Here is a 137351-nt window from a genome sequence, read left to right as displayed (position 1 = left end):
TCCACATAGTGAAGACGTGTCTCAAAGCGATTGGTTCTTAAAATTATCTGAATTCGATTGAGCGGATCAGAACCTTGACATTTTTAAACCGTATTTTTCCATACCATGCAAGTTGCAACATGTCTCTTCAGCTCATCAAAATGCACTTAACTATAGGAAAATTTCTGGCAACAACTCCTTCGTCTTTGGAAACGAAGCCATACAGAATTTGGCACAGAATTCACCAAGGATTCATGATGGTACTCGTTGTTCTTGGAGCTTTAATGACGTTGTTTTATTTTAAAAAGATTTACCCTTCTAACATGATTAAAAAAGGGGTATGGGTTTTTAACGATTTAGTTTCTTATTTTTCAATCGGTGAGACAATAATTAACTTTAGAAACACCGAGCGAATGAAGATGTTTTATCATCTGAAGAAACTTTCTTTATACTTGAACAAAAGACCTGAAGCCAAGTTTGGCGTATGGAAATTTATTGTTGCACAAACATTGTTGTTGATTTACTTAATTTTTTCAACAGTTTTTTTTTGTCTGGAATTTGGATTTATACCTTTTTCAAAAACTGTTATCTTTAGACTTTTGCAAATCTACATCACATGCAATCATTTGATGTACATGAATTCAATTCTAAATTTTATTTGCCACCGATATCAAGACTTGCGAAGAAACTTTCACTATAAAAATACCACTTCCTTGCCAAAACTAAGCACTTTTCTGGGTTTTCTAAACGACGCGGTAACTTCTTTCAATGAAAATTTTGGTTGGTTTATGTTGTTACATCTTTCTGGAGTTGTCGCAGAGATTTTACGTGGATTCGACCTTAATTTTCTAACGAATGTAACTTCAAAACATTTTTTCCCAGTGATAGTACTACTACAACTTCTATATTTGTTCGTCACTTTGGTATATGTTTTATTCAAATTTCTATAAAAATCTAATTATCGCCGTTTTAGATGTTCACACTAATGATCATTTTTAAATGTGATCAAATCGTCGCCGAGTTCAAAAAAATTGAGAAAATGGCCTCAAATCTTCCTTCAAGTTACTGCGATCCTGCGAAAAGGCAAAAAATAGAGGGTTTGGTTGGAAATGTTTCTAAAGAGATTCCTGAGTTTAGCGCCGCTGGATTTTTTAAGATTAACAGGGCTACGATTTTGAGGATGTTTGAAACTATTGTGACGTTTTTAATAGTTTTGATCACTTCTGATAATGGAGAATCAAAACAGTGTCCGCAGTAATGGTACAACACAGTTTTTCTGTTCTTCTGGTCGGTAAATCGTTTTGTGAATCTCACCAGTGCCCACGAACTTTACAGAAGAGATAATTTCTTGTTTGCGCACAACTGTTTTAATCAATAGCTTAAAATGGTACCGACATTTTCTATTTTTGATTATCGATTTTCCGTTTTTATTAACTTTTGAAACAAATTTGTTTTCTTCTTCAATAATCTTTCTTCTAAACTTAGAATCAATAAAACCTTTTAAGTGCCCCGTGCAAGGCTTTGGAGTTTTAAAACGCACCAATTGAAACCCACAAACAATGATAAATATCTCTTTAATTGAACCACTTTGTTGTGACCACTACTTTTGAGTAGTCATGTCGTTTCAACTCATCCAAATGTACTTAAACATTGGAAAATTTCTAGCGACAACTCCTTCGTCTTTTGAAGCCAAATCGTACACATTTTGGCACAAAATTCACCAAGGAATCATGATAATACTCGTGATATTAGGAACTGGAATTTCGTTGTATTCAGAAAGTTTTAATCGCTCGAGTTTGCTTATCAAAATACTGTTCGCTTTTGAAGATGTGGTTTCCTGCCTATTAACTTGTGAAATCGTGTTTAATGCCCGAACTAACCAGCGAATGAAATTTTTTTTTCATCTAACAAAAATTTCTTTTTTCTTGAACACAGCGCGTGTTAGAAAAAATGCTTATTGGAATTTTCTTCTCCCACAGTTTCTCTTATCAGCGTTCATAATAGTTTCAAGAGTTTAGTATTGTCAGAAGTTTGGTACTCTACTCATTTTAAAAAACTTTGGAATTCGGGCAATAAAACTGTACATTATGGTCAATCATCTCCTCTTAATGAACACAATTTTGGAATTTATTTGCGGTAAATACAAAGACCTAAGTCGAGGTATAGACACCATTTCTTTGCCAAAACTACTCACCCTCTTGAGCCATTTAAAAGACACAGTCACTTCTTTCAATGAAAATTTCGGCTGCTTTATCCTCATTTTTATTTTTGGTGTTATTCTACGCCTTTTACGTTTACTCGATCATAATATCCACCTCAGCAGATCAGGACAAATCCTTGATCCAACAGTATTCGTGCTACAAATCCTCAACATGCTTCTTTTTCTGGTAAGTTTCATCACAACACTTTTGATCTTCATAAATGATTTTAGATCTTCGCGTTGCTTCTTATTTTTAAATGTCACAAAATCGTAAAAGAGTTTCAAAAGATTCGCAAAAAAGTCTCAAATTTTGCCTCAAATTGCTACAATCCTACAAAACGATTAGAATTGGAAAGTTTCATCAGTGCCGTTGAAAAACGTGTTCCTGAATTTAGTGCTGCGGGGATTTTTCCAATTGAACGAGGCACTATTTTGAGTATTTTTGGTGCTGTTGTATCTTTTTTGATTGTTTTGACTACTTCTGATAACGTGAAATCAAAATGATTCTATTCGTAAGTAGAATTACGCGTCTCTCTAGCGAATGCCGCCAGAGCCGCAGACACTTTTCGAATCTTCAAATAGATGGCACCACATATAAAATATTTTGTCACTTTGCTGTGTAATCTGTGTTGCGGTAAATCAATAAAACCTTTTAAGAAAGAAAAATATTCCAAACTGGTTTGTACCCACTCAAAACCTTGAAATTCTACTTTTAAACTAAAAGCTTAAGTTAAGAACACGTCACATATACAATGATAAATGTGTTTAAATATTATTTTTGTATCAACTGGTTTGTTTTTGGTTTTACCAGAACACTCAGTGATCACCAAACATGTCTTTTGAACTCATCAAAATTCACTTAGCTATGGGAAAATTCCTAGCGACAACTCCTTCGTCTTTTGAACCGAGGGCTAAACCCTCCTCATTTTGGAACAAGTTTCACCAAGGATTCATGCTATTTCTCATGACTTTTGGAACTGGAATAACAATGCGTTTCATACGTTTTTTTAATTCCAACATGATCAAAAACGTGATGTGGAGTTTTGACGATCTAACTTCTTGTATCTTAACGTGTGAGCTTATAATTAACGCTAGAAACAACAAGTGGAAGAAGTTGTTTTACCACCTCAAGAAAACCTCCTCTATGGAGGTGAAACCGGTTAAAAGAACCGTTGACTGGATTTCTTTCATTGTTCACGCTACACTGTTAACCATTCTGTTAGCCACGGCAGTTTATGGTTGTCTAAAATTGGGAGCTTTCGTTTATCTGGAACAATTTGGGATTAAAGTTCTTAAAGCTTATATCATATTTAATCATCTGATGTATATGAATACCATCTTGGAGTTTCTTCAACGAAGATATGAAGATGTTGGTAGACGCTTTCGGTTGATGAACACCTCATCTATACTAAAACTGAACTCTGCCTTGGAGCTCCTCAACGACACAGTTGCTTCTTTCAACGAAAATTTTGGATTTTTTTTATTGTTCTACATTGGTCAAGTCATTTCACACGTTTTACATTTGTTCGATAATGATCAGCGAGTCAGCGATTCAAAAGACATGTCTACACAAATCGCTCGCGCAGTCCAATTCTTCTTCGTCTGTTTAATTTTGGTTTGTTTCATTGTTCCCTATTTTGAAATTTATTTTACAAATTTGATTTTAGACAATCACATTGGTGGCTATTTTCAAATGTGACAGTATTATAAAGGAGTTCAAAAAAATTGAGAAAAAAGTTTCAAACTTTGCCTCCACTTGCTACGATCCTCAGAAGAGATTGGAGCTGGAAAATTTCGTCAACATTGTTGGAAGACACTCTCCTGAGTTTAACGCCGCGGGGCTTTTTAGGATCGAAAGAGCGACGATTTTGAAAATTTCTGATGCGATCGTGACGTTTTTAATTGTTTTGATTACTTCTGATAATGGAGAACCAAAACGTAATTTGCAGTGAAGAAGAAATTTTGACGGGAGAAAAAGTTGTTCAGAATTTTAGTGTCATCACTAATGCGGTTCATCAATTTAGGTCACGACTTCAATGTAAAATGTAAGAATTTGCTTAGCTTTCTTAGAGAAAAGTTTTTCGCACGGTTTGGAGATTTCTCGTCTCGTGCTTCAACTGTCACATTTGTGTGAAATAACAAATTTTCAGCACTAGTTTTACAATATACTATTTATTTTAAACTTGTGTCTTAATTAACCAACATTACTGATAAAAACATAATAATTAATAGAAAAATCAGTATAAAAATCATGTACAGTACTCTCGCGAAAAGCTATTAGCGAAAGCTCGCTCACATGAGTAATTTTCTATCAGAATTAAATTTTACCCAAATGCCCGCCACTTTTAATCTGCAGGTAATTTTATTTTATTTGAGCATCCCGACAATAATTTGCCAAAACAGTTCCCCATATAACATTTTAATTGGCAAACTTTTCAGATCGTCGTTATAAATTGCTCTATTAGCTAATGAAACTACGATAACATCGTCAGAATTGGATTTATGTTGAAATGCATTTTCATTTTTCACACGTATTCGCATAGACTCCATGACAAAATTATTTCAAAATACTGCACCACTTTAATTCAATACGGTAACACTATTTGGAACGTGTCTCGTTTTATGCAGAATGAAAGAGTTTAAACTTGCCGTCATAAATATATTATGTAACTAATTTAAAAGTACTAAAGTAATTTTAAAAGCACACCTTCGGAATATAAATTCAAACACGAAGAAAACACGTACGTTTAGGCAAGTTTATCCGGATGTTTGCTGAAAGTTTTCACGTTTTCAGGAATTACTACTGAAATAAGTTAGATCTCGTGCTGTAATTACACTTCTTGTTACGACTTTCTACGGAGCGATTCTTAATAGCCGTTAATTGCTAAGTATTAATTAAAACGTTAGACGGGTCAATTGCAAAGGCGAGACAAAGGCGTGGAAATTTCTAAGGCGTGCTTAAAATTCTTTGCTTGTCTATTTTCGAAAATTATATTTGTTTTGAATACAGAATTAAATTCCCTTTCAAAAGAGGTGTCACATGACCATATTTTACAATTTTTTGGACCACACCGCCACCTATGATATTTTAATTGTCAAAATGTAAAATTTTATTATTTGCATTTTTCTTAAGGAATTATCAAAGAAATGATAAATAATGTGCACTGTATTATTTTTGACGCATTTTTTTAAGTAATTTCGTACTGGACTTGTTCTATATCGATTTTTAAATTTAAGGCACTTGATTTAATAAAAATTAAATTTATTGTAGTCGTTTTTTTTTCATTTTATACCCTAGAAAAGTGATTTTAATTTTTATTTCATATCTCAAAAACCAGGCGTAATAAAAAAATTCTGTTTTGAGATTTGAATTTCTTGAAAAACAGTTTTTTCAGCCAGATTTACCTAATTGCATAATGAGATATAAAACCTTGTTAACTAGTATTACTTTTGGAGTAATTGGATTTTTTTGTCTAGATTCTGCTCTATTTTCTGTATTTTTCTAATTTTTTAGATTGTTTTTAGAGTTTCTACTTTTTTTAATTAATTTTAGATTCTCTCTCGACATTTTTAGATTTTTTTTCCATTGCGGTTCTGTTCGGTTTTAGAGTTTTTCTAGATCTTCCTAGTCTATAGAAAGTTGGTTATTTTTTTTTCGCATTCTCTATTTTTTTTTTATATTTTCTTCAAATTCTTCCAATTCCCCATTTTTTTTTCTAAATTTTGTTTGGTTTAGATTTAGTCCTTTTGTATACATTTTTTTTAGATCCTATCTAATTCTGCGTAAATTTTCCAAATATCTTTAGATTCCGTTTTATCATTTTTTTTAAATTGTTCGATTTCTTTTTACTTTTGAATTTTAATTATTTCTTTAGATTTTTAGAAATTCCTTTAGATTTTATTTACATTTTTTTAGATTTGCTTAAAATTCACTTTAGAATCTTCTTAGATTTTTTAAATTTTCTAGCTTGTTTTTGAGTGTGCAAATTAATTTTTTTTTGTATCTCGATTCTAATTGGACTTTTGAGATTTGCTCAGTTTACCTCTACAGTTTGTGGTTCTCTTTAGATTAATTTTCTCTACTTTCTCTAAATTCTCCTTAAACTTTTCCTTTTTTTCTAACCTCTTCCTAAATTTTCTCTGATTTTCTTTGCGTTTTCATGTCATTAGAACTTTCAATTCAATTTTCCAAATGTTTTATACAATTCTCCAGACAACTCTAGGATTCTCTAAATTTTTTTTCTACAATCCCTACATAAAGTGGTTGTCATATTGACTGTTACTTTAATTTAAAAAAAAATAATTTTTTAGATCCAAGTGCGTAAAAGTAGTCAAACGAGTGCGTAAAACTTTGACACTTTGATAGAAATTAATTATTTGTAAGCAAGCAATTGGTTATTTCACGCATTCTCGCGTTGATTTCTAAAATTCTAACAGTTAAATTTGTGTAAAAACAAAATTTTTGCGATTGAATTCATACTCCAAAAATTATGTTAATTTTAACATAATTGTCAGAACTGTCACTTGAAGTATTTATCGTAAAATTTTGCTATTTGCTGCGGTTGTAGAAAAAATCTTGTTTGCTACTCGTGCGAAATGTCTCGTTGAACAACACGTCGGGTGCATAAATTATTATCATTTTCGAACATGTTGCAAAAAGAGCTATTAGGTTGTGCGAGTATTCCTGTATTTTGTATATTTTTCAAAAATTTGTGCTAACAATTCTTTAAGATTTCTTTAAATTCTTTAAGAATTTTTTTTATTACCTATTACAATTCTACAGAAAGCTCTTGACTTGAATTTTTACGATGCTTAAATTTCTCTGGAAATTCTTGAAACTTCTATAGGATTCTTCCAATTTTTCAAATGATTTTCTGAGAGATTTTCCTGACATTGTCCCAAATCTGTAGGAGGATTCTTTAAGATTTGTGGGACGTATTGAAAATTTTCCACGTCTTCGCGAGAATTCGGTGGAATTCTTTAGATCTAGAGTTTTCAAAACCAAATTTTTTGTTTTTCAATAAGAATTTATTGAGATTTTCCAAAATTTTTTAATGGTTTTTAGGTTTCAACAATATTCTACAAGATTCTTTGATATATTATGGAATTCTATGCCATTTTTTATTATCATTTTTGATTCCTTTCCGTATTTTGAAATCCTAAAAAATTTTCTGAAATTTTATAAGAATTTATAATAACTTTGATTATTCCTTTTAAAGTGCGAGATCTTCGAGTAATTGTTGGATTTTTACTTGTAGGATTTTCTCCAACTTTTTACTAGAATTTCATTTTTTTGCAAAAGGCTTAAGACCTAGAATTTTTTGTGTGCTTTAAAGTGTCTAAAATTATCTGGGAATTGTTGAAAGTTTTGTAGAATTCTTTAGGATTTTAAAAGTGTTTTTAAGACTCAAGCTTTCAAAGTTCTTGAACTCTTAGCGATTATTAAACATTTTCTGAAATTTATTGTACTAAAAAAATACCAAATTATTTAGGATACCGTGAGAACTTATAAGGCCCTCTGAGGTTTCCCTAAAGCTTCTGAGGAATGCTTTAAATCTAGAATTTTCTAATTTTCAAAGTTTTAGCATATATTATGGAATCTTATGTCATTGTCTATTATGGTTTTAGATTTTTTAAAGCATTTTGAGAGCGTCAAAAATTTTCTGAAGAGTTTAAGAATTTTATAATAACTTTTTCACACAAACTTTTATACTTTTCTAGAATGGTTCCCGTTCTTTCAAAATTTTGTGAGATTTTTGGGAAATTTTTAGATTTTTTGTTTGTGATTCTCTAGGAATGTTTCCAATTTTTTACTAGGATTTCATATTTTTTAACAGAATCTTGAAGAAAGCTTTAAACCTAAAATTTTTAGTGTTCTTTAGGGTGCTTAAAAGTCTCTCGGAATCCTTAAAAATTTTGTAAAATTCTTTAGGATTTATATAAAGATTTTAAACGTGTTAGGTTTCTAGGTTTCTAGCTTTCAATTCAATTTCAATTCCTAGCGGTTATTTAGGACATTTTTGTAATTTATTTAACTATAAATCACCAAATTATTTAGGACCCGTGAAAGCCTTTAAGGGCCTCTGAGGGAAGCTTGAAATCTGTTTTTCAAAATTTTTAAATTTTTTAATAATTCCTAAGTTTTTGCAAGGTTTTACAAAACTTTTTGATTGTGGAATCTTATGCCATTTTCTATTATTTTTTTCGATTCCTTAAATCATTTAAAGATTGTATTGAATTTTCTGGAGTTTTTTTTATAGAAATTTTCAATTCTCTGAAATTTTTCACGTTCTTTCAAAATTTTGACAGATTTTTGGGTAATTTTTAAATTTTTTATTTGTAATTCTCTAGAATATGCTCCGTTCCGATTTTTTAAACGAATTCATATTTTCGATTAGATTTTTGCAGGAAACTCTAAACCTAGAATTTTTAGAATGCGTTAGGATGCCAGAAGTTTTCACAATTTTACGGGATCCTTTCAGATTTTTAAGTAAGTTAAAAAAAGTTTAAGGACTTTATAAGACTTTCTGCAATTCTATTCGATTATTTCTCAGACTTTTCTAGGCATTTCCAGAAATTCGTTGAAGATTTTTGGGGGTTCCTGTAAAGTCTATAGAAATGATTTAGCAATTCCTTAAATTTTCGATTGTCTTCGATTTTCCGTATCTTTGAATCACTTAGACGAAATGAGGGCGTGAAACGCATTTCCACTTTTCCACAATATCAACGTTCCGCTCATTTGTAATTTCCTTGAACAAAACACACAGAATTGAACAAAGCGTTTTGACTCAACTCAGCAATTATGAAAACCGAAGTAGAAAGCTAAAATATTTACTGACTCGGAATTCTGATTAATATGCTACTTGCAAGTACCCACAAAACGTGATTCCACAATTGCAGAAATTAATCAGAATAAAGCCGTTCCCTTCCTCTAAGCCAGAAGCATTAAATACGGAAATAAAAACTGTTATTTGTTATTCCGAATCAAGAAGTACGAGAAGAATAAAAACAAGTTGCAGTTTGTCTTCATGAAAGGCAAATGTTGGACTTCAATAAAATTTATCGATTTGCAACAACTTTTAATGGAGTTTTTGTGATATCCCACGACGCCTCATCACTCATCAGGGTCTCTTCTTCTGAAATCGTCTCACAATCAACTCTGTTAACACCGAATGAATGCGGTGATCAGTGGTTGAAAGTCGACTTCCTGAAAAGACGTTGATGAACTCTGAATGTAACAGATAGTGGTTTCAGTTCAGTTTTTCCTACTTTATTATTATGTTAGGTTGTTGTAACTTGGGGTGAAACGGACCACTAATTGCCGGATAATATCGAAGATACGTGTGGCAACACCTCCGTCCCATTAAAATAACTCAGCCTGCGAAAGGAAATTCGCGGTTATAACTCTGTGAATGCAGTTGGAAGTGATCTTCGCCACAAAATTGCGGTTCCGGTTGAACGATTACGTCCTGAGTGAAACATCTGAGAATGTTCAAACATCCCACCACCGACTTCCATTACGAGCTTTCGGCGATAAACTCGCGGACGTATTCGTATGCACGTGGTCTCCTATTACACTAGTCAACAAATTTTGGGCGAAATTTACGGAAATCCTTACAAAAAATTACTTTTTCATTTGGAATGAGGCTTCAAAGTTTTGTTTCCACTTAATTTAAAAATTCACGTTTTTTTAATTTTGTGAAAATGCGGAAACTCTGTTCTTAGATCAAAGACATTTTCAAGAAAATTGATACTTTTCTTAAATTTAACGCCCTCAGAAGAAATTAAAAATTTTAGTTTTGAATAACATTCTCAAAAATTCTCCTCTAACAATACTAAAAATTCGCTCCTCTCTTAGTAATCCTATGAATATTCGGAAAAATTTGTGTTTCTATAGGGTGATTTTTTAAAAACGGCAGGCGTTGTAGATTTTTTATTTATGAACCGATTTCAAAAATTTAAAAAACAAATTAAATGATTTTTAATTTATTATAAACTGATGATTTTAGAATTTTTCTAATCGTCTTAGTATCTTTTGGGCGACATTCAACTTTCTTATTTTAAATTGGCAACCATATTTTTTTTTTCGTAATTTGAAAGATATTAATTTTCTTGATTCAGAAATATGTAGTATTTTCTACTTTTACAAAAAATATTTAAAAAAAAATTATCAAAAATGAAAAAAATTAGGCAATAAAAGTTAATAAAATCTAGGTGCGTGGTGTCAAATAACACAATACCATTATTGTAATGTCAAAAGGCAGCAAATAACAGAAAGGATTGGCAATTTTTTTTGAAATTATTGATAACAAAGGACAATAATAATTACAAATCAGAAAAAACATCTACCTAATTTAATTAAAATACTGTTGAAACGCCATCCCGTTTTTTCATTGCACAATTGACACTATGCACCTAGATTTTATTAACTTTTATTGCCTATTTTTTTCAATTTTGATAATTTTTTTAAAAATATTTTTTTTGTAAAAGTAGAACATATTACACATTTCTGAATCAAGAAAATTAATATCTTCCAAATTATGCAAAAAAAATATGGGTGCCAATTTAAAATAAGAAAGTTGAATATCGCCCAAAAGATACTAAGACATTTAGAAAAAATTTAAATTCATCAGTTTATAGTAAATTAAAAACCATTTAATTTGTTTTTTAAATTTTTGAAATCGGTTCATAAATAAAAATTCTACAACGCCTGCCGTTTTTAAAAAATCACCCTGTATATTAAGACAGAGAAAATCCACAAAAAATGCACACTTTTTCTTGAATCAACGCCCCCAGAAAAAATAGAAATTTTAATTTGACATAGAAGGATTCCGATAAATTTGTTTTTTCGAAATATCGAGAGATTAAATAAAAACTCATCCTCAGTTGGCTTTGAAATTTCAAGTCATGTCTTTGATTGAAGGAACAGTCTTTCGTTTCTGTCAAGTAATTTGACGTTGTCAAACTGGAAATTTTGTGAAAATTTTAATGAACGATTTTGACATCGCTGGTATCGCATTCATATTGCAAAAAATTCTCTTATGAAAAACTAACCACAACTCGTACTCTTGCTTTCCATTATTTGCATTTCAAGACAGTTTTCATCTTATAACCTCAAAATTGGTAGCTGTCAAAGTGATTAAGGACACGCTGTGGAATTCCAAAGGTAACTGAGGATGAGATAATATTTGATCTCTCGATATAAAAATTCTCGCAGTTCTTAATTTTGTCAAAATTCGGAAAATTTCGTGTTTCTTTGTTACGTTACAAGAAAATGGATATTTTTCCTGGAATCAACTATTTCAGAAAGAATTAGAAATTTTAGTTTTAACTTCTCTAACATTTCTCTTTCAACAAATAAAAAAAAGTCGCATTTTTTTTAGTCGTATGAATATTCAAAAAAATGCTATGTTTCTGTATTAAGACAGAGGAAATCTTCAAAAAAATGCACACTTTTATTAAATCAACCCTCTTAGAAAAAAATGGAAATTTTAAGTTGAGATTCAAGGATTCCAATATTTATTTTTTTACCACGCAATCTAAAAATTCTCGCTTTTCTTAATCCTGTAAAAATTCAAAAAATTCCGTGTTTCTGTGTTGGGAAAACGGAAATCCACAAGAAAATAGACACTTTTCCTAGAATGAACGCCTTCAGAAAGAATTAAAAAATTTAGTTTTAGATAATCTTTCAAATTTCTTTAGATTCTGTTTTATCTTTTTAGAAGTTTCTTTTTATTTTTGAATTTAATTATTTCTTTAGATTTTTAAAAACTCCTTTAGATTTTATTTACATTTCTTTAGAATTGCTTAGGATTCTTGGAATTCACTTTAGAATCCTCTTAGATTTTCTAGATGTTTTTTATATTTTTCTGTGAAACTTCTTACTATCTGATTAAATTATGTAAATTCTTTTTAAATTTTCTAAATTATTTTTGAGTGTGCGAATTCAATTTTCTTTGTATCTCGATTCTAATTGGACTTATTTTTTTTACCACGCAATCTAAAAATTCTTGCATTTCTTAATCCTGTGAAAATTCGAAAAATTCCGTGTTTTTGTGTTAGGATAAAGCAATCCACAAGAAAATAGACACTTTTCCTAGAATGAACGCCTACACAAAGAATTAATTAATTAATTTTAGTTTTAGATAACTTCTTTAAAATTTGTCTTTCAACAAATAAAGAAAAAAATCCACAAGAAAACTCTCTCAAAATAAAAGTAGAAATTTTAATTTGAGATGCAAAGATTCCAATTTATTTTTTTTCCACGCAATCTAAATATTCTCGCTTTTTTTAAACCTGTAGAAAATTGTAAAATTCAATGTTTCTGTGTTAATACAGAGGAAATCCGCAAGAAAATAGACACTTTTCTTGGAATCAACGCCTTTGGAAAGAATTAGAAATTTCAGTTTTACAAAACATCTTTGAAATTTCTCTGCCAACAAATAAAGCAAATTTGATTTTCCTTTTATCGTGTGAATATTCGGAAAAATTATGTGTTTCTGTGTTAAGACAGATGAAATTTACAGAAAAAGAGACACTTTTTTTTAATCAACTGTCTCCGAAGAAAATATAAATTTTAATTTGAGATTCCAGGATTTTAATTAATTTTTGTTCCACACATTCTAAAAATTCTTAATTTTCTTGATTCTGTTAAAATTTGGAAAATTCCGTGTTCCTGTTTTAAAATAGAGGAAATCCACAGAAAAATGCACACTTTTCTTTGAAACAACCCTCTCAGAAAAAAGTAGAAATTGTAATTTGAGATGCAAAGATTCCAATTTTTTTTTTCCTTATAATCTAAATATTCTCGTTTTTCTTAATTCTGTGGAAATTTGGAAAAGTCAATGTTTCTGTGTTAATAAAGAGAAAATCCACAAGAAAATAGACATTTTTCCTGGAATCAACGCCTTTGAAAAGAGTTAGAAATTTTAGTTTTACAAAACATCTTTGAAATTTCTCTGCCAACAAATAAAGAAAATTTGTTTTTCCTTTAATTGTGTGAATATTCGGAAAAATTTTGTGTTTCTGTGTTAAGATAGAAGAAAATCACAGAAAAAGAGACACTTTTCCTTGAATCAACGGTCTTGAAAGAAAATAGAAATTTTAATTTGAGATTCAAGGGGTTTTATTAATTTTTGTTCCACACAATCTAAAAATTTTTGCTTTTCTTAATTCTGCTAAAATTCGGAAAATCCCTTGTTTCTGTGGTAAAATAGAGGAAAACTGGACACTTTTCTTAGCTTTCTTAACTTTTCTAAAATTTCTCTTCCAACAAATAACGAAAATTTGCTTTTCTTTAATCGTATGAATATTTGAAAAAATTCTGTTTGTGTGTTCAGACAAAGAAAATTTACAAGAAAATGCACACTTTCTCTTGAAACAACGCTTTCGGAAGAAAAATAGAAGTTTTGATTTGAGATTTTTTTTCGCAACATTTAAAAATTCGCCTTTTTCTTAATCCTGTAAATTTTCGGAAAATGTAGTGTGTTTGTGATAATACAGAGGAAATCCATAAGAAAACGCACAATTTCTCTTGACTCAAGGCTCTCAGAAGAAAGTGGATATTTGAGTTAATAATTTTTCCACGAAATCTAAATGTTTCCACTTTTCATAATCTTGTAAAAATTCGGAAAATTCTGTGTTTCAGTGTTCAGGTAACGGAAATCTACAATAAAATGAAGACTTTTCTTGGAATCCACTCCTCCGAACGGAATTAAAAATTGGACAACTTCTCTAAAATTTCTCATCAATTTCCCATTAAGAAAATTTTGCTTTTCTTTGAATTGCGTGAATTTTCTTAACAATTCTGTGTTTCCGTGTAAAAACAGAAGAAATTCACTTAAAATAAGACACCGTTCTCTTAAGAAAATAGAAATTTTATTTTGGAATACAAGGTTTCCTTAATTTTTTTCCTTAAAATCTAAAAATTCTCGCTTTTTTTAATCCAGTGAAAATTCGGAAAAATTTTTGTTTCTGTGTTAAAAATGTGTTTAATTGGCAACTATATCCTACCAACAGAATTTCTATGCTAGTCTTGAAAAAATTTCAGAAATTATTATTATTATAGTCTAAGCATGCGAAAAATGCGAAATTTCAACACTCAGTATATTACAAACTTATTTACTAAAACGTTATAAAGCATTTTTATGCATAAAATTTAAAATAAACACAGAAATATTTATTGAAAATAATTTAAATTACCTCTAATCTTCACAAAAACTTGAAAATTGCTAAAAATTGCAATTTTTGGGCGTCGCGACGCTATGCTATTGGTGATAAAAACATTTTTTTGTCAGATCCTAACTCGTGGTTTATTGTTAAACGTATGCAAGTTTTCAAATTTTTATCTTTAAAATTAAAGAGGAGTTTCGAATTAAAAAGAAAGAAAAGCCTCAAATTTTAAAAATTCGACATTCAAAAAATCTAAAAGTGTCAAAAAAGACAAAAGATGCATTGAGCTTAAATGTGTAAATTTAAAGATTTGAAAAATTCCGTTTGTCTGGCAAATTCAGGAAAATACCAACAATAGTCTAAAATAAAAATGGTGGATGCGCCAGGCTAATTAAAAAAAAATTAGAATTATTTAAACTCGTTTTATTTGAGTCTCGCATCACGAATCGAAGTCAAACTTCCAAACAAAGAATCAAAATCCATCATACCTTGTCTCTTCCTAATTAGACCTTCGAGAATTTCGCGATTTATTAGAGGATGATGGTGTATAAACATTAACAGAAATAGGATTTCGCTGGAATATTAATTTCAGTTCAATTACGGTTTATCATTCTGTAGTCCCGTGGAGGCATTTACTAATTGGAGTTGTTACGATAAAGCAACAAAGTGAACACTGTTTTGAACACCTGTTTACGTTGATTTAAGCCGAGCTTGTGCAGAGAATTGTACACAGAAACTGTCTATTGATTCTGATGGACTTTTTACGTAGTTCTAGATTAATTTCGTTGCTTCTCACTGGCAAAGTATCAAATTGGACTTCCATTATTTTTCCGGATGAAACGCCTCTGGTGCTTAATACGAAAAATAAATTGGCTTTTGGCAAGTGCGAGCAATATTTGACCAGATAAGGGTGTGAAAACAATGAAACGTTAACGGTATCTACCGATAACGCGACTGTTTTTCCTTGTGTTTGTTTTGCAATTATAAAACAAAATGATCCAATTAGCCTCTCATAACAGTGGTCAACTAATTTTGAATGCTCTGGAGAAGTGGAAAGTCGTTTCTAATATAGAATAACCTCCTGATTTCAAATGTTTTTCTTGAGTTTTAGACCATCATGTCCGGATTCACAGGTATTTTAAAAATATGTTTTTTTTTTAGGTTTTACGGTACAAAATTAATTTTCTTCTTTTTTTAAATTGTTGGATGACAAATTTTATCTATAACTATAATTTCCAATTCCTTCTGAGGGCGTTGATTCAAGGAAAAGAGTTCATTTTTTAACGAATTTTATATATCTTAACTCAGAAACATAGAGTTTTTCCTAATATTAACACGATTAAAAAAAAAACAAATTTTCTTTATTTATGGGAAGGGAAATTTTAGAGAAGTTATCTAAAACCAAAATTTTTAATTCCTTTTGACGGCGTTCATCATTTTCTTGTAGATTTCCTTTATCTTAACACAGAAATACAGAATTTTCCAAATTTTCCCAAAATTATGAAAAGTGGGATTTTTTAAATTTTGCGAAAAAAATTGGAATCGTTATTATAATTAAAATTTCTGCTTTCTTCTGAAAGCCTTTTTTCAAGAAGACAGAGAGAGATATTGAACCTTTCAAAAATTCACAGGATTAAGAAAAGCGCGAATTTTAAGATTTGGTGAAAAAAAATTGGAATCTTAATTTATTATCTCAAATTAAAATTTCTATTTTTTCTGAGAGCGTTGATTCAAGAAAAATTGTGCGTTTTCCTGTGGTTTCATTTGTATTAACACAGACATTCAATTTCCGGAATTTTCACAGTAGTATTAAAAAAAAGGCGAATTTTTAGACTTCGCGGAAAAAAAATTTGGGAATACTTATCAACTCAAATTCGAATTTGTTTTTCTTTGTTGAAAGAAAAATTTTAGAGAAGTTATTTGAAATTAAAATTTTTAATTCCTTTTGAAGGCGTTAAAATCAGAAAATGTATCAATTTTCTTGTGGATTGCTTCTATCTTAAAGCATTTCCAAATTTTCACACGGTTAAGAAAGGTACGGATTTTTAAATTTCAAGGAAAAAAATTATTGGAGTCTTTATATTTTAAATTAAAATTTCTATTTTCTTCCGAAAGCGTTGATTTAAGGAAAAATGTATATTTCCTTGTTGATTCTGCGTTCACATAGAAATACCGAATTTCCAAATATTCACGCAATTAAAAGAAAAGCGATTTTTTTCCTTTGTTGGAAGAGTTTCAGAGAAGTTATTTAAAGCTAAAATTTTTAATTCCTTTTGGAAACCTTGATCATTTTCTTGTATACTAATTTTCTTTATCTTAACACAAAAACACAGAATTTTCCAAATTTTCAAAAGATAAGTGGAAATTTTTTGATTTTGTGAAAAAAAATTGGAATCCTTATTACCTCAAATTAAAATTTCTACTACCTTCTGAGAGCTTTGATTCAAGAGAAATTGTCCGTTTTCTTGTGTTTTCCTCTGTTTTAACACAGAATTTTTCCGAATATTCACACGATTAAAACAATGCGAGTTTTCGTTATTTGTTAGAAGAGAAATTTTAGAGAAATTATCTAAAACTAAAATTTCTAATTTCAAGACGTTGATTCCAGAAAAAGGGTCCATTTTTATGTGGATGTAATCTATCTTAACACAAAAACAAGGAATTTTCCGAGTTTTCATAGAATTAAGAAAAGCGAGAATTTTTAAATTGCGTGGAAAAAAAAATAATTGGATTTTTTTTTAATCTCAAATTAATATTTTTATTTTTTCCAAGAGGGTTATTCAAGGAAAAGTGTGCATTCTCTTGTAGATTTTTTCGAATATTCACACGATTAAAAAGAAGACGAATTTTCTTTATTTGTTGCAAACAAAATATCAGAGAATTTGTCTAAAACTAATATTTCTAAATCCTTCCAAAGGCGTTGATTTCAAGAAATATGTCTTATTTTCTTGAGGATTTCCTTTATCTTAAGAACAAAATACTTTATTGATATTACTTGACACCTCATACTTCAAAATGGCGGCCAAATAATAAATTTTTAGTTTTTAAAAGTGTGTTGCTTCAAAATAATGCCAAATGTGGGCAAAAGTTTCGTTTCGTCATTACAATTTTTTATTTTTTAAATTAAAAACAATTTTGGGTGGGGGGGCATAAGTATAGACATTAAAAAAAATGAAAAAAAACTAAAGGAAACTAACAAATTTGCAGAAATCTATAATAGGTTTCTTCTAAAATGTCTTCCAAACCGTCTTCGAAAAATGTGCAAGGAATAGGCACAAAAAATCCGAAATAATCGCATAAAATTGTCAGAAACTGAGAATCTAGAGAATAAAAAAGTCTAAATAGAATAAAAATTTAAGAAAAATAAAAAATGATCTAAAGAATCTACAGAAACGTCCAAAGATTTAGAGAACCTAAAAGATATAAAAAGTATATTTTTATGCATTCTAGAGAAAATCGAGATACTTTTATTGATAAATTAAATTTCCGTTCTATCCTAAAATCTTCCAGAAATCGAATGAAATTACGGAAAAATGTATACATTTTAAAAAAATCCTTTAGAAGTCTTAAAGACGTTGGAGCATTTTATAAATTCTGAAATCAAATTTTATTCTTGGACCAACTTAAAATAAATCATAGATAAATACCCAAAGAATTTGAGTATTTCAAGGACAATAGGAAATACTAAAGTTTTTTAAGCCCTAGATAATCCCATGATATTCGACAAAATGTTAAAAAATCGTAGAACTTAAAAAATCTTTGAAATATTCTTGAAAATCCGACAAAATTTCCCACAAATTTACACAAATTTCGAGATATTCTAAAAATTCCAATAAATCACAAAAAATTCCATTCCAAATCGGAGGAAGTTTCATATTATTCTAAAGAATTCCCAGAAAATTTCACGAGTGTTGGAAAATCTGGATTTCTAGAAAACTCCAGGAAATAGCAATATTCCACAAAATGTCTGAAATTTTGAAAAATTCTGCGGATAATCTTAAAGAATTCTGCAATAAATCGCCATAAACATTTAAGATCCTTTTAGATAGTTTTTCCCCTAAAAATGATTAAAACTTTACTAAAAAAATTCCAAAGAATGTCTCTCAAGAACATCTAAAAGATCACTAAAGGATTTCCGAAAAATCTCTAAAAGATTTCGCTTCTCTAAAAAAACCTTTAAAGAAACTAACGAATCTAAACGAATTTCTAAGAATTCCCTGAAAAAGCACCATAGTTGTTTTTAGAGAATATCTAAAAATCCTTCTGAACAATCTTCATAAAAACTCTAAAAATCTTTAACCGCCAATCTGTGTTAAACGTGCCACTAAGAAGTCTGTAAAAAAAAAATTCTAAAAACATCTAAAAGATCTCGATGCAATGTTCAAGGAATCTTCAACTATCTCTTAAAAATCTTCAGTTTCAGAAAAATTTCTACAGAATCTTGTTGAATGTAATAATTAATAATAAAAAAATGCGATAGAATAAAAAAGATCAAAAAAGAAACGAAAATTATCCTGGCGCATCCACCATTTCCCATAATATCTCTTTGGGTCTCGACAAACTTGTTTAGAAATAAGACCAATAAAACACAAAGTAAGAAAAATATATCTTTATAAAACAACAATAAATGCGACAAAAACCACCACAAAACTAACGTCAGATATCCTTGATCTCCCCCTTACAATGTGAGCAACAACTCGCTTGACTTGGAGACTTCAAATAGACCTGTTCTCCGCTCAAAGACATCGCCGTCCCCATCAGCGCGTTGCAGATCGCATCCTGTTTGTGGGACACCGTCACAGGATTCTGAAGAAGCTGAAAATGACGACAAATTAGCACAACAACTGATTCGCAGAGCGTCAAACCTTCATAGCTGTCTTTTCCACGAGAGTATGTTGAGAAAATTTGGCGTATTGAGCATACAAAGTATCACAGTTTTCCTTATTAATTTCCACCAATTCGCCGACGCTCTGAGCCAAAGCGCAGTTTGTACCACTCAAATCGACAATGTTTGAGGTTTTGGGGTCGGTGTAATCACCCCCTGAGAGCTTCTTCTGGGTTTCTTGCAACAAGCAGCAGGTTTTCAGGCAGTTCTTTTGTACTCTGTACCGCTCATCTAAGAGCTTCTTTATTATCTCTTGCAATTCGTTGATTCTTGTAGAAAGAGCTGATTTCCACCTTGCTAGTTCCTCGACCATCAAACTCGACGCCAAGAACTTGCTCCTCCAGACCTCGCATTGCCCTGATAACCACTCAGTCTGCTCCTGGTGCGACGTGAGATGGTTCGCGGAGTTGAGCAAAGCGCGCGCTAACTGCAACTTGTCCTCTGTTAAGTGCTGGACGCGGCTTTCCAAGTCTTCACCAACAGCCGCCACGAGGAGGGTCTTCAACTCGCTGTTAACCTGAGCCTGGAACTTGATTTGATTCTCAAAATGCGCGTTGGTCTCCCTCAAGTTCTTAATATCCGTCTCGTATCCGAGTTTCTCCTGCTCCCACTGCCTCCTGGGGATCAGAGGCTCGTCGTTTTGCGCCGCTTCCTCGCTGGCTTTGTTCATTTCAGCTGACCGCATCTCGGCCATTTGAGTCACGAGATACTGAATCTCCACGTTGTTCCGTGACGGTTTTACAGGGACGGGCTTGACTTCGTTCTTGTGGGCGATGATAGGCTCCACAGCCCCCTTGTACGGCTCGTACGGGACGAATTTCGGTTCCTTCGGCTTCCGGATTAGAAATTTCGGTTGCTTCCGCTCTTTGGTGACATAAACAGGCTTGAGATTAAAAATTTGACATTGGGGCTCAATGGGTTGGAATGTCACAGGGGCTTTAGACAAGTTCAGTTTGAGCTTCTTCGTTGTCTCGGTTAGTTTGAGCAAGGAACTGTCGATTCCGTCCCCCATGGTGCGGGATTCTACAAGAAAACGTTACGAGGGGCTTCTGACAGGGGGAATTACCTCTTGGCACTTCCATGGTGCTGTTTTGGAACAGCTGTTCGAAATTAGGTTATGGTACTGTCAGTGGGCTGTCAAACTCTAACACCATCGGATGTTGTCCCTTCTGTCTGGGAAAAATTGCGGGGGATTTAAACCGAGCGTGGGGAGGGGTGGATTTGGGGCTATACTCGTCGCCCTCTTGTACAGTTTGGTAGGCAATCCCTCCAGATCCTGTGAAATACGTAGGGGCTCCACTAGTGAGAGTATCCGATGAACGCGTAACTTGAAGTCGTGAGTATCGATCCTGGCAGAGGGCGCCACTAAAGTCGGGAATTATTGCAATTATTCTCCTTAAATTGAATTGTTTCGTTTCCACACCTTCGTAACCGTTTTTTGGGTGTTTTTCGCTACTTTTTGTAATTTTTTTCCGTTGGTTTGTAGTAGTCGCGTTGCCAACGTTGGAGAAATCTAGTGACTTTCGCGGAAAATCCCTAGAGGAAATAACCTATTCGTCATCCTGCAAGATAATCTTAGTGCTATTTTTGTTTATAAGTCGTCCTTTCTCGTATGTCATGCGAGTGCGAGTTTCATAGTGTTTAGTAATTAAATTGCTTTGTACAGTTATAAATTTCCGTATTTATATTTAGTCAGTGTATACCGGACTTTCCCTAGTTTTTTTATTTATTTTATTCCCTAAAAAATGTCCACTCCGGCTCGACGACGCCTCATGAGAGATTTCAAACGGTTTGTACCCCAAATCCGCTCTTTCTCCTCGTTTTTTACGTTGTGTTGTTGCAGTTTACAAGAGGACCCCCCAACTGGTGTCAGCGGAGCCCCCACAGACAATAACATAATGATATGGAACGCCGTCATTTTTGGGCCCCATGACACCCCATTCGAGGATGGAACTTTTAAATTAACTATCGAATTCACAGAAGAATACCCCAATAAACCCCCCACGGTCCGGTTTGTCAGCCACATGTTTCATCCCAACGTATATGCAGATGGGGGCATCTGTTTAGATATTTTGCAAAACAGGTGGAGCCCCACGTACGACGTCTCTGCGATTTTAACTTCAATTCAAGTAAGTAGGTCATTGACAGCTTTCAACTTTCAATTGGGGGGCTAAACAAAGAAATTTGGGGTTTTTCTTTGTGATATGACTAATGGGTTGGTGGTACCAACATAAAGTAATTTCCTGTTTTTCAATATTGATTGCATTGAAGAATTTCCGTTTAATTCATTCCAATGAAATTTTAATTGTAAATATTTGGATTTTTTCAATGAACTTGAGCGTGCGCCTAAATTACATAACTCGCACATATTAAAAATAAATTGGGTTATAAATAACACTTCATTGACTCGGTGGGCTCATATTTTAAAGTGATTTTATGGCGTTTAACTTGGAAGAAATACGCGTTTATTTGTCTTGACGAACAAATAAACACGACTATTGTTGAAGGAGGCGGTGGACTTCGGAATTACGTTGGTACCACTGCTTACATAAACATCACTGAGCTTTTACAGTTGGGAAATCGCAATAAACAACTTTTTAAAGCGTTAATTTAGCTCCAATTCAAATAATTTTCTATTAAATTTCTATTCATATTGTTTCTGAGAATTTCATTACGATTTACTCCCGTAAACGTACTCCTTTTGTTGTGCAGCTGAAATTGAAAAAGATCGAGGCGACTGCACAATAAAAAAGTTTTTACGATTTATACAGAAATGAAATCGGTTGAAACGGAGTCTTAGTAGGCCTGGAAATGTGTTGGTAAACAGTTCATCTAGTTGGCCGGTACGCTGAACGTATGTCTTGAAATCTGTTTTTTCCTAACATCCATAACGTATTTGACGTTTAAACGTCGAGTTCAGACACACGTTCGCAAGGTGCCAGTTGACTAGATCAATGTATCACGTGAGGTATTAAATTTCCGTTCGCAGTTGGCTTTGAGAAAAAGTTTCATGTCGTAACTAGCAGCGGCACAGCAGTTTTGACGTATGAAAAGAGGAGATTTGACAGTTTTTGTTGGTTTTTTTTATTTCAACACTTTGACATGTGTCAACCGTTTCTTATTTTAGTATCAAGCTAAGACACGTTCGCACGTGCCAACCATCTACATAGGAAATTAATTTCATTACTCTGTATATTAAAAAATTAATAATTTTGACTTATTATTTATAAATGAAATGAAAATATGCGAAAATAATTCAATTATTATAAATTATTGTAAAAATCTAAAAAGAAAGTTGGATTATTTATCTAGTAGGCTGGCACATTGATAACGTGTGTCTGAACTTGACTTAAAAACCTCACATAATTGGCACATGTTAGGGAATGACAGATATCAAGACATACGTTTGAGTAGCAACCAACTAGATAAAAACGGTCAAACTCAGTGACATTGACGACCAAACGTTTTGTTCGCGACTGTAATTAATTGATTGCTTTGTCCGATTAAAAAAGTAGAAATAATTGAAAGTGGAATTTGAACACAACAGAAATGTCACAAACTAGAATTTTTTTGTAAATCGCAATTGTTTTTCAATACTAAAAACTTATCAATAATAATATTTTGTAGTTTTCGTTGTTTATTACATTATTTTATCGCTTTTTATTGTGTTTTGAAAATAAATTATTGATAACAAATTCCAAGTAATAAAATCAACTTTAATTGGGTCGAAAACAGGAAGGCAATGTACAGTCTCACTCTTGTCATATTTTAACATAGGGGGTGTCCTTTTTACAGGGTCGTACCGAATATTTCATGGGTCGTTAATAAAGAAAAATTGAATACGATCCTGTTTCGCATTTTTTCAGTGCCATTTCTACAAAAACTGAGTAAATATCCATAAAAACACGTTTGCGCAATAATGACTCACCCTGTATTTATTGATGACTGATTGATGACTAATAAAAGGCGATGACCACATGTAAGAGGTGTTAATACAGCAGTGTGTTGGTAGCCCTGCTTCGTCAACAGTGCTACCAACATGCGATTTCCATTTCTGCCAATTTGAGGTTAAGCATGTCATCGCCAGTGCTGCCAACCGGTGGAAGAAATGAATAAATGTATAAAGTATGTTGGTAGTCCTGTCTTGTCAACATGCGAATTTTGAGGTTAAGCACGTCATCGCCAATGCTGCCAACCGGTGGGAGAAACTGAGGCTAACTATATTTTTTTTTTTTGTAGTCGTTACTCAGCGACCCCAACCCCAACTCCCCAGCAAACTCAATGGCGGCACAGCTTTACAAAGAAAATAGAAGAGAATACGAAAAACGAGTAAAAGCGTGTGTGGAGCAAAGCTTTATTGACTAGCGCCTTCGCAAAATGTGTATACCTGATGAGCTATTTTCTGTGCTTCAAAATTACAGCCACGCCTGTCGTTATTAAGTTGCTGACTCTTCTCTGAAACATTTTGCAACTTCACTGAATAGGTCCTTTAATACCAAAACTCGTGTGCTCGTTTTCGTTTCAAAATTATCTTCAGTCTTCACGGTTTCAGTTACGTGTAATGTATTCTAGAATAACACTATAAGTAAATTTTTAAAAAGTAATCAATGTATTCTTTTAAGTTACTTCAGTTTGTTACACGTTTATTTAAATATAGTTTTGTGTTAATCTATTAATGTTTTCCTCATCCGTACGATCCACTTAACGAAGGGTATTTAAATGTGTTACATAATTGCATTGAATAAATTATTATAATTAAAATCGTTTTATTACTAAGCCCAAGTAAAACTCTGCTTATCAAAATCTTCTATTTACATCAGTTCAACAATATAAAACAACAATAAATTAATTATGAAGACTTCTGACTTGTTAGAAAAATAGTAAAATCATACCATGTAAAAAACTTATCAAAATCTATTAGCTATCTTCCATCAACAGTTTTAACTGTTGTTTGTACCTCTCCGCTTCTTGTTCTTTCTTAAACAACTTAATTTTGTACTCTTCTATCGTTTTCCTCGCTTCTATCAACTGATTCATCACCGTCTCCATATCATTACCACCCCCAGAATTCGCCATTTTGTACACCTAAAACAACCCTCTTAATCCCAATCGTACCACTCTCTCCCAACTCACATTATTTACAGTCGACACCGGAATCAACTTATTCTTCTTCATTACAATCCTCTTGACATTCCTCGGTACCAACCTCCCATTAATCTGCTTGAGAATATTCTTCGATTTGTTCGCATCACAACTTGGGAGGACCTCCTTCTCTGTTTCCTTGAACGAGTTCAAGACTTGCCTCCCTGCGTCTTCAAGAGAATGAGGATTGAAAAGGGAATTGGGAATTTCTTACCGGTTAAGACGACAGAGTGTCCGGTTTCCATCACCGTCGAGAGGAAGTTGCTGTCGTCGTTTGGGAGCATCGTTATGCCGTGCTCTTGGAGGAGGCGGATGGACTCGGCGAAGTTGTCGGAGGCGTCAGGGGGTTTGTTGAGGTGGAGTTTTTCGGGGTCGATGGAGTTGTCGGGGTCCTCCATGAGGATGGTCTCTGGAATGAGAGAATTCTTTCAATTAAGTTCTGTTTTGCAGGATTCTTTAGATTCATTTTCCCCTTTTTTAGATCCTTTGGATTCTTCATATGCTAACTTGGCTTCTCTCTTCTTTAGACGCCTTGGTATTTAGGCACTTTAAGTTATTTATGCCTCTTAGGTTCTTTATATTATCCACACGCTTGGGATTCTTTGTTTAATTGCTACATTTTTAAATTCTTCAGAGCCGAAAGGATGAATGCAAGAGGACTCCAAAACAAGTGGAGGTTTCTTCAGCCTCTTTTCAGTTTCTTTACATTCTCTCGACTCTTTAGAATGTCGCTTAGATTTTTCTTTAATTTGTTTAGATCCTATAGATACTTGAAATTCTAATTTGTATCTTTTCTGAAGACTTTTCTTTACACGGCTTAAACATCCTCCAGAATGTACTTTAGGTTCTTCTTAAATTGTTTAGATCTTTTAGATTCTCCAATTATCCACACGCTTGAGATTCTTCTTTAAATTTCTACATTTTTAGATCCTTTTTCACATTATTTTCTTCAATTTTTCAAAAAAAAAAGCCCAAAAAACGAATGAAAGAGGTCTCCAAAACCAGTGGAGTTTACTTTAGGTTCTTCTTTAGCCTCTTTTCAGTTACTTTACATTCTCTCGGTTCTTTAGAATGTCGTTTAGATTCTTTTATAGACCGTTTAGATTTTTAGGATTCTCCATATCCGATAGATACTTGAAATTCTAATTTGGATCCTTTAAATTCGTCAAGTTTTTCTCTGAGGACTTTTCTTTAGACGGCTTGGAGCCCTCATGAATTAGACTTTAGGCTCTTTACATCCTCCAGAATGAACTTTAGATTCTTCGATTGAGATTCTTCATTAAACTTCTACATTTTTAAATTCTTCACATTATTTTCTTCGATTCCTCAGAGAAAGAGCCAAAAGGATGATTGAAAGAGATCTCCAAAACCAGTAAAGCTTTCTTTAAATTTTCCTTTAGATTGTTTAGATTTTTCGGATTCTCTACATCCTACAGGTACTTGAAATTCTAATTTAGATCCTTCTTTAAATTCGTTAAGTTTTTTCTAAAGACTTTTCTTTAGACGGCTTGGAGCCCTCATACATTAGAATTTAGGCTCTTTACATCCTCGAGAGCGTACTTTAGATTCTTCGTTTACTTTCTACATTTTTAGATTCTTCTTCACATTATTTTCAGAGAAAAAGAGCCAAAAGAATGAATAAAATAGGTCTCCAAGGCCAGTGGAGTTTTCTTTAGATTCTTCTTTAGGCTCTTTTCAAGTTCTTTACATTCTCTCGGCTCTTTGGAATGCCGTTTAGAGATTTTTGGATTCTCCATATCCTATAGACACTTAAAATTCTAATTTGGATTCTTCTTTAAATTCGTCAAGTTTTTCTCTGAAGACGTTTCTTTAGACGGCTTAGAGCCCTCATAAATTAGAATTTGGGCTCTTTACATCCTCCCGAATGTACTTTAGATTCTTCGTTTAATTTCTACATTTTTAGATTCTTCTTCACATTATTGTCTTCGATTCTTCAGAAAAAGAGCCAAAAGGGTAAATGAAAGACGTCTCCAAAACCAGTGGAGCTTTCTTTAGATTTTTCTTTAGCCTCTTTTCAGTTATTTTACATTATCTCGGCTCTTTAGAAGATAGTTCGGATTCTTCTTTAGATTGTTTAGATTTTTTGGATTCTCCACATCCTATAGATACTTGAAACTCTAATTTAGATTTAGTTTAAATTCGTTTTTTCTAAAGACTTTTCTTTAGACTGCTTGGAGCCCCTAAAAATTAGAATTTAGGTTCTTTCCTTCTTTAAATTTCTAAATTCTTCTTCTCTAGGTTACTTCTTTGGTTTTTCTTTAGATTCTTTAGATCTTCTTTAAATTCTTCCACAATTTTTTCCTTCGTTTTTTTGTGTACTCCTTTGTTTTCTATGGATTTTTAAATCTTCCTGATTCTCCATATTATCCGCATTCTTCGGATTTTAAATTCTTCTTTTAATTTCGTTTTAACATTTCAATACTCTTTGATTTCGAGTTTGTTATTTTGCCCCTTCTTTCAAGTCTTTTTCAGGTTTTTCTTGGGCCCTCCTTTAGGCGCCTTCGTGACTTCAAAAATCAGTGGAGACGATTCAAAATTCCCTTCGATCCCATTTTTAGAATTCTCTAATTCTCCAGACTGTCCAATTTTTTAAGTTCTAAATTCTAATTTGGGCTTTTTTGCGACTTTCTTTACATTATCCTGGACATTTTGTAAACCCTTTTTTAGACATTTCACACTCCAATCTTGAACACAACAAAAACACAGTAAAATCGTTGATTAATGGTGCCATTAAAGCACGCTTCCATTAATCAACGATCGTGAACAAGTCAATGAAACCCCCCCTCGTTTACCTAACGGTATCGGCGAATTCGGCTCGGAATCCTGCGCCCCCTCCTCCCCATTCTCCCCTTGTTCAATCAGCTCCAGAGTAAGATGCTGCGCCGCATTCGTCGGTGCTTGAATCTCCACGTTTATAATATCCACAATATCCTGCCGGTTGATCTGTGCGGCTATATCAGCAGGCGTCAAATCAAATTTGTTCAAAGGATCAGTATGAGCGAAATGCTTGACCAAGACTTTGACTACTTCAGCGTGTCCATTTTGGGCAGCCCAGTGGAGAGGAGTCATCCCTAACTGAGCAGAAATTAGCGACAATTCGGAAAGATAAAAGACAGTACCAAGTCTCTACAGTCGGGATCTGAGCCATACTGAAGAAGAATTTCCACGATACTAACATGGCCCTCGGAGGCGGCCATATGGAGGGAGGTTTTGTCGACTTTGGTGCGAGCATCGCGGGAAATTCCGGCTTTGAGGAGGAGCTCCACCACATCAATGTGGTTATTCCGGGCCGCCAGGTGCAAGGGGCTCGTCCCCAACTACAAAAACACGTCAAACATTCCGGAGATCCCACGTAATGTTTACCCAATCCGCAGTAAACAGGGCCCCCTTGTTCAACAAGGTTTTGGTCTCCTCCACGTTCCCTTCATCCGCAGCTTTGAGCAGTTGCTTCCCCAATTCGTTCACAGACACTGTGGGAGTGAGTGGGCTGATCAGGCGGCCCCCACAATCAATCTACAAGTCACCGTTAAGTTGCGCCCCTTTGAAGACTCCACTTACCGGAATCAAATCAGCCCCATCCACCGGCTCCAAGGCGCTCGTAAAGATAAACTTTGAGGTCACATTCTGCTTGCCGTCGTCCTCTGATGGGAATTTTAACATGATCTGCAAAAAGTGACATTGTTTTGAAATGAATAACCTCCATCTTGAGTCAAAATGAACGTTTCCTGTTCCTGTCTGGGCGGAAGTGGCCGTCAAAACGTGACAGTTTGAAACTAGGCCAGCGGGAAATTAACTTACAAGACAGTCCGAGGGAGAGAAAATGAAGGATTTTAATAAAAGCACCCTATAAACACATGGATCTGAAAATCCACACGTCAATTCGTAATCTTTTGATTGCTGTCATCCGGTGCGCGGTGATTGGCCCACACCAACCCGCGCCAAATTCAAACTCACGCTACTAAACTATTGATAACCCGCGGAAGACGCAGAGTACGAATTTAACCACACGCGAGTTGCCTCCAGTTTCTAATTTTACCTCCGATTTGTTGAAATCAAGTGAAATAATCGCAAGTTTTTATTTTAAGACGAAAATCCCCAGAGTTTGCTGGTTTCAGGTTGGTACCGCCAATTCCCACCTGGCTGTCAAGACGACAGGTAACTAGATCGAGTGAAAACAGTGCGGATTGTGGTACTGAATAAAAACAAATCGGAGCAATATGGATACGTTTTCGTGTTTTCATGTGAAAATGAGCGAGAGAATTGCGTGAAGTGGGCTTTTCCACGGAAAATCAGGTGAGTTTCCCGCTTTGACTTTGTTTATTTTGAAGTTCCGAAAGAGGTTAGAATGGGGCTGTCGTGTTTACATTGGAAGTGACAGGTGTCATAACATGATTCTACGACTACATTTCGAAGTTAATTTCGTTCGTTTGCATGCCGACCTTGTTTAAAACTTTACGATTCTAAAAAGACATCATTAGCTTAATGGTTTTACCACAAAACAATGCTCTGGGCCCACCTTGACTCTTATTATATAACGCGCACGTAAAAAATTGTATTTTAAGCTGATATTGCACAGGATCTGGTATTTTCATTACAAAACAAACCTTGACCTTTCGAAATACCAGATCTTTCGAACTTTTCATTGCGTGCAGTCGCATTTTTCACTGTCGCATGAAGACAATTATCGCTGCACTTCGATCTGGGAAAATTAGTCAAGGTCCGGTCCCAATCCGGATTGCTGAAAAAATCCGGGGAATTAAGAATTGATGGCTCGCTTGTGTTCTAAGAAGCATTAAAATTCATGGCGATCAATAAACCGATCGAATTGGCTGAATTATGGGGCGAAATTGGGAGCTCGTGTGGCGATATTATTAGGAATGGTTCGACCCACAATTGGGGGTGATTACCAACGGGTCGTAAAAATCCACAGAAAGATGGGGAATTTATACAGGTGCCCCTTTAAATATTGATAATTCCCCCTTTCAGCGCCACAGGTTGCTAATAATCCTATTGATTTTGTAATATAACTTCTGATCAAACTGATTTCGATGTTATGTAAAAATTTCGTTGATAAATGATGTTTATATTGTAGATTAATGTGAACATGTTTTTTACTTTTATTTGTTTCATGTCTTTTCGTTTTTGTTGTGTTTTGCTGGTTTGAGTTTGTTTTTTTCTATATTTTGTTTTACCCGTTCTGTCTATTAAACACCACTTTTACATACTCCTAAAGTTGTAATTGTTATTTATAGTAAAAACGTCAAAGAGACTTCATAGCGCAACGAACGTGTGAGCGAAGCTTTCGCTATGAACTTTTCGCGAGAGTACTGTACATGATTTTTCCGTAATTGACGTTTTAATAAAAAAATAGTAAAAAAATGTTATCACATGTTGGTAATAACATTGTCTCCAAGCCCTAAATGTCAAAACTAGTAAATATTTTTCGAAATGAAATTTACTACATTTGCATCAATTTTTATATTTTTATTATAAAAGTCAAAACAGAACAAAAGACGTGAGGATAAGAAACATAAACCTTAACTGTCGCTCTACATCCTTGAAAAAATGACGTATTTTTATTTATCATTACCCTATCGAAATGTCAACTTTACAGTACCGATTTGTCACTTTGACAGTTGAATCGATAAAATGTTGCACATACAGTATGTCATAACAGAGTTGGATGTTGAGTTCAGATTATGCAAAAATGGATTTTTGTTTAGATACGATAATCAGCTGTCAAAATGTTTTTGACATTTGTTGAAAAGCGATTTCTAATTAACTTTTATTGGAAATTAGAGATGGAGGACAACCGTAGATAAAGCGTTGTGAGATACACGTTTAAAAACTCTAAACTTGTAACAGAGCTACTTCTGAGTGCGTTAACAGACTGTTTCCGCATCGAATGCATTAATGGTTTCGTTACCATAGCAACATCGGAAAGTTCGGTGTTATGTATTCGTTGTTAAAGGACGTTTATAATGTAAGCAATGTGAACATGTTTTTTTACTTTTATTTGTTTCCATTTTCTTTCAGTTTACATACTCCTGTAGCTGTAATAGTTATTTATACTACAAGCGCCGAAAAGACCTCACAGCGAAGCGAGCTTTAGCTACGAGCTTTTCGCGAGAATTCTGTACATGCTGCTTTTATAATTATTATTGTTTTGTTAACAAAAATAGTATAGTTCATCACATGCATGTTAGTATTAACTTAGTTTCTAAGCGCTAAATGTCAAAACTTGGATCAGTTGAATCGCCGATTTGCATGAATTTTTGGTACGTTATGTTGTAAATCTGAAGACAGCACGAAAGAAGAAACATAACTATCTACACTTCTTTTTGGTAAAAAGCTAATTGTTCTTTTCGATGACTGAGGAGTATAAAAAACTTTTCTAATTCGGTGCTATAAGTGTTACATTATTGCTTGTTTTTCAATTGTCACCGATGCTTTAGGAAACTCTTTAAATGATGGTATTCTTGTCAATTGCTGTCAAAACTATGAGATTTATCGAATAAAATGTCCTTTAATGACAGTTGACACTTAATGTCATTTCACCAACTTAACCGTTGCAGGAAAATGTTCATAAATACTAAAAACTTGATTCGACGATATTTTTTTTTGCTTAGATACGATAAATCAGGTGTCAATTTGTATTTATTATGACATTCTATGAAAGATGATTTCGAATTATGATTAACCTGTACATTAATTAACTTAATTATATTTTTTTTATAAATTAGAAATGAAAATCATCTGTAGATAAAAAGTTGTAAGATACACGTTTAAAAAGTCTGTTCGTGGAATTTGTGGTCTCTCATGCAATAAATAATACTACTTAGACTTGTATTTTAAAAAACAATTTCACAACTTGATGTGGTAATAGAGCTATTTCTGCATTCGCTTTGAGTGCGTTAACAGACTCGCATCGGATGCATTAATAGCTTCGTTACAGTAGCGACGTCGGAAATTTTTACAAAAAAAAAGGTGATTTGATAGGCATTTTATAATCGCTCTTTTTGTTACAAGTACCTAAAATATTCATTGTTGTTGTGGAATAGAGATGAGTCCACAAAACCATCAAATTATTGTTTAAAACAAACACAAAAAATTAACGTTTTTTGCATAAAATACAGAATCCTGAAAAAATTATCGAAAACGCTAAAAATATTGAGTTAAATTTGCTTACAAATCTAATAAATTATTCACATTGTTGTACCTATGAGATTAAAATAAAGTTGTTAAATTGTATTGTCACTATTGATTAATTGTTATGGCAACTTTTTGAAAAAAGATTTTTTTTGGGGTCTTAAATGAGTCCGTAAAGTAACAATTTGTGGGAGCATTTGTAAAAAAAATGTATTCAATATGCAAAGTCGGAAATATAGCATAAAACACTTGTTTTATAAAGCTTAAATGCATTAGTCCGTTCAACTTTCGGCACAAAAATTTGAACTTTTTGTTGGTTTTTAAAATAAAAATTTTTCGAATTTTTACTTTTTGCCTTAAACGTTTGTTATTTGGTACACTCAATAAACGCATCTAAAGCAAAATATGCACTACATTTCACAGCTTTGGAATTAAAAACGTCAAATGTAGAGAATTTAAAAAAAATGGATTTTCAGGGAAATGACAGTTTTGCCACACTCAATAAACTCCTTTGTAACAACTTCACCAAATTTCACTGCATTGGCGTTAAAACTAAAACTTACAGCATTTAATGAAAAATTTTGAAATATGATTTTGTTCTTCTAAAAATCTTTTTTTAAATTATTACTTTTTCTTATAAAATTTTGTAACTTGACTTACGTACTCAATAAACTCCTTTTAAGTAACAACTTCACCAAATTTTACTGCTTTGGCGTTAAAACTGTTAAAATTACAGAATTTAATAAAAAAAATTGAAATTTGATTTTCTTGAAATAATTTTTTTTAAATTATTACTTTTTCTACTAAAATTTTGTGACTTGAGGTGCTCAATAAACTTCTTTTAAGTAACAACTCCACCAAATTTCACTGCTTTGGCGTTAAAACTGTAAAAATCATAGAATTTAATGAAAAATTTTGAAATTTTATTTTGTCCTTTAAATGTTTTTTTTTAAATTATTACTTTTTCTTCTAAAATTTTGTAACTTGGCGTACTCAATAAACTCCTTTTAAGTAGCAACTCCACCAAATTTAACTGATTGGCGTTAAAAATAAAAATTACAACATTTTGTGAAAAATTTTGAAATTTGATTTTGTCCTTTAAATGATTTTTTTTTAAATTATTACTTTTTCTTCTAAAATTTTGTAACTTGGCGTACTCAATAAACTCCTTTTAAGTAGCAACTCCACCAAATTTAACTGCATTGGCGTTAAAAATAAAAATTACAACATTTTATGAAATTATTTGAAATTTGATTTTGTTCTTCTAAAGATTTTTATTTTAAATTATTACTTTTTCTTATAAAATTTTGTAACTTGACGTACGTTTTCAATAAACTCCTTTTAAGTAACAACTTCACCAAATTTCACTGCTTTGGCGTTAAAACTGTAAAAATCATAGAATTTAATGAAAAATTTTGAAATTTTATTTTGTCCTTTAAATGTTTTTTTTTAAATTATTACTTTTTCTTATAAAATTTTGTAACTTGACGTAGGTACTCAATAAACTCCTTTTAAGTAACAACTTCACCAAATTTTACTGCTTTGGCGTTAAAACTGTAAAAATCATAGAATTTAATGAAAAATTTTGAAATTTGATTTTGTCCTTTAAATGATTTTTTTTAAATTATTACTTTTTCTTATAAAATTTTGTAACTTGGTGTAGGTACTCAATAAACTCCTTTTAAGTAACAACTTCACCAAATTTTACTGCTTTGGCGTTAAAACTCTAAAAATACAGAATTTAATAAAAAGAAATTGACATTTCATTCTGTTGAAATAATTTTTTTTAAATTATTATTTTTTCTACTAAAATTTTGTAACTTAATGTGCTCAATAAACTTCTTTTAAGTAGCAACTCTACCAAATTTTACTGCTTTGGTGTTAAAACTGTAAAAATTATAGAATTTAGTGAAAAATTTTGAAATTTGATTTTGTCCTTTAAATGATTTTTTTTTAATTATTACTTTGTCTTCTAAAATTTTGTAACTTGATGTACTCATGAACTCTTTTTAAGTAGCAACTCCACCAAATTTCACTGCTTTGGCGTTAAAACTAAAAATTACAACATTTTATGAAAAATTTTGAAATTTGATTTTGTTCTTCTAAAGAATTTTTTTTTAAATTATTACTTTTTCTTATAAAATTTTGTAACTTGACGTTCGTACTCAATAAACTCCTTTTAAGTAACAATTTCACCAAATTTTACTGCTTTGGCGTTAAAACTGTAATAATTACAGAATTTAATGAAAAATTTTGAAATTTGATTTCCCCCAAATGATTTTTTTAAATTATTACTTTTTTTTCTAAAATTTTGTAACTTGATGTACTCAATACTCTCCTTTTAAGTAACAACTACACCAAATTTTACTGCTCCGCCGTTAAAACTGTAAAAACTACAGATTTTAATGAAAAAATTGATTTTTTTTAAATTTTTATTTTTTTTTCTAAAATTATATATTTTGATGTACTCAATAAACTCCTTTTAAGTAGCAACTCCACCAAATTTTACAGGTTTGACGTTAAAACCGTGGGAATTATTGAATTTATAGGAAAATTTAGAATTTTTAGTGTGTCCGCCAAACTAAAATTGCTCGACGTTTTAGTTTTTGTCGTTTATTTAAGTCTTTTATTTAATACTCTCAATAGACACATCTATAAGAAGAAGCCCATGAAATTTTATTAAAACTGTCGAACAGGGAGAATTAAAAAAAGGATTTCCAGTCCTCCATGGAAATCAAAATTTTTAAAATGATTGGAAAATTTTAAACTCTTTTAATCTGTATTTTTGGATTTTCAAATACCTCTTTAGGCTAAAGACGAAACGATTAATCGGTCGGCAATATGGAAATAATAAAATCGAACGAAGGATATTTATTCATGAGAACATTGGCAATGACACGCAAGTTAATGGTCATTGTCATATTTCACAACAATGGAAGTTAAGATTGCAACGAGTCACGCTATCGAAAATAATTTAATTTGAGAAAGACAAATTTAAATGCAGAAATTCTGTAGTAAATTAATAATTCAAGACAATGCAGGTGTCATCACAACTTTCTGTTTACATTTCAAATTCCAGTTATTATATACCCACCGACCTACATACTGATAATAGTCACTTTTACTGATAATAAAAAAGTGTGTAAATGGAACTAAAACACTCCCAAAAAGATTAGTTTGCACTATTTTATGGCGCAAGCCTCAAAAATCTTCATCGCATGAAGGTGTCCCATAAATCACCCATTCCAGAACAGACACTTCCATACACATGTAGATTCTCCCCTTTTGCATTCTTGGCAAATTGCCATGTGATTTAACGCGAAAAGCTCAGGAATTACGAAATGCCATGACATTAAAGCGAGTGACCTGGTTTAGGTGCGAAAATGAATTGGGACAGCCCTTAATGAAAATCTAATAATTTGTCGCCAGCGGGGGTACGAATCTTTGTCTTTCGTGTTTGTAGGTGTGATGGTATGCAAATTGGATCGATTGTGGAAACGATGGGAAAATTCGACAAGGGACGCGCTGTGGGAAATGGGACAAGCAATCACACGTGTTGCAATTAACGTAATTAATTTGGGAAGAAAATTCTAGAAGTCTTTATTTCCACTAATCTTATCCTGGATTCCACCCTCGTGATTACAGGAGAGGCTCAACGAAAGCGTGTGATCTATGGGGGGTGAAAACGCAATTTTTGAATTAAAAAAATTTCACCCTTTGATGACAATGACAGGTCGTTTAACAACGACGTTTTTACCGCTTCTTTATTTATAAGTAAATGGAATTTAAGTGATTTCCGATACCTTTCATTAAAAGTCGACCTCAATTTTATCCTGTTGAAACAATACGGGAAGTTTTAATTTCAGTTGGATGTGAGAAAGTTTTCTTATGTGTGGGGTAAAATTAGCTCAGGTGCCGACGGTGGTAACAATCAATTATTTATTTCGCGAATTGACCTTGATTGGAAAAACTTCCCTTTGAATAATTGATCAGTTATGGATTATCACTTCGGAATATTCTAACGAGTGTAATTATTATCGCCATTACTTGAAACGGATCTCATCACCAAAAAAGTTTTAAGAACACGTCAGTTTTTAGAAAACGATCATTATAGAACAGTATTTTGTAAAACAAGTTGCAGAACCGTCTATGTTTCGGCACGAGTGCGAAGCTAAGCGCCGAGTTGCAGAACGAATTTTTAATGTCAGAATGAAAGTCACTATAAATCGTTTAGTAATGGTCCGTGGAAATTGCAGTGACGTGCGTGGGCATGATAATCTGCATTAAAATCTTCAACCTTTCACATGTGATATTGACCGTGACTGACGTCATAAGAATGCAGCGTGACTGTAAATAAAGCTCATTTCAGTAATTTCTCAACTGTTGATAATAATAACGTACAATTTCGGGATAAAAGCACGCGATCTTAAGAGTTAATTAAAAAAATAATAATTCCTTTCTCAAGATTATCTTGCTTTAAAACTTACACGAACATTTTGAGTTAAGTTGGCTGTGATATACATAGTTTTTTTTGGGCACTCTGTATATTCAGGAAATGTGAAGAGTCCTTTAAAAATAGGAACAGACGCGATCGAAATCGGCGCATTAAGTATTAATTGCATCACATAAAAAAGTAATTAAAATTTCATAACCATTACCTTGTTATTAAACCGCAAATTTATAGATTTCCGCCGCTTTTTCTGAGAGCGTCTTCAAAAAAACTCCTCGAGTACGGAAATAAGTTTGTGCATGGATGAACTGTCAATTGAAGGAGCACAAAAAGGTGTTACATAAAAGTTGACAATGATTTTCTTCGTCGCGCATCACTGAGTACACAAATTGGCGATCGAATTCGTGTGGATTAAATTGAAATGTATTAATATACAGTGTGATTCACTGAACTTTGGACGCAACCAGTAGTACCTTATGCATCGGTGACTTGACTTAAAAACGTGTAAATTTTTGTACGATGTTACATATCCTAAATTCGAAAATTAAATTTTGTCTAGAAAACAGCTTTGACGATATCTTACTTATTTGTGAAGCGAATTGATGTTGTTGGTACTCATTTTCCGCAGAATTTCACAAAGAATTTAAAACCGGGCCCAAAATCCACGTACGATCAAATAACTGAGTTATGGCCAATTGAAATTATTAATAGTCGGTGTATTTTTGAAATTGTTATTGCTCAATATCTCTAAAACTTCGACAGATAGAAAGATTCGGTTTACACTATTGTTTTTTTTTTGCGCTTTAATTGCTTACAATCAGCTCTCAGATATCCAAAATTCGATGGCCTTTTTTTTCTAAAAATTTATTTTTGACCGACTGATCTAAGATTATCAAAAATACAATTTATTCCCAAACACCAAATTTCGACAAAAAATGCTGAGCGATCACCAGAGCGATGATTAAACTAAAAACTAACAAATAATTCGTCCTTATATACTAAAAGCTTGTCGATCCGTCCCCTTTGGCGCAGGTAGAAGGGAGTAGAGGGAGGAGGAGGGGATGGAGCCGTTGTCTGAGTTCATTATTACATTTTTGGTTCTAAATATTTCTAGACTTTTATAAATGTCTAGAAATTTACAATTATTTACATTTTTAATTAAACGAAGACAACTTTCATCAATGTGGTGGTCATTGTCAAAAACATGTTGGGCAACGCTTGATTTTTCGAACCTTCCAAATTTGAGATGAGCTTGATGCTCTTTGAACCTTTTTAAAATTGACCTTCTTGTTTGTCCAATATATTTCTGATCACAATCTATACATTTAATTTCATAAATCCCCGACTTTTCTATTGGTCCTACTTGGTCTTTAGGATTACCTAGAAGACTTTGGAGGCTTGGACCCGAAGTAAAAACTACTTTGAGATCTAAATCCTGAAAAATTATTTCCAGTCCCTTTGTCACTGAAGGTGAGTAAGGGATGGTGACAAAAGAAGTCTTCTCAGGTGTTTTCCGAAAAGTAGAACATTCATTGACCAATTTCTTAAATCTAAATTTTTTAACAGTTTTATCAACAATGTTGGGATCGAAACCGTTACACCTGGCAGCATCTTTAATTAATTTTAATTCCTTTGTGAATCTAAATTTGTTTAATGGAAAATTCAAAAGCCTGTAAACAAGAAAATTTAGACTCGCCATCTTAAGTTGAGGACAATGATGGGAGTCTGCAGTGATGTAGCGAAGAGTACTGGTTTCTTTCCTATAAACATGAAACTCTAATCTTTTAATTACAATTGTGTCTAAAAATGGAAGCTTTCCGTCCTTCTCTATTTCGCAAGTAAATTTAATCGTAGGATAACGGTTATTTATTTTGATTAAAAAGTCATCAATATTTGACTTATTTGTATCAAGAATTGCAAAAATGTCGTCCACATACCTAATCCAGATTTTTGGAAAATATTCAAGCTCAGATTCAAGTTCCTTTTCAAAGCGGCTCATGAAAAGGTCAGCAATGAACGGAGACAATGAATTACCCATTGCCGTTCCTTCATGCTGGAAGAAGAAATTACCGAAAAATTGAAAATTTTAGTATACAGGGTGTATCAAAAATGGCGGATATGCTCTACAGTACATTGTTGAAATACCTTGATGAAATCTAAAAAAAATGTTAAAAAAAATTTTTTGGCTTCTACTTTTCGAAAAAATCGAACTTTTAAAAAAATTAATTTGGCAACGTTGCATAGCGTAGTGCCTAAGAAGGAGAGATAGAAAAACTACAAGACGCTTACGTAAATTGGTGTAGTTATGGTATTCAATCAAAATTGATTGACGTCTTACTTTTAGGTTATTAGGCAACTTTTCAATTATCATTATCAAAGTAATTATTAACTAAAGAAACTATTCTTATTTGAACAAGATGTTCCATTGATGGACGGTTATTTTCATATCCTTTTGTGTAAAGTGCTGAATATTTTACGAATTTATTTTTCCACTTGTTCTAACAATTTTTAAATGCCTACCTTAAGTACTTTTAGTTATACGCTTATGATCTTGTTAAAGAACCTACAGTTGATGCACTTTGGAGAAAACGAATTCACCGAAAATGTTGTGAAGAAACTCCATTAAAGTTTTCGAGTGTTGCAAATTTCAAATTCTTTGGTTTAAAGTGCTATTGGTTTAATTTTAGCTCCATACTTCTTCAATCCAAAATTTATTGAACTGAAAAGTCGAAATCGCTAATTTCATCCCCACGACGAATTAATTCATTCTTTCATTCCTGCTGAACTTCTAACGAAATGTGTTTTTCATAAGTTGTTTTGGAATTGCACTTTCCTTTCGTCTACAAAGAAATTATGAGCTGAAAATAAATTTTTCTTAAAATAAATAAAGGCAAGTCAAAAGTAATCAGTAATCAAAAATTGTATTTAAGAAAAAATAAAAACATTGGTTCTAAAGGAGATGTTCAAAATTTCTGCCTTCAGCGTCTAAACATGCTTGTGCTCTTCTTGACACATTTTCTTGAACCCAGGCTAACATGTTAGCATTAATTGCTGCTCCGGCTACATGAATTGGTTGTATTAAAACGTTTAAATTATCAATTGGTGTTTGATACACCCAATTTGTTATGTGGCTCCAAAAGAAAAAATCTAGGGGGTTTAAGTCCGGCGATCTGGGTGGCCACACCTCGTTCAACTGTCCAAGAGGTATATCGTCCAAAAAAAATTTATATGTTGTGTAGAAAATGTAAAAAAATTTCCCCATTCAGACGATTAGGTATAATGAAAGGTCCAATTAAATGGTTACCCAAAATCCCGGCCCAAACATTTGCACTAAAACGATGTTGATGATCCACCTGCCTAGCTAAATGGGGATTTTCTAGAGAGTAAAAATGAGAATTATGCTGGTTGAAATAACCATTTCTTGTGAACGTTGCCTCATCACTCCATAACACATTTGCGGCAAAAGTTGGATGTTGGGCAATTCGTGCCACGAGCCAATTACAATAATTTGACCGTCTTGCAAAATCTTGAGGAAGCAATGCTTGGACCCTTGTGAGTAAGGGTGAAGCCTTTCTTCTCTAATGATTCTGTTGACCGATGCTTGGACCCTTGTGAGTAAGGTACTAATGATTCTGTTGACCGATGTGTGATTAACATCCAGTTGAGTGCAAATTTCACAGGTACTTATTGCTGGGTTTTCATGCACCAAATGTAAGACCTCTTCTTCTAGTTGCGGTGTTCGGGTTGTTCTCGGACGCCCTCGATCATGGACATTAATTCCTAGAGGGTTAAGGCTCCCTGTTTCTCTCACTCTCCCGTCTAATCTTCGGATTGTATTAGTTGACGGGTGTCGCTCTACATACACCCTTGCTGCTACCGCAGCATTACCTTCTCATTCTCCCGAAATGAGGTACATATCAGCGTACTTATTGTTTTCATACATTTTGTCAAGTTTGATTATAAATGTCAAATCAAGTCAATTTTGATATCAGCTATCTACTTCCTTTTCTGTTTTTGCAAGTGAAAATAATCCTGTTGCCAAATGTAATTTGATCGATTTTTATTCAAAAATAGAAACTAAAAACTTGATAAATTTGAGTTAAAATGGAATGCAGTCGGGATAAATGGGAAACACGAACATTAATTAACGGTATTACAACTAGTTACCACAGTCATGCATGCATATGCTTCAAGCTACATCCTTTTGAATGGGTTACCTTTGAGGATGCTATAACATTAAGAAAATGAGGCAGAGATTTTTTATACTATTTTCCCCGTGTTCTCTAAATAATACACCCTGTATAAGGACGAATTATTTGTTAGTTTTTAGTTTAATTGTCGCTCTAATGATGGTAGCATTGCTACCGAAACGCGCGTCAGCATTTTTTGACGAAATTTGGTGTTTCGGAATAAATTGTATTTTTGATAATTTTTGTCAACACCAAAAATTGATCCAATAAAATTGATAGATCTCGACTTGCTCTTTCGATTGATGTATAATTTAAATGTAATAAACGTCATTTTTGCCCAAAAAAAGTTTCCTTAAATTCAATCCAATAAAAAACTTTTGAAAGCCTATTTCCCTCAATATTTCGTTTATTTGAGAAGGAAACTTACGTTATTTGGGCTTATTTTACACAGAATTTCACGCTGAATCCAAAACAAAAATCGAAATTTTCGTACGTCAACAAATGACCAAGTTATGGTCGATTAAAATGTCGACAGAAGGCCAAAATTTTGCAGAAATTTCGGTGCTTGATGGAATTGCTTAGAATTCACTATTAGATATCCAAAATTGATGGTCGATTGAATTTTGTTTTTTTTTTGACCGCCATTCTTAAGACGTTTTTTTCTTAAATTTTTACGAATAAAAATTACAGAATTTTTCTTTCAAATTGACGTTCAAGATTTGTCACAAAATTAATGCAGAAAAATTTTTCCTGTTTGCTAACCTTCAAAATCAACGTTTTGGAAGTTTATTATTTTCACTTGGCGCATTGTTACTTCGCATAATTGTGAAATTATTTGTGAATTTTTAGTATTTTTGCAAAAATATTTTTTTCAATTTTGCTGTTTGTCACGAGAATATTTATTTAAAAATAATTTTTTTCGAATAAAAATTTGAGAAAAATGTGTTCGTGTCAAACCGCTTTTAAGACTATTTGACCGGCTAATCTGAGATTTGGTTGATTGATGTACAACTCAAAAGTATTAAAGGTTTTTACGATACTAGGTCTACTACGATAGACAGAAAGATGCGGTCTTTGCGGTCGTGTTTATGTTGCTTAGAATCTCTTAGATATCTAAAATTCGAAAAAAAAAATCCGACTCAACGATGAAAATTTTTGAATTTCTGTTTTTTTTACCGCCACTTGAAACTAGAAGACCTACCAATTTGAGATTAGGTCACTAGATAAATCTCGAGTTGGTCTTTTAATTGATGTATAACTCAAAAATATTTATTGTCCTTTTCGCCCGTATTGAAAATCATCTCAAAAGGAACTTTTGAAAACTTATTTCAACCAATATCTAATTTATTTGTGAAGCAAAATTGAGGTGTTTCATGCAGATTCCAAAACTGTGCTAATTTTTCTCATACGTCAACAAACAACTGAATTATGGTCGATTAAAATTTTGGATTGTCCCAAAGGGCCGAAATTTGGAAGGTCCGGAAGTATCGAAAAGTACCAGAGAGAGACATGCGGTTTTCGCCACTGTCTTTCTAGCATTTTGTTTGCTAGGAATTTATTCTTACATTTTCCGGAAGTCGAAAATTTAATTTTTTTGAAAAAGAAATTCTGGACTATAGAAATCTACATCTCGCTTATTTTTGGAGCAAAATTAAGTTATTGCTACCATCATCAGAGCGATGATTAAACTCAATGATGATTGCTATCAAAACGCGCGTCAGCATTTTGTAACGAAATTTGGTGTTTGGGAATAAATTGTATTTTTGATAAAGAAACTCTAGGCTAGGGAAATCTACTTTGGCCGATATCTCACTGATTTTTGTAGCAAAATTAAGTTATTGGTACTCATTTTATGCAGAATTTGACGCAGATTCCAAAACCGGGCTCAAAATTGCCGCGCGTCAAGAAATAACTGAATTATGTGCAATTAAAATTTTGAAGGATAGTGTCGCTCCAATATGGATTTTATTCTTATATTTTTTATGCTACATGAGGGGAAAATAACCGAAATTGTGGTAAATTACAGTCTACCCCGCATAATTTCCTTCATTTCCTCGAAGAAAACCGGAAAAATTACCTAATCACCGGAATGGTTTCCAAGAACCAAACGCACATTCTCCCAACTTTATAAGATTAGATAACCCGATAATCTCTCAAATGATTGAATTTGTCGTCAGTCTCCTCCTGTTCCCGAAGAACCATTCTCGCTTTCGTTTCCCACCTCAACCTTACTGGATTTCCATCAGGAAACTCGGCATGACTCAAACACTAAGTGATTGATTTCTGCGCTACTTTTAAACAATATCAATGCCGGAGCATCGCGTGTCGCCCATCCCCTAGAATTGTCAGTGTTAGTGTTGACAGGTGAGGAGCAACGCGCCAACTCGTCACCGATTACAGTGATAAAACTTCAGTGTTTCGGAAACAGTTCACTAGTGCGTGGAAATGTGCACACTTGCGGTTTGAGACTCTTTTGAGGTGAGTGGGAAAACTGCTGACAGGTCGTGACAACGTCACTTTGATGCTGACTTGATTTTCTCTGATAAGTGATAATGATAAGGTGTGTGAAAAATTGATGAGACACGTCAATATGGGTGCACTTGCACTTATGAATTGGTAATTTCTCGTTGGTAAACAGAAAAAAGGGCAACGGCACCTGAAAAGGCGTTGCAAAGGTCAGGATTGATTGGTTTGTGACGGGAGAATCGATCCGATTAATTCAATGAAAGTGATTTTGATAATGCTATTTCGTTTTATCAAATCGAATGTGAAGAGAAGCGCGGTACGTTTTTAATAGGGAAGTGTGAATATATCTTTAGTATCTATGGACACATAAATGTTTGCAAGTATTTTTATGAAAGGGAATGACGAGTTGTTATCTGTCTGAAGCGACAGATAAACTTTTATATTTGCAAATCCGATTCATGCTCGAAGGTTACGAGCTTATTTGAACGGTATGAAACGAAAAAAAAATAGTTTTTGGTTTCTTTTTCTTTTCGTTTTTCGGATTCTTAGATGTTTGATTTTTACTTGTTTCTTCGCTTCAAGTTTTTGTTTTTTTATTTTTGTTTTTCTTTTATTTTCATAAATATATTTTTCATTTTTTATGTTTTTATTTTTTTTTAGTTTTGGTCTTCAGTTTTTCAAATTTTTACTTTTTTGCGTCTTCAGATTTTTATCAAGTTGATTTTTTTGGTTTATAGGCTCTAAAATATCAAAGACAATTGATTTATGATTTCACATTTGAAAATTCACATATTCTCAGCTCTCTTATTAACTATTTGTAGATTTTTTAGGTTCAATTCACATTTTTTTATTCAGATTTTGAAGTGTTTTGCTTTTTTCAATGCACAAACTTTTATCAGAATGCCTTTAAATTTTCTGATTTGTGATTCCCCGATTAGAAGATATTTTCTGTTTTAGATTCACAGCTTTTTAATTTTTGCATTGTTCCGAGTATGAAAATTTTAAAATTTTAATTTACAAACTTTTAGAACCTGAATTTTTTTAACGCACTTGTCTTTAAATTCTCAGATTTGTGATTTCCAAATTAGAAAACATTTTTGTGTTTCAATTCACATTTTTTTATTCAGATTTTGAAGTGTTTTGCTTTTTTCAATGCACAAACTTTTATCAGAATGCCTTTAAATTTTCTGATTTGTGATTCCCCGATTAGAAGATATTTTCAGTTTAAAATTCACAGCTCTTTAATTTTTGCATTATTCCGAGTATGAAAATTTTAAAATTTTCAATTTACAAACTTTTATAACCTGATTTTTTTTAACGCACTTGTCTTTAAATTCTCAGATTTGTGATTTCCAAATTAGAAAACATTTTTGTGTTTCAATTCACATTTTTTTATTCAGATTTTGAAGTGTTTTGCTTTTTTCAATGCACAAACTTTTATCAGAATGCCTTTAAATTTTCTGATTTGTGATTCCCCGATTAGAAGATATTTTCAGTTTAAAATTCACAGCTCTTTAATTTTTGCATTATTCCGAGTATGAAAATTTTAAAATTTTCAATTTACAAACTTTTATAACCTGATTTTTTTTAACGCACTTGTCTTTAAATTCTCAGATTTGTGATTTCCAAATTAGAAAACATTTTTGTGTTTCAATTCACAAGTTTTTAAATGCGAGATTCTTAAATATTTTTAGATTTCTAGATGTTTAAACTATGCGATACTCGGATTTATTTTCACAAATTTTTAGAATCTCAGATTCTCTAATTCATATGCCTCTAAATTCTCAGATTTGCGATTTCCAAATTAGAAGACATTCTCAGGTTTTAAGTCATTTTTTTTAGTTCGCAGTTTTTTCTAGATATTTTTGGATTCTGGGGTATTCAAACTATAAGATTCTCTAATTTTTAAATTCACAAAATTTTTGAATCTCACATTTTTTTAATCGAAGACCTTTAAATTTTCAGATTTGTAATTCCCAGATTAGAAGATTAGAAGAAATTACTAATTTTTAAATTACCAAATTTTTAGAAAATGTTGGTTTCTCAGGCGTTCAAACTTTGAGATTCTCAAATTTTTAAATTTCATGCTTTACAATTCAGATGTCTTTAAATTCTCATTTTCTCAGTGATATTTTTAGGTTTCAATTCACTGATTTTTAAAAATTTTTGGCTTCTCAAGTGTTCAAGTTATAAGATTTTAAATTCACAAATTCTTAGAATATCAGATCTCCAATTCACATGCCTCTAAACTCTCAGATTTGTAAATCACAAGCTTTTAAAATCTGGGATTTTCCAATTCACAGGCCTTTAAATTTACAGATTTTTAGGTGTTCAAACTATGAGGTTTTTGAAATTTGGATTCTCAGATTCTTTATTTCCAGGTTACAAAATATATTTAGGGTTTAATTCACAGATTTTTAGAAATTTTTAGATTTTCATGTCTTCAAATTCAAATGTTTAAATTCACAATCTTCTAGAATTTCAGATTTTCGAATTCACATGCTTCTAAATTCTCATATTTGCGATTTTCACATAAAAGACATTCTCAGGCTTCAATTCTCAATTTTTAATTTACGGTTTTTGAGATTTTTTGATTCTATGGTGTTCAAACTATGAGATTCTCTTATTTTTAAATTCACAAACTCGTATTAGAATCTCAGATTTTTTCATTTACAGGCCTCATATTGGTGATTTCTAAATTACAAGATGTTTTTAGGTTTCAATTCACGTATTTTTTTTATTCAGATTTTGAGAAATTTTTGGCTTTTAAGGTGTTTTTGAAATGCAGAAAAATCTATTGAAATTTGTTTTCTCTCCACTTCCCTAGACCCTGTTTCTGTAAATTTTCCCTTTCTTCGAATTATCTCAAACTTATTATTTCTAAATTTAACTAAAAAACTAACGCGAAAAAAAAACGTGAATTCTGACCCCGGCAGCCTAAAATATTCTCTTAAAACTCGGTTGCCCCGTTTAGGGGTAGTTTTTACACCCCTTGACGTCGTAAATGAAAAAAATAAACGAGGTAACATCACTTTTACGACACATTTCTCCTGTACCTTGATCTAGATTTACACCAAGATTGATGTAATGGAAATTCTGTCGTCGGTGCTTTAATAATTACCTTGTAATTAGAACAAACTACTTGTTATGATTAAATCGTGCTTTATACTGGATTAATCCAATTACACACTACCTGCTTATAATTAGGAAATATTAAATCTGCTAACAGATCAACGAATCTCGTTCGAAGAATTTTCATGACGCAAGTGCTTTGACCATGGAATGAACTGAATGGTGGACAATTGAACGAGTTCAATATAATTTATTTATTAAGATTGCATTAATATTGTATAAATTATAAGTATTAAAGAAATTGCGCACCTTTAAATAGCTAATAAAGAATTTATTGTTCGGATAGACGCGTTGCTCGGCATGCAACTTATCAAATATTCACAAATCGATATTACTATTCCAGAAGTAAAAATATCCAAACCCTCATGACAGTAAACTTTATTTGTTTTATTATTTTTTGAAATTTTTCTTACAATTTTTTTCGTTGCACCGCGAGTTGAAAGTGTGCATCTGAATCAGTATGAGCGGTTCATGACCTCATAAATTTTCATGAAACATCGTTTTTCCATTAATGTTTAATTCCATTTCAATTCAATTAGTCTCAGAAATTTTCTTTTGGACAACGAAGCGCGAAAGTGCGAGAAAATAGATCTGAAATGAGAATCAGGAAACTTGAGAGGGTCTTGGGTTTGGAAAGGGTAAGAAAATTCGAACGAAATTCATGAAAAATTTAGAAAATGAGAAACTGAAAATTCCTGTTTTCGAAGATTTTCATAAATTCTTTTGTCCTCAAGTGTTTAAGTTTGGATGTTCTCAGATTTTACATTACGAATTGTTTCTTATGCTTTAAAGTTATGAAATTCTTACAGTTTTAAACCTGAGAATGTAAGAATTAAAAAATCTGAAAATTCAAGATTCTGAAAATCCAAAAATTTAGACTATGAATTTAAAGATTTGAGAAATTTAAAAATGTTTCTTTCTTAAAAAATCTGAGAATCTCATAGAGTGAACACTTGAAAATTCAATAATTCGTAAATTTTCTAATTTAATCAAATCTGAGGATTTAAAGGGATATAAATTAGAAAACGGAGATTCTAAGAGTTTGCAAATTAAAAGATCTGAACATACCATAGTTTGCATACCTCAGAATGCAAAAATATAAAAAAAAAACTGAATTTAAAAATTGTAAATTGAGAAAATCTTCTAATCGGAGAATTTAAAAGTCTGAATTGCAAAATCTGAGATTCTAAACTTTGTGTATCAAAAAATCTCATGGTTTGAGCACCTAAAATCCAAAAATATCTAAAAATTTGTGACTTCAAACCTAAATTTAAAAATCTCAGATTTTAAAAGTTTGGGAATTACAAAATTTTAAAATTTTATTGTTTTAACAACCAATAACTCTAAACTATATAAAAAGTCTGTGAATTTAAAACAGAATATTTCGCGACGTGAGACGTGAGAATTATATAGGTTCTAAGTGATTTTTGTGAAAATTTAAAATGTTTGTTCTACGATTTTTTTAAACATTTTCTATCAAGTATAAAAATGAAGTAATTTAATATTTTAACAAGCCAAAATTATATTAATAGAACTTTTCATTTTTTTAAATAAAAACTTAATAAATTAAAGAGAAAAGTTAACGTGAACACTGATCAATTTAGTGCAAATGTTGGTTAGAACCTTATAGTTCTCAGGTCTCGATTTTTTAATCTGAAAATTACAAATCTAAGTGTTTAGAGGCATGTGAAAGGGAAATCTGAGATTCTAAAAATTTGTGAATTTAAAAACATGAGCATCTTATAGTGTGAACACAGAAGCCAAAAATTTATAAAAATCAGTGAATTGAAACCTAAAAATATGTTCTAATCTGGAAATCACAAAATTGAGAATTTAAAACCATCTGAATTGTAAAATATGGGAGTCCAAATTTAAAAATTTGAGAATCTCATAGTTTAAACACCAGAGAATTCAAAAATATCTATAAATCTGAAAATTTAAAAGTTTTCAGAATATTTTTTAATCTGGGAACCACAAATCTTAGAATTTAAAAGCCTGTGAATTAGAAAACCTGAAATTTAAAACTCGGATTAAAAAAAATCGGAGCGTTTCATAGTTTGAACGGCTGAGAAACCAAAAATTTCTAAAAATTTCTGAATTTATAAGTAATCCTATTTTCTAATCTGAGAATCACAAATCAGAAAAATTAAAGGCATTCTTGACAGCACAGGAATCTTCTAATCGGAAAATTTAAAAGTCTGTGAATTGCAAAATCTGAGATTCTAAATTTTGTATATCAAAAAATCTCATGGTTTGAGCACCGGAGAATCTAAAATTCTGTGAATTTAAAAATTTGAAAATTGAACACATAAAATCCAAAAATGTCTAAAAATCTGTGACTTCAAACTTAAATTTAAAAATCTCTGATTTTAAAAGTTTGTGAATTACAAATTTTTAAAATTTTACTGTTTCAACAACCAATAACCCCAAACTCTATAAAACTCTGTGAATTTAAAACAGAATATTTTCTAATCTAAAATTACAAATCTAAGAGTTTAGACGCATGTAAAAGGGAAACCTGAGATTCTAAAAATTGGTGAATTTAAAAATATGAGCATCTTATGTTTGAACACTTGAGAAGCCAAAAATTTATAAAAATCAGTGAATTGAAACCTAAAAATATGTTCTAATCTGGAAATCACAAAATTGAGAGTTTAAAAACATCTGAATTGGAAAATATGGGATTATAAAAGTCCAAATTTAAAAATTTGAGAATCTCATAGTTTAAACACCAGAGAATTCGAAAATTTACAAAAATCTGAAAATTTAATAGTTTTCAGAATATTTTTTAATCTGGGAACCACAAATCTTAGAATTTAAAAGCCTGTGAATTAGAAAACCTGAAATTAAAAACTCGGATTAAAAAAAATCGGAGCGTTTCATAGTTTGAACGGCTGAGAAACCAAAAATTTCTAAAAATTTCTGAATTTATAAGTAATCCTATTTTCTAATCTGAGAATCACAAATCAGAAAAATTAAAGGCATTCTTGACAGCACAGGAATCTTCTAATCGGAAAATTTAAAAGTCTGTGAATTGCAAAATCTGAGATTCTAAATTTTGTGTATCAAAAAATCTCATGGTTTGAGCACCAGAGAATCTAAAATTCTGTGAATTTAAAAATTTGAAAATTGAACACCTAAAATCCAAAAATATCTAAAAATCTGTGACTTCAAACTTAAATTTAAAAATCTCTGATTTTAAAAGTTTGTGAATTACAAATTTTTAAAATTTTACTGTTTCAACAACCAATAACCCCAAACTCTATAAAACTCTGTGAATTTAAAACAGAATATTTTCTAATCTAAAATTACAAATCTAAGAGTTTAGAGACATGTAAAAGGGAAATCTGAGATTCTAAAAATTGGTGAATTTAAAAATATGAACATCTTATAGTTTGAACACTTGAGAAGCCAAAAATTTATAAAAATCAGTGAATTGAAACCTAAAAATATGTTCTAATCTGGAAATCACAAAATTGAGAATTTAAAAACATCTGAATTGGAAAATATGGGAGTCCAAATTTAAAAATTTGAGAATCTCATAGTTTAAACACCAGAGAATTCGAAAATATCCAAAAATCTGAAAATTTAAAAGTTTTCAGAATATTTTTTAATCTGGGAACCACAAATCTTAGAATTTAAAAGCCTGTGAATTAGAAAACCTGAAATTAAAAACTCGGATTAAAAAAAATCGGAGCGTTTCATAGTTTGAACGGCTGAGAAACCAAAAATTTCTAAAAATTTCTGAATTTATAAGTAATCCTATTTTCTAATCTGAGAATCACAAATCAGAAAAATTAAAGGCATTCTTGACAGCACAGGAATCTTCTAATCGGAAAATTTAAAAGTCTGTGAATTGCAAAATCTGAAATTCTAAATTTTGTGTATCAAAAAATCTCATGGTTTGAGCACCAGAGAATCTAAAATTCTGTGAATTTAAAAATTTGAAAATTGAACACCTAAAATCCAAAAATATCTAAAAATCTGTGACTTCAAACTTAAATTTAATAATCTCTGATTTTAAAAGTTTGTGAATTACAAATTTTTAAAATTTTACTGTTTCAACAACCAATAACCCCAAACTCTATAAAACTCTGTGAATTTAAAACAGAATATTTTCTAATCTAAAATTACAAATCTAAGAGTTTAGACGCATGTAAAAGGGAAACCTGAGATTCTAAAAATTGGTGAATTTAAAAATATGAGCATCTTATGTTTGAACACTTGAGAAGCCAAAAATTTATAAAAATCAGTGAATTGAAACCTAAAAATATGTTCTAATCTGGAAATCACAAAATTGAGAATTTAAAAACATCTGAATTGGAAAATATGGGAGTCCAAATTTAAAAATTTGAGAATCTCATAGTTTAAACACCAGAGAATTCGAAAATATCTAAAAATCTGAAAATTTAAAAGTTTTCAGAATATTTTTTAATCTGGGAACCACAAATCTTAGAATTTAAAAGCCTGTGAATTAGAAAACCTGAAATTTAAAACTCGGATTAAAAAAAATCGGAGCGTTTCATAGTTTGAACGGCTAGGAAACCAAAAATTTCTAAAAATTTGTAAATTTATAAGTAATATTTTCTAATGTGAGAATCACAAATCAGAAAAATTGGAGGCATTTTTGACAGCACAGAAAGAATCCAAGGAACTACGATATCGAAAAAATTTGGAGAGAATATAGAAAATGCAAATGGAATTTGAAGAATAATATTGTCTTTATACTTAGAAAGAAATTTTTTATCACGGTTGCAAAACAAAATATCTAATTCGTAAAATAAACCTAATTGTGTTGCTGTTTCCTGTATTAAATATTCCAACCAGACGTACGTTTAGTGAGTTTTATCTTCTCCACATCCGACTTGGAATCATAATTGATTAAACGCCCCGAATAAATTGGTACTAAACCAGAGCCGGTCTTCAATTAACACAAAAATTTCATTAATGACACCCACATGTCACGCTATCATATCTGTTTAATTCAAAGAACAAATAATGTGACGATTGGGGTTAAACCAAGTTACGTGACTGGAGGAAGTGTTTACAAACAAGCTCGTGGGAGAGGAGTGCACACATTTCTTAATCAAAACGTTTCATTAGATTTGATTTATTTAAAGTGACGAATAACGTAGGTGGACTCGAATCGATAACAATAAGAATTCTTGATTTGCTCTAACGACAAAACCATTGATTTCTCATTAGTGTCATTAGGTTTCTCGGACGATGCTTAGTTGCGACAAGTCGGCTTTGAATTTTTAAAATATTTAATGGTTTTGATTAGGTCGTCTGTGGCAAACTTGCGTCGTTGTTTGGACGTCCGTTACAGGAAACTGTAAAGAATTTGACGTCCTTGACAGGTCATTCCGTTCTGATTTTACTTATCAAGGATTTTCTTTGAAATAGAACGATGGGAGAACACGCCCCTAATTTTTTTGTATACACTCGGGCCCAGAAATTAAGATAAATGCCTTGGCAGAACAAACATTTACTTATTTATTATGCTATTCTGGCGGCAGGTGTCTGACTTCTCACAGTATCGACGAAATTGATTTTATATTATATCTTACGTGGAATGGGGCGGTTTTGTGCGTGTAAATTTGGGGGAGGACTTAACAGGGAAAGTTTGACATAGAGGAAGCCCCATTGAGAGTTCTGTTAATGTTATCAAAAGTTTTTTGTCATTCTGACTACCTTAGCTGTCATTATCAATTGATTTTGTAACAAAGTCTGTCATTGTCATTATCAGAAGTGCGACAGAAGTTGAGTTCTTTTCTCCCCTTTAATTTATTACACCTAGTCTGTCAGTCATTATCAAAAGTTTCTTTATTATTTTGACTATAAATAGCAGTCATTATCAGGAATTGTATGGGAAGTTGAATTTTTATTCCAATTCTGTCATTGTCATTATTAAAAGTGCCTTTATCATTTTGACTACTGTAGCTGTCATTATTAGGAGGAATTTATTGAAACTCCCATTTAATTTTTACACCAATTCTGTCATTGTCTTTATCAAAAGTTTCATAATTTTGACTATAGTAGCTGTCATCAGTTGTGTTTTATATTCGTAAATATAGCTAGCAACTGTCATTATCAGTAATTGTTAGGGAAGCTGAATTTTTATCCCAGTTCTGTCATTGTTATTATCAAAAGTGTCTTTATCATTTTGATTATTCTAGTTGCCATTATCAGGAGGAATTTATCGGAACTCGCATTTAATTTTGTTGTCATTATCAAAAGTTTTTAGTAATTCTGACTATAGTCATTATAAGTTGAGTTTTAGAATCATAAATATAGTAGCTGTCATTATCTATTGAGTTTTATAATAATAAATGTAATTATCAGAAATTGGGACGGAAGTTGAACTCTTTCGTCGCCTTTGATTTCTTACACCAAATCTGCCTTTGTCATTATCAAAAGTCTTTATATCGTTTTGACTGTAGTGGCTGTCATTTCTAGGAATTGTAAGGGAAGTTGAATTTTTACCCCAATTTTGTCATTGTCATTATCAAAAGTTTATGTGTAATTCTGACTATAGTAACTGTCATTATCAGTTGAGTTTTATAATCATAAATATAGTGGCTGTCATTATCAGTTGTGTTTTATATTCGTAAAAATAGCTAGCAGCTGTCATTAACAGGAATTGAGATGGAAGTTAAACTCTTTCTTCGTCTTTGATTTTTTATACTAAGTCTGTCATTGTTAACATCAAAAGTCTTTTTATCATGTTGGCTATAGTAGCTGTCATTATTAGTAATAGTAAGGGAAGTTGAATTTTTATCCCAGTTCTGTCATTGTGATTATCAAAAGTGCCTTTATCATTTTAATTATTTTAGCTGTCATTATCAGGAGGAATTTATCGGAACTCCCATTTAATTTTTACACCATTTCTGTCGTTGTCATTATCAAAAGTTTTTGATCATTCTGACTATAGTAGTTGTCATTATTAAATTGAGTTTTAGAATCATAAATATAGTAGCTGTCATTATCGATTGAGTTTTATAATAGTAAATGTAGCCAGCCGCTGTCATTATCAGAAATTGGGACGGAAGTTGAACACTTTCGTCGTCTTTGATTTTTTATACCAAATAGGTCTTTGTCATTATCAAAAGTCTCTATATCGTTTTGACTGTAGTAGCTGTCATTTTCAGGAATTGTAAGGGAAGTTGAATTTTTACCCCAATTTTGTCATTGTCATTATCAAAAGTTTATGTGTAATTTTGAATATAGTAACTGTCATTATCAGTTGAGTTTTATAATCATAAATATAGTGGCTGTCATTATCAATTGTGTTTTATATTCGTAAATGTAGCTAGCAGCTGTCATTAACAAGAATTGAGACGGAAGTTGAACTCTTTTCTCGTCTTTAATTTCTTATAATAAGTCTGTCACTATCAGTTGAGTTTTATAATCATAAATATAGTGGCTGCCATTATCAATTGTGTTTTATAATCATAAATATAGTGGCTGCCATTATCAATTGTGTTTTATATTCGTAAATGTAGCTAGCAGCTGTCATTAACAAGAATTGAGACGGAAGTTGAACTCTTTTCTCGTCTTTAATTTCTTATACTAAGTCTGTCATTATCATTATCAAAAGTTTTTATACCATTTTGACAAAAATATTTGCCACAAGAGCTGTCATTATCAGAAATTTTAAGGGAAGTTGGATTTTTACTCTAATTATGTCATTGTCATTATCAAAAGTGGCTTTATCATTTTTGCTATATTGGCTGTCATTATCAGAAGTTGGGACGGAAGTTGAACTCTTTCATCGTCTTTGATTTCTTATACCAAATAGGTCTTTGTCATTATCAAAAGTTTATGTGTAATTCTGACTACAGTAACTGTCATTATCAATTGTGTTTTATATTCGTAAATGTAGCTAGCAGCTGTCATTATCAAGAATTGGGACGGAAGTTGAACTCTTTGATTTCTTATACCAAGTCTGTCATTATCATTATCAAAAGTTTCTATACCATTTTGACTAAAGTAGCTGCCACAAGAGCTGTCATCAGAAATTTTAAGGGAAGTTGGATTTCTACTCCAATTGTGTCATTGTCATTATCAAAAGTGGCTTTATCATTTTTGCGATATTGGCTGTCATTATCAATTAAGTTTTATATTCGTAAATATAGCACCTTTCATTATCAGGAATTGAGACAGAAGTTGAATTCGTTTCTCGCCTTTGATTTCGTAGAGCAAGTCTGTCATTGTCTTTGTCAAAAGTTTCTATATAATTCTGATTATAGCAGCTATCATTATCAATTGAGTTTTATAATTGTAAGTATAGCTAGCGGCTGTCATCAGGAATTATAACAGAAGTTGAGCTCTTTTTCTCGTCATTGCTCTGTTACACCACGTCTGTCATTGTAATTATTAAAAGTTTTTTATTATTCTAGTAACTGTTATTATCAATTGTAATAGAATTTAAATTCGCATTCAACTTTTACACTACGCCTAGCATTGTCATTATCAAAAGTTTCTTCACATTCTGACTGTATTAGCTATCATTATCAATTGATATTTAGAATCGTAAATATCATAGCTGTCATTACCAGAATTGTAGCGGAAATTGAACTCTTTCGCCGCCTTTGATTTCTTACTCCAACTCTACCACTGTCATTATCAAAAGCTTATTATGTGGCTGTCAATGTCAAGAATTATGTGGCTGTCATTACCAATGTTTTTTTTACAGGACGGTCCATGGCCGGGTTATGTGGATCGGCCGGCATAGATGCTCGCCACCCCTCAGTTCCACGCCGCCGCCAACACCGCCCCCGCCTTCGAAATCCCGATCCCTTAATCCTGTACTTAACAGTACTTAACAAATAGCCGATTTTGAATGAGTACACTAATTTTTTACTACCTCTGCAATATTTATACGTATCGATAATATAGTTTTTAATACTTTTTGATTGAGTGTACAATACTACATTTTTTGTAGTAATCAAAGGGATATTTACGTGGCCTTAATTATACCTAAAGAGATATATGTATATGAATTAAGTGACCTTATGTTTGCATTTATGTCCATATCATTATCCTTGCTTTGATCCTTTGAGAAGATGATGAGCAGGGCGTCGTTTAGGAGCAGCAGAACACACACTTTAGGTGAGTTTCTTTCGGAACAGCTTCTATGTACACTCGCGAACGAAATTTGTACATAATGCAACTATTTCGTTAAGTTTTTTTTGTTTGCATGACGCACTGTCAACAGTAGTATCACTTGTTAAATATATTTAATTTCACATCAACTTCCTGATTGCAGAACACCAAAGATTTATTATTTCTGACGCAACAAGAGGCTTCGGAATTTGCCGCGTCTTTTGACCTCTTGAATTGACAAATCAGTTGTACCAACATATTTCGAATTCTAAAGCCCCCTTGGACGACAAGCCAATCAATAGTAGCTTCAGATCTTAAAGAATGACAAATTAATGCTCGCGGAAATCACCACTTCCTGGTGGTGCCTTCTGCTTTTATATAAATTGATACAGGGCGTGTTTGACGGAAAACCGCCGGATTTGCCTTTTACTCAACCTAAATAAAACGTGGCCAAATTTTTCTGGAATGTCCATTAGTTTTTCGTGTCGATAAGACACAATCACACGCTATCATGGCCACGGTAAGTAAACACGCTGTTTGTTCGACTAATTATGTGAAAATACAATTAGACCGGTGTTATTCATTGTCGTTATCGCGAATATTTATAAATTTGCGAAGTCTCGACGCGTTTTTTTCTAAGGGTGTCATTACGATAATTGAGCGGTGTGAAACCGGCGTCGATAAAGTAGATCCCATGAATTTTTTATTTCCTTGTGGTTTTTAATTTATCGGGGAAACACCTGTGGGAGAAAGATCGTGCGAAGATGGATCTACACGTGTCTTTGAATGATTGATAAGCAATAATTTCAGTGAAGAAGGACGTGTCTTTGGGGATATTCGTGCCGTCAAGTTTTTTCACTAAATTGTTTTATTGACTGGGACGTAGGTATTGGTGGCTGTCCATCATTATAACAACATTATTATGATGATTATTTATTGAGGATCGTTAGAATGAGTGTGTAAGAAGCGTTTTGGTCGATTTTGCGTGCGCCATCTGGCGGTTGGTGTGAGAGTGCGGTTCGAAGCGAGCTGTTTTACCGACCGTGTCCTCCTGTCAAAATCGTGTGAAAAATATTTTGAGTGATGAATCTTGCACATTCGTCATCGGCAGTCAATAAAACACAGGCGAAGCGGCAAAAAACCAGTAAACAAATGTCGACAAGCCCACAATGACGTCAAGAAACCCAAATTTCAGTATGAATGCCGAGCCTCGACTCTGAGTCATGTGTGTCGCTCCGGCCCAGTGATTTGTGCCCCTAATGAGACAAGTCGAGTTATGGATTACGAGCTGGAGGTGTTCGAAGTGTACGATGACGGCGAGCAACCGTCGAACAAGAAACATTCAAAACACACGCGGAAAAAGTGCAAGCAGAAAGGGAAAGCGGTACTTAATGTAGAGACTCATGATAATGATCTAAACAGGTCGAAAAGTAGTGTGTTGAGTGGTGAACGAAGACCCTCTGGATGGAGGCAGTCGATTTTGAACGTCTTCGGGAAGTTGGTGGTGTGGAGGAACCAGAGGAGGTACCAGAGCACTGTTCCTGATAATTCGCCACATACTTCCAAGGACTGGCGAAGGGGGTACATTCCTTGTGGTGAGTTGCGTCAATGGGGGTCAAGGTTGGAGGAATCAATTCTGTTTTAATAATGGATAATTGCTACAGATTCAAGGCAATTGTTGAATTGGTAGCACTGGAAAGTCTATTTGATCCGACGACTTTTATGGCTGTTTGTGCAAATATTTGTCGTACCAAAATCAAGCGTTAATTTATTAACAATTCGTCCATTACAAGCAACAGTTGTCAGGTACCAAGGGCACCACCTTGCCCTACAATACAGAGTGAATCACAACTATCAAATCCTGGAAGTTTCGGTAAACGCTGTGGTCACCTACGTTTCCATAACCGCAGAGATTTTTATTATCTAGAAAGGTTTCAAGGAGAACCAATTAAATTCGTACTTCCACTACTGTTTTCGTTAAATTAAAAATAAGTTTATGATTGTTGAAGCATTGACGGCTCCTACGCGATATTTATTTTTAAAATTAACTATGTTAGCTTCGAAATTTGATTTAGTGACTGGCAATTTGTAGAACAAGCTTGATGGGGACTGTTAAAGTGGTATTAATTGATCGAACACGCAATTTGTAATTGACATCGGGCTCCAGCACGCATTGAAATTACGATGACAAACTGGGCACTGAAAGCTTTTTAGTTATTAAAAACTGATGACAACAAGCGGCCTCAGTTTTATATTTTTGTTTAGTGGCGGTTGGTAACTCTGACTGTTATGGCAGTATGTCTCGTGACAAGTTGAGGTTAAACACGATGGATGACATTATTTCGACGGCTGTCATATCTAGAATTTATAAAAAGATAACCATTTTATTATTTTCTTTTGTCTTTCATTTTTTTCCAAAATTGTCGAGCTTCTTTACAGTCTTTCCTAAATTGTTTTGAAATTTATTAGATTCATGTGATCTTTGGGCGTTTGAAATGTTCTTGAATTCGTTCAGTTAAGTTCGTTTAGAAGCTTTGAATCTTGTAGATCTTTTGGAGTCTTTAAATGCTTTACTCTTTTTACCATTGAAAGTTTATTGATTTTTTTGAAATATCTACAATTTTCTGGTTTGTTTACTTTAAAGTTTATATTATCAGATTTTAATTCTCATATTTCTTTAGATTCTTAATAATTTTGTTCTTTTTTAAGTTAATTAGGATTTTACGTTCCCAGATTCTTCTTCTTGTATCTTTAGATTCCTAAACTCTGGAGAGGAGAGGAAAATTAATAATCTCGATATAGACTAAATGAGAACTTGGAAACTTTGAAATTGAGTCGGTGAAGAACTTTGAAATTTGAATATGCAAAGTAATAATTTAATTAATTGTTAATTAAAGTATATAATTGGCTCGCAAATTAAAAATCTTGAATAATTACATAATTTTCATTCATGGCAGCTCTGTCAAATTTAGTAGACATCAGTATGTCGATTAGTTGCTGGCAGCACTGCCAAAAAATCGCACTTGATTGAGAATCTAGGGTGGTCATAAAAATCTTACACTATTTAGAAAAGTATAGTTCGCTTCGTTCGCAAAATGCAATTGAGGTGGTCATAAGGATGTGGCATTAACTAGAGAAGTATAGCTCGCTTCGCTAGCTAAGCACAATTAATCAATAAGAATATGAAACTAATTAGAGAAGCATAGCTCGCTAAATACAATTGGAGTGGTCATAAGGATGTGGCATTAACTAGAGAAGTATAGCTCGCTTCGCTCGCTAAGCACAATTGGAATTGTCATAAGAATATGACACTAATTAGAGAAGTATAGCTTGCTTCGTTCGCTAAACAGAATTAGGGCGGTCATAAGTCTAATTAAAAAAGTATAGCTCGCTTCGCTCGCAAAACATAATTGGGATGGTCATAAGGATGTGGCTCTAGCTAAAAAAGTATAGCTCGCTTCGCTCGCTAAGCACAATTGGGGTTGTCATAAGAATATGACACTATTTAGAGAAGTATAGCCCGCTTCGCTCGCTAAATACAATTGGAGTGGTCATAAGAATATGGCACTTGTTAGGAAGTTTAGCTCGCTTCGCTCGCAAAAGAGAATCGGGGATGGTCATAATAATATGACACTAATTAGGGAAATATAGCTCGCTTCACTCGCAGACGACAGTCGGATATTATCCATAAAAATATGACGCTTGTTAGAAAAATATAGCTCGCTTCGCTCGCAAAATACAATTGGGGTACTCTAGAAATATGAATGAATAACAGAATTTGGGATAGTCATAAAAATATAGCACTTTTATTGGCAAATTTAAACTCCTCTCGTACAAGTTTAATGCATTTAATGCCACCTTTTCCTTCCTTTTATTTCACCTCCTCTGATGATTATCCAATAAACCGACTCTTTACGTCGACTAATTGCTTCATAAACCGCCCCTATAAAATTCTGCGTCTGTTGGCGACACTGCAATCGAATCACAAAAGATCGACCTAATTTAAACTTCCTTTTTTTTTTAGATAATCAAAGGAGAATCCATGCAAACGACAGACAGTTCAATTCGCAATTTCGCTACGCGGTAAGTCCGACTCTATTCCTCCAGAGCGCTTCTAATCATCTCATTTCAGAGCAACTACATTAAGACCTCAAAGTATTCGTTATTGACGTTCCTGCCCTTGAACTTATTCGAGCAGTTCCAGCGCCTGGCTAACTTCTACTTTTTGTGCCTTCTCGTGTTGCAGCTGATACCTGCAATAAGCAGTTTGACGCCAGTCACCACAGCTCTGCCCTTAATAGGAGTGCTGGGACTCACTGCCATTAAAGACGCATACGATGATATCGTGAGTTTCCACCCCTTAAATCGAACACGAAATTGATTTTTTCTGTGCAGCAACGTCACATTTCCGACTCTCAAGTCAACAACCGAAAATCCCAAGCGGTCCGCAAAGGGAAACTCGTCCAAGAGCGATGGTCAGCGGTCCAAGTCGGCGACGTCATTCGCATGGACAACAACCAGTTCGTCGCCGCCGACGTGCTGCTGTTGACCACCAGCGAGCCCAACGGGCTGTGTTACATTGAGACCTCGGAACTTGATGGGTAATTTAGTAGTTGAGTTGGCAGTACTGTTTAACAAACGTCTTCTGCAGAGAAACGAATCTGAAATGCCGGCAATGTCTGATGGAGACGGCCGTCATGGGCCAGGACGACGTCCTCTTGAGCGAATTCGATGGCGAAATCGTCTGCGAGACGCCCAATAATCTCTTGAACAAATTCGAGGGGGCGCTGACGTGGAAGAACAAGACCCACTCTTTGGACAATGATAAGATCATTCTGAGGGGGTGCGTCTTGCGGAATACTCAGTGGTGTTACGGGTTGGTCATCTTCGCCGGAAAGGACACAAAGTTGATGCAAAACAGTGGCAAAAGCAAGTTCAAACGCACTAGTATAGATAGACTTCTTAACTTCTTAATTATAGGGGTGAGTAGGGTGCTGCAGGGGTACCAACCGGTTCTAATTCTGTCGTTTTTTGTTACAGATAGTATTTTTTTTATTATCCATGTGCCTTTTCTGCATGGTGGCATGTGGTATCTGGGAGTCCTTGGTCGGACAATACTTCAAAGACTTCCTGCCGTGGGACACGCTAGTGCCTTCGGAGCCTTTAGGTGGCGCCACCATCATAGCACTGTTGGTGTTTTTCTCGTACGCCATCGTCCTCAACACGGTGGTACCAATCTCACTCTACGTCTCTGTCGAGGTGATTCGTTTCGTCCAAAGCTTCTTAATAAACTGGGACGATCAGATGTACTACGACACGACAAACGCCAAAGCGCGGACGACAACTCTCAACGAAGAACTGGGCCAAATCGAGTACATCTTCTCCGACAAGACGGGAACTCTAACACAAAATATAATGACGTTTAACAAGTGTTCGATCGTGGGGAAGTCGTACGGCGACATTATCGACACGCGGACGGGGGAAGTGATCGAAGTGACGGAAGACACGGAGTATCTGGATTTCTCGTTCAATCCGAACTACGAGCCGGAGTTTCGGTTCTTCGATAAGAATCTTCTGGACGCTGTTAAGAGGAAAGATCAAGACGCTTATAATTTTTTTCGGCTGTTGGCACTATGTCACACGGTAATGTCGGAGAATAAAGACGGGAAGTTGGAGTACCAAGCACAGTCGCCGGACGAGGCAGCTCTGGTGTCCGCCGCGCGGAACTTCGGGTTCGTTTTCAAAGAACGCACGCCGAACAGCATCACCATCGAGGTGATGAACCAGAAGGAAGTGTACGAATTGTTGTGCATTTTAGACTTCAACAATGTGAGGAAGAGAATGTCTGTGATTTTGAGGAGGGATGGGGTGCTGCGGTTGTACTGCAAAGGGGCGGATAACGTCATCTACGAGAGGCTGCAGAGCGGGAGCGATGACGTCAAGAGACGAACCCAAGAACACTTAAACGTGAGTATTCCAAACTTCGGAGAGTCAAACTTAATTTGATTCGTAGAAATTCGCCGGCGAGGGCTTGCGGACGCTGTGTTTGGCGTCGCGCGACCTCGACGAAGAGTTCTTCAATAACTGGAAGCAGCGGCACCAGGAAGCCGCCATTTCTCTGGACGGGAGAGACGAGCGCCTCGACGCCATCTATGAGGAAATCGAGCGCGATATGGTGCTCATTGGAGTGACGGCGATCGAAGACAAGCTGCAGGATGGCGTCCCTCAAACCATCGCGAATTTAATACTGGCAGGGATTAAAATCTGGGTACTTACTGGTGATAAGCAGGAGACGGCGATCAACATCGGATACTCGTGTCAGTTGTTGACCGACGAGCTGGTGGACGTCTTCATCGTGGACGCGTCGTCGTACGACGAAGTCCACCAGCAGCTCCTGAAGTTCAAAGAGAGCATCAAAATTGTTAACACATTCCAACCCCAAAGTCCGGCCGGGATTCAGTTGGGCACCTCCAATGGTCATATGGACGGTACCGAGCACTCAACTGGTACTTCAACACCGCCGCATCAAGTCAATCCTCCCGCAGTCAGTGTCGTCACTTTCAGGTGGGATGATGACATTGAAAGACGTGAGAATACGAGAGCAAGGTAGAAAAGACGGTTTTTTACCCCCTGAATTTATGTTGTCTTTCTCTAACTCTATATTTTTTTAATTTAGCATCACCCTGTCGGCAATTGGTTTTTATAGAGTTTTACGTTGTAAACATTCGACTAACGAATCTTTAGAATAGTTTTGGTGACGAGAAAATTAGTTCTTTTAGTTTACGTGTTGATTAATCTACCTGCTCTCTAATATAGCGTTCGCTTGTTTGTCGAAAAGTGTAAGTGCGTAGCACTAGTAGTTGTCCGATTGGCAGCAGAGACTAACAGCAATTTTTCTTTTTCCATTCTTAGCACGGGGTGGGTTAATTGTCACGTTATTATTCTCATCACAGCTTGACGGGGAATGCGAGCAAGTTCATTGCATGATTTAATCATCTTTTGCCAGGCGAGAAGAAACATTGCTGTTGAAATGCCGGAGTTTTGACAGCCTGAAATGGGTTTTTCGTCATCAAAGTAACGGACGGTGGAATTTTCTAACTCACTTCATTTCTATTCAGTTAGTTACGTAGCAAAAGAAAATAAATCTCAGATTTAGTTCAGTTTAATCCATCTAGTACAATGTGCCTACTTTGATTAGTACTATACTACTATACGAATCACCTATGATCGTCCAGTCGAATTTAGTCAAATCTCAATTGCTTTGTCAGACTAGATCCCAGTAATTGTTGAACTAGTCTGACTTAGTCTAAGTCAACCAATTTATTTGACTTAGTTCAGCTTAGTCAGGTTTACTTACCTTCTACAATTCACTTGGCTTGACCTAATTCGATTTAATTTACCTTGTTAATTTCCACTTAATTAGTCTAAATTAGTCTATCCAATTCAGTTTAATGTGCTTATCAATTAGTAATTTGCAAGTCACCAACTAGTCCGAGTGTAGTCAGACTTGGTCCAAGTAATTGTTGGCGTAGTCTGAGATAGTCTAAGTCAGCCAATTTACTTGATCTACTTCAGCATAGTCAGGTTTACTTAACCTTTACAATCCACTTTGTTAATTTCCACGTAATTAGTCCAAATTAGTTCACCTAATTCTGTTAACTCTACTTAACAATTAGTAATTAAGATTACCTTCGGCAATCCATTCAGCCTGGCCTAATCCGATTTAATCCATTTTGTTAATTTTAAAGTAATTAGTCCAAATTAGGTCACTCAATTCAGCTTACTCAGATTTACCTAATTGTTATAATCCACTTGGCCTGCCTAATCCGATTGAATTCACTTTGTTAATTTCCACGTAGCTAGTCCAAATTAGTCCACTTAATTCAGTTTAATCTACTTAAAAATTAGTAATTTGCAAGTTACCAACTAGTCAAGTTTAGTCAGACTAGGTCCAAGCAATTGTTGACCTAGTCTGAGTTGGTCTAAATCAGTAAATTTACTTGATCTACTTCAGCTTAGTCAGGTTTACTAAATTTTTACAATCCACTTTGTTAATTTTCACGTAATCTGTCCAAATTAGTCCACCTAATTCTGTTTAATCTACTTTACAATTAGTAATTAAGATTACCTTCAGCAACCCATTTGGCATGGCCTAATTCGATTAATCCATCTTGTTAATTTTAAAGTAATTAGTCCAAATTAGGTCACCCAATTCAGCTTAGTCAGGTTTACTGAACTTTTATAATCCACTTGGCCTGGCCTAATCCGATTGAATTCACTTTGTTAATGTCCACGTCATTAGCCCAAATTAATCCACCTAATTCAGTTTATACCACTTAACAATTAGTAATGTGCAAGTCAGCAACTAATCAAGTTTAGTCAGACTAGGTCCAAGTAATTGTTGACCTATTCTGAGTTCGTCTAAGTCAGCCAATTTACTTGATCTTCTTCAGCTTAGTCAGGTTTACTTAATTTTTACAATCCACTTTGTTAATTTTCACACAATTAGTCCACCTAGTTCAGGTTAATCTACTTAACAATAAGTAATTAGGATTACCTTCTGCAATCCATTTGGTCTGACCTAATCCGATGAAATTCACCTTGTTAATTTTAAAGTAATTAATCTAAGTTAGGTCACCCAATTTAGTTTGGTCAGCTTTACTTAACTTTTATAATCCACTTAACCTGGCTTAATCCTATTAAATCCACTTTGTTAATTTCCACGTAATTAGCACAAATTAGGCCATCTAATTCAATTGAATGAACTTAACATCTACTTTAATTAATAATTTGCAAGAAACCAACTCGTACATAATCAGTGTACTACAATTTAGTGCACAAGTCTAAAGTTAGTCCAACTAGTGGAGTTTAATCAGATTTCAGTTGCCTAATCCAAGTCACTAAATTGAATTTAGTCGGATTTAGTTCGCTTAGTCTAACCTAGTCTAAACAATCTAATTTACTTGATTTACTTTAGCTTAGTCAGGTTTACTTAATTTTTACAATCCATTTTAATCCACTTTTTTAATATCCATGTAATTAGTTCAAATTAGTCAACCTAGCTATTTAAGTTTACTTAACAATTACAATTAAGATTACCTTTTCTATTTTACTTGTTCTAGCCTATGCGATTGAATCCACTTTGTTAATTTCTGCGTAATTAGTCCAAATTAGGCCACCTAATTAAGTTTAATTAACTTGACATCTAATTTAATTAATAATTTGCAAAAAACTTAGTCGTACATGGTCAGTGTACTACAATTTTGTGTAAAAGTCTAAAGTTAGTCCAACTAGTCAAGTTTAGTCAGATCTCAATTGCCTAGTCCATATACTAAATTGAAGATTTAGTCCACTTAGTCTAAGCAATCTAATTTACTTCAATTAGTTCAGCTTAGTTTGGTGAAGTCCACTTAATTCGATTTGTTAGTTTTAGTCCAAATTATTCTGATTGAATATAGGTAATTAGTAATCCAATTTATCAGTCAGGTTAAATCTACTAATTCCAAATTAGTTTACCTAATCCGACGTATGTTTAGTCCAAATTAGTCCAACTTAGTCTAAGAAATACCAATCAACGAACTTTCCCGAATAGAAATGACGTGAAATCATATAATTGCGGCAATTTTGTAATGCCTGCTTCTCCCGCTTATTTTTCTTTGATTTACGCAAAGAGAACCATCGACCAACCGCTTCTTCACATAATTTCTTGACGAAAAGCGCCATTTTGGACTTCTCTCCCCGGCGTGACCTCTTCTGATTTTTAGCACGGAACTTGAGTACCACGGAGGCTCACTAGAAGACGCAACGGTTGAAGAAACGTGCGCTGGTTTCGCCATCGTCATTAACGGACACTCTCTAGTCCACTGTCTACACCCCCAACTCGAGCGCCTCTTCTTGGACGTCGTCATGCAATGTAAATCTGTGATTTGTTGTCGCGTAACACCGCTGCAGAAGGCGCTCGTGGTGGAGCTCATCAAGAAGAGCCGGCACGCTGTTACTTTAGCTATTGGTGATGGCGCGAACGACGTCTCGATGATCAAAGGTGGGGATCATCGTCATCGTCATCTTTAGTGAGTTCTTTTTTTTAGCTGCCCACATCGGGGTTGGTATCTCTGGCCAGGAAGGGATGCAAGCTGTCCTAGCTTCAGATTATTCAATAGCACAATTTCGCTTCTTGGAGAGGCTGCTGTTGGTGCACGGCCGCTGGTCGTACTACCGAATGTGCAGCTTCCTCCGGTACTTCTTTAATAAGAATTTCGCTTTCACTCTGTGCCACTTCTGGTACGCGTTCTTCTGCGGATTCAGCGCCCAAGTAAGACGAGTTGGGGTGGCTTCCCGGGGGTTAATTTCCATTGTTTGCAGACTGTTTTCGACCCCATGTATATATCAGTCTACAATTTGTTTTACACGTCGCTACCCGTCCTAGCCGTCGGCATATTCGATCAAGATGTCAACGACAAGAACTCGATTTTGTATCCAAAGTTGTACCGACCGGGACATTACAACTTGTTCTTCAACAAGAAGGAGTTCTTCAGGAGCGCCCTCCAGGGGTGCTTCGTCTCGATTGTTTTATTCTTCATCCCTTTCGGTAAGATCGAAAGAGAGTTAAATGTGGTTGTGATGAAGTCCTCCAGGTACTTATTACGACGCGATGAGCCCCAGCGGTCAAGGTCTCTCCGACTACATGCTCTTCTGCTCGGTGGCCGCGGCTATTTTGGTCATCGTGAACACCGCGCAGATCGCCTTGGACACCTTCTACTGGACGGTTTTCAACCACATCATGATCTGGGGCTCGTTGGGTTTCTACTTTATCGCCGACTACTTCTATAACTACGTCATCGGCGGCCCCTACGTCGGCTCGTTGACTAAAGCGATGTCCGAAGTGAACTTCTGGTTCACTGCAGTCCTCTGCGTGACAATCTCAGTCATGCCGGTGTTGGCCTGGAGGTTCTACTTCGTGGACGTCGTCCCCACACTCTCCGACCGCGTGCGATTGAAGCAGCGTCTGGCGCAAGTGCGCTCCAGGCACAGCCAAGACGTGTTGAGAACACCATCGGCGCGAAGAGCGCGGCGGTCTATACGCTCCGGCTACGCCTTCGCCCACCAGGAGGGCTTCGGAAGGCTCATCACTTCCGGGAAGATCATGAAGAAGCTGCCCAACGCTGAATTCAACATCCCCAACATCATCGGGAAGTTGTCGGTGAACTCCAGCGGGAGCGGTATTAATGCTGGTAACAAACAGACGCCGCATTCCCAGGAGAGTAACAGTAGCGGAAGAGCCCCAATTCAGGATCTCGACACTATAAATCTATGAGAAATGGGGAGCCCCGAGTGGGGGTTTTTTAAACGCTTTTTTAAAAAGAAAACAATCTTTATAAAAATTGTTCTGTTAGAATTTTTAGCACACGTTACGTTTTACAAAGGAGAGAAAGATACGAAGTTTTATCGCGAGGGAACTTTGCGCCTACGTTTAAGTATTTTGCTAATGTGATTTTTCACTTAATAGTATTTGTACAGTATCAAGAATTGTTTTATGTTAACGCTTGGGGGTGAGAATTTGTCAAAGTCACCACGCAAAGACAGAGGGTTGTCTTTGTGTACAGAACGCTATTATGGTGCCAAATAATTGTTAAACTAGACCTGGAGATTGGTGATTTGGCAACTACCAACACACTTTTAGCACTCTTCAAACTCCCCAAGTGTGGATGTTATGCTTCTACTAGTCAAAGTATGTTTAATGTTATATTAAGAGAAATTTTCTTTATTACCAAGTTATTCAGAAAATATATATGCTTTTGTTTTTTTATTATAAAATAAATTTATTTTTTCTGTAAGATTTATTAGTTATTGAGAAAAACAGATCGTGGCTCAGTTGGCTGTGGGGAAAAAACTATTGTAAGTAAAACTAGTCAGTTTTGACAGTTTTCGAGCAAAAAGAAGAGTTAAAATACCAAGCCTGCTTATAATGGAGCACTCAAAAAGAGCTCTCAATGTGACCAAGAAAAGCGCACAATTATCGCATAAAAAAGTGAAAATTTTTATTGATTGAACAAGTCTAGTGGAATTTGGAAACCTCCAAGCTAAGACATACGGCGGCCACTTATCTTCAGACAAAATATTAATATTGAAATTTAGCAATAGCCAAGCACCAAATTCTAAGTCAGAGTTTAGATTCTTTGTCCTGAGGTTCAAATTGGCGGAGAAAGTTTTTCCGTTTTGATAATCTCCAAAAAAATGGAAAACTTTAAAAATCGATAAACAATTAACGGAGCGTCGTATCGGAAAACCGTCAAAGGATTTTTGTTCCCGAGGTCCGAAATGATGGAAAAGTCTGTTTTTTAACGATTTTAAATTTCGACCTGCGTTCAGAATTTTGGTCTTTTTTGAGCGAAAAATATGAAAGTTTCCAGATCGGCTCGAAACTATGCCGCCACTAGAAGTTGGTACTCCTGAATCTATTTCTGGTACTAGTTTAGTCTATCAATTTTGGCAGATTATGTTTTTTTCAATTATCTGCAAAATATTTAATAAATAATTAAAAATTAGATAGGCAACCAGTAATACATTCCAAATGCACTTTATAATAATTTTTTATGCTAGTAATTATTAAATAAAGGCAAAGTTAGTACCTATGTCTGAGCAAGTCGCTAGTAACTGCTGTTTTTTTTTTTCTGTAAGTTAAATAACCAGCTAATGTTTCGCAGTGAGCCCATCTCTACGCATAGTCGGTACATACAATTCCTGTAATGTCAATACAATTTGCAGCTAACTTCACTCGAAGTAATTTGTGTTTATGGTGTTTAGTGTCGAAAAACGGTTTCAATTGATAATTATGCTGTTATTGGGACAATCAGCTACTTTTGGATAACCCAAGTATGCGAACAAGTCTTTAAAACACAGTTTTGTTATGTTTTGTACAATTTTAGGCAACGTGTTGCAAGTGGAAGATTTTCATGTTCCAAGAGCCAATTTTCGCTTAATCTGATGAAAATGTGGATGCAGACTTTAAGTACATGACAGTAAGAAGCTGTAATTTGAAAGTGAAGGAAACTGGAGAAAGTTGAAACTTCAAACACTGAAAACATTGAGGTAATACGGTTTTAACATCGTGAATTGGGGCCCTCTATGAAGTCTTCTTTAAATTAGGTTGTCTACACAGGTGAAACTTTAATTTGATTCCTTTTGAAATTAAAATTTAGAAAGAAACCATTTTTTCTGATTGTTCAAATAAAAAAAAATCCTTTTTTCTCATTGGTTGCGTGAATAGTGTGTACAGATTATCAACCTAAGAAAACAAAAATTACCAATGAGTGCCACAGGTATTATTTGTTTAGTACATAAGTAAGAAAAAAACTGAAATCTAATCTGTATTGTCGTTGATTATCAACTAATTCTTAAATGTTTCAGGAAATGGAAGTTGTGAAGTTATCTGGAGTAAAAGAAACCAAGTCTAAGACTTTTGTAGCCAAGCTGATCGCTCAGAAAGCAACTAGATATTGTACTTCGCGGATTTTGGAGTTGTGCAGCGGACCAACTTCTTAATTTGCTGATGAAGGAGTTTTTAACCCATCATCAAGAAGTGAAGAAACACCTTCATAACTGCTAGTTAAGAGACGGGGTTAGTTTTTAGTTTTTTAATTTAGAAGTTGCTACTGGTGCTGTCTCCACTTTTCATTGATTTTTGAATGTTTTTTCAGGGAGAAGAAGTGTACTGAAGAGATGCCACATGGAGGATTACCAAGCGGATTCTCAAATTTGGTCAGGAAGTGAGCATTCTATAAGTCAGGATTTTTTTCGTCGAAATTCGCGCGCTTTTCCCTTTTTTTTGCGTTGCTCTGTCGCTGTTTTTAGTCTAAATCGCTAACTTCGTGTTTGTAAATTTAAAATCCTGGAATTCGCGCTCTTGTCCCTTTTTTTGCGTCGCTCGATCGATGTTTTTAGTCTAAATCGCTAACTTCGCGTTTCTAAACTTAAAATCCTCGAATTCGCGCCCTTGTCTCTTTTTTTGCATCGCTCTATCGCTGCTTTTAGTCTAAATCGCTAACTTCGCTTTTGTCAATTCGAAATTGACGAAATTCGCGCTTTTGTCACATTGTTTTAATCTAAAAAGTGTCGCAATTTGTCCATCGCGAGCCGCAGAATCAAATAATTGAAAAATTTTCCCAAAAAGTCCATAAATTAATTCTTATTTATGTATTTTGTTTCAGTGTCTCAAAAACTTGTTTTTTGCTTTGAGAACTGGGAACCTGGAGTGTGCCGCTCTGTAGAGGAGTTCGTCGTTCGCAGCAGTTGGTGTTCTTCTTCAAAACCGCGGCGAGAAACTATTGAAAATTGTTAAAATTTAATTAATTTTTGTACCTGGTTAATTAATAAAGTCGATAATAGATGGCGCCAATTGTTACCTCTTCCGAACACTTGACTCCTCCAAAACTATAAAAGAGTGCTTAAAAAAATGGGGAAAGGGTGGTGGGGACCGGACCCCAACCTCCACTATCCGACAAGCTTCAATAAGAAAGTGTCTATTCTTTGTGATGTTAATATGAGAGATATATAGACAGTGTCTATTATTTATAATGTTAATAATATAATAGACACCAAAGTGTCTATTGTATTATTAACGTTTTACAGTTTTCTTTTTGAGCTTTTGCTACCCGTTGATAGATGGCGCCACAATCGAATTTTTAACAAATTTTTTTAACAAAAATTTTCGTTGAATTCTCATAATTTTTCCTTGTTACATTTTTCTGTAATAAATGTGTCCAACAGAAAATGTTTAAGGTAATAGTAATTCAATTTAAATTTTTTAATTTGTTCCAAAGACACAGGAATTAAGAAAAAAGAGAAACTACAAATTCAACAATTTATTAAATGAGGATGAGAATTAGACTTTACAGTTCATAAACATTTTGTAATGAAAACAGCTCCCCTACACACTTCACGTAGTGCAGTTTAATGTTGCAGTTTGTCTAGGAATGATGAAAGCGTGTCCTTGTAGGCTTCTCCACCTTTACGAGGATGGCTTCAACCATTCTTGAAACCTTACAGACGGTTCTCGTGGGACGTAGGAAACCTCCACCAAAATCAGAGGAAGCTTGTTCACCTGCCAGTGTAATCGACTTGTTTTTAAAACAGGTCCCGTGGAGCTTTTGGAGAACCTCTTCAGAGGTAATGCAAACTGGAGCTCGTCTGGAAAAAACTCCGCTTTCTCCTGTTCCCGGAGCTGGATGAAACTTCCGACATCGTTGAGAGGTTTCAATGCACCGTCGGAAGTGGCAGGGGCGCTTTTTGGTGTTTTCACTTTCCTCTGAAATTGAAATGAAAATGAAAAAACGAAAGTTTCTTGTAATAAGAAAATGTAGGCAACCAACAATTCACAGCCAATCAAAAATAAGAATTTCAAAAATTCAAATCAACCAATCACAACAAAGAATTTCAAAATTTAAAACGACCAATCGAAAGTGAGTATTCAAACGAAGTAAGAGAAGTTAGCTGCGCCAATGTAAACCCGAAAATTTAAATGTCTGTATTGTTGGTTGCCTATAATAAGCACAAATACATCTATAGAAAATTACAAGTTCAAAATACAATAAAAAATGAATTTTATCGATATTTAGTAATAAAAATTGGCTGTGAAATGATTTAGTATCTAATTAGAAGCGTTGAGATCCCGCAAAATTAATAACAGGGCCTGTTTACCTAAAGATTTTGATTGAAATGTCATGAAGCGCTCAAATCCATTCTGTTGCAATAAAAATCGTACAACAGTATTTCTATGAGCAGTGTATCCCTCATATTCCTAGCTTCATGATCCTCCAACATCTAAAAAACGAGATAAACCCAATGAAAATACATTGATTAGAGACAAACCTTGTATTAAACGTCCTCAGCCAGAACTTGATTGTAGAATCAGCATTTTGTTCCATGTAGACAATCTCACGACACCGATTTCTTGTTTCAAGCCAGAACTTTCCCTAACAAGTAGAAAGAAAAAACTCATTAAACAGAGAAAACTCCCTTTTTGCTATAAAACTAGTTTTCACAAGGAAACAACTTTTACCTGTGTCAAAGAGATGTTTCACGCGATGAAGATAAATCACCAATTGTCATTTCCTAGTGAACTGAGAAGTGCATTAATAAGACAGCAAAAACAAATTCAGAAAGGAAAGTGATGTAAGATTTTATAGCATCAGTTCAGTGCACCTGTAACAAAGTTGTGTAACTTTCATGAGCCCCAAAGTTTAAATCCTACCTCTGTAAGTACCATGGGGGAGCTCCACGCCCACCTGCTCGCCATGTTCTAGCTAAAACTAGTAACTAATCTTTCCTCCAGTTTGCCAAACAAAAAAATCCAACGATGTTGCAAGACATAACATGAACAAACATCAAACAATTCTGAACTTCTTGCAAAAGAAGTGATGCTGTAGTCAGAAGGATCCGAATTTCCGCGTCTCTTATTACCCTCGTTCACATTAATAAATTGTCTGCAAAAACAGAAAAGTTAGCAAAGTTTGTGCTAAATTCTAAACTTACATAACTGAACACATCAGTCGCCTAAATGCAATTCAGACCGAAATTTGATACAATATAAATTTCGTAATTGTGACTAATTGGTTCTATACCGATTGTGAAAGAGTTCACCTTCGTAATTTCTAAGCTTTTTACCACAAACGGACAAAATTTGATCTTCCAACAATTAAAACTAGAAGGGCTAGTATAGTTTTCTCTATTTCTCGAAAAATTATAGTTGAATGCAGATGTCAGGTTTTGCATTTAAGTGACTCACATGTTTGGTAATTACCAAAGAAAACAAATATTGCTGCAAGTAGTTCTCATTTTCCAGAAACTTCCATTTTAGGATCTACGGTCTCTCAACTTAACTGCAAAGATGTTGAATAACCTGCACAGGCACCATTGAAACATTACTATTTGCCATTCTTCTCCAAAAATTCCCTGAGCTGAAAGTTTCCAAATTTGAGTAACAGCGACCAATTAATTCTTCTCCCTAGTAGCACATAAAGGAATTAATCAAAAGTTGGTGAAACTCAATAAAATGTGCGCCCAACATTCATAATGTAGACAACCAACAATACACTCGTGTTACCAGCTACTTGTGACCTCGAAAGAGCCAATCAGAAGCAAGTATTATTCGCCTATGATAAGTTTAGTGGAATTTGAAAAACTGGAGGGAAATTTAAATCGAGTAATGACAATAATTTAAAATTTCCAAACCTTCACTAAAATCAGGACTTCAGTTTAACAAACCAAAATATTAAAAATTGTATAAATTACCTAAATAATGTAAAATTATCCTATTAAATGATGTAGGAATAGGCATAAACATGTATCAAACAATTTTTCTTCTTTCAGCGGTGATGCAGTTAACAAAAGTGTCCCGTAACACATGGAGATAGATGAAGACCATGAAATAACTCTTTCTTTCTGTCGAAACGCCGAATATTTTTCTGCTTTCAAACATAACCTAAAAAGATAGTAAATTTACATTTGAAAACTTTTAACATTTGACTCACCTGCAGACGCTACAACAAGGTATAAAGAAGCAAAAGATGTTCATTTTAGCTAAAAAACTCACTTTAAATCGTCCTAAAACGAAAATAACAGTGAATTTACTCTCGTTTGTTTTGAAACTCGGCTCAATTATGCAAGTTGACCAATCAGAGAATAGTATTTTAAACGAATTCCCAATGACAACTTTCTGTATTGTTGGTTGCCTATCAGGTGCACCAGCGTCATCTAACGGCACACATTCGTGGAAGTAAAACTCAAAAACATGAATAAAAACTGTTTTTGTTAGTGTTGAACAGCAAGAAACATCAGAAAAATGTTCAATTCTATAACTAAAAACGTTGTAGTCTAGCAAAATTACCAATAGAGCCCCTATACCTAAACAATTCGATTTAAACGAGACGTCATCAAACTCAGCCAATTGCGCCAAAAATCCCATAACTTCAACAAACGTCTTTAAATACATACGAAAACCCAAAAAAGTATTCTCAGGCATAACGCGAGCTCCAACATTCGCAGCTCCATGGTACCAATCATGGAGATACTGAATAAACTCCTTCAACAGCTGAAAAATGAAATGAATATGCTGATACAAAATTCGATAAAACAAACCGCAAAATTCTCAGTATCATAAGCTAAAAGCGTCCTCGAATTCATCGTTTCCAGGAAGTTGTGAATCCGTTGAACAAACTTCAGTGATGTATCACAATCGCAGAGATCCTTGTGAAAAATTCTATTCAGTTCCATCGCTGTGGCGACTTCCTTTGAGAAGATCTAAAAAAAAGTAATCAGAGGACGATCTAGAAACATTAGATTCCTACTTGCGACAACTCGTTTTGTTTAGTGTAAACGTGGTCATGGTCCCCACAACCTACGATGGGTCAAAAATGCTTCAAATTGATCACACCATCAGGAGTCTACAAAAACCCTCAAATTAAAGAAACCCCAGAAATGACAAGTACCCAAGTCTCTCCAGCCGCCAGAACAAAACTCCTTAGATTCCTCTCGAGGTGCGCAAAGTCGCAGCAAAACCACAACCGCCGCTTCTTCTTCTTCTTCTTGACATCTTCAACGTGACAAGGATGTTCGCAGCTATTTTCGTTTTCCCACAATCCGAAGTATTTCCACGTGGTGCTGTTCCACGTCGTCGTTACCACGTCCACGCAAACTCCTGAATGTTCCAGGAGAATGACGCACTCCAGGATTACTTTATGGAGAACGTCGCGCTTTTTAACAAGTGGTCCGAGGTTCTCCCCCAATTTCCCTGGAATGGCTGGAAGAAAAAGGAGGAAGAGTCTTCAGGGGATGTTGGCTCGTCCACCACCAGCACGCCGCGTTTCTCCTGAGGCTGCAAATCCCCCGCCTTCCTGTGCAGCAACGAAAATGCTTCTTCGTTGAAACCAAAAGACGGCTTTAACTTCTTCATGTGGTTTTTCAGGGTACTTAAGGTGGGGAGAGGTAGAATCTCGTGGTTGCGTAAGTGGAGGTAAGTTCGGCGACTTTGGATTCGAATTAGTATGCCTTCTAGGATCCAAGAATTCGAGTAGCGCATTCCTTTGGAGCTGTGGCATTTGGCGGCGGTTATGCAGGCGTTGAAAGCTTGTTGTTGGGGTCGGGGGAGGTCTCTGGTTGCTTCAGCGAGGGCGTCTTCAGAGGCTGTCGCAAGACTTTGTTTTAGTTGTTCTATGTTTGCTTTCGCGGCTTCCAACTGCAAAGAAATCGGATTTAGAGTAAAATAATCTCTCTGAAGAACTGAAATAAATGTGAGAACCCCCAAAGTGTCTTAACGGACTCACATTCTTCTTCAGCCGCAAGTAACACCTCCTCAAGTTCTTCAACTCCCTTCGTCTCTCCCGATCTTTGACTAGCGCATGTTTCTCCCTGATATTCGCCCTTTTCTGACTCTTCGCAGCACGATCCTGTTTCCGTTTTCGCTGAACCTGGCATGTGGGGCACCGCCCCACCTTCCAACCAAATTTCGAGTGAAAAAACCCCCGAGAACAAGGTTTATTATCCACACCTTGACAAAACGACATCTTATTAAGATTCTTTATCGATGATAAAACGTCCTCGAAGTTGCGAATGACCGGTTTCACCACCTCTACTTCGACGAGGTTTCCCTTAGCCCGGACCTGAAAACACTCGGTATAAAAAAATCGACAAATTCGTGTCAACACCTCTGTGTGCAAGTCCATTTTGACTACAATCGTTTTAGTGAAATTCTGGTCTAAATATAGGAAAAAGATAGCGGGGGGGGGCCTCGGCAAAGCCCCAATTAATAGGAAAGCTCCCTGGGGGCAATTTTCGAAGATCGGACTTCAAGTCTTCGAAATCGTACGGTTTTTCTTCTTTGATCAGCGAAATTTTCTTTAATTTCCCTTAAAAACGAAAATCGGGACTCACTATAACAGTCCCTGGAGTCTCCGAAAGAAACCTAACTTCAAACGTGTTCGTTTTGATGACTACATCTCCAGGTAGCACCGCAGTCTTGGGATTTTCTGACGTGACAACTTCCACCTCATTTTCAATAATTCCAAGATCTGTTCTCACTGAAACTCTTGGAAATTTCTTCTAAAACAACAACATAAGTTCGCTTCTAGGTACTACAGCCCCCTTACAGTAAAAATACTGGGAATACTCGACGGAGCGAGACGAAATCTCCCTCGCAAAATTTTGCTCACAGATCCGTCTATTAAATTCGTGACAAAGTATTTCTCGATTTGTTCGGGTTTAAAGTGTAACTCGCAAACATACAAGATTTTTCGAGTGGTTCTTTCTTGCCCAAGATGCGGCTTTATAACTTTCGTCCACAGATCCCGCATGGACTGCTCCTACAAAACGGCGCTTACATAAAAGTTTCAAACTTGAAAAGTTAAAAGTACTTTTGGAAATTTGAAGAAGGCTTGGCGGTCCTTACCAAAGTGGGTCCTGTTATGGCAGGAATTAATGCAGCACCCGCGAGTCATTTGAATGTATTTAGAATGAAGTTAGCTGGAGTTGTATACACAAAAATTAAAAGTTCTGAGAATAAATTAATCTTTCTGTCATACTTTCTTGTGTTGTAACGTGTCCCTACGCTTCTTGCTGCATTGAGGGATTCGGTAAACACAAAACTGCTTCTTAAATGAACATAACCTAAAATTTTTAAGGTATTGAAAAACTTTGGTACAAACAGATTCCAGCTCACCTGTGATGGAGTTTTAACCAAGAAACCAAGAAATTCGGTCCTTGTGCTTTTATAAATACTATTTTCTATAACTTTCAACTCCTAAAACTGCTTAAACACAACCACAACACTACAAAATTGTAGGTATTGCAGTTTTCTGTAGCTTTTGTAGACTGGTCGAAGCGCCATTTTAGTAGTAATGTTGCGGTAGACCTTGGAACTTTAGCCCGGTTTCACACGAGGGAAATATCGAAATTATCAAATTTTTTTCTTATTAAAGGAATTTAAAAAAGTTTTAAAATTCTACGGCTTTTAATTTTAGTAATTAATTCTAATTTGTTCAAATGTCTTAAAATAATAAATATTTTAAGACATTTGTTAAAGTATGAGCAACCAATAATATTGTATCAATTGCTCGCTATCTGAAAAAATTTTCGGAAAAATTCAAAATTAGACAGCTAAGCTACGACATACGGCGACGACCTAACTTCACTCCATTGTGTATAATAATGAATACTAATTATTCAAGAACCGAGAGGTAAATCTCAAGTAAGAGTTGAGATTCTTTCTTCTGAGCCCCAAATTAATAAAGAAAGAAATATTCCCTTTTTATATTACCCGAAAAATGACATTTTATTCAAGAAATAAGTCTAGTGGAATTTGAATCCCACCAAGCAAGCTGAGACATACGTCGACGGCCCTATTTTGATTTTGGGACAAAACGTTCGCAACAAGAGGGATAAATACACACCAAAGAGAATTAAAAAACTTTATTTTTTGTACATTACGTCACACCCAATTGAATCAATTTATTCCGAGTGTCTCCTTTTAATGTGCTGCGATAAGTTTGATTTTGATTTTGCTTTAAACTCACAGTGATCACATAAAAACCACTGAATTTCAGAGTCACTCGCATGTTTTACTTTTTTGTGACCTGAAACCTCAGATTTCGATTTTGCTTTATAGTCACACTGATCACATGCAAACCAGTGAATTTCCGCATCGCTTAAATGTTTCCTTTTTATGTGAGTTGATAACTCTGATTTCATTTTTGTTTTAAACTCGCAGTGGCCACAAGGAAAGCACTGAATTTCAGAGTCTTTTAAATGTTTCCTTTTAATGTGCTTTGATAAGTCTGATTTACATTTCGCTTTGTACTCGCAATTGTCACATTGAAACCACTGAATTTTAGAGTCACTTAAATGTTTCCTTTTAAAATGCTCCGATAAGTTTGATTTTGATTTTGCTTTATGTTCGCAGTGATCACATGGAAACCATTGAATTTGAGAAGAGTCAGTTAAATGTTTCCTTTGTATGTGACTTGATAATTCTGGGTTGGTTTTCGATTTAAATTCACAGTAATAACAAGAAAACCACTGAATTTCAGAGTCCTTTAGATGTTTTCTTTTAATATGTTTTGATAAGTCGAATTTAGTTTTTGCTTTATATTCACAATGTTCACATGCAAACCAGTGAATTTCAGAGGCACTTAAATGTTTACTTTTCACATGACTTAACAACCTTGATCTAAATTTTGCTTTGTACTCACAGTGATCACATTGAAACCACTGAATTTCTGAATCCTCTAAATGTTTCCTTTTAATATGTTTAGATAAGTCGTATTTGGTTTTTGCTTTATATTCACAGTGATCACATGCGAACCATTGAATTTCAAAGTTACTTAAATGTTTCCTTTTAAAGTGATATGATAACTCAAACTTAAATTTTGCTTTATAGTCGCATTTCCCACATGAAAACCATTCAATTTCGGATTCACTTAAATGGTTCCTTTTGTGGTGTATTAATAAATGATATTTAGTCTTTGCTTTATACTCACAGCAAACGCATGAAAACCACTGAATTTCAGAATGTTTCCTTTTCATGTCATCACATGTCAAAACTTGCTTTGAGTTTGATGGACAACTTAAGACGTGTTTTAACCAGTCTAATGCAAAAAAGGTTTGAAAATTGCAGACTTTGCAGAGATAAAAATGCACTTTTCTGGAGTCTTCCTCATTGGCATGCAATTCTTGCAAATGCTTCTTCAAAGTTACATAGGAGTGTGTTGTAAACACACAGTTTTCACAAGAGTGCATTTCCACAGAATCCCAACAATTAAAAAATTGGAGGCCCTCTTTGTGGTGTCTTTCATGTTTCACCATGACAATCCTAGAGGTCGTTTGGAACTTGCAGACTTTGCATTGAAGAATCTTGACATGGAATTCTTGCAAATGCTGCTTGAACCTCACAATTGCATCTGTTGTAAACTTGCAGTCTTCACAGGAGTACATTTGGACAGAATCCAAACAATTAAAGAACTGGAGCCCTTCTTTGTGTCGTCTTTCATGTTTAATCATGAAAATCCTTGAGGTCGTCCAGAACTTGCAGATTTTGCATCGATGAATGTTTGGCTTTTTCCAGCAGATCTCCGCAAATTTTACTTCATTTTCAAGGGACGACATGTTTTATACTCCTTTAATATGAAATTTGAATAATTTTACACCTTTTGAGCAAACAAACTTACCAAAACGGTAACGAAGAAGCAAACGTGACATTCATAAACAAAAACATAACCCTAATTTTGCTCACGTTGCGATTGGTGGAAATCACAGATGGTGGTTTTCTATTGGTTGCGTTGCACCTCTGCAAACGCGCCTTTTTTGAAATTGGAATTTGATGGAATTTCGCCAGTTTTTGAAACAATTTGTACTGGAGATGTGCAATGGCCTCCAAAGTTCTAATCTGAAGTCTTTCTTGGTGAAATTGTCGCTTTTTCGATCTTAATTAACAATTTCTGCTCTTTTAAAAGTGAAACACCACGTGTTTACCAAAATAGACTTTCATAGGAATTATTACATCATCATTTTGAGCATTTTTTTCAATTTTGGAGATTTTTTAGGAGTCGTAAAAGTATTTTAGGATTTTTCAACATTCTTTACCATTCTTTGTGATCTTTAAAATTCAGAACATTAAAAAATTGTTTCTTGTTTTTCAGATTCGTGAGATTTTATTGATTTTTGGAACTTCTCGTCTTTTTTTTAATCATTCTTCAGGACTTCTTTAAGGATCCTTCAAGGTTTTGTTAGAAATCCTCTGGTCTTTGTTTCCGTTTCTTCAAGGATTTTTCCGGGAGCATTTAGAGGTGCTTCAAAGATAGTTAATGATTTTTTTTTCCTTTTTTTAATTTCGCTTCTAAAAGTTTGCTTGTTTCTTAGTTCTGTGAATATTCGGAAATTTCCAAAATTCTGTTTAGATAGAAATCTAATAAAAAATCTCGAAGAAATTAGAAAAATTCCTTCGAAATAAGACTTCTGCTAATCTTTGGGATATTCGTCTTTCGAAAATTAACAGTTTTCTTAAAATTTATACTCAGAAAAAGTAGAAAAACCAAGTTAAAATAGGAGAATCAAAATATTACTTTTTTTCATTTTGATTCTAAAAATTTGCTTGTTTTTTATTTATGTGAATATTTCGAAAACTCGAAAATTTTGTGTTTAATTTTTAATTTATTAAAAATTATTATTAGATCTATTAAATTTAACATAAAAACTGAGGTATTTCTATCATTTGAATTAGCGAGTGTTTCTACAAAAACTCAAAAATATCTAAAGATTCCATTTTTAGCGTCGCGAGGCCAAACAAACGGTGATAAAAACCAATTTTGAATCTGAGGCTTTATTTTCAGCACATTTTACATTGCGTATTACATATTTAGTCCTAATTTTCCACCCACCAGCAAAAAGTCCAATGCCGATTCCTGTCAACGTAATTAGCTTTTAAAGTCACATTTATAACTTGACCGAATTATTTCGATTTCGACAGCTTCAAATGTTTCCATTTTACATGATTCGACAACTCAAATTTCGCTTTAGCTTTATACTCACAAATATCACAAGTAAACCAGTGAATTTCATCCTCGCTTAAATGTTTCCTTTTCATATGACTCACCAACTCAAATTTAGCTTTCGCTTTAAACTTACATTTTTCACATTGAAGCCACTGAATTTCACTCCTTTTAATGTGTCTCCTTTTAAAATGCGACGATAGGCTAGTTTTTGACTTAGTCCTATACTCACATTCAGAGCAATAAATCCACTGAATCTCCAAGTCATTTAAATGTCTGTTTTTCATATGACTTACCAAATTTTTTTTAGATTTCGCTTTAAACTCGCAGCGATCACACGAAAGCCACTCAATTTCGGAGTCGCTTAAATGTTTTGATATCACATGATTTGATAAGTTTGCGTTGGTTTTGCTTTTAAAGTCACATTTGGAACAGCGAAACCACTGAATTTCAGAGTCGGTTAAATGTTTCGCCGTCAGGTGGCTTGATAAGTTTGAGTTTGTTTTGGTTTTAAAGTCACATTTTGTACAGTGAAACCACTGAATTTCTGAGTCGTTCAAATGTTTCAGTTTTATGTGTCTTGATAGGGCTGATCTCCATTCCGTTTTATAGTCACATCGGTCGCAGTGTAGTGTCAAGTGGCCACTTAAAGGAGGACAATTGTTCCTTGAATGCTCCGTTTTCATGTGTTTTGATAAATCTGATTTAGTTTGCGTGAGAAATTGACATTTTTCACATGGAAATTGGTCGTTCGATAAATGTGTCCCTTTAAAGTGGCGTGATAAAACTGATTTTACTTTAGTTTTAAAATCGCATTGAGAACAATGCATCCATTGATCTTCATAGTCGCTTAAATGTCTCCTTTTTGTATGACGTGACAAGCTGCATTTAGTTTTTGTTTTAAATCCACAGTGATTACAAGAAAACCATTTAATTTCAGAATCCTTCAGATGTTTCGTATTAATATGAACTGTTAACTCAAATTTCGTTTTCGCTTTAAACTCGCAGTTATCACATGTAAACCATTGAATTTCTGAGTCTCTTAAATGGTTTCTTTTTATGTGCATTGTTAAACTTGTTGTTAGTCTCGTTTTATACTCGCATTGATTGCAGTGCAGTTCCAAAACATCTTTGGAGTTTTTGTCCTGAAAGACACTTCTTACGAATTTCCTAAGATTGGCGTTCTTTGAGGGACAACTATCAAAGACATGTCTCCACCAGTCTAACCCAAAAAACGTCTGAAATGCGCAGCCTTTACATCGATAACATCGCACTCCTCTGGAGTCTTCTTTCTTGGAATGGAATTCATGCAAATGCTGCTTGAAACTAATGAGGGAGTCTGTTGAAAACACGCAGTTTTCACAGGAGTACATTTCCACAGAATTTCGACAATTAAAAAGTTGAGGACCTTCTTGGTGTCGCCTTTTATGTTCAACCATGAAACTCCACGAGGTCGTCCAGAACTTGCAGACTTTGCATCGATAAATATTGACGTGGAATTCTTGCAAATGCTGGTTGAAACTCACAAGGGAGTCAGTTGTAAATTCGCAGTTTTCACAGGCGTACATTTCCACAGTTTCCCTACAATTGAACAATTCGGGCCCTTTTTCGTGGCGTCGTTGGTGTTCCATCATTAAAATCCGAGAGGTTGTCCAGAACTTGCAGATTTTGCATTGAATTTTTAGGTTTTTGAAGCCGAACTCGGCAACTTCCAGGGAGTTTTCAAAGGACGACATATTTTATAACTCTGATAAAAAATTTGGGTAATTGGGTACTTTTTGGGCAAAGAAACTTACCAAAACGAGAAGAAAGAAGCAACGGCGATTTCACAAACATGAACATAACCCAACTTTTTTTCCCGTATTGCTATTGGCGGAGAGGGAAGACAACAGAAATGCTCGTCTCCTATTGGCCACACGCAAAGCCCGGTTTTTGAAAGTTATTACCGTAAATCTTTTTTTCAATAAAGTTCTCAACAAATAAATAATTGGGACCGTTTTTTCGTAGAGTCGCTTATATTCCAGCATTAAAATCCTGAAGGTTGTCCAGAACTTGCAGATTTTGCCTTGAATTTTTAGGTTTTTGAAGCCGAACTTGGCAAGTTTCAGGGAATTTTCAAGGGACGGATTTATTAAAATATGTTACAAATAACTGTGATAACAAATTTGAGTAATTCTGCACTTTTTGGGCAAAGAAACTTACCAAAACGAGAAGAAACAATTTCACAAACCATAGTCACAAACATAAACATAACCCAACTTTTCTTTTCCGTCTTGCTATTGACGGAGAGCGGAGACAATGGGGAAGGTAGACTCCTATTGGCCGTATGCAAGGCGCGTTTTATGAAAGTTATAGTATAGCTATTTTATTCTCTAATAAAATAATATTTCTCCCAACTTTATTAATCATTGTACCAATCCAGAAACAGCAAAGAAAACGACATAACTAAAAGAAAAAACAGCACCCACACCCTCAACCCGGCGTTCCGTTGAATCGCCTGTCTAATCTGCTCATTGGCGTCTTTCATGTTACTAGTGGCCCCCACGATGTTGTTAGCGATCCTATCGATATCCTGGTCCTGTTGGAGTACTTTTTCAGTGAAAAGTTCTTGTAATTCAGCGATATGAACGACTTTACTCTCCATCTGTTTAACTTCCTCTGAAGTGGCGTTGAGTTCATTGAACAGCATCTCGTTCTCAGACTCAAACATTTGCATTTCTTCCACTGAGAGCTCTTCTTCTATGTTAACGGAAGACGTCGGTGATGGAAGTGGCGGTGGTCTTCTCTCACTTTCCAAAGTCTGTTTGCTTCCAATTGTCTCTAATTTCGCTACTTTGTGGGTCTCTAACACTCTTTTCACTCTCACGGCTTTGGTTTCTGTGTAGATTTTGCTAACGCTCTTCAAGTAGCGCTCGAGGGACTCCGCGACGTTCTTGTAGTGCTCCTCGCGTTGTTCAGTCTTGCGGATTTTCGACAATTCCTTCTTATAGTCGCTGATTAGAGAGGCACACGCATTGACGATTTCTTCAGCAGTTGTGTCTATTTGCACCCTGTCAATCTCAGTCATTGTCTTGTTAGTTGACAAGTAATTCAACACATTTAAATACGCAGCCTTGTTCTCCAGAAGGAAGTTTTGCAAGTTTGTTATTCGCTTTACCACTTCTTTAGCAGTAGCTAAGTTGGCATCTTTTGGTGTTGATTTAAGAAGAGGAGATTTCGCTTCATTAAGACCGAGAGATTTGTTTGTGGTCCTCACAGTTTTCACACAGGCTTTAAAAAGAATTGTTACATCCATTTTCACGGATGTCAGGCAACTGACGTGTAGTTAACCTCAAAAGTGGTTGTCACTTCACTTCAAGGTCAACAGAGTGAAGTTAGCCGCGGTTCCAAATTTGCAGATTTCACCAAGCAAAGATTCGCGCCGGCAAATTCTAATTAAAATAAACACATTTACAATAATTAGCGTGAATACAATGTTTAATTTAAGTCAGTTTCATAAAAAAACAAAGTTTCGTCTAGTGAGCTTAGCTTTGACAGTTTGACAGATTTTATTTAGGTACTGCCAACTTGCACAAAAAGGTGAATTTGTGACGTCAAACATTTAATAGTGTCGAAAATAAAAAACATCCATAAATAACAATTTACATAAACAACCTAACTTAATAAATCCATAATTTCATCCTTCGAAAGCGCATTGTTATTAGAAGTCCCCACACTCACCCCCATCGAGCCCATCAAGGGTTGTTTCTGCATCATTTGGTTCATAGGGACTTTTGGGCTATTTGTCATATTCCCCATATTCCCGATTGGCAACAACTTATCCAAAGCATTCCAGTTGCCTTGGGGCGACGTGTTATTGTTACTCCGAATCTGATTGGTGCTACTCCAGGGATTGGGTGAGGAGAAACTGGACTGTAATCCCATTGGATTGCCGCCCATCCAATTTCCCCCACTTCCACCCATGCTTATACCCCCACTAGCGTTTCCTCCGCCAATGCTTAACCCCCCACTCCCTCCTCCTACGCTCAACCCCCCACTTCCTCCCATGCTTAACCCGCCACTCCCCCCACTCACATTGGCATTGGACCAATCAGACATCAGCGTCGTCGTCAAATCCTTCGCAGGCGTGGTCACAGGACTCTTCGGGGACTTTACCGGCGCCAAAGCCGCCTGGTTTTGGAATGCTTTGAAACTCTCCTGTTGTTGCGCCACCTTTTGTTTCTCCTCTAAGCTCATGGTAACAAAAGAATCGAGACCGAGTCCAGTGAAAGCTTGATCTAATTCGACTGGTTTCTTCGTCGCTTGGAAGGTTGGCATTGCTGCAGTCAACACTTTTTGCTCATCTTTGACCGAATTCAACTGTTCTAGTTTGGTGCGGTGGTCAGTCTCTACCAACTGAAACATTTCTTTGACTAAAGTAACTAAAGCGTTGAACTGGGTGAGAGTAAGACCGTTTTCGATACACAGAGGAATGAGAAACGGGAGGATTCTTGTCGCGATGACTTCTTTGCTGATTCCGAGTTTCTTGTGGTTCATCGCGAGCTTGTAAATCCCCAAGATACCCATCAACACCGCCGGTTCTCTTGACGGTATCTGCGGGAGGAACGGGAGGACCTCGTCCAGAACCAGCCACTTATCTAAGTGCTCCAAAAGTCGCCCCACGCACAACAAACAGTTCACGCGCACGGAAAGACCGGAAGTCGACAAACACAGACGTTTGATCCTCGGAAGGAGACTGTTTTTAACATTGGAATGATCAAGCAGCCCCGCGAAAGTTGGCAGGACTGAAAGACACAGCTCGTGGATTTGGGGGGAGTCCGAATCGAGCCCTCGGTACAACATGGGGAGGACGTGCTGTTGGACGTCCTCCGCTGGAGTTAACTTGAGAAGAAGCTCCATGCGTTGAAGCATGATCAAGAGGATCTAAAAAAAACAACAAAGTTACCTCCCCTCTACCGCCATTACGAAAGACAATTAAAAACAACCTCCCCTCACACGCCCATTATAAAACACAACTACCTCCCCTTACGCCGCCATGACGAAAGCCTCACCTGGATGGGTTCCATAAGCTTCATGACCGGTTTGAGGTGGGGGAGGACTTGCGCGCAATACTCCTCCTTGGTGCAGTCAGAGTTACCTCCCCTCATACCGCCATTACGAAAGACAATAAAAACAACCTCCCCTCACACGCCATTATAAAACACGGCTACCTCCCCTTACGCCGCCATGGCAAAAGGCTTACCTGGATTGGTTCCATGAGCTTCATGACCGGCTTGAGGTGGGGGAGGACGTGCGCGCAGTACTCCTCCTTGGTGCAGTCTTGGGCGATATCCAGGATGCTGGGCAAAACGAAGGGGACCATAGCGGGCTGGGAAAGATCGCGGGAGAGACAGGACAGCACTCGCTGGACTTTTACTCGGTGGGGAAGTTTGGGGAGAGCCTCGGGTAAACCTTTGTAAAACTGGGACTTCTGGAGGTTGTCCCACTGGAGAAGAGAGTCCAGATAAGTCAAGGTTTTGATAGCCACGTCGTCAAAATACGGAATCTGAAAAAAAACAATTAACCCTCTGGAGGTGGGAAGTCCGACAGTCTTACTCTAGCGAATTGATGCGCGTCTGGACGGACCTCTGGGGTGACATTCAACAATAGTTTAACATACTCCCTTAGAGCCTCAGGGATACATTGCAACTTCCCCCCACTCAAACTCTTCAACTGTTGAGCTCTCGCCCTGAACTGTTGAATATCCTTAGCGGGAGCAATCAAGTGATTCCCTGGGGAGTTCAACACGTATGCCAACATCCCCACAGAGAACATATCACTAGCTGAAGAGTTACCCTGACTGAGAACACACTCTGGAGCTAAATACTCCAAACTGCTCTGACAAATCTCCGGGAGAGTTGGGGAGAAACCCTCGCAGGGATAAACAGGGGGGAGATTCGGCGGATTAGTGTTGTGAACACAGAAATCTAATCCAAAAATCTTCCAGGCGCCCTGCTTATTAATAATAATACTCTCAGGACAGATATTTCTATGCAACAACTTCACGTCATTGTGCAAAAACGCGAGACCTTCACTGATCTGAAGTAGGCCGTACTTGATCTCAACATCAAAGAGTTTGTACTCGGACATGTTCCCCGGTTGGGGCATATTCGTGGTTTTCCCCAAAACGTTTGCTAAACTTGCAAAAACCGGTTCTGTTGCAAACGCGAGACTCTCGCGACTCTCCTCCAAAGGGTGCTGCACGGTGAGGATCTGCGGGTGTCGGATCTTCGTCAATTGAGTGATCCCCCGCCGCAGACTTTCCAGGATCATGTCTCGATCGGATTTGTTCCATCTTTCCAACTGGCGCTTCTCGAAGACGAAAATTGAGGCTTCTTGCTTCGTGGAGCGTTTGTAGCCACTGTAGATCTTCCACAGTAAACCTAGAAAAGCGTCTTAAAAGGGGCGAGACTGGGTTGGGGGGTTACCTGGCCCGGCGGAGGCTGTGTGGGTGGTTGCGTCAAATTCTCGAGTCACGGGGTTGCCCGGGAGCACCCCTGAAAGCTGCGAGACGGTGCTGCTGACGGAGCTACTCACTTGCGAGTAGAGTTTGTTGAAAACTTCCATGGGGGCGTCTAGAAAACCACAATAACTATCATGTTTTGACAGGTTTGACAAGTGACACTAGTGCCAGATTGGTGACTCTAGGGAATTTACCTGTCAATGTCAAAATTTGACATAACCTTAAAATCGTGTTGTTTGTTTACGATGTCGGAGTACGAGAACGTCCGTGTGGGCAAACTCGTCCTCAAAGGCGAGAAAAACAAGTAAGTTATCCCCTTGTGCAGCCCCCCAGTGTCATATTTCCTTGCAGAGCGAAGAAGCGCAAACACAAGAGCAAGCGCGTCGACGCGGCCCCCAAAGTGGACTCTGACAGTCTCACCCACGGCAACTGGTGGAAAGTGATCAAAGCCGAAGACATCACGGGCCCCGTGGCTATAGAATTCGGTAGTCATACCTACGTCAGAGCCCTAGATAACGGTTTGTTTACTCTGGGGGCTCCACACGACGAGGGCGACGGCCCGTCGCCTGAAGAGATCCTCACGGCTGTTTTAATCGACGAGCAGAAGGTCGCGTTCAAGTCAGGCTATGGGAAGTATTTAAGGGTGGAGAAAAATGGGGTTGTCACAGGGAGGTCGGACGCGATTGGGGTTATGGAGCAGTGGGAGCCTGTCTTCCAGGTAAGGGGTGGAATTAAATTGGGTTTAAATAACTGTGGAGTTGTAGGAGGGGAAGTTGGCGCTACAGAGCTACTCGGAGTGTTTTATGAGTGTTAATGACGATGATGATGGGATTGAGGCCGTGGATAAGAAAGCGGGACCCCATAATATGGTGCAGGTCAGATCACAAACTGTCAAAGACGTGAATCCGTTGAAAGACGTCCCGGTGGAGGAGCAGGGAGATCTGGAACAGGTGGAAATTAATTACGTGTAAGTGCTCAAATTTGATTCGTTAACGTCGTTAAACGACACAATATGATTGGTTAATCGCATCTCCGCCCTGTTTTGTAGGAAAAAGTTCCAGAAGTTCCAAGATAAGCGCCTGCGGATCTGCAAAGAAGACACTTCTCAGTTGAAAAGGGCAAAGGACGAAGGAACTTTCCACGAGGCGCTGTTAGACAGGAGAAGTAAAATGAAAGCGGATAGATATTGTAAATAAAACTAGCTTCTAATGGAATTTATTGATATTTCCTAATGTTACGATGTAGATTTATTTTACAACGCAAAACATTAAAAAATTAATATTTCATTCTGACGATGAGTTTCTTGTGAAATAATACCAAAACTTACACTTACAATAAATTAACTAAGTCAGTTCGTTCCGAGTTACAACAGAATCTAAACATAACATTTTTACACATTTTATTATCATATTACACTGTCTGAAATTTTAACTGGAAGTTACGTAAAGTGTTGCAACAGAAAATAAATGACATTGCACTTCCAGTGACTGATGAACTGGGTTTGTATAATCATGATTCTGTAACAAAATAATTTACAGCGTATTAAAAAAAATACCTAAATTACTAAATCTCAACTTATGGCGACTTTGGCTCTTGATGCTTTCAGCCATTCTACAAATTCATCTAACATCACCGGCCCTGGAAAAAAACAGACGAGTTTAGTATAGTTTAGGAAGGCGGTGAAGTCGGCTTTGGACAGTGCTACCAACGTGGAAACACGTTTCAAGCCTACTGAGAAGTGTATTTTATTGGGGTGCCAACTAAAATTCATCAATCCAACTTTTAAAAACAAGAAAATTCAAAATTTTACGAATCGGACGATTACAAAATTCTGGCGTCAAAGGGCTCGAAAATCCAACAAAATCCAAAGAATAGAAATCATCAAATATACAATAAAAGAAAAAATACAAATTTCCAAAAACGTAAGGCCAAAATTCAAGAGCCAAAAGACTAAAATAATCCAAGAAAATTGAATTCAACAATTCAAGGAATTAAAAATACAACAATCTGAGCACTTGACATCTCAAATTGACAAGAAACTAAAAATTTACGAATGCAATGACAAAAATCTAAGAAAAATAAAAAATCTTGAATCTAAGAAATTTCTTCAACCAAAGATTGGAAAGCATATAAAAAATTGAGAAAATTGCAAATTCCAAGAGCCCAAAAATTAGATATCAAATATCCAATAAATGAATAAATACTAATTGTCAAAAAGATAAAAATGCCAAAATTTAACCAAAGGACTACAAAATCCAAGAATATTTGAAAATTTCAGGAAATTCTATAAAGAAAGGTTGTAAAATCAAAAAAATGTGAGTAAATTAAAAAAAAAATGCTAAAACCATCAGATATCCAATTAAAGAAAAAATAAAACGTAAGAACGCCAAAAGTCAAAAGCCAAAGGACTAAAAAATCAAGAAAATTCAAGTATTCAAAAAATTCACAAATCTACTTAAAACAATTCAATGAATTGAAAATACAAGAATTTGAGCACTTGAAATCTTAAATTTAGAAGAAACTAAAAATTTCTCGAATCTAAAAAAAAATCTGCAGAGAAAGAAAATTTTCAAATGATCTAAAAATGTAAGAAAATTGGAAATTCCAAGAGTCCAAAAACGTAAGAATGCTAGAATTCAAAAGCCGACCAAAAAATCCAAGAAAATTCAACAATTCAAAATTCTAAAAGCTAGAAAATTTCAAAATTCATAAAATGCAAATGTCCACAAATCCAAAGAAATTAAACAATTCAAGGAAATAAAAATTCAAGAATCTGAGAATAAACTAAAAAAAAGTTCGAATCCAACGACTCAAAAATCCAAGAAAAAATAAAAAAATCTTGAATCTAAGAAAATTCTAAAATAAATGATTCAAAGGGATTTAAAAAATGAGAAAAAACTGGAAATTCCAAGAGCCCAAAGGCTAGATTTCATCAAGTGCCCAATAAAAGAATAAATTCAAATTGTTAAAAAGGTAAAAATTCTAAAGCCAAAGGACTACAAAATCCGAGAATATTTGAAAAGGCAAAAATTAGAAGATGGAAAATTCAGGGGTCCAAGGACTAAGTAAAAAATCTCCGGAAATTTTTCAATAAAAGGTTGTAAAATCAAAAAAAAAGAAGTAAAAAAAACATAAAATCCGAGAGAGAAAAAAAAATCCAAGAAAATTCAAAATTCTGACACCTTTTCCGATTACAAATGTCCAAAAAATTAAAAAATCGATTTAAAACAATTCAAAAAATTAAAAATACACGAATTTGACCACTTAAAATTCCAAATTTAAAAGAAACTAAAAAATTCTCGAGTCTAAAGAAATTCTACAGTGAAAGAAAGATTCCAGATGATATAAAAAAATGTAGGAAAATTGGAAATTCGGGGAGTTCAAGAACGTAACAATGCCAGAATTCAAAAGCCAAAGGACCAAAAAATCTAAAAAAATTCAACAATTCAAAATTCCAAAAAAATTCTAAAATCCATTGAGACGAGGAATGTAAACAATTCAAGGAATTAAGAACATACGAATCCGAGCATTTGAAATCTTAAATTTATAAGAAACCTAAAATGTTCCAAATTAAAAAAAAACACGAAGAATCTGAGGAGGTAAGCTTATTAAAAATGGGAAATATAAAAACAATACAAGATTATAACGAATTTATATCAAATTCAAAAAATTCCAGGACGTTTAAATAAAAAAAATATCAAAAAACGCAAAAGAATATGTTTTTAATGCTCTAAAAATACCTAAAAATGGGGAAAATCCAAAGTTTGAAAGCCTTAAAAAAAGCCCAAAAATCTTCACAAACCCGACCTAAAAGCCACAAAACAAAAAAAAATGTCCTAATTTAAATGGGAATGTAAAAACTCTAAAAACTGGAGAGTTGTCAATCTAAAAAACTAAAGATACAAAAGGCTCATTAAAATTTGGGACCCAAAACCAAGTATTTCTAAAGATCTAAAAATGCAAAAATCGCAGAAGTTTAAGAAAGAATCTGAATATCTAAAAACTTACGAGTCTGACGACCTTGGACCCAAATCATTAAAAATCCAAACAAAGAACCGTTTTTTTAAGCGAATTCATTGCTAACTTAAGTCTAAATATAATTTGAAAGGTATGGAACGCGGTTGGCACCCCTGCTAATTGAATGAAACTTCAAAGGCGAGTTACTTACAAGCACCATCCACATCATAATTAGATAAGTCATTGTAGATGGTCCGTGAAAATTCGAGAATATTACACCACTGGTCCTTATTTATAACTTTGTACTTTGACTGATCAAGGAACTGACTGAACTGCGTATACAACGCCCAATGTTTGCCCAGCAGGAGCTGCAGCATCGCTTTGGCGGTCTCCATATCCATGCTCCGTTGATCCTTATCCTAAAAAAATGCAATGACGTCATGGCAGTATGTCCTTATTCCCCAACTTACCCTAGCAAAGTCATATGCGTATCGATAAATGGCCTTAAATATATTTTGATCATTTAAAAGACAACGTAAATAGTCCAGTCTGTATTGTAGTTTTTGTATTGAATCACACTGCATCTCGCCTAGCCCTTTCAGCCACTCTTCCTTTGTAAAGAACCCCATTTGCCTCGCTTGCATTTTAAACGCTAAAACTAACATCACGACATTCTCAGGCTCCACCCCAATGTCCTCGCAGAACTTCTCCATCCCTTCGGGTCCTAACGTGTCGGGATCATCAGGTGTTGTGTACTCTCTGAACCACGCCAGACACCTCTTTTGACTAAACGACTGCGCCTCTTCGACACGTGAAACTCGTCGAGAGCTGCAACAAGACACTTTTTCACCACGAAAACAAACAACCAGACCTACTCTGCATCGTCCATACAGAAGCATTAATGAAAGGAGAGATTTAAAAATAAGACGAGCAGGACGGGATAAAAATAGGCTCATGATCGGGCTAAGATTCACGTTTTCAGACACATGAAGGTTCAAAGGGGCGCCTGCGCCGACGTTTTTCGTTTTGACACTTGCGGGGCAAGCTCAGTTTCGCCGGCAGCCCCCTTGAACCTCCACATTAGCACGTTGCTGCAGCGTGAGCAAGAGCCCCCTTACCTGGAGTTCCGCAGCCTCTTTGAAGCGTATCTGTCATCCTCGTTAGAACTCATTTCTGTGGTCGATCTACGTTTGCTACGTGGCATTGCAAATTGAAAATCCTAAAACTAGCGATGATCTCGCCTAAAAACACCACAACTGTGTATTTGCGTTACAGTTGAAAAGTGAGGTTATGTCAAATCGTCAACGATTTTCTCGAAATTAACGCCCCCCTCGCTCTCAGCGGTCAAGCTCCCGCTAATTAGAACAACGAGAATCACAATTCTAATTGATAATTATAAATAGCGAATTGATTACCCCTCCCAAGCGTGTGTGAATAATTTTTTGATTTTCCACCCCAAAACGAGCCCACTGGACACTTACACTTGGCTTTAAAAAACGACGAGTGCAATGTGGTTTACGTGACAACTTTTATAATTTCATGTACTTTTAATGTGATTAAAAATGTAAATTCTAAACTCGGCTGATCTCTGCATCAGCTGTAGCATATTTTTAACCTTGAAAGTTCAGGGTTTTTCGCGAGACGGCCAAGGTTGGCCAACATGCGCACACTGCTCTTTCCTTAATTTTCGTGGCTGTTTTTCCGGTCCACGGTGGAGATTTTCCGCATCGAACTGTCTTTTTAACACGTTGCCATTTTTTTCAACCACTTTACGCTCATTATCTGCGGGGATATCGATAATTGCGATGTTAGCCGCGGATCAAAACGGTACCAACATGAGGCCACTGAAATTACCAAATCCCCCTAAACATGTGATCATTTGTTGTGTTATCTTTCAGTACCGTCTGGTAAATATTCGAACTTGATTCAATGAAAGGGCTTGGATTTGTGCTCAATCAGTGCAGTGCTAATTACGACTATTATCACCTCTAACCTGTGATGCTCAAAACCTCAGGTAATGTCATAATCATAATCCTAATTTAGTAATTTAGTTGCGATTTGCTTACATAAACCCAAGATTAGGGGTGCTGTAAACAACCCCAATCCCTAAATAAGTCTTAATCTGCGTCTCTTTTACCCTTTTTGCTCGTTGGGTGATGCAAACTGCAATTTTTTACCATAATGGTACCTAACCCATTGTTGCAAATGTCACCATGAAGGTTGTTTGTGCATTTCCTGCAATTTTAGAAAAGGAGGGAAGTTTTCGACGTAACCAGAAATTACAGTGCGATCAACAAAAACATGACCTTGAGAGTGAATTGAAAGTAGGCCAAGTGATCAAGTGCGCAGTTTTCTACTTTACCGACAGTTTTTGGTTGTTTCGAAGGGGAAACTGAGCCCACTGACAACCTAATTAGTGTATTTTACCAATTATAAAGTCTGGCTGGTGTTTTTACGTGTTGACATAACCTAATTGTTGGTTTTTCAACCCCGACATCTCGTGGGTGAAACTCGTACTGCTCAAAGAGGGTTATTTGTGGACTGAATTTCACATGAAATTTAACGTGACGGTGCAGGAAACACTAAAAGTACTTTTCAAACAAACAAGTGACTGCGATTTTTAATTTTTGACGGTTTTTCATTGTTTTATCATAAATGGGTGATCGGATCTGGCCAATTCTGGTAAAAATTGAAAGAGTGCCTCTAGATCTATTCGTGGACGAAATTTTACATCGTTCCAACGACAATAACTCTCTAAAAATGGCGATTATAGGCTTAATCTAGTATTCTATGAAAACTTTAGCCGCTTCGTGGAAAAACGATACTGGCTGTGTAGAACGGGACTTTACCTCCTCGTCATGATTACTTTGTATTTGTGATGACTCTCAATATCTCATATCTTTTTATTTATCTCATATTCATTCCGATAAGATAAGAGAGAACATTTTGATTTCGTTCGGTTTTTTAAAAATAGAAGTAGGCTGTGGAGTGTTAAAATAGGTTGGTCACCCTGTTCTTCGACCTTGACGTTTGGGAACTGTCAACATCCATTTATTTTATATTAAATTCTAACTTAAACTGTCAACATACAGGCCTACCAACTTATTTCATGACTTTTTGTTTATTTCATATCAGGATCATTCCAATAACATAAGAGAAAATGTTATGATTTATCCGGTTTTTTAGGTCGCAGTAGGCCCTGAAATGTTAAAATAGGTTGGTCACCCTGTTCACCGACTTTGACGTTTAGGAACTGTCAATATTCATCTATATTATAATAACCTAAACTGTCAACACTCAGGCCTGCCAACTTATCTCATATCTATTTGTTTACTTCAATTTATGATCATTCCAATAACATAAGAAAAAACGTTATGATTTCGTCCGTTTTTTAAGTCAAAGTGGGCTGTGGTGTCTTAAACTAGGTTGGTCACCCTGTTTACTGACTTTGACGTTTTTGAACTGTCAATATCCGTCTATATTATATTTAATTCTAACCTAAACTGTCAACACACAGGCCTACCAACTTATTTAATATTTCTTTGTTTATTTCATATTATATAATCATTCCAATAACATTAGAGAAAACATTTTGATACCGACCGGTTTTTTAAGTCAAAGTTGACACTGAAATGTTAAAATAGGTTGGTCACCCTGTTTATCGACTTTGGCGTCAGGAAACTGTCAATACCTATCTACTTCTAACCTAAACGTCAACTCGCATTCCTACCAACCGACTTCAAACTCCAAGGCCCCCTCACTTTCCGTTGTTTTTATTGATTTTTTTGCACTTTTACAAGAAACATCGGCACTTTTTTTTTATTTCCGTTGCAATTATCGCTTTCATCAAGCGTACTTCCCAACTCCCCGGACCCAATTATAAAACCAAACTAACTCGCCTTATTGTTAGACATGGCGTCAGTGAAAAACCCCGACTCCAAGCGCAAGCACAAAGACGGCGTTGTCAACAGCCTGAAGGACCTCTTCGGCAACGTCCTCCACATCGACATCATCCGTTCTGTGGCCTCAGAGTGCGACTTTGACGGTAAGATACTCCCAGCACCCACCAATCATAATCTCTTGTAGTTCAAAGGTCTTCGAACGTTCTCTTGGAGATGACGAATAACATCGACGAGCAGCCGTTTAAGAAGAAGGAGAGAGCGAAGAAGAGGTCGCCTCAGCATACCACACCGCAGAAATCCGCGACGATGGCGCCACCGAAAGTGGTCAAGTCGAAGAAGACTGAAGACATTGAAAAAGTTATTGGGAAAATCCGGCAAGGGCATAAGGTCTTGGTGATTCTGAGGGGGCTGCCGGGGAGTGGGAAGTCGAGGTTGGCGGTGGTTATCACAGACGTCACGTTGGGGCCGGGGAATAACAGCCACCATATTCTTAGTACGGACGACTTCTTCATGCAGCACCGTGGGTACGCTTTTGATCCCACTAGGATCCAGGAAGCCCACGCGTGGAACCATCAAAGGGCTTTCAGGGCGATGAGTCGAGGGCTCAGTCCGGTTATCATAGACAACACCAACACAAAGATGTGGGAGATGAAGCCTTACGCGATGATGGCCACTGACTATGGCTACTACGTGGAGATCCTCGAACCGGACACCTGGTGGGCCTTCAACGAGAAAGAACTAGCTAAAAGAAACACCCACAACGTCCCCAGAGAGAAAATCCAAGACATGCTGCAGAGGTACGAGAAGAATGTCACTCCGCAGAAGCTTCTCTGTGCCTATAACTTGGCGTACAAGTTCCAGAAGCCCCCACAATTCAGATTATTCCCTCCGCTCAGCAACGGGTTTGCTCATTTCAAATTACCTTCGAACGCCTTCGTCGTCGAGGGGGTCCCTAAGTCTAAAAGCACCTCCCATATAGAAGACGCGGTCAATTTAATGGAGTTCTCGGAAGTCTTAAATGGGGCGACCAAAGACAACGACAATCAGAACGTCTACGTGAATCCCGTCGATGAGATCCTCATGTGTTCAGACGAGAACTCCGTCGACGTCCTCCAGCCTGATCCTATAGGAACTCCCTCAAGTATCAAAGGCGAGTCGCAGTTGTTCCCGGATATTGAAAACGCCTGGGGGATCAGCGAAAAGGCCTTGCAAGCATGGGAGATCGTAACTCCAATAAAGTGCGACGTCAACAGAACCTCCGAGGAGCTCTTTTCCAACCAAGAGGACGAAAAACTGGAAACTAAAGACAACAGCAGTTGCGTGGAGCCCTCAGACTACCTCAAAGAAGATGCGGAGGTGCCATTCGGTTTCCGGGTCGTGGTGGCCCAAAGCAGGGACATCAACACCGGATTACCCGCTCCTGTCAAAACCCCCAGAAGGAAGATCATGATTGACCAAAGCAGTACCACGGAGGACATCGACCACGAAGACGACGAAGAGAGCCGCGTCAAAGACCTCATGGATCTTTTCCCGAAAGTCGCGCGCTCGGCTCTCCAAGAGCTCTACCTCAAGTGCAACCGGAACTTCCACTGGACTGTTGACCTCCTCCTCGAAGACAACAATCTCGAGCTCGCCGAGCTCGCTCAACCTGAAGAGGTTAAAGAAGTTGTCTCGCCACCGACCCCCGAACCGGAACACAAAGAAGAGAAAGTCTTTAAACGCAAAGCCATCTCCGAGGACTCCCTCGAATTGAAGAAGTGCCTCGAGAGTAAATTCGATATAAACAAGGAGCACTACTCCGAGCATGTTTATCGGGTTAAACAGACGAAGTTTGGGGTTTCCGATCCGCAGCCTTCCACATCTGCGGGTGTTGACTCCGACTCAGACTTGGACTCCGATGACGACGCTTCCATGCAAAGCGACGACAACCCCAAAAACATGATCGAAATCAACTTGGGGGAGACCTTCGTCGATCAGTTGGAAACAATGTTCGGAGGCAACGACGGCGCCTTCCCCAAAGGCTACCAACCGGTGGTCCAAATGCCCATTTCTCTAGCCCGACAAATCTACTCTTTCTACATTGAATCGATTTGCCAGCAAATGGAGGCCCAAAGTCACATCCTCGACCGTTTAGTCAAAGAAGACGAGGATTTCGCCCGGAAACTCCAGGAGCAGGAGGAAGACACTCTCGGTGCCGCGGCTCCTGTCCCTAATCTCAACGAGATTATGGACGAGCAAGTCGCTATGAATCTCCACAAGAAGGATGTTGATGGATGGAAAAACTTGACGGCTGATAACTTAGCGGCGAAGTTGACAAAACAGAAGCTATTCAACGCGTTTCCTTGTATTGATAAAGAAGTGTTGTTGGAGATCTGGCATGCTTATGGTTATGATTACAATAAGACTGTTGAGGTGTTGATCGCGTCCGTGGGGGCCGAAGGGATGAACGGGTCTGGAGAGGCGCTCCGCGAGCCGCCGGTCACTCAGACGATGCTGCAGGAGATGAAGGAGGCGGAGGAGAACTGCGAGGACGTTGTGGTGAGTTCATTGATATTTGATATTGATAATGAGACCTTAATGTCAAATCAATTGTTTTGTATTAATCGATATTGATATTTTGATGCACATTGATAAGGGCCTCTATGTTGATATTTGATATCTAGTAGTGGTTTGATATCAAATCAATTGTTTGATTGTATCCATCGAAAGTTGATATTTTGATACCCATTGTTAAAGGCCTCTATCTTGATATTAGATGTCTAGTTGTCGTTTGATAGGATGATATTTGATATTGATAATAAGAGTTTGATAACAAATCAATTGTTTGATTGTATCCGTCGACAATTGATATTTTGATACACATTGATAAAGGCTTCTATGTTAATATTTGATATCTAGTTGTCGTTTGACAGAATGATATTTGATATTGATAAATTGATATCAGTGCTACCGTAGTGTGAGCCTTTGGAATCAAATCACATTTTTTGATAATCATTGCTAAAGAGCTGTATGTTGACCTTTGATACCTACTTTGCCAAATGATATTTGATATATCAAAATTCCCTTCTAGGAGCCCGAGGAGCAGAAACCCGCCACTTACTACCGCGAGGAGGCCACCACCCACCTCAACAAACGCGCCGAGCTCTACGAAAAGGCGAAGTCCTATTACCTCCGTGGTATGACAGAAGTGGCAATGTTCTACTCAGAACTGGCCAAAAGAGAAACGAAATATTACGACCGAGCTAATCACTTCGCCGCCGCCGCGTTCATAGATGAACACTCTAAAAGACTCCAGAAGTTCGATACTCTAGATCTCCATTTTCTGTACGTGAAAGAAGCCATTCCAAATCTAGATCTGTTCATCGATCGGAATATCAATCTGTTGAAAGGTAGCGCCAAAAGAGGTCAGGATTTGTTTGTTATCACTGGAAGAGGTAAGAATAGCGAAGGAGGGATTAGTAAGATCAAACCGGCGGTCATTGGAAGATTGAAGAAGAGACAGATTAAGTAAGTGGTGGTGAATAAATCGATTTTTTCTAATTGTTTATTGCAGTTTTGTTCAACTAAATCCAGGGCTGTTGAAGATAAGAGTGCAAAGAGATTCCATGATAACAAGTGATATACCGTAATTATATGTTTGTACATATCTTTTGATTGTTTTATTAGACTTACTATGACCTATATGGCAATATGACTATGTCAAATTATGACCCGGTTAGGGTTTTTAGTACAAACGTTACGTTTAAAGTTATTTGTCTTATGCTTCTAGGATCTAAATTTCGTTTATTTTAAACACATGTAGTGTAGGCTGTTTTTGCCATATGTGCATGTATTTTTTAATTATATGTATAAAACATGAGAGAATTGTTAAGTTCACCATATCTTATGTTAGTTAGGCGTGTTTTTAAATCCACTCAGTTTTCCGGCCATTTTTTTTATATAAATTCTCCATTATCTTTACTTGTTGTTACTGTTCAGGTTCTAACAATAGGTATCTATGGTTGTTGTAAATGTATTATAATTTTTATACATTTTTAAGAAACAATATATTTTAATTACGAATGGTTTCGTCATTCCCCAGTCGTACCAACATAAAATTAAACATCACGGGCACCCGCTAAGGGAACTTTCTCAACGACCAATGAAAGAGCACTGTCTGCAACAATTGAACATCTGGCATGACGTCACCGCGGCAATAAAACGCTTGTTTTTAGTGAAAAAACTAAAAGTCCCGACAGTTCTAAATTACTACTTCTACCTGTTCCACTGAATAAAAGATCGATGGGAAACCTCACCTCCGTATGACCGTATGACTCATCTGCAGGTGTCCAGACCGGTCCTCATTCTCCCTCCTTTTCTCGCGAACAAACAAGTGCGCATCACATGGAGATGTTACCCAATCCGGAGCGCGGATTCTCCAAGGTCACGACAGTCACGTGACGCTGAGCTTTTCTGTAGTTTTCTTGTGTTGAGAAGTGGTGTCAGAGCGGAAGAAGTGGATGGAAACCGGAAGCAAACGTGAGGAAGAAGAAAACAAATTAGGTTGGTAATTTAACGGCATGATTTGTCATTGTTTGTTTACACCAAGTGTGCCATGTTAATTGTTCCGGGAACTGTCACAAATGGAAGTGAGGTTAGGTGGCGTAAACAAAACGTTGAAGCGGGATTCCGGGACTCCGGGCTTGTTTTTTAATGCACGAATCACAGAAGTGCGTTTTTCCGGGCGACTATGCAATGAAATTAATTGTTGTGCAATTATCATTGACGTTGAAACAATAGATGGCGGGTGACAAAAAGTCCATAGACCTTACAAATTCGAGATGGCGGTTCCCGTGACGTAATTATGACATTTGGTGATATAATACAGGATGATTCATTGAAATTAATTGCGTTTTGTGTAGGTTTGTTTTACCGAACGTCATTATGCTGGAAGATGAGAGTACGAACTTGGAAGACTTTAATTCAATTGCTTTGTAAGTAGTTTGTTTTGTCTTATTTGTTTCGTTATGTTGATATGTTTGGATTTAGTGACGGTCTCGATTTTATACCACCGGGAACTCTCGATGAGAACGATATGATGTAAGTAATGATAATTGTAGTTTTAAATGTCATTAAACGATGTAATTCAGGAATCCCATGTTGAGCATGGGCATAATCAATGGCGACGACACCACTCTCAGTGTAAGTATTGTTGGGATGATCCAACTGTCATTTTTATGGGAAAATATCTTGTGATTCTAGACAGGCCATGCATTATAAACGTAGGTCGGTTTCTTGCTCACAAACTTTAACATTTCTCAAATATTTAGATTTCGTATGGTTCAACTGCTGCGCGGGTGTTAGTTACGACATGACCACACGCCATTTTCTCTCAAAGCCGACTGCGAATCTAAATTGAGCGGATAACACAATATTCAAATATGTAGTAAATTGATACCTTTTTGTTCCAATTTTTTTTGCGTTATCAGTCAACGACATACGTTTTCGTTTCTCAATGCGATTTGAATACGAATTTTTGTGTAACTTACTCAATTTTATTTTCACAAATAAATACAGAATTTTAGAAATTGATATTGGATGCATTTAAAAAAATAAACAAATTCATAAAAAGGAAATTATAAACACACTAAGTAATTTTCACGTTGAACTACTGTTTTTTCACTGTCAATTAATGACATACGTTTACGTTTGTCTATGCGATTTTAATACAAATTTTTGTGCAACTTACCTAATTTTATTCCCACAAAAGCACAGAAAATAAAAAAATATTCTTGAAGCATTTTTAAACCAAAAACAAATAAATTCAAAAAAAGGAAATTATAAACAACCACCAAGTAATTTCACGTTGAAGTACGGTTTTTTCACTGTCAGTTAACGACATACGTTTGTGTTTCTCTAGACGATTTTGGTACCAAAAAAAAAATAAGTCAATTTAAAAAAGAGGAAATTCTAATCTCGGCCAAATTGTCATAAAGTGTAAAGCACCCTTTATGTATTTTAGTGTGAATGTTGCTTTGACAAAATTGATTGAAATTTGCACGTCAAATTAAAAGTAATGTATAGAACACACTGAATTTTTTAAAATGTTAATAAGAGACCCTAAATAATTTGATCGTGACTGTTAAAGCCAGTCAATCAACGACATACGTTTTCGTTTCTCTATGCGATTTTAATAGGCATTTTTGTGTAATTTACCCAATTTTATTTCCACAAAAACACAGAAAATTAAAAATTGTTTTTTGATGCATTTTGAAACCAAAAAAAATATTCAAAAAAGCGAAATTGTAAACAGCCACCAAGTAATTTTCCTCTTGAAGTACTGTTTTTTTACTGTCAATTAACGACATACGTTTGTGTTTCTCTATGCAATTTTAGTACCAAAAAAATTAAGCCAATTTAAAAAAAGAAGAAATTATAATCTCAGTCAAATTGTCATAAAGTGTAAAGCACCTTTTATGTATTTCATTATGACTGTTGCTTTTGACAAAATTGATTAAATTTTGCACGTAAAATTAATAGTAATGCATAGATCACACCCAATTTTTTAAAATGTCAATAAGATGTCCTAAATAATTTGACCGCGACTGTTTAAGCCAGACAATCAACGACATACGTTTTCGTTATTCTATGCGATTTTAATACGAATTTTTGTATAACTTACCCAAAACAGAATTTTATTTACACTAAAAGACAGATAATTCCATTTTAGACCAAACGAAAATTAAATAAGTTAAAAAAGGATAATTAAGCACGCAACCTTCACTTTGAACTACTATTCACTAAACGTTGTGATGAATGACCTAAACCCTTGAGGTTAATATTGTGCAATATTGAACAACATAATTTTATTGTTATCTTCATTGAGATGCTCATTGTCGTAATGTCAATCATTTTGGCGATAAGCAGTAGTGCGCCCTTTCAAACATGAAAAGTCACTGACAAGGCTGCCAACCCAAACTTTGAATTTAGAGCCTCTACGTTGAAATTCTTTCAAGGACGTTGAACCATTGAGTCACTTTTCTGACTCATCATAAGAAATAATCTTATTTTACTCCTCCGCACAATTAAACAAATCAAATAATTTAACGATAGCATTCGCACTAATCGATTCCGCTAACTCAAATTTCTCGTGAATACTGACGTATCGTCCCAACAAGCTCAAACTTGTCCCTTTCACAAAAACGACATTACTATCCTCGTCAGGTTCTCAGTTTTTTCATAGTTCTTGCAACGAGATTACTAACTTCGGCTGTGCTCCAATAACTGATCAAGTTAATATATTTTTGTTATATTTTTCCACATACTATATTTTATTTTTTTGTAGATATTAAGATGGTTGTTTCTGTTAAGGTGAGTGCAACCATAACCGCCCTTTTCAACCCTTAAAAATCTCTTAACTTTTCTATCCTGACTGTTTTAGATGGAAGACTACAAGTACTTGCAGGAAACGAACTTCCAAGACTTCCAAGTCATTTTTCCTCCAAGTGAACCGGCGGAATTGTGCAACACTGACTACGCCGGTCCGTACGATTTTGAAGTCTTCGTTGATCCGAACGTGATGAAAAACCCATGGGAATACTCGGCCAGTTTGAATAAAATTTATATTGATATGAAGCACAAGTTTCCGATCAACTTCAGTGTGAAGAATCAAATTCAGGATCAGACTTTCTTCGTACGAGTGATGCCTATGTTTGAAGAAGATCGTTATTTTCAAGAAATGGTCCACAGGTGTATTTGTCACGAGCAACTTCAAGACCCTACTAATCAGGGGGTGTCTGAACTGGTGGCGCAACATATCATAAGATGTGATAATAACAGAGCTCAGTATTGTGGCGACAAGAATGCCAATAGGAGACTCAGTATTGTGATTCCTTTGTCTAGTCCGCAGGCGGGCACTGACAGCGTGAAGGAGTTCTTCTACTTCGTTTGCAAGAATTCGTGCGTGGGAGGCATGAATCGGCGGCCTATTCAAGTGATTTTCACCCTGGAGAATAATTGGTGAGTTTGGGGAAACTCAGGAAATACGCAGAATTAATGGAAAATGTTGTTTCAGCGGCTCGGTTTTGGGGCGCCGCGTCCTCTGCGTCCGCATTTGCTCCTGCCCCAAGCGTGATAGAGAAAAAGACGAGAAAAGGGGCGAGAAGGCTCCAGTCCCTTCTGGAAAAAAACGGAAGATGGAGAAGAAAATCTTACCTCCTCCGCCAGCAACGGAAACTTCCGACACCAAAGTGTTCTCCTTAAATGTGAGCCGTTTATTCTTCCATTCTGTTCTCTTCACTTCTTCTTTCAGATTAATGTAGTTGGAGTAGAAAACTACAAGCACATGCTGAAAACCTGCCAGACTTTGATGGCCAACGAAATGGTTGAAGGCAAAAACGGCAACATCTCTGCATTTAAGAAGTGTCGCGATGAAGCAACCCAGTTGTTGAATCAAGTTGAATAACTGCCATTTTTATAAGTACACTTGCGGGCATGGAATTTTGGGCATTCCAAGAAAAAGTTGTGTGAACTACAGTGGACCCTCAACATTCGCGGCTTGTTTTTTCACGTGTTAATTTGCCAGTTGACTTGTCCAAACTTCGATGACCGCACGGTGTGGTGCTACGGCCCAAACTTTATAGTCGCAGCTGTACTCAAACTCCATGGTCTGTTTTTGTAAAAACTGGACCAGTCCTGAACCGTTTGGGGAGCTGCGACGATTTTTTATTTTATTTTTAGGCCATGACTTTATTATCGCTTTATTTTATTCTTAAAAAAATTCTCTGAGAGTTTGTTTTTAAATTCTCGTTGAGAAAGTTTTATATTTACGTACATTCCTAAGTAGCGGGTGCTGTGTACGTGGGGCTATTCAGTGTACAATTGCGAGCGAAAAATTTTGTCCAGTGTAAAGTTAGCTTTACTCTCAATTGCAAACAATTGAATAGGCCCTCCTGATTGTAAAACTCTGTTTTTTTTTTATTTAGAAATACCAACAGAGATATGCCAATGTCACTATTTTTTAGTTCTTCAGTACAAACTTTTGTCGTAAAGAACGAACGCAATTATTTGTGTTATTAGGTTGTAGGTTTATCTATACTATTTTTATACCTTTATATCAAAATATTGTTCCATTAATTAACATTATAATTATCTTATCACAATGGACTATTATTACGTCATACCTTCCTAACCCTAAAATTATGTTCAAGGTCATGCGTGTAACCGCTCCTCGTTTAACCAAATTTTGAAAAATCGGTGTAACCGCTCGGTTAAAAATGAGTCAGCAGTTTAGTCAGTACAGTGAAGGGGGCTTTTCTGACATAATTAGCGACGTGGATAAATTTATTGAGGAACATGGAATGACCGAGGACATGTAAGATTTGCAAATTTTGAGGTTACATTTTTAATATTTTGATTGTTTTAGAGGGCATTTGTTGACGAGTGGTGTGTCTAGCTCTAATGTAACAAGCACCAGTGAGGTAAGTGACCCATAAATTGTGAAGATGTGAAGATAAACATAACCTTGAATATTGTATAAAGAAAAGGTGGCTGTGGAACATTGGGGAGCGTTGTTCCATGGCCACCCTTGATTGTCATTCAGGGGTTTGTGTGTTGTTTTGTTTTTCCAATTTCTGGGTACTTGATTCTTTCGTTTGTATTTTCTCTGGAAATTGTTTAGTCTCTAGAATTATCTACATATATTGTCTAGATGTTTCTCTAGGTTTCCCAGATATACTTTCCAGATTCTTTAGGTTTTTTATTTGCAAAATTTCTCTAGATTATATATATCTTTTGGAATACTTAGATTCTTTTGTATTTTCTCAAGAAACTGTCCAGAGTTTCTAGAATTCACTACATTGTGTAGATGTTTGAGATTATTCTTCATTTTCTCTAGGTTTCTTAGATACACATAGATACTTTCCAGATTCTATAGGTTCTCTAGTTGCTAAATATTTCTAGTTTCAACTCTCTAGATTCTTTTGTATTTTCTCTAGAATTTGCCCAGAGTTTCTAGAATTACCTCCATTATCTAGATGTTTGAGATTTGTCCTCATTTTCTTTATATTTCTCAGATATAGATACTTTTCAGATTCTCTAGGTTCTCTAGTTGCTAAATTTCCCTATATAGTTTCTAGTCGCTAGATTATCCATATCTTTTAGATTATCTAGATTCTTCTGTATTTTCTCTAGAAATTGTCTAGAGTTTTTAGAATTATCTACATTATCTACATGTTTGAGATGTTTTTTTATTTTCTCTAAGAGATTGTCCAGAGTCTCTAGATTTATCGACATTATCTATGTTTTCGTGTCTTTCGGTTCTTCTTTATTTTTTCTAAGTTTACCAAATATATTTATATAATGTATCTAACTTTCCAGATTTTGTAGTTTCTAGACTTCCAACTTTATCACAGTATTATTATCTGCATGCTCCAGATTCTCCAAAAATACAAGTTTATCTAGATATGACCTATTTTGAAGTTATAGAATTTAGATTTATTTAAATAACATCATCTAGATCTTTGTACAAGTTGTTTTTTTTCAATTTCCAAATTCGTTGGATTTTCTTGCTTCCTAAGTTTTTAGTTTTTGGATTATCTCTATTTAGATTCTTCTGTATATCCCAGATATAGATATTCTCCAGATTCTCGACTTTCTAAATATTTAAATTTGTTTATTTACATTATCTAGGGCTTTGGACAAATTGAATTATTCTCTATTTTTTCTACATTTTTCAAAAATGCATAACAGATCCTCTAGTTTTGATAGATTCTGGAGATTTTTCAGTTTCCCTAGGTTTTAGTCTCTGGATTATCTATATATTTTGGATTCTTCTGTATTTTCTCAGATTTACCAAATATAGATCTTTCCTAAATTGTTTAGTTTTTCTAGTTTGTGGATTTCCAAGTTTATCTAGGTGTTATCTATATTGAAATTTTCTAACTTTTAGATTATCTACATATCCCAAATTGTCTAGATTTCCCAAAAACATTCCAGATTCTCTAGGTGCTATAAATTTTGTGGATTTTCTAGTTTCTACATAGATTTGAAAGAGTGTCTAAATGCCCTATTTTGCCCAAATTATCTAGTTCTAGATTATTTAGATTATCTCCTTTTTCTTTTGTCCTAGTTTATCTAAATTATCTAGATTTTTTGGAGTATTCTTCTTCATTTTCTTTAGGTTTCCTGTAGTAATAATTTCCGGTTTCTCTACTTGTAAGTTTTATAAATTCCTTAGATTTTCTAGATTCTCAAGTTTTCCTAGATAAATTATTGTTCACAATTTTGCTGGGTAGACTCTGTGCAAGTCACTTGCGGCAGCAACTCTGAAATTTTACTTGCAAGTGGAGCCTTTAAACTCTAACTCGTTTAAAATTATGCTAAATTAGATGTCATTCTTGACAATTGCTTCATGACAAACTGAAAAACAGTGCTACCAACGTATCAAAATAAAGGAAAGCCTCTTTCTCTAATTACTAAATTTAATTAGCTAACAAATCAAATCATTTCTAATGCGCAATTCGATTATATGAAATTTCATGAGTCATGTCATATTTTCGTTGCACCACAAGCTGCAAGTTCGAACCTGACAATCCTGAACAATAAGTGACGTCACTTTTATCTAAGTCTTTAAAGTGAGTGTCCACTTCAGTCGTTTTTTGCCCACCTAAATGGTTGTTGATCCACAGGTTGTATCCTCTCTTCCCATTTTATTCATTTAATTTTAACCCTTCCAGGAAACGATAGAATTCAAACACATTCCAGTGGAGCCCCTCAGGATCCCCAACCCGCTTTCTGCAGCTCTCCCCCAACCCCAATTCCCACCAGAAGACCCGCAAAGTCTCAGCACCGATGAGTACCCCGGCCCGTTCAACTTCGAAGTGTTAATCATCCCCACCGAGCAGAAAACCCCCTGGGAGTACTCCACCAAATTGAACAAAATCTTCATCGGGATCAACCTGAAGTTCCCTGTGGCGTTCAGTATCGAGCACCGCCCTGAAAACGTGAATCTCTTCGTGCGAGCAACCCCCATCTTCTCCCAGTCGCAGTTTTTCCAAGAAATTGTCCACAGGTGCGTGGGGCACCAGCACCCCACAGACCCGTCAAACAAAGGACTCCCTGCGAGGATGTACCAACATATCGTGAGGTGCAGCAACGACCGCGCGCAGTATTTCGGGGATAAAAACACCAAGACGCGGCTCAGCGTGGTGATCCCTCTGGGGATGCCGCAGACTGGTAGCGACGTCGTCAAAGAGTTCTACCACTTCGTTTGTAAGAATTCGTGTCCGTTGGGGATGAACAGGAGGCCGATCGACGTGGTTTTCACTCTGGAGGATGAAGAGTGAGTTTACTTCTTCGGAATTCTCGTGTTAAAGTGTTTTTTCTACAGGGGTGAAGTCCTTGGGAGGAAATTGGTGTCGGTGCGGGTGTGCTCTTGCCCGAAACGAGATCGAGAGAAAGAAGAGAAGGACATGGAGAAGAGTAATCCGCCGCAGGGGAAGAAACGGAAGTTGGGGGGCGGAAGCGGGCGCAGGGATGTTGACGGGGGTGCAGACACAACAGTCTTTCCTCTCACGGTAAGTCCTCAACATACAGTATTTTATACAGAGTGTTTCCGATTTCTAGATTAATGTTGTGGGTAAAAACAACTATCTACACCTTCTTGCTGCTGGCAGAGACCGCATGGCCGCGGAAATTTTGAAAACTGAAGGCAGAAGTAGCAGTGACAATCCTTTTAGAAAGAGTTATAACGAATGGTGCAATTTGATTGGTAAGACTTTCAGTTTCTATGTAAAATTTGTTTGTACAACGTTCTGTTTTTCAGAAAACGCTGGAAGGGAGTAATTTTGCTTTATTTCTCCAAATTTTATTTTTACACTGTGTATAAGTACTTCTAATAGTACATATATTTTTATAAAGTTGTTAGATGTGGTGTTGAAATTACCTCACGAGTATTTTTATATTTTTTATTTTAGATGATTTTGTATTGTCTGTGTATTTTATCTTTTTAAAAATAAATTGGAGAGTTCTCCATTTTTGCGTGTTGATTTACAACCCCTTTACCCTTTCTAGATTATCTAGTTTCTATAAATTCTGTGGGTTTATCTATGGACCCCAGATTATCTAAATTATCTAGGTCTTTTGGAAATTTATATTATTCTCCATCTTATTTAGGTTTCACAGAAAACCTTTCCAGATTCTCTTGGTTCTTTCTAATTTTGCAAGTATCTCAAGGTATTATCTATGCATTTTAAGATTTCCAGATTATCTAAATTTATCTTCATTATATGGATTTTTTGATGGCTTAGATTAATCTTTTTCTCTAGGTTTTCCAGATTCTATAGATTTTTCTACATTATCTAGATCATTTGGGGTACTTACATAAATACCTATAATTCAATGAATTTTCTAGATTTCCTAATTTCTCCTCTCTTTGGAATTGTCCAAAATCATTAAATTTATCTACATTATCTAGGCCTTTGAGACTTTTCTTCGTTTTCTCTAGCTTTATCAGATATAGAAACTTTCCAGATTCTCTAGGTTCTCTAGTAGCTGAATTTCCCTAGTTTCTATATAATTTATATCTTTTGAATTAATGTTGATTCTTTTGATTTTCTCTTGTTTAGGTCCTCTTTTCTGGAATTTCAAAGTTTCTTAACTTACCTGTTGAGACTTTGAATTTTTCTATATTATCTAAATATTTAAATGTATTCTTAAATTCTTCTTTATTTTCTTTAGGTTTCCCAAATATACTTTCCAGATTTTCTAGTATCTATATTTCCAACTTTTTCAAGGTATTATCTGCATGCTCCAGATTCTCTACATCATCTAGATCTTTGGAAAAATTGAATTATTCTCTATTTTCTCCAGATTCTCCAAAAGTACAAGTTTATCTAGGTATTATCTATTTTGAGTTACCTAAAATCTAGATTTATTTGAATGACATGTAGATCTTTGTACAAGTTGAATTGATTTTGTAGCTTCCTAAGTTTTTAGTTTTTGTATTATCTGTATCTTTTGGAATATTTAGATTCTTCTGTATTTTCTCTAGGTTTTCCAGATTCTCTACTTTCTAAATATTTACATTTATCTATGTAAAATCTATGTAGTTATCTATTTTAGAATTGTCCAGAGTTCATATGTATCTTCTTTATCTACATCTTTGGACAAGTTAAATTATTACTCTTTATTTTCTCTAGATTCTCCAGAAATACTTTCCACATTCTCCTAGGTCTCCCAAGTTTTTAGTTTGTAGATTATCTATATCTTTTGGATTATTTAGACTGATCCAGTCTACATGACCCAGATTATCTATAATATTATCTAGATCTTTGGACGATTTATAGATTATTCTGTATGTTCTCTAAGTTTTCTAGAAATAGATCGTTTCTAGATTCTCTAGAGTTTCTAAATTTGAAAATGTATCTAGGTTTTATGTATTTTAAAATTATCTAGAATTCAGATTTATCTACGTTATCTAGATTTTTGGACAAGTTGAATTATTCTTTATTTTTGCTAGATGCTCTAAAATACTTTACAGATTCTTTATTTGTTTTGATGCATTCTGTAGATTCTCTGGCTTCCCTAGCTTTTAGTCTAGATTATCTATATCTATTGGATTATTTAGATTCTTTCGTATTTTCTCTAAATTTACCAGATATATTGACCTAGATTGTCTAGTTTCTCTAGTTAGTGGATTTCCCAGTTTATCTAGGCATTATCTATATTTTTTTTTGTAGATTTTAGATTTATCTAATCTACATACCCAGATTATCTACATTATCTCTAGATCTTTGGATGCTTATTTAGATTATTAATTCTGTAGTTTCTCTAGGTTTCCCTGATATAGATACTTTGCTTACTCTATAGGTTATGTAGTTTCTAAATTTTAAATTTTATTTAGAGTATATCTATTTAAGAAATTTTAGAATTCAAGTTTATGTGGATATCCAAGATTATCTATATTGTCTAGAACTTTAGACAAGTTGAATTATTCTCCAGAAATTGGTCTCTGGATTATCTATATTTTTTAGATTTTTTGATTTTTCTGTATTTTCTCTAAGTTTTTCAGATATAGATACTTTTTAAATTGTCTGGTTCTTAGATTCTCTGCTTCTTGGTTTCTATTTAAATTTCCAAGTTTATCTAGATATTCTCTATCCTCCAGACATTGTTCAAAATTTAGATTTATCTGCACGTTTCAGATTATCTATTTTATCTAGATTTTTTGACGATTGGAATATTCTCCATTTTTTTCTAGCTTTTCCAGAAATATTTCCCATATTCTCTGTATTCCAATATTCTCTCTACTTATGCCGATTTTCCAATTTCTGGTCTCTAGATTATCTATATCTTTGAATTGTTTAGATTCTTTTGTATTTACATTCTAGATTCTCTACAGAGTCTTTGAGTTTCTAGATTCAAGTTCATCAAGGTATTATCTATGTTGAAATTGTTCAGAATTTGAATCTGCACGGCCCAGATTATCTAGATTTTTGGAGGATTTAGAATATATTCTTCATTTTTCTCTAGATTCTCCAGAAATACTTTCCATATTCTCTAGCAGGTGTTATAAATTATGTCGGTTTTTTTGGTTCTCTAATTTTTAGTGCCCAGATTATCTATTTCTTTGAATTATTTAAATTCTTCTGTGTTTTCTCTAGTTTTCCTAGATATAGATACATTCCAGATTCTCTATATAGCCTCTGGGTTCCTAAATTTTCAAGTTTATCTAGATATTACCTATGTAGAAATTGCCTAGAATTTAGATTCATCTGGATGTCCTCTAGATTATCTACATTATCTAGATTTTTGGATTATTTAGATATTTCTATAGTTTTTGTAAGTTTCCTAGAAGTAGAAATCTAGGATTACTTAAAACTCTCTAGGGTTTAATTAGGCGAGTTCCTTTGCGACTTTTAAAAGTTCTTACAGGATTCATCAGAAGATACTCTACATTGCTCCTCTAGAAACTTTCGATTCTTTAGGATTAAGACCTCCCGTGCGGTTGAATTAATTCAAATTAGACCAATATTATATTTTTCCAACTGTCTAAACATAAGTTTATGTCTTCACCACCTCCGCAACGTCTTTCCGAACTAATTTCCACTTTAATGCCCCCATTCCAACTTTTAATTAAACTGCCATTCTTTCCGCAACATGCAAAAATTTCCTTCGGTGCAAACACCTGTTGCTTTCCCTCCAAACGAAGACAAATATTTGTGAACATTGCGAAAATCCGACTTCAAAAGATTCAAAGCTTTGACGGTTCATCCCTGAAAGCCAAAGTATATCCCACAAAAAGATAAAAGTTCACTTAATCCTCGAATTATTTTCATATAAGGGACAGGTCATGCAAAAAGGAATTTCACGCCCTCAAGAGCCCGCAAAGTCTTCTTCCACGCATCCTTAGCGAGTAACTCCGGCCCTCTCCGAAATCAAAGAAGTTTTCTCGTTTCTATGCAGAAAATGCAAATAACACAAACGTGGCGTAATCCCGATGAGATTTAAATCCGCGTATATAAACGTGGCGGGTCTTCTTGCGGCCATAACATCTCCAAGCATCACCAAGAGAACAACTCCCGAAGACATGGCGTTCAAAATCCGGTAAGTCCCCCATTGTCGTTCTTTCCTACGGTCAATTTTCCAGAGTGTTTACCACAGTGGCGATCTTCGTCTTGGTGGCGAGGATGTTGATGGACGAGGCCAACGCTCAAGTTACTTTTTCTCGCGATTGGAACCCCGGGAAAAGAGCCGAAAACCCCGAGTTTCACAACGCTTTGAAGACAGCCTCTGCCGTGTGCCACCTCCTTATTGTAAGTAGAACCGGAGCGAGTTTTTTTTCATTTCAGTTTCTAGAACCAAGTCCGACAATTAGCTAATTGCGAAAACAGAGACGAGATGGATCCCGGAACCACCATCTTCAGCGGGGGGCGATAAAACGGCGGCTGGAAAGGGGCAGGAATACATTTACCGTGTGTGACACATTGTACTTTATTAAATATTTGAACTGACGCCTGTTTGAATTTACCGCCACAGTCTCACCAACTTTGACGGGTTAACATAACCTCAAACGTCACTTTTGACATGACATAACCTCACCTGTCACTTTTGTTTACATCATGTACAACTTCCTGGACCCCAAACTCATGCCGAAAGTGACCTGCAGCGCCCCATCAACAGACAACTTCGAAGTAACTAATCTAATTAGTGACAAGGGGGCTGTCCGGGCCCGGGGGTACCTCGCCTATACCGTCACCCGACCCCCCGTGGAAATCGAGTTTGAGTTTCTCTGCCCCGTGGAGGTTGCCTTCATCACTTTGCAGACCACAGTGGGGCGCCAGAAGTGCACCGGGATCGAACTCTTTGCAAAGAGTGCGGCTTCCTCGTACATTTCCATTGCCAGGGCTGTGTACGACGCTCCAGGTCTCACGTTTTGTAATAGTCGGACGTACTCGAAGACAGCCCCCCCGGAGGGTCACGACGCCGAAAACGGCCTCTTCTTCTTGAAGAGGGACACCGTGAGGGTGTTCAGCGAGGTGCAGTTCCTGAAAATAGTGATTTTTCGCACGGAGCGCTCCGTTCCTTGCTTGGGCGCGGTGAAGGTTTTTGGGGCCCCTTCCAGGAGGTGTTCCCCGGTGACTGTTAACACGATTAAGCGATTGGTGGAGGGCGTGGGGGCTGTCACCTCACCTGTTAAACCGAAGGATTTCACAATACCAGAAGACTTCACTGACGATCTCACGTATGAGATTATGGCAGTGCCCATGACACTCCCCAGTGGAAAGACAGTGGATAGAGACACCCTCGAAAAACACATCGAAAATGAGAGGTCTTTTGGACGGAAGCCCTGCGATCCTTTCACAGGACTAAAGTTTACAGACTCCAGGAAACCTGTGATGAATGTCGCGCTAAAGAGCAGAATTGACATGTTTTTAATGCAGAATTCAAACAACCCCGTCGTGTTTGGGGTGAAACGAACTTTAGGGAGTGATGGGGCGAACTGTAAAAGGCTCAGGGGGGCTCAGTGCTGTGTTTGTTCGAATAGTCAGAACTTGTACGTTTTACCGTGTCGACACTTCTACTGTAGGGGCTGTCTCGTGGGGGTGACAGTGTGGAAGTGCCACACGTGCCAGGGGGAGTTCTCCAGGACTGCGGCCACAAAGTATCACGGTTTTGATGAAAATCCCTGAAATTGAATAAATTTTTTTGAATAGCTCGCTTCGCTCGCGCAAGTCCCTAAACCCAGCGAAAAAGTCCCCAGATTAATTAGGTCCTTTTCATGAAAGATTAATCTTTGCTTTTTCAAAGATTGGGGAAAATCTTTGCTTTTTATTATTTAGTTACTACACGTTTCAAGAGGAGTTCTTCCCTTAAAACTGGGAAAATCAAACCCTTTTGCATAGCGCGAAACTCCCTAACACCACCGTGAACTTAGCGCTGAAACAGGGTGTGTTGGGAATCGCGTTGGTACCCCTGTGACACCGATACAAACAAAAGTGTTGATAAATAAACGAAAATTGGGCCTATTATGAACACTTCTCTAACTTTCGAAGTTCTTTTATACCTAAATTCTTACTATTTCGGCCTATTTGCCGTCTGTGAGATTGGAATGAACATAGTCAAATACATGAATTTTAGCGATATGAAGCATTTCACGACGGATTTCGGTATTTTGATGGCTGTGTGCGTAATTGAGCTGTTCAGGGTCGTATTGGCACGAAAAGGGAACCTAACTGAGCGGAGTAAGTGGAGATTTTGTGTTTTTATTTTAGTGATTTTTTTTTCTAGAATGGCCTGTTTTGGTGGCGATTTTTCTAACCCTGCCATCGCTTTGTGGTGTTCTTTATCTAATGATCTGGCAGATTCACATTTTACGTTTTGAGTACATAATCTGTGGGATACAAGTGGGGCTCCAATTTGTTGAAGTCGTCACTGGAATTCTATGTCTTCTACCTTTCTGTAAAGCTCCCGAGTATTATTAGACCCATTTCGATTCGTACCAAAACATTAAAATAAATATTTATTTAAGAAAATATTTTCATTGCGATTGATTTTTGCGATCAATATTTTGAAATCAGTGTCATTTGTCTTCTTTCAGTTGGTCACCCTGTTGACACTTTGACGTAAACAGAACATAACCTCAATTTTTATTTACGTTTTTTTTCCAACAATCTCCAGTAATTCGCGATGAATGACCAACAAAACAGCGAAGACTCCCAATACGACCTCTACTTGCAAGAAATTGAAGGAATTGACGATTACTGGGGGCCAACTTTCAGGTGGGCGTAGCTCCCTTTAATCCATCTCAAATTCCCATTTTAGGGCGATTTACGATGACGACCAACATGTGAAGTTCCGCGATAAGTTAGACCAGAGGATTAAGCACCACGACAAGGATATAGAGCGGCTTTGCAACGTTTATTATCAGGGTTTTATAGAGTCAATTCGAGAGTTATTAGAAGTTCGAACTCAGGCGAAAATATTGAATGTAAGAGTTGAAGGTGATTTTTGGGGGGCTAAGTCTTTGGATTTTAGGGACAAGTGTCCACGCTTGATACTCATTTGCATCAAGCAGCGAAAAGTCTTTCAAAGTCAGGGACAGATTTGCTGCAAGCTAGAAAAGTTCAAAGTAACATTGCTGTGGTCATTGCTCAGTTAAATTTATGCTTGCCGGTGCTGACATCGTATTCTAAGTTAAAGAAGCAAATTGCTGATAAGAGGTAGTCAATATTGCCCCAATTACATTGATTTTTAGTTCAATTTTAGATATTATCCAGCTTTAAAAACTCTGGAGGAGCTAGAACACTTACATTTACCCCATGTGGCTAATTACAGGTTTTCTTCTCAGTTAAAGGAGACCATACCAAAGTGAGATTTGTAATTAAAATGTTTATTTTACTGTTTTTGGTGTTACAGGATAAGAGAAAGTATTGAAAAGGCTTCAATGTCTGATTTGAAAGATTTTCTTGAGAATATTAGGAAGTTTTCTCCTAAAATTGGTGAAGTTGCGATGAAGCATGTATGTTGTCTATTTCTGTGTCTTCTTTTTAGTAATTTTAATTATTTGTAGACAAGTGAGCAGTTGGCAAGTGATCCTACAGTTATTGGGAGGAAGAAGAAACGGATAGCCCCTCAACCTTCAGGTAGTATACATTCAAAATTTGAATGTTTTCTGTTTTTAATTTAATTATGTCTATACTGGCCTAATTCAATTTAGGCATAGTCTAATTTAATCCATTCAAGTTTTATTTAGTCTATTTTCAGACAGTTTAGTTTATTTAGTACTGGTTACTGTCTAAATTTAGCCAGTTTTGACTAATTTAGTTTAATTCGGCTAGTTATGTTTAGTCTAATTTAATCTCTTTTGTTTGATTTAGTTTGATTATCTAATTCAATTTAATTTCTGTGTAGACCAATTTAGCCTAATTACTTAAGTGGTACGAATTTGATACAATTAAATCTCTTTGCTTTGCTTTGCTTTGTCCAGTTTAGTCCGTTTATTCAATTCGTTTAGTTTACTTTAGTTTTACTATTGAATTAGTCTCTCCAATCCAGTTAAATCTGTCTAGTTTGGTTAAATATGCCTACTTGGCCATTTTAATTTAGTCTAATTAGAGCGGTTTAGTCTCGACTCTATTTAATACGTGTAGTCTAATTTAATTTCTGTGCTTGGTCTACTTAATTTTATTTTTATTGCTAAAATCTAATCTCAATTATTTTGACTAGTCCGACTTAATTAGCCTAGTATAATAAGCAAGTTTTTCTAGTATAGTCAAATTGGTCTACCTGGTTTAATTTCACCTGTTTTATCTAATTTAGTCTAATTCTTTTGGTTGGTTTGGTTTAGTCTGTCTTGATCGATTTAAGATGCAAAACCAATTAGTCCAATTTAATTTAGTCAAATTAGGCAGAGCAAACAAATCGGCTTAATTAATTCGATAAAATTTGCGCTTTTCATTTGTTCCCTTCGTCCAAATTAGTCTGCTTGGTCTAATTTAGTCTGATAAAAATTAGTTTACTTGATCCAGTTTAGTTTATCTTGGCAAATTTGATTTGTTTAGTTTGATTAGTTCGTCTAGTTTAATTTAGTTTGACTATTTAGTCTGATTTAATTAGCCTAGTTCAATTTAATTAATTTAGTGCAAATAGCCAATTATACTAGTCTAATCTCGTCTAATTTCATTTGTTTGTTCTAAATTACTGCGTTTTAAATTAGTACCTTTCGTCCAAATTAGTCTAATAAACAATAGTTATTTACTTGATTTAGTCTAGTCTGTGTAGACTAATTTTTTTATTTACTCTATCAATCTGACTGAATTAGTAAAGTCTAAATTAGCCAGTCTAGTTTCGTCTAATTTAATTTGTTTGTTCTAAATTAAGTTTTTAATTAGTTTTTTTTGTTCAAATTAATCTTTCAAAATAAGTTTATTTGGTCTAGAATAGTCTGATAAATTTTATCTGCTTATTTACTCCATCAGTCTGAAATAATTAGCCTAGTTTAATTTAATTTATTAATTAATTTATTCTAGTTTCGTATAATTTTATTTGTTTAATCTAATTTATGCTTTTAATTAGTCTGCTTCGTCTAAATTGGTCTGAAAAAAAATCAGTTTTCTTAATTCAGTTTAGTCTGCCTAGACTAATTTCAGCTGCCTAGTCAAATTATATTTTTTGTTTATTACTTCAATAGCCTGATTCAATTAGTCTAGACTAATTTAATTAATTTCATCTATGTAAATTAATTAAATTGGACCAAGCCAATTAAATTAATCCATTCAGTTCTTTTTAGATTGTCTAGGCTAAATTAATCTGTGTTATTCAATTTAGGAATATTAATCCGTTTAGTTCGATATAGACTAATCCAATTCAGGCCAATTTTGCTTGTTTAGTTTAATTTAGCTTGTCTAGATCGATCTAATTGGTTCAATTAGTTCAATTAGTTTGAATTAGTCCAATTAATTTAACTTTTATTCTTCTTCCAAATCGGCGAATTTGCCGTCCAATAATCCAAATTTTTACTCTTCGTAGTCGACGGTGTTGGAAGCTTCTCCGAGGAGGACTTGAGTGCCCAAGAACGCATCGATTTCTCCCCCATCTACCGAAGTCTTCACATTTCCACAGTCCTAAATACTCGTTCAACTTTCGAAACGTACTACCGAGCTGAAAGAACTAAACAAGCACGTCTAGTTCTCCAACCACCCACCAACATGGTGAGCCAACTTCTCTTGTAACTTCTTGTATATTCATCAATTTTCTTCAGCACGAATGTGAGGAAAGTTACCGCGCGTACATCCACGCAGTCCTCGGCTTCTTCATCTTAGAAGACCACGTGTTAAACACCGGAAACGGTCTTATAACTCGCGCGTTCTTGGACGACATGTGGACGATGGCGCTGTCGAAGATCGTGAGCGCTCTGCAGACACACTCTGCGTACTGTACGGACGCTACTCTCATCCTGAGGATCAAAGATTTGATTATGTTGTTTTGTACGACTTTGAGGAATTACGGGTACTCTGTTAAGCCTCTGTGGGAGTTGGTGAGGGAGTTGAGGGACCACTACACGGAGGTTTTGATGCAGCGGTGGGTGCAAGTCTTCCGGGAGATTTTATCCAAGGAGGATTTCCAACCGATCCAAGTGTACGATCAGGAGGAGTACGAGCACATCCTGAGCTCGTTCCCGTGGGATGAAGACCTCCCGGATGACGTGGTGTTTCCGTACAAATTCCCCTTCTCTGGGATGGTCCCGAAGGTGTACCAACAAGTCAAGGAGTTCATCTATGCCTGTCTAAAATTTTCCGAAGATTTGAATTTAAGCCAAGTGGAGGTCGATGAGATGATCCGCAAATCTATGAATCTTCTCCTGACTCGCACCTTCAGCGGGTGCTTATCCTCCACGTTCCGCAGCCCCCACATCAACCTCCAGGAGATCATCCAGATTATCATCGACACAGGCTTCTTGGAGGAGGCCACTGTTTATCTCGACCAGTTCATTTCGAACATCACCGGGTAACAACGACAGCCCCCTTGTTCTCCAACTGAGCACTTTTTGCAGGGAAGAGACCCGTGTGGTTTCCACCGGGGTCGTCCAGGGGCAACCCGTGATGTTCCGCGTCGCCCGAGAAGACGCAGTTAGACAAATCTGCGAGAAGCTCCGACAGAAACTCAATGAATTCTACGAGCTGGAGAGCTACGACTGGTTGTTGGTGGAGCCCCAGGGACACGCGTCGAGTTACATCTCCGATTTGATCGCGTTTCTTCAGACGACTTTTCAGAGCTTCACGAATCTACCGGTGAGTTAGAAAAGTTTAGTTTCTTATTTCTGTGGTTTAGCCGGAGGTGGCCCAAGTCGCCTGCAAGTCCGCGTGTGAGCACATCGCCAACTCCATGTTCGATTTATTGATGAGTGAGGAAATCAAGCAGATCTCCATGGGGGCGCTAAACCAGATCAACCTGGATCTTCTACAATGTGAACGTAAGTAGTGGAGACTTCCGAGGGGCGTTTAGTACAGTTTTTAACAGTTTTCGCGGCGTCGGAACCAGTCAAAGATCTTCAGGAAGACGTTCTTTTATCGTTTTTCACGAAACTAAGAGAGACGCTGGATTTGTTCACATCGTGGGACTGGCCCACGTATTTCCACGACTATGGACAAGAAACCAGCAAGTATAAACAAGTCGTTCCGGACACGGCCATCATTCTCCTGGAAAAGTACGTGCAGGGCCCCCATTTTCGCCCTTTTTAACCGTTTTTTTTGTAGGTTGAAGGAAGGTGATAAGAAAACGATGTTTACAGTGCTCAAAAAGAGCGAGCGAGACAAGAAGAAGTTGCTGGAGACGGTCCTGAAGCAATTACGACAGTTAACGCAAATTCCTCCTAGTAAATAATTAAGTTAAAACGAATAAACAGTTTGTTAGTCTGTGGCGTTTGAATGAACTTCAAAAGTTGCGCGTGTAGTTGTACCAACCCGTTACCACGAAAATTGAAAGTTTTTAACGTGCCTTCGCAATTTTGCCGTTTTCGGTGTAAATAAGAGGATAAATCGGTTTGAAAGGGTGTCAAAAGCACGTACCTCCATTTTTATTGACGTGAGCCCCCCAAGTACCAACCACTGTGGTTTTATAAGAAATAATTTCAAAAGCGGCGCGTTTAGAGGTGCCAACCGAAAACCAAAAGTCACCAACGTGACAATATTGTGGCCACGCCGTTTGGTTGTTTTTCACGTGTAAATAAGTGAAAAACTCAGTTTAATAGTGTCCAAGATGCAGGTGCCCCCCGTTTTTATCGACGTGAGCCCCGAGGACCAGGTACTGTGGTTTACTCTCCCAAATCGGTACCATATGATAATTGAGGTTATGTTTCCAGGCGCAGGAATTGCGGGTGTATTTAAAAGGCTTGGGGGCGGAGATCTCTGAAGAGAAATCCGCGAAAGGCATTGAAGATGACTTGCACAAGATCATTGGAGTATGTGAGGCGTGTTTTAAAGAAGGAAATGAAGCGGAAGTCGAGATGGTTCTTAACGACATTGTCTCTATTATGGTTTTGGTAAGTCCACTCACCTGGAGCCCCCTTGAGGTTGACTTTACTCTCCGTTTAGATTCCTTTGGATCGGTCGGAGAACATCATCCTGGCGTTCTGTCAAAAGTTGGTCAAAGCCCCAGGCCCCAAGCTGGGGTTAGTCTGTCTCAGAGCCCTCTGGTTGTTGTTCCAGAGTCTTGACGAGCACTCTCCGATGCGTTACCACGTGTACCACCATCTCATTATCATAGCTGAAAAGACAGACCAAGTTAAATCAGTATTCCAAGACATTGAGCACTTGAAGCAACAATTCTCGTCGTGTCCCCCTTCAAGTGACCAGTTACAGATTCTCTACCGGTTACTCCACCAAGCCCTCTTGAAGAGCAACCAGAGCGAGCAGGCCGCGAAGGTCATGATTGAGCTCCTGGGGACTTACACGGATAAAAACGCGTCTCATGCTCGTGACGACGCTATAAAATGCATCGTCTCGGCCCTCGCCGACCCCAACACGTTTCTTCTTGACCCTCTCCTGTCCCTCAAACCGGTGAAATTCCTCGAAGGCGAGCTAATCCACGATTTACTTAACATCTTTGTTAGCGAGAATCTCGCGGCTTATTTGAAGTTCTACCAAGAACACAAAGAGTTCGTCACTTCCCAGGGACTCAACCACGAGAAGAACATGCAGAAGATGCGCCTGTTGTCGTTCATGCAGCTCGCGGAGACGAATCCAGAACTCAATTTCGATGTAATTGAAAGGGAACTGCAAATTAAAGCTGAGGAAGTTGAAGCTTTCATTATTGAAGGTTGTAGTACCGCCGGATTTCCTGTTGTAATGTTCCTTTGCAGTTCTGAAGACCAAGCTGGTGAGGGCGCGCATGGACCAAGCCGCGAGGAAGGTCTACGTTTCCAGCACCATGCACAGGACTTTCGGACGCGCGCAGTGGCAACAACTCCGAGATCTGTTGTATTCCTGGAAGAGCAACCTCAGCCTGGTCCAGGAAGGGATGAAGAGCGTCACCGCGGCACAACTAGAAATGTTAAACCAACAATAAAAATTTTCGTACTGAATTTTCAAGTTTGACTGGGGACTGGGGAGTTTCACCGGTGGGGGTTGGTAATTTATGAAAAGTGATCGAAAATGGTAGGGAAGGTCGCCCTAATTTGATGGGAATGAAGCACGGGATGAAATCACAACTATTGGTGCAGAAACACACCCGCAATTGCTCCGAATCAATTTAATTTGAAATGATTCTAGTGAGTTTCGTGTGTTGGTGTTGGCACTCCTGCCTGTCAAACGTGCATTGCCGACTCCAATGAATCACGTTTTTGCTTCAAAACCCGCAATCTGCTGATGCAACAAATCTAATCTCTGCGCCTCCTGAAGTAGAATAGTAAGTGCCCCCAGTGCCCCCTTTGTCTCACCACCATCTTTTTAGGTTATCACAACATGTCAAAACGTGTGCAACCGGCGTGGTCGCCCCCCGAAGCCTCCACAGGCCCAAGTCTGAAAGTCTTCAACAGTTTAACACGTCAAAAGGAGGTGTTTGTCCCCATTTCCGGTAAAAGAGTGACATGGTACAGTTGCGGGCCTACAGTGTATGACGCCTCTCACATGGGTCATGCTCGCTCGTACATAACTTTTGATATTCTCAGGAGAGTCTTGACTGACTATTTCGGTTACGACGTTTTTTTCGTGATGAACATCACAGATATTGATGATAAGATCATCAAAAGAGCGCGGCAGAATTATTTATTTGAGAAATATGTGGCGGAGGAGCGCTCTCTAGAGGCTGTGCTGGCGGACGGGAAATTAGTGAGTTTCCTGCGTTGGTACGACTGTATTATTGTTTTGTAAGGTTTTAGAGAAACTCTCAGAGACAACAAAGAATGCCGGAGACCCAGACAAGAAGCAAATGTACGAGAAACTTCTCGGAAAGTAAGAAAGTTGATTTTGTTGACTTGTTTTAACTGTAGATTGTAGTCTTACGAGTTCCATCGAGGAGTTGGAGACCGCCGTGAAGAGCGGAGACAACTCGAAAATCGAGGGGGCCAAACAAAACTACGTTATCAAAAGCAAAGATCCGCTCTCCGACTGGTTAGATTGTAAATTTGGTGCCACCATCACCGACAATAAGATCTTTGCCGCGTTGCCCCAACACTGGGAGCAGGAATTCCACAAAGACATGGAGGCGTTAAACGTAAGACTCGTGGCGACTCCTCCAGGCCTCATTTGAATTTTCAGATCTTGAAACCCCACGTTTTGACCCGTGTCAGCGAGTACATCCCCGAGATCGTCGCTTATACGGAAAAGATCATCTCCAACGGGTTTGGGTATGAAGCGAACGGCTCCGTGTACTTCGACGTGGCGGCGTTCGATAAGCAGGACAAGCATTACTACGCGAAACTCGTCCCGGAGGCGTACGGCGACACCAACAGCCTCCAGGAAGGCGAAGGGGATCTCACCACCGCGGACCAACGCAACGAGAAGAGGTCACCGAACGACTTCGCGCTGTGGAAGAAGAGCAAACCTGGAGAACCCGCGTGGGATTCTCCGTGGGGGAGAGGGCGCCCCGGGTGGCACATAGAGTGCTCGGCGATGGCGTCCACGATCTTCGGGGATACTCTGGACATCCACACCGGCGGAGTGGATTTGAAGTTCCCACACCACGACAACGAGATCGCGCAGAGCGAGGCGCACTTTGGGGCCGCTGAATGGGTCAAATACTTTCTTCATTCCGGGCATTTGACCATCGCGGGGTGCAAGATGTCCAAGTCTCTGAAGAACTTCGTTAGTATTCAAGACGCGCTGGCCAAATACACCGCCAGACAATTAAGATTCGCGTTTTTATTACACGCGTGGAGGGACACGTTGGATTACAGCCAAAACACCATGGAGGTGGCTCTACAATACGAGAAACTTTTCAATGTTGGTACCACTGCAAACCCCGAACTAGTTCTAACTGACTGTTTTAGGAGTTCTTTTTGAATGTGAAAGACCTGACTAGACACTTATGCCGAGAGCCGATTCTAGTAGGGCACTACGTCAAATGGGGGCGCCAGGAAATGGACCTAAACGCCAGTTTCCTGAAGACGAAAGACAGCGTCCACGCAGCGTTGTGTGGTAAATTGCGCCCCCACACCTCCACGTGTCTAAACTCATTTTTCCAGACAACATCGACACCAGGACGAGTTTAGAGGCGCTCAGAGACTTGGTGGCGGCTAGTAATTTGTACATTAGAGACAAGAAGCCCCCTAATGGTCTCCTCCTCCACGACATTGCAGTGTATCTCACCAAAATGCTCTCAATTTTTGGCGCTATCAGCGAACCGAGCAAACTGGGATTCCCCGTGGCGCACGGAAAACAAAACAACGTGAGTTCAAGCGAAAATTTAACAGTACTACCAACTTAACTCTTGAATTTTAGAACGAGGATACGATTCTCCCCTACTTGGAGATCATGGCGGACTTCCGCGACAAGGTCCGAACGACCGCGCGCTCCCTTAAAGCCACTGAAATCCTCCAAGAATGTGATCGACTGCGGGATGAAACTCTTCCTAATGTTGGGGTGCGATTGGAAGACCGCGAGGGGGCTCCTAGTGCGGTGAAATTAGTAGACCGCGAAGTGTTGCTTAAAGAAAAGGAGACGAAGAGGTTGCAAGAACTGGAGAAGGCGAAGGAGAAGGAAAAGAAGAAAGCGGCGCTGGCGGCGGCGCAGGAAGCTAAAGAAGCACAGAGGAAGATACCACCGAGTGAGATGTTTAAGGCTGAGACTGATAAATATTCAAAGTTTGATGAGAATGTAAGGGAAGGTTGTCAGGGGGTGGTTTTTTTATTGTGTTTTTTTGTAGGGGATTCCCACGCATGATGTTGATGGGAAGGAGATTAGTAAAGGGCAGTTGAAGAAGTTGCAGAAGTTGCACCAGGCGCAAGAGAAGAAGTATCAGGAATATTTGGCGTCGAAAGCGTGATGAATGTGATGATATATTTATTTGTAATTCTAGAAAAATTTGCATTGATTTGTTACGGTTTTTTTAGTTTTTTAATATTTATTTACTGAGCGGATTTAAATATATTTCTATTGTAAAAAATACGTAAGAATAAATTTTTTAAACAATATGACGTGTTCTAATTTTTTATCTTGAAAAAATTTAATTAAAAAAATGTGCGTGCTGCTAAGCTAAGACATACAGTAAAGACTACATGGATGCCTAACTTCACTCCCAATATCAAAAAATAAATATTAATTAAACAATAAACAACCGACGAATTACAAATCAAACTGTAGATTTATTTTCTTGAAGTTTAAATTGATAAGGAATACATTTTTCGTTTTTATTTTTACAGAGAATATTCAAGTCTAGTGGAAATTTTCAAAAATTAATTATGGCATAAGGCATACCTATTTTTACAACCAAAATTAAATAATAAAAAAATATAAATTAAACAATAACTGACGCCACAATCCCAAATCAGAGTTCAAATTCTTTTACCTAAGCACCGTTTTTTAAGCGAAAAAATTTTACTACTCAAACAAGTCTAGTGGAATTTAATTTGTACCAAGACACGTGAAGCACCTATCTTCAGACACAATATTAAACATCAAAATAAAACAATAACCGACACTTGGATCATAAATCAAAGCTCAGATTCTCCTGAGGTCTTAATTTATAAAGAAAGTATTTTTTCGTTTGTATTCGCACCGAAAGAATGTTGAGTTCATATTTAAAAAAAATTAGTAACAAAAGAGTCGTATCGGATAATCGTTAAAAAAATTTTGTTTTTGAGGTACAAATTAATGGAAAAGTCTGATTCTGACCAAATTTGAGAATTCATGAACTAACCTTTAGTTTTTTTTTTTGAGGGAAAATAACTTTGTTCTCAACATAAGTTCACACTACTGCACAATACAAATTAAAATTCTCCAAAGAAATGTGTGTACTGGTAAACTAAGACATACGGCAAAGACCATGGTAAGACTAACTTCACACTCAATTTAAAAAAAATAATAATAAATACACAAATCACAAATGAGAGTTTAAGATTCGTTCTCTTGAGATCCAAATCCACCAAGACAGTATTTTTTCGTTTTTATTTTTACAGAAAAAAATCATGACAAGTGAACATGCTAAGACATCACAGGCCACGAAATATTTCTCATTTATATTAACTTATATAGCTAACTTCAAAGTCATAATTTGTCAAAAATTTTTAGTTTTTCGGCAAATTTAAGAGGATTGTATTAAATTCTACCAGAAATGAGTTTTTGCGTATTAAAACAATTTCTCATGTACAATCCAATACATAAATCATCTCAGATTTGTCCGAAAGTTTCAAAACTTTAACGAATTTTGACTTTGAAGTTAGCGATTCAAAGTAAATGACATGTTTCTAACTTCACTGCTAATATCATATAATAAATATTAATTACACAATTACTAACTTCAGATTCATTTTCCTGAGGTTCAAATTGATCGAGAAAGTATTTTAACGTTTTTATTTTCACCGAAAAATGTCATGTCAATGAAATCATTATCAACTTTGTATTTAGATCAAGACAAAACTTTGTTCAAAACTTTGTTCTCAACATAAGTTGGCACTACTGAATTACTACTGAACTACTGAATAAGTTGGCACATCCATGGTTAGCCTAACTTCACACCCAAATTTTAAAAAATAAATAATAAATACACAATATTCGACGCTTAAATCACAAATCAGAGTTTAAATTCGTTTTCCTGAGGTTCGAATCGACAAAGACAGTATTTTTCCGTCTTAATTTTTACAGAAAAAAGTTATGACAAGTGAACATGCTAAAACATACAGCACAGACCATAAAAGATTTCTCATTTATATTAAATATCTAACTTCAAGGTCATAATTTGTCAATTTTTTTAGCTTTACGGCAAATTTTAGAAGATTTATGTATTGAATTGTACCAGGAATGAGTTTTTGCTTATTAAAACACTCTTTTATGTACAATCCAATGCATAAATCTTCTTAAATCTGTCCCACAGTTCCAAAATTTTGACAAATCGTGACCTTGAAGATAGCGGTTCAAAGTAAATAACATGTACCTAACTTCACTCCTAATGTCAAATAATAAGTATTAATTAATCAATAACCAACAGCCGAATCAGAAATCAGAGTTCAGATTCGTTTTTCTGGAGTCAAAATTGATCGAGAAACTTTTTTTCCGTTTTTATTTTCACCGAAAAATGTCATGTCAATGAAACAATTGAATATCAACTTTGTGTTCAGATCAAGACAAAACTTTGTTCTCAACATAAGTTGGCATTTCTGAATCTATTTAGTTCATCGCTACCTGTAAGATTTTCCGAGAAAATTTAAATTAAAAACCTCAAAAGAAAAGTGCGTACTGCTAAGCTAAGACATACTCCAAAGACCTAACTTCACCCCCAATATTAAATAATAAAAATTAATTAAACAATAATTGTAGCCTGAATGACAAATCGGAGTTTATTTTCGTTCTCCTGAGGTCAAAATTGATAAAGAATGTATTTAATTTAACCATATTTTACCAATTAAACAAGTCGAGTGGAATTTGAAAACTTAACCAAAAAAACTACTTTACCCGGTAAGTTTGAAATATGTGCAAAAACGAAGAAAAATCACTTCAGCAACACATAAAATGAGTTCATTATCTCGGCTGCCTATTGTCGTCGCCACAAAGCCTTCGCTCTAATTACCGTACTTTCGAAATTCTGCCCCAAATGCATGCAAATTCCGGCCCGCTACTTTCCAGAACCACATTGAAGCCCGCTAACGGTAGATACCGCCAACAATGAAACCTGTACAGATTTATGACGGGGCGGTTTACTTCTGTTTATTCTCCTTTCTAAAAAACGCTCCTACTTTAAATACCTGCATAAAAACTACCGTTATTTACACCATCTGCGAGTCAGATTTATGAAAATTCGCTAAAACCGGCGCTCGTGCTTTAATCACCCCCCTGAAAACACAACAGTGATCTAATTCGGTTTTATACCGCTGTCACCGTTTACCGCTTCCACTGTTAAATTTCCGCGCGCTCTGTGAAGATGTCTGTGGAGAAACAACTCTCGTGCGCTGAAATCAAATCATGGGAAGACTCCAAAGTCATTGATGACTAAAAAGTGGAAACCAGCCCTCCCGGTAATCATTTTTTGAGGGTTTCGCTTAAAAAAATAGCATGTGCCGCTACGGGGATGTCACCTGCCTTTGGGGTGTGCGGAAACTGTTTCGGGGACGTAGTGTCCAGGAGGGGGGGAATCTCACGCGCAATTTAGCATTTTTAATTAGTGTAGGGATGAGGGTGGGTGAAGATTTATTTTTTAAGTTGGACGCCGGCTTCGGAGATAGGGAAGGAAACAATGAGAGGTTGTCAAGAAGCGGGCACCGACGTAAATTATATTCTCTGATTAACGCGAAGGCTTCTATAATTCATGCAGTGCGAAAACATCGTTAAGTATGCACGGTTATGATAATGGAAGGGTGGTGGGAGACATCTTGCTATGATAAATTTTTTCGGAGACAAACCGTTCGTATTAATTAGGGGATGGGGCGAACTGATTTATTAGTCCGGGAAAATGGAGACTTGATGTTGCAGCGTAAATTAAACAAAAATTCGGTTTGTTTTAAGGGTGGTGAGCGGGTTTTGGATGCGAATTGTCTCCATTTCCCTTCTACTTTTGCGTTATTTTTCGTCGGAAATAAGGCCGAAGATCAGGAAATTAACCACAAACTGGATTAACGCCGTCAAGAGTGACGCAAAGTGCAAACTTAATAACCGAAAAGTCGCTAGATCCCGATAGCGAGCTAATTAAAAACCATCAGCAATTAAATCCTCATTAATCTTATCCGCGCCGCCTCCACTCAATAATAACAAATTTACATAATGAAATTAAGGCGGCACTAATCCATCAAGAAGGTAGAGGTCAAACTACCCCCTTTCCGGAAAATCCCCCTTCGATTTTGTATAATTTTAATTGAATTACGAAAACGTCATGCAAAAATAAAAAATTTCTAATATTAGTCTCTTTCGCTCTAAAATTTTGAAATTGGGCATAATTAATAGCAAAGTTTAAGTTTGTAACTTCTCCAAATTTCATTAGTTTGGCGTTAAATTTACCAGAGTTACTGCCTTTTCCTAAAAAAAATCGCAGTTTTTAGTTCATTCAAAAAATAAAATTTCTTAAATCTGTCAACATTGCTCTATAATTTTGAAATTTGCCACAATTAATAACAAAATCTTAGTTATTAACTTCCCCAAATGTCATTGTTTTAGCGTTAAATTTACCACAGTTACAGCGTTTATCCAAAAATAGTTATTTGTGTACCAAGGCCAAAAAGTGTTTCATTTAGCCGAGGCCAGAAAGAAGCCGAGGGCAAAATGGCCCTTTTTGGCCGTGATACACACAAAATTTGTTAGGCGACATCATTAAATTTATTAGTTAATTAATTTTTACTTACTTTTTATGATTTATTGATTTAATCATTTATAACAACTGAATAATTGGAAATATTTATGAAAGAAAGAAGCCGAGGGCAAAATGGCACTTTTTGGCCGTGATACACACAAAATTTGTTAGGCGACATCATTAAATTTATTAGTTAATTAATTTTTACTTATGATTTATTGATTTAATCATTTATAACAACTGAATAATTGGAAATATTTATGAATCCTTTAGAAAAGTTCATATTTTTTTATTTACATTTGCAGTTTCGGCATGTGTAGCTTCACAATTTGTATGAATTAGGTTTGATGTGCTTTTTGATGTTGATGATAGCAGCAGCACTGCTATCCATGTTCATTTTCAATAATTCAACACGTCTTTGTTGCACTTTACAGCAGTTTGCCGATTTGATTTTACCCAAATAATTATAAAATTGAGGGTAATATCGGTATCTTGATGTAATACGCAAAACTATGGATAGATGGCGCTACGATAGATCGGCCAAAAATGTTTGCGGCCGGAAAAGACTCACTTTTAGGCCGCTTTTGAGCCTAAAAATTCCATTTTCAGTTGAAGTCGCCTAAAAATAAAATTTCTAAAATCTGTCAACTTTGCTCTAGACTTTTGAAATTGGCACAATTAATCACAAAGTTTAAATTAGTAATTTCCCCAAATATTATTAGTTCGGCGTTAAATTTTCCTGAGTTACAACGTTTTCATAAAAAAATTGCCAGTTTTCAGTTTATTTAATAAATAAAATTTCTAAAAACCATCTACTTTGCTCTATAATTTTGAAATTTGATACAATTAATAACAATGTCGAAATTAGTAACTTTCTCTAATTTTATTGGTTTGGCGTTAAATTTACTAGAGTTGCAGCGTTTTCATAAAAAAAATCGCAGTTTTCAGTTTATCCAAAAAATAAAATTTCTAAAATTTGTCTACTTTGCTCTGTAATTTTTAAATTTAGCACAATTAATAACAACCTTTAAATTAGTGACTTTCCTAAATTTTATTGGATCGGCATTAAATTTACCAGAGTTACAGCGATTTAAAAATAAAAATAAAAAAAATCGCAGTTTTCAGTTTATTCAATAAATAAAATTTTTAAAATCGATTTACTTGGCTCTATAATTTTGAAATTTGGCACAATTAATAACAAAATTTTAGTTAGTTACTTTCCAAACTTCATTGATTTGATTTGATTTGGCATTAAATTTTCCTGAGTTACAACGTTTTCATAAAAAAATGCCAGGTTTCAGTTTATTTAATAAATACAATTTCTAAAAACCATCCACTTTGCTCTATAATTTTAAAATTTGACACAATTAATAACAATGTCGAAATTGGTAACGTTCTCTAATTTCATTGGTTTGACGTTAAATTTACTAGAGTTACGCGTTTTCATAAAAAAAATTCGCAGTTTTCAGTTTATTCAAAAAATAAAATTTCTAAAATTTGTCTACTTTGCTCTATAATTTTGAAATTTGCCACAAATAATAACAAAATCAAAGTTATTAACTTCCCCAAATGTCATTGTTTTAGCGTTAAATTTACCACAGTTACAGCGTTTTCATAAAAATAATTTACAATTTTTAACTTATTAAAAAAATAAAATTTCTAAATCTGTCAACTTTGCTCTATAATTTTGAAATTTGCCACAATTAATAACAACGTCTAAATTAGTGACTTTTCTAAATTTTGTTGGTTCGGCATTAAATTTACCAGAGTTACAGCGTTTTCATAAAAAAAATCGCAGTTTTCAGTTTATTCAAGTTTTCAAAAAATAAAATTTTTAAATTACTCTACTTTGCTCTATTACTTTGAAATTTAGCACAATTAATAATTAAAGTTTAAATTACTAACATTGTCAAATTTGGTGGTTGTGGAGTTGAAATTACAGAAGTTACAACCGTTAATAAAAAAAATTGCACTTTTTAGTTCATCCAAAAAAAAAACTAAAAATAGTTTTCACTGCTCTATAATTTTAAAATTTGGCAAAATTATTAATCAAGTGTAAGTTAGTTCTCTTGCCAAATTGGGTTTTTGTTAAGGTTAAATTATCAGAGTTACAGTTTTTTATAATTTATAATAAATTAATTTCGCAGATTTCTGTTCATTCATATAAATTAAAATTTTTAAAATTTATCACTTGCTCTATAATTTTGAAATTTTGCACAGTTAATAAGCAACTCTAAGTTGATAACAGCCCAAAATTTTGTTGTTTTGATGTAAGAATTACTAGAATTACAGTTCTTAATAAATTATTTTCCTTTTTTTGGTTCCTCCAAAAAATAAAAAATTCTAAAATTAATCTCTTTTGCTCTATAATTTTAAAATTTTTCATACTTAAGAACTAAGTTTAAATTAGTAACATCCGTAAGTTTTGTTTTGTAGTAAAATTACCAGAGCTACAGGCTTTAAAAAAAATTGAAATTTTTGGCTTATACAATTTTTTTTTAATTAGTTTCTCTGCTCTATAATTTTGAAATTTGACACAATTGCTAAGTAAGTCTAAGTTAATAACTGCCTTAAATTTAATTGTTTTGACATTAAAACAACTCCTAATAAAAAGTTTTCCAGTTTTTGGTGCTTCTAAAAAATATATTATATATTTTTATTTGTTTCCTCTGCTCAATAATTTTTACTTTTGACAAAATTTTGACAAAAAAAGCTTTAAGTTAGTAATCTTGAAAAATTTGGTTGCTGTGGTGTTTAAATTACTAGACTAAGGACTAAATTACAGCCCTTAATAATAAAATTTCGCAAATTGTGGTTAATCAAAAAAATAAAAATTTCTAAAACCAGTCTCCTCTGCTCAATAATTTTGAAATTTTGCATAGGTAATAAGCAAGTGCAAGTTGATAAGAGCCCCAAATTTTGATGCTTTGGCGTAAGAATTACGAGAGTTAAAGCATTTAATTTTTTTTATCCAAAAAATAAAAAATTTCTAAATCCATTTTTTTTGCTCTATAACTTTGAAATTCAACACAATTAATAACTATATAAGTTTAAATTTGTAACTTCTCTAAAATTGATTCTTTTAGGGTAAAAATGACCAAAGTTACAACTTTTATAAAGAAAATCGCAGTTTTCGGTTTATCCAAATCATATGTTTTTTTTAAATTAGTTTTCTCAGCTCTATAATTTTGAAATTTGGCACAACTGATAAGCAAGTTTAAGTTAATAACAGCTTTTAATTTAGTTGCTTTGGCATAAAAATTATCAGAGTTAGATCTTTTAATAATTGTTTTTTCACGCTTTTTCATGCTTTTCAGATAAATAAAAATTTTTTTGCTCTGTAATTTTGAAATTTGTCTTAGCTAATAAGCAAGTCTAAGTCGTTGCTAATCCATCAACAAAACAGAGGTCATTTTCCTCCCTTTCCTTAAATCCCCTTTCGATTTTTCACCCCCCACGTTCGATGAGTCTTGATTTAAATACAGCGCATCTAATTTCATCTTTAATTGAATTCCGAAGACGTCAACAACCCTCTCACCGCCCTTAAATTAATGGAAATGGGTCAGTGGTTTTTGTTGTGTTTTTTAAAAAATGGGGGAGTTTGAGGTCAAGTTTGTTGGAATGGAAAACTCAAGTCCTTATTTTTTTAACCCCAACTAATTACGTTAGGGTTCTTAGGTGGAATTACTTATCCTTCATCTATAACGAGTGCCAGGCGCTCGTTCTTTCTTATCGGGAGCTCCTTATCCTTCAGGACTCAAGGCGTTCGCCAGGATAATACCCTCAATAAGAACAAGCCAACTTCTTTGCCATTATAAATATTTAATGAGCGATATCGAGGAAAGGGAGTGGTTTCGATTTATTTCCAAGGATTTAAAAAATCTCATATTAACGACTAGAAGGGATTCAAATTCTACATTCTTTTATTAGTAATTTCAAAATTTTTGAATTTGTTCTGAGTTCTTTGTTTTTAGCTCCACTTCTAAAAAGTTTCGATGTTTTTGGATTTTAATTTTTTTTATTTTATAGATCTTCGTGTTTCGTTCTTTAAAAAAAATAATTTTCTAAAATCAGTCGCTTTTGCTCTCTAAATTTTGACAGTTACCACATGTAATATTTGCAGTTTTTGGTTCATCCAAAAAATATATATTTTTTAATTTGGTCGTTTTTGTTCTATAGTTTTGAAAATTGGCACATTTAATAAACAAGTTTAAACTAGCGTCATCCTAAAATTTGGTTGTTTTGGCGTTCAAATGACTAGAGTTACAACCTTTAATATTTAATCTTTGCAGTTTTCGGTTTCTTCAAAAAATAAAATTTTCTAAAATTAGTCTTCGTTGCTCTATAATTTTGAAATTTGGCATAACTAATAAACAAACTTAAATTAATACAAGCCCCAAATTTAGTTATCTTGGCTTTAAAATTACCAAAATTACGGCTTTTAAAACATTTTTTTGGTTTTTCTAAATGATAAAAATTTCTAAAATAACTTTTTTTTGGCTCTATAAGTTTGAAATTTGTCATAATTAATAAACAAGCTTAAATTAAAACAAATCTTAAATTTAGTTATCTTAATTTTAAAATTAATATCAAAGTTATAGATCTTAAAACATTTCTCAGTTTTTATTTCAACCAAAATATTAAAATTTTTACAATTAGTTTTTTTAGTTCTATAATTTTAAAATTTAGTGTAGTTATTATACAAATCCAAATTATTAGCAGCTCCAAATTTTGTTGATTTGGCTTTAAAATTACCAGAATGACAGCTCTCATTTTTTTTGCGGTTTTCAGCTTAATCAAAAAATAAAAATTCGTTTTTTGCTCTATAATTTTGAAATCTGGCACAGTTAATAAGTAAGTCTAAATTAGTAATCTTACTAAATTTAATTGTTGTGGTGTTGAAATTGCTAAAGTTACAATCTGTAATGTTAAATGTTTGCAATTTCTGGTTCATTCAAAAAATAAATATTTTTCAAATTAGTCTTTTTTACTCTATAATTTTAAAATTTGGTACGATTAATATAAAAATTTAAATTAATAACAGCTTTAAATTTAGTTATTTTAGCGTTAAAATTACCAGAGTTACAGCTCTTAATACATTTTTTTGCAGTTTTTGGTTTAAAATTAAAATTAAATTAATTTTTTTGTCCCTATAATTTTAAAATTTGGTATAATTAAAATTCATTTTTTTTGCTCAATAATTGTGAAATTAAACACAATTGATAACTCTAATTGATAAGTCTAAATTTGCAAATTTGGCAAAATTATTAATCAAGTGTAAGTTAGTTCTCTTGCCAAATTTGGTTTTTGTTAAGGTTAAATTATCAGAGTTACAGTCTTTTATAATTTATAATAAATAAATTTCGCAGATTTCTGTTCATTCATATAAATTAAAATTTTTAAAATTTATCACTTTTGCTCTATAATTTTGAAATTTTGCACAGTTAATAAGCAACTCTAAGTTGATAACAGCCCAAAATTTTATTGTTTTGGTGTAAGAATTACTAGAATTGCAGTTCTTAATAAATTATTTTCCTTTTTTTGGTTCCTCCAAAAAATAGAAAATTCTAAAATTAATCTCTTTTGCTCTATAATTTTGAAATTTGGTACAATTAATATAAAAATTTAAATTAATAACAGCTTTAATTTTAGTTATTTTAGCGTTAAAATTACCAGAGTTACAGCTCTTAATACATTTTTTTTGCAGTTTTTGGTTTATCGAAAAAATAAAAATTTCTAAAATTACTTTTATGGGCTCTATAAAAATTTGGAATTTAGCAAAGTTAATAACCAAGTTCAAATTAATATTAGCCTAAAATTTAGCTGTTTTGGCTTAAAAATTACCAGAGTTACAGTTCTTAATAGATTTTTTTGCAGTTTTCACTTCATGCAAAAAAAAAAATTCTAAAATTACTTTTTTTGGTTTTTTAATTTAAAATTTAACACAGTTAATAACCAAGTTTAAATTAAGATCAGCTTAAAATTTAGTTTTCGAGGCTTAAACACCAAAAAAAAATTAAATTAATTTTTTTGTCTCCATAATTTTAAAATTTGGTATAATCTCAAAATTCATTTTTTTTGCTCAATAATTGTGAAATTAAACACAATTGATAACTCTAATTGATAAGTCAAAATTTGCAACTTCTCTAAATTTAAATTTTTTAGCGTAAAAATTATTATTTATAACCTTTATAAAAAAAATGTAGTTTTCGGTTTATCCAAAACATATCATTTTTTAAACTACTATTCTCAACTCTATAATTTAAATTCAGCACAGTTAATAAGCAAGCCTTAATTAATAATAGTTCTAAATTTAGTTGCTTTGGCACAAAAATTACCAGAATTAGAGCTTTTAATATTAATAATTTTTTTTTCACAGTGATTGGTTTATCCAAAAAACGAAAAGTTCTAAAATCAGTCTTTTTTGCTCTAAGCAAAAATTGAATTGATATCTAAGTCTAAATTAATATCAGCTCTAAATTGAATTGGTTTAGCGTCAAAATTGTCAGAGTACAGCTTTTAATATTCTTTTTTTGCAGTTACCAGTTTATTCAAAAAAAATCTAAAATTATTTTTTTTGACTCTAAATTAAAATTTAGCACAGTTCATAACCAAGTTTAATTTAATATCAACCTAAAATTTAGTTGTCTTGGCTTGAAAATTACCAGAGTTACAGATCTTGATCATGTTTTTTGCAGTTTTTGGTTTATCCAAAAATCTAAAAATTTCTAAAATTAGTATCTTGGTCTGTCTCTATAATTTTAAAATTTAACATGGTCAAAAAGTCTAAATTAATAACAGCTTCAAGTTTAGTTAGTTTAGCGTCAAAATTATCAGCGTTACAACTCTTAATATTTTTTTGCAGTTTTCAATTTAACCAAAATTTAATTTTTTTAAAATGTGTCTTTTTGGTTCTATAATTTTGAAATTTGGTGTAGTTATTAAGCAGATCAAAGTTAATGACAGCCCCAAATTTGGTTGCTCTGGCTTAAAAATTACCAGAATTACAGCTTTTAATAAAATTTGTTTGCAATTTTTGAAAATTTTGGTTTATCATCCAAATGAAAAAATTTATATTTTGTCACTTTTTGTCTATCATTTTGGAATTTAGCCCAGCAACTCAGAGTGTAAGTTCCGACGATTCAGGCCATAAAAATATAAAATATGTATCAAAAATCGCAAAGTAATGAAAGGCCAATTTCGCCAACATAAACATGTAAGAAACGCAACAAGGGGCGGCTAAACGAAGGAACGAAGAGGGGATTCACCTGCAGTAATTAGTCAGTGGGCGGAAGCTCAACATAATCCGTCCGGACTCAACGACGCCGCCGCCGTCGCGATGCCGTCAACGGCCCTTTTGTCGTCTTATAATTAATGTTTTGTCCTCTGGATTTCCGACTTGATCCCTTTGGAGAAGCGGATAGAACAAATAAAGTTAGTTAAAATTATTCTTGCAAGTAGAAAATTCCTTTAAAACGTAATTGAATGGTTTTCGAAAGCCCCTCGCCGGTTGCACATGACATGTACATTGTCTCTTTTTCTAGAAATTTACTGTTTGATTGTATAGGAGGAAAATAAGCTAAACTTTTTATCAATTTCACAAAAGCTCTTCAGTCAAGTTCCCCCACCGACTTGAATTCGATCCGTTGAACTTTAGACAGTTATTTTAAGAAAAAAACTGTGTTAGGGAGAAAATAAGATAGCAAAAATTTGCTTTTTCCCGTGCCTTAACGAGCATATTCTCCAAATTACATAAAAGTGTAGCATATCAAAGTATAAGTTGGATAAAAGGTGACATGAAATCCGATTCCCACCAGCACAAACAACGACTCCTGACAGTTGACATTCAAAATCACTACCAATTCACGAATCGTTTATTTTCGCAGTCTTATCTCATTAATCTAAATCCAACGGTCAACCTCAGAACTTAATCGAATCAAAAGATCACCGATCAGCTGCTTGCATTTTTGATATTTCCGCTATTGTGACATTTCGGTCAAAATAGGGCACAAGTGCCCATTAAACGGACCAACGGAAATCGGCATTGTCACCAATATGCAATGAACTCACCGGAAGTCAATTGGCGGAAACTTGACAAAGATTGACACATTTCACGCTCATTATTTCCGTTTTTACATAATTTGAATAGAGTCGGTCCAGATCTATCATTAGATCTTTTTTTTTCTTGAGAAACCGTTGGATTTCGCAACGGACGATTTTAAATTGTTCGGAAATTTTTGGGCTAATTGAACACATGTCGGCTGCAAGCGCAGGTATTTTACCCCATCATTCAGGTAATAAATTACCCATTACCTGGAGCTCGCGTTGACACGTGTTTTATTTTGTAACAGGTAGAAACGGCACTTTTTTAGGTCGGGGCTTTAATTGAGGTAATTCCGTGTCGGCAAACAAATACACGCGGTTTTTTGGAGGGAATCTCGACCTTTTTTAAGTGTCCCTCAGGACTCCTCTATTGCCCTTCTATTTTCCTTTCATAAGAATTTACAAATTTTATTACTATTTTTTATTTACAATATAAGATACATTTTTTTATCGTATTATATTTTTCATTTTGGTTTAAAGAAACAAAATTTGAAATTACTTATGGTAAAAATTTTAAAAAATCCTAAAATTAGTTTCCTGTGTTCCATAATATTAATATTTGGCACAATTCATAACAAAGACCAAATTAGTAACCATGCCAAAGTTGGTTGCTGTGGCGTTTAAATTAACAGAGTTACAGCTCTTAATAATAACATTTTGCAGTTTTCGGTTAATTCAAAAAAAAAATTTCTAAAATAAGTCTTTTTTGCTCCATAATTTTGAAATTTTGTACTATTATTAGCTAAGTTTAAATTAGTAACTTACTTAAATTTGGTTGCTTTGTCGTAAAAAATATCAGAGTTACAAACATTAATAAATTTGTTTTTCGGTGTTTTTGGTCCTAAAAAAATCAAAATTTACTCCTCTCTGGTCCATTTTTTTTAAATTTTGCAATATTAATAACTAAGTTCAAATTTGTTACCACGTCAAATTTGGTTGCTGTGGCGTTTAAATTAACAGAGTTACAGCCTTGAATAATAAAATTTTGCAGTTTTCCGTCAATCCATAAAATGAAAAATTATAAAATCAGTCTTTTTTGCTCTATAATTTTGAAGTTTTAAGAGCTAAATTAAAATTAGTAACTTTCTTAAATTTGGCTGCTTTGGCGTAAAAATTACCAGAGTTACAACCATTAATACAATTTTTACAATTTTTTTGCAGTTTTTGATTCATCTCAAAAAAATACAAAATTAGTTTTTTTTGTTCTATATTTTTGAAATTTGGCATAAAAAAGTTTAAATTAAAAACTACTCTAACTTTAGGTGCTTTGGTGTAAAAATTATCACAGTTACAGTCTTTAGTATTTTGTGTTGGTTTTTCCAAAAAAAAAAAATTCTAAAATGAGTGCCCTGTGCTCTATATTTTTAAAATTTAACACAATTAATAACTAAGTTGAAAATAGTAACCCTACCTACCATATGTAGTTAATGATTTACTAAAGTAACTGTCTATAATAATAAAAGTTTGCAGCTTTTGGTTAATCCAAAAAATATATTTTTTTTAAATTAGTCTCCTTTGCTCTATATTTTTGAAATTTGCTACAATCAATAATAATGTTTAATATAGTAACCCTACCAAATTTGGTTGCTGTGGCGTATAAATTACTAAAGCTACAGTCCATAATAACAAAAGTTTGCAGTTTTTGGTTATTCCAAAAAATAAAAATTTCTAAAATTTGTCTTTTTTGCTCTGTAATTTTGAAATTTAACAGAATTAATAAGCAAGTTCAAATTAATAAATGCCCCAAATTTAGTGTCATTAGCGTAAATATTATCAGAGTTACAACAATTATAATTTTTTTTGCAGTTTTGATTTATGCAAAAAACAAAAATTACAAAAATTATTCTGCTTTGCTCTATAATTTTGAAAATTGGCATTTTTAATTTATAATTGCAAATGAGTAATTTGCTTAATTTTTGATTGTTTGACGTAAAAATTCCATAAGTTACAAACTTTAATAAAAAAAATTCTTTCTTTTTGGTTTATGTAAAAAATAAAAAATTTCAATATTTGTCCTCTTTGCTCTATAATTTCTCTATAATTTTGAAATTTAGTTTAAATTATTAGCAACTTTAAAGTAATATCGACCTGAAATTTTGTTGCTTTTGCGTGAAAATTACTAGATTTACAGTCTTTCATATTTTTTTTTTGGAATTTTTGTTACATCTAAAAAGTACATATTTTTTAAACTAGTCTTATTTGCTCTATAATTTTAAGATTTGGCACAAACAAAGTCTAATTTAGTAATTCTGACAAATTTGGTTGATATGGCATTTAAATTACCAAAACTTCGAAGTTTTCGGTTATCTAAAAACAAAAATAAACTTAAAATTAGTCTTATCTGCTCTATAATATTGAAATTTGGTACTATCAGCAGTTTAAATTAGTCACTTTTAAATTTGGTTGCTTTAGCGTGGAGATTACTAGAGTTATAACTTTTAATAAAAAAAACTGCAAAACAGTTTTCAGATTATCTAAAAAATAAAAATTTCTAAAATTATTCTTCTTTGCGCTATAATTTTGAAATTTGGCACAATCAATAATTAAGTTT

General features: G+C 35.1%; 20 protein-coding genes and 1 long non-coding RNA gene across 39 annotated transcripts; 13 read left to right on the top strand and 8 right to left on the bottom strand.

Moving 5' to 3' along the window:
* Positions 1-18944: 18944 nt before the first annotated feature.
* Positions 18945-20398, bottom strand: LOC148176187 (golgin-45). Its single transcript, XM_088034048.1, has 3 exons — positions 20302-20398; positions 19216-20258; positions 18945-19165 (listed from the first exon to the last, which is right to left on the bottom strand). The coding sequence occupies exons 1-3, from the start codon at positions 20315-20317 to the stop codon at positions 19007-19009; spliced, it is 1218 nt and encodes a 405-aa protein (XP_087890174.1). The 5' UTR covers positions 20318-20398; the 3' UTR covers positions 18945-19006.
* Positions 20399-20579: 181 nt separating this feature from the next.
* On the top strand, positions 20580-23996 carry Ubc6 (ubiquitin conjugating enzyme 6). The gene is made up of 3 exons (XM_088034786.1): positions 20580-21024; positions 21079-21364; positions 23475-23996. The coding sequence occupies exons 1-3, from the start codon at positions 20981-20983 to the stop codon at positions 23598-23600; spliced, it is 456 nt and encodes a 151-aa protein (XP_087890912.1). The 5' UTR covers positions 20580-20980; the 3' UTR covers positions 23601-23996.
* A 44-nt stretch (positions 23997-24040) lies between these two features.
* Atac3 (Ada2a-containing complex component 3) lies at positions 24041-28331 on the bottom strand. The gene is made up of 8 exons (XM_088034784.1): positions 28197-28331; positions 27957-28061; positions 27762-27911; positions 27518-27715; positions 27191-27473; positions 24592-24786; positions 24369-24547; positions 24041-24320 (listed from the first exon to the last, which is right to left on the bottom strand). The coding sequence occupies exons 2-8, from the start codon at positions 28056-28058 to the stop codon at positions 24153-24155; spliced, it is 1275 nt and encodes a 424-aa protein (XP_087890910.1). The 5' UTR covers positions 28059-28061; positions 28197-28331; the 3' UTR covers positions 24041-24152.
* A 190-nt stretch (positions 28332-28521) lies between these two features.
* Positions 28522-66727, top strand: ATP8B (ATPase phospholipid transporting 8B). 4 transcript variants are annotated; one of them, XM_088034782.1, is made up of 12 exons: positions 28522-28691; positions 54484-54899; positions 58918-58976; positions 59026-59238; positions 59289-59494; positions 59545-59875; positions 59934-60860; positions 60907-61499; positions 64658-64935; positions 64982-65205; positions 65256-65481; positions 65528-66727. In XM_088034782.1, exons 2-12 carry the CDS (start codon positions 54854-54856, stop codon positions 66205-66207), a joined length of 3783 nt encoding a protein of 1260 aa, XP_087890908.1. In that variant the 5' UTR covers positions 28522-28691; positions 54484-54853; the 3' UTR covers positions 66208-66727. The 4 variants fall into 4 exon arrangements, with proteins under 4 accessions (XP_087890908.1, XP_087890909.1, XP_087890907.1 ...); XM_088034783.1 differs by lacking the exon at positions 28522-28691 and adding an exon at positions 42355-42665; XM_088034781.1 differs by lacking the exons at positions 28522-28691; positions 54484-54899 and adding an exon at positions 55931-56488 and having other exon boundaries at positions 60907-61457.
* A 917-nt stretch (positions 66728-67644) lies between these two features.
* LOC148176183 (uncharacterized) lies at positions 67645-69283 on the top strand. 2 transcript variants are annotated; one of them, XR_015769963.1, is made up of 5 exons: positions 67645-67766; positions 67820-67982; positions 68301-68511; positions 68591-68659; positions 69101-69283. It is a non-coding gene; the product is annotated as an uncharacterized LOC148176183 (long non-coding RNA). The 2 variants fall into 2 exon arrangements; XR_015769964.1 differs by having other exon boundaries at positions 67820-68052.
* Positions 69284-69739: 456 nt separating this feature from the next.
* Positions 69740-75836, bottom strand: LOC148176182 (uncharacterized). Of its 10 annotated transcripts, none has more exons than XM_088034363.1 (18): positions 75604-75836; positions 75467-75551; positions 75299-75407; positions 75035-75247; positions 74594-74987; positions 74213-74548; positions 73379-74124; positions 73238-73333; positions 73029-73190; positions 72522-72981; positions 72422-72470; positions 72183-72372; positions 71692-72127; positions 71143-71374; positions 70951-71093; positions 70761-70864; positions 70590-70712; positions 69740-70197 (listed from the first exon to the last, which is right to left on the bottom strand). In XM_088034363.1, the coding sequence occupies exons 5-7, from the start codon at positions 74609-74611 to the stop codon at positions 73621-73623; spliced, it is 858 nt and encodes a 285-aa protein (XP_087890489.1). In that variant the 5' UTR covers positions 74612-74987; positions 75035-75247; positions 75299-75407; positions 75467-75551; positions 75604-75836; the 3' UTR covers positions 69740-70197; positions 70590-70712; positions 70761-70864; positions 70951-71093; positions 71143-71374; positions 71692-72127; positions 72183-72372; positions 72422-72470; positions 72522-72981; positions 73029-73190; positions 73238-73333; positions 73379-73620. The 10 variants fall into 10 exon arrangements, with proteins under 10 accessions (XP_087890489.1, XP_087890486.1, XP_087890485.1 ...); XM_088034360.1 differs by having other exon boundaries at positions 72422-72748; positions 72795-72981; XM_088034359.1 differs by having other exon boundaries at positions 72422-72742; positions 72795-72981.
* Positions 75837-76336: 500 nt separating this feature from the next.
* Positions 76337-78403, bottom strand: LOC148176181 (uncharacterized). The gene is made up of 2 exons (XM_088034302.1): positions 78107-78403; positions 76337-78055 (listed from the first exon to the last, which is right to left on the bottom strand). The coding sequence occupies exon 2, from the start codon at positions 78042-78044 to the stop codon at positions 76392-76394; it is 1653 nt and encodes a 550-aa protein (XP_087890428.1). The 5' UTR covers positions 78045-78055; positions 78107-78403; the 3' UTR covers positions 76337-76391.
* A 186-nt stretch (positions 78404-78589) lies between these two features.
* On the bottom strand, positions 78590-81530 carry LOC148176180 (uncharacterized). Its single transcript, XM_088034301.1, has one exon. It carries the CDS (start codon positions 81160-81162, stop codon positions 79387-79389), a length of 1776 nt encoding a protein of 591 aa, XP_087890427.1. The 5' UTR covers positions 81163-81530; the 3' UTR covers positions 78590-79386.
* Positions 81531-81809: 279 nt separating this feature from the next.
* Syx18 (syntaxin 18) lies at positions 81810-82808 on the bottom strand. Its single transcript, XM_088034848.1, has one exon. It carries the CDS (start codon positions 82719-82721, stop codon positions 81828-81830), a length of 894 nt encoding a protein of 297 aa, XP_087890974.1. The 5' UTR covers positions 82722-82808; the 3' UTR covers positions 81810-81827.
* Positions 82809-82885: 77 nt separating this feature from the next.
* LOC148176178 (SCY1-like protein 2) lies at positions 82886-86112 on the bottom strand. The gene is made up of 4 exons (XM_088034854.1): positions 85894-86112; positions 85022-85848; positions 84669-84971; positions 82886-84349 (listed from the first exon to the last, which is right to left on the bottom strand). Exons 1-4 carry the CDS (start codon positions 86030-86032, stop codon positions 83081-83083), a joined length of 2538 nt encoding a protein of 845 aa, XP_087890980.1. The 5' UTR covers positions 86033-86112; the 3' UTR covers positions 82886-83080.
* Positions 86109-87220, top strand: FRG1 (FSHD region gene 1). The gene is made up of 4 exons (XM_088034849.1): positions 86109-86232; positions 86280-86646; positions 86693-86895; positions 86977-87220. Exons 1-4 carry the CDS (start codon positions 86129-86131, stop codon positions 87122-87124), a joined length of 822 nt encoding a protein of 273 aa, XP_087890975.1. The 5' UTR covers positions 86109-86128; the 3' UTR covers positions 87125-87220.
* On the bottom strand, positions 87128-91562 carry SCCRO4 (DCN1-like protein SCCRO4). Of its 4 annotated transcripts, XM_088034851.1 has the most exons (6): positions 91367-91561; positions 91004-91126; positions 90356-90713; positions 90097-90304; positions 87504-87566; positions 87128-87445 (listed from the first exon to the last, which is right to left on the bottom strand). In XM_088034851.1, exons 2-6 carry the CDS (start codon positions 91087-91089, stop codon positions 87438-87440), a joined length of 723 nt encoding a protein of 240 aa, XP_087890977.1. In that variant the 5' UTR covers positions 91090-91126; positions 91367-91561; the 3' UTR covers positions 87128-87437. The 4 variants fall into 4 exon arrangements, with proteins under 4 accessions (XP_087890977.1, XP_087890976.1, XP_087890979.1 ...); XM_088034850.1 differs by having other exon boundaries at positions 91004-91562; XM_088034853.1 differs by lacking the exons at positions 91004-91126; positions 91367-91561 and adding an exon at positions 90761-90870.
* Positions 91563-91609: 47 nt separating this feature from the next.
* LOC148176175 (uncharacterized) lies at positions 91610-97849 on the top strand. The gene is made up of 5 exons (XM_088034846.1): positions 91610-91899; positions 93796-93930; positions 93972-96325; positions 96858-97294; positions 97341-97849. The coding sequence occupies exons 1-5, from the start codon at positions 91884-91886 to the stop codon at positions 97414-97416; spliced, it is 3018 nt and encodes a 1005-aa protein (XP_087890972.1). The 5' UTR covers positions 91610-91883; the 3' UTR covers positions 97417-97849.
* Positions 97850-98178: 329 nt separating this feature from the next.
* Positions 98179-102927, top strand: LOC148176174 (cellular tumor antigen p53-like). Of its 2 annotated transcripts, XM_088034001.1 has the most exons (7): positions 98179-98329; positions 98689-98760; positions 98816-98866; positions 98917-98968; positions 101208-101785; positions 101841-102030; positions 102078-102927. In XM_088034001.1, exons 2-7 carry the CDS (start codon positions 98711-98713, stop codon positions 102228-102230), a joined length of 1074 nt encoding a protein of 357 aa, XP_087890127.1. In that variant the 5' UTR covers positions 98179-98329; positions 98689-98710; the 3' UTR covers positions 102231-102927. The 2 variants fall into 2 exon arrangements, with proteins under 2 accessions (XP_087890127.1, XP_087890128.1); XM_088034002.1 differs by lacking the exons at positions 98179-98329; positions 98689-98760; positions 98816-98866; positions 98917-98968 and adding an exon at positions 98979-101137.
* Positions 102922-106799, top strand: LOC148176173 (cellular tumor antigen p53-like). Of its 2 annotated transcripts, XM_088033999.1 has the most exons (6): positions 102922-103139; positions 103191-103245; positions 105502-106106; positions 106155-106341; positions 106391-106535; positions 106590-106799. In XM_088033999.1, exons 1-6 carry the CDS (start codon positions 103042-103044, stop codon positions 106607-106609), a joined length of 1110 nt encoding a protein of 369 aa, XP_087890125.1. In that variant the 5' UTR covers positions 102922-103041; the 3' UTR covers positions 106610-106799. The 2 variants fall into 2 exon arrangements, with proteins under 2 accessions (XP_087890125.1, XP_087890126.1); XM_088034000.1 differs by lacking the exons at positions 102922-103139; positions 103191-103245 and adding an exon at positions 105136-105453.
* Positions 106800-110298: 3499 nt separating this feature from the next.
* On the top strand, positions 110299-110778 carry LOC148176172 (uncharacterized). The gene is made up of 3 exons (XM_088034042.1): positions 110299-110371; positions 110415-110580; positions 110624-110778. Exons 1-3 carry the CDS (start codon positions 110355-110357, stop codon positions 110702-110704), a joined length of 264 nt encoding a protein of 87 aa, XP_087890168.1. The 5' UTR covers positions 110299-110354; the 3' UTR covers positions 110705-110778.
* Positions 110779-110827: 49 nt separating this feature from the next.
* On the top strand, positions 110828-111979 carry LOC148176171 (RING finger protein 37). The gene has a single exon (XM_088034041.1). The coding sequence runs from the start codon at positions 110887-110889 to the stop codon at positions 111955-111957; it is 1071 nt and encodes a 356-aa protein (XP_087890167.1). The 5' UTR covers positions 110828-110886; the 3' UTR covers positions 111958-111979.
* Positions 111980-112157: 178 nt separating this feature from the next.
* Positions 112158-112835, top strand: LOC148176170 (transmembrane protein 216-like). The gene is made up of 2 exons (XM_088034385.1): positions 112158-112509; positions 112556-112835. Exons 1-2 carry the CDS (start codon positions 112296-112298, stop codon positions 112747-112749), a joined length of 408 nt encoding a protein of 135 aa, XP_087890511.1. The 5' UTR covers positions 112158-112295; the 3' UTR covers positions 112750-112835.
* A 20-nt stretch (positions 112836-112855) lies between these two features.
* Positions 112856-117681, top strand: Sec15 (exocyst complex component Sec15). The gene is made up of 12 exons (XM_088034384.1): positions 112856-113046; positions 113090-113255; positions 113303-113487; positions 113534-113635; positions 113684-113786; positions 113838-113910; positions 115796-115977; positions 116028-116773; positions 116820-117057; positions 117098-117239; positions 117287-117473; positions 117523-117681. The coding sequence occupies exons 1-12, from the start codon at positions 112955-112957 to the stop codon at positions 117647-117649; spliced, it is 2343 nt and encodes a 780-aa protein (XP_087890510.1). The 5' UTR covers positions 112856-112954; the 3' UTR covers positions 117650-117681.
* A 237-nt stretch (positions 117682-117918) lies between these two features.
* On the top strand, positions 117919-119348 carry eIF3m (eukaryotic translation initiation factor 3 subunit m). The gene is made up of 4 exons (XM_088033890.1): positions 117919-118069; positions 118128-118307; positions 118360-119083; positions 119127-119348. The coding sequence occupies exons 1-4, from the start codon at positions 118025-118027 to the stop codon at positions 119330-119332; spliced, it is 1155 nt and encodes a 384-aa protein (XP_087890016.1). The 5' UTR covers positions 117919-118024; the 3' UTR covers positions 119333-119348.
* A 187-nt stretch (positions 119349-119535) lies between these two features.
* On the top strand, positions 119536-122396 carry CysRS (cysteine--tRNA ligase, cytoplasmic). The gene is made up of 9 exons (XM_088033891.1): positions 119536-119671; positions 119717-120093; positions 120137-120216; positions 120262-120478; positions 120523-121206; positions 121254-121401; positions 121449-121651; positions 121705-122079; positions 122129-122396. The coding sequence occupies exons 2-9, from the start codon at positions 119728-119730 to the stop codon at positions 122246-122248; spliced, it is 2193 nt and encodes a 730-aa protein (XP_087890017.1). The 5' UTR covers positions 119536-119671; positions 119717-119727; the 3' UTR covers positions 122249-122396.
* The last annotated feature ends 14955 nt before the right edge of the window (positions 122397-137351 follow it).

This window comes from Gnatocerus cornutus, chromosome 4, assembly GCF_029298725.1.
Source record: "Gnatocerus cornutus isolate USDA-ARS CGAHR chromosome 4, icGnaCorn1.1, whole genome shotgun sequence".
Classification (NCBI taxonomy): domain Eukaryota; kingdom Metazoa; phylum Arthropoda; class Insecta; order Coleoptera; family Tenebrionidae; genus Gnatocerus; species Gnatocerus cornutus.
This window is presented reverse-complemented; position numbering and strand designations above follow the sequence as displayed.

Coding starts and splice junctions, on each gene's coding strand:
- LOC148176173 (XM_088033999.1), top strand. CDS start 103,042: ATGAGTCAGCAGTTTAGTCAGTACAGTGAAGGGGGCTTTTCTGACATA. Junction 103,246..105,501: donor ATGTAACAAGCACCAGTGAG/GTAAGTGACCCA, acceptor TAACCCTTCCAG/GAAACGATAGAATTCAAACA. Junction 106,107..106,154: donor TTCACTCTGGAGGATGAAGA/GTGAGTTTACTT, acceptor TTTTTTCTACAG/GGGTGAAGTCCTTGGGAGGA.
- LOC148176171 (XM_088034041.1), top strand. CDS start 110,887: ATGTACAACTTCCTGGACCCCAAACTCATGCCGAAAGTGACCTGCAGC.
- LOC148176174 (XM_088034001.1), top strand. CDS start 98,711: ATGCTGGAAGATGAGAGTACGAACTTGGAAGACTTTAATTCAATTGCT. Junction 98,761..98,815: donor GACTTTAATTCAATTGCTTT/GTAAGTAGTTTG, acceptor GTTTGGATTTAG/TGACGGTCTCGATTTTATAC. Junction 101,786..101,840: donor TTCACCCTGGAGAATAATTG/GTGAGTTTGGGG, acceptor ATGTTGTTTCAG/CGGCTCGGTTTTGGGGCGCC.
- SCCRO4 (XM_088034850.1), bottom strand. CDS start 91,089: ATGCCACGTAGCAAACGTAGATCGACCACAGAAATGAGTTCTAACGAG. Junction 90,305..90,355: donor ACGCATATGACTTTGCTAGG/GTAAGTTGGGGA, acceptor GCATTTTTTTAG/GATAAGGATCAACGGAGCAT. Junction 87,567..90,096: donor TTATGATGTGGATGGTGCTT/GTAAGTAACTCG, acceptor GTTTTTTTCCAG/GGCCGGTGATGTTAGATGAA.
- CysRS (XM_088033891.1), top strand. CDS start 119,728: ATGTCAAAACGTGTGCAACCGGCGTGGTCGCCCCCCGAAGCCTCCACA. Junction 121,652..121,704: donor CGCACGGAAAACAAAACAAC/GTGAGTTCAAGC, acceptor CTTGAATTTTAG/AACGAGGATACGATTCTCCC. Junction 122,080..122,128: donor ATTCAAAGTTTGATGAGAAT/GTAAGGGAAGGT, acceptor GTTTTTTTGTAG/GGGATTCCCACGCATGATGT.
- Syx18 (XM_088034848.1), bottom strand. CDS start 82,721: ATGGATGTAACAATTCTTTTTAAAGCCTGTGTGAAAACTGTGAGGACC.
- Ubc6 (XM_088034786.1), top strand. CDS start 20,981: ATGTCCACTCCGGCTCGACGACGCCTCATGAGAGATTTCAAACG. Junction 21,025..21,078: donor CTCATGAGAGATTTCAAACG/GTTTGTACCCCA, acceptor GTGTTGTTGCAG/TTTACAAGAGGACCCCCCAA. Junction 21,365..23,474: donor CGATTTTAACTTCAATTCAA/GTAAGTAGGTCA, acceptor TTTTTTTTGTAG/TCGTTACTCAGCGACCCCAA.
- LOC148176187 (XM_088034048.1), bottom strand. Junction 19,166..19,215: donor TGGAAAAGACAGCTATGAAG/GTTTGACGCTCT, acceptor CGTCATTTTCAG/CTTCTTCAGAATCCTGTGAC.
- Atac3 (XM_088034784.1), bottom strand. CDS start 28,058: ATGTTAAAATTCCCATCAGAGGACGACGGCAAGCAGAATGTGACCTCA. Junction 27,474..27,517: donor ATCCCGACTGTAGAGACTTG/GTACTGTCTTTT, acceptor ATTTCTGCTCAG/TTAGGGATGACTCCTCTCCA. Junction 24,548..24,591: donor ACACTCTGTCGTCTTAACCG/GTAAGAAATTCC, acceptor ATTCTCTTGAAG/ACGCAGGGAGGCAAGTCTTG.
- eIF3m (XM_088033890.1), top strand. CDS start 118,025: ATGCAGGTGCCCCCCGTTTTTATCGACGTGAGCCCCGAGGACCAG. Junction 118,070..118,127: donor ACGTGAGCCCCGAGGACCAG/GTACTGTGGTTT, acceptor TTATGTTTCCAG/GCGCAGGAATTGCGGGTGTA. Junction 118,308..118,359: donor TTGTCTCTATTATGGTTTTG/GTAAGTCCACTC, acceptor CTCTCCGTTTAG/ATTCCTTTGGATCGGTCGGA.
- ATP8B (XM_088034780.1), top strand. CDS start 56,170: ATGGATTACGAGCTGGAGGTGTTCGAAGTGTACGATGACGGCGAGCAA. Junction 56,489..58,917: donor AAGGGGGTACATTCCTTGTG/GTGAGTTGCGTC, acceptor TTTTTTTTTTAG/ATAATCAAAGGAGAATCCAT. Junction 61,500..64,657: donor CGTGAGAATACGAGAGCAAG/GTAGAAAAGACG, acceptor TCTGATTTTTAG/CACGGAACTTGAGTACCACG.
- LOC148176175 (XM_088034846.1), top strand. Junction 96,326..96,857: donor AGAACTGCGAGGACGTTGTG/GTGAGTTCATTG, acceptor ATTCCCTTCTAG/GAGCCCGAGGAGCAGAAACC. Junction 97,295..97,340: donor TTGAAGAAGAGACAGATTAA/GTAAGTGGTGGT, acceptor TGTTTATTGCAG/TTTTGTTCAACTAAATCCAG.
- LOC148176182 (XM_088034355.1), bottom strand. CDS start 73,163: ATGGAACTGAATAGAATTTTTCACAAGGATCTCTGCGATTGTGATACA. Junction 72,982..73,028: donor ATGATACTGAGAATTTTGCG/GTTTGTTTTATC, acceptor TTCATTTTTCAG/CTGTTGAAGGAGTTTATTCA. Junction 72,373..72,421: donor CCTTGTTGTAGCGTCTGCAG/GTGAGTCAAATG, acceptor CTATCTTTTTAG/GTTATGTTTGAAAGCAGAAA.
- Sec15 (XM_088034384.1), top strand. CDS start 112,955: ATGAATGACCAACAAAACAGCGAAGACTCCCAATACGACCTCTACTTG. Junction 113,787..113,837: donor GTGAAGTTGCGATGAAGCAT/GTATGTTGTCTA, acceptor AATTATTTGTAG/ACAAGTGAGCAGTTGGCAAG. Junction 117,058..117,097: donor AGAGCTTCACGAATCTACCG/GTGAGTTAGAAA, acceptor TCTGTGGTTTAG/CCGGAGGTGGCCCAAGTCGC.
- LOC148176170 (XM_088034385.1), top strand. CDS start 112,296: ATGAACACTTCTCTAACTTTCGAAGTTCTTTTATACCTAAATTCTTAC. Junction 112,510..112,555: donor AGGGAACCTAACTGAGCGGA/GTAAGTGGAGAT, acceptor TTTTTTTTCTAG/AATGGCCTGTTTTGGTGGCG.
- LOC148176181 (XM_088034302.1), bottom strand. CDS start 78,044: ATGTCGTCCCTTGAAAATGAAGTAAAATTTGCGGAGATCTGCTGGAAA.
- LOC148176180 (XM_088034301.1), bottom strand. CDS start 81,162: ATGTCGTCCTTTGAAAACTCCCTGGAAGTTGCCGAGTTCGGCTTCAAA.
- LOC148176178 (XM_088034854.1), bottom strand. CDS start 86,032: ATGGAAGTTTTCAACAAACTCTACTCGCAAGTGAGTAGCTCCGTCAGC. Junction 85,849..85,893: donor CACAGCCTCCGCCGGGCCAG/GTAACCCCCCAA, acceptor ACGCTTTTCTAG/GTTTACTGTGGAAGATCTAC. Junction 84,972..85,021: donor ACGCGCATCAATTCGCTAGA/GTAAGACTGTCG, acceptor GTTTTTTTTCAG/ATTCCGTATTTTGACGACGT.
- LOC148176172 (XM_088034042.1), top strand. Junction 110,581..110,623: donor CCGTGTGCCACCTCCTTATT/GTAAGTAGAACC, acceptor TTCAGTTTCTAG/AACCAAGTCCGACAATTAGC.
- FRG1 (XM_088034849.1), top strand. CDS start 86,129: ATGTCAAAATTTGACATAACCTTAAAATCGTGTTGTTTGTTTACGATG. Junction 86,233..86,279: donor CTCAAAGGCGAGAAAAACAA/GTAAGTTATCCC, acceptor ATTTCCTTGCAG/AGCGAAGAAGCGCAAACACA. Junction 86,647..86,692: donor AGTGGGAGCCTGTCTTCCAG/GTAAGGGGTGGA, acceptor GTGGAGTTGTAG/GAGGGGAAGTTGGCGCTACA.